The sequence below is a fragment of the Pleurodeles waltl genome, chromosome 5, assembly GCF_031143425.1.
Source record: "Pleurodeles waltl isolate 20211129_DDA chromosome 5, aPleWal1.hap1.20221129, whole genome shotgun sequence".
NCBI lineage: Eukaryota > Metazoa > Chordata > Amphibia > Caudata > Salamandridae > Pleurodeles > Pleurodeles waltl.
In genome coordinates, this window is record NC_090444.1 from 12,710,247 (window position 1) to 12,854,425 (window position 144,179).

Below are 144,179 nucleotides of genomic sequence, written 5' to 3' on the forward strand. Positions count from 1 at the left end.
GAAGGCATCGGGAGCATTGCATAACCCATAAGGCATCACTTGATATTCAAATAATCCGTATCGAGTCCGAAAAGCGGTTTTCCATTCATCCCCTGAAGCCACTCGAATCAAATGATATGCTCCTCGCAGGTCCAATTTGGTGTAGATTCTAGCATTCTTTACTTGATCTAATAAAACTGACACTAAAGGCAGTGGGTATCGATTCTTGATGGTAACCTGATTGAGGGCTCGATAATCAATGCAAGTTCGAAGACTCCCATCCTTCTTTGATATGAAAAATAGTGGGGATGACACTGGAGATTCAGAAGGACGAATAAAACCATTAGCAAGATATTGATTCAAATACTCCTTTAAATGTTGATTCTCTGCTTCGGTCAATGCGTATATTCTGCTACATGGCAATATCGCACCTGGCTCCAGTTCAATTTTGCAGTCGTAGGGTCGATGTGGTGGCAATTTCTCAGCCTCCTTTTCATCAAAAACGGCGACTAAATCCTCATATTCTTTTGGGATTTCTGCTGTCTTTAGTGCACAGATCATTGAAGAGTGTTATGATAAACAGGCCGCTTGGGACTTGGTGGACACTTCCACTCCATCATGAGAGCAATTCTCTTTGCAGTAAGAGGAATTCATCTTGATCGTTCTTTTGCTCCAATCAATTTGTGGATTATGTTCTGTAAGCCAGGGCAGACCCAAAATGAGTTGAAATTGTGGAGCATCTATCAAATTAAAGATTATCTGCTCCTGATGTCCACCAAAACCTTGCATCTGAATTGGTTCAGTCTCATGGGAAATAGGTCCTGAAGAAAGATTGGTTCCATCCACAGCTCTTACTACTTCCAAAGTAGATTTCTTGATAAATCGAATACCCATTTTAAGAGCGTATTTGATATCACAGAAGTTGCCCGTAGCTCCAGAGTCTATCATAACTGAGATCCCTTGAATTTCCTTCTCAAGGGTCTTAACTGATACTGTTTGTACCAAATGTGGCGCGGCGGTTTGTAAGGTATTCGCCACTCGTTGATCTAAAGGAGTTGTCTTGGGTTCTGCTTTCATCAGGGCAACTCCCTCTACTGATGAAGCTGGCCTTTTCCCGACTGAAGAGCTTTGGGTTTCTTGGGACAGTTTTTAACAAAATGCCCAGATGCACCGCAATATAAACATAGTTGATTCACTCTTCTTTTCTCTTTTTCTTCCTTAGATAAAGGACCTCGGATGGAACCAATTTGCATTGGTTCTTCTATCGTTATCCCTTCTCCGGCTCTCGTATGATCATTTCTTACACGATCAATTCTCAGGGGAAATGGTCGATACTCTCTTCTCTTTTCTGCTCTTCGTTCAGTTAACCGGTGGTCAATTTGTAACACAAGATCAATTAACTCCGAAATTTCGGTGGGTCTATTTGGAACTTGTGCTAAGGCATCTTTCAATTCATCTCTCAGTCCACGGTAAAATATGGCGGCTCTTTTTGACTCCGGCCAGGCAGTCTCTACAATGAGTTTATTGAAATGAGCCAGATAGGCTACTAGATCTTTATTACCTTGCCTGATTTCCAGTAGTTCATTGTCAGTGGCTTGAGCTGCAGTTCGCCGATCAAATATTCTTAAGAACTCTTCCTTGAAATTTTGGAAATTATATAAAACAGGATCATTTCTGGAAATTATTGGCATGGACCATGCGGCCGCATCTCCTGTCAGATAAGACAATATAAATGGCACTTTGGACTGGTCTTCGGAAAAAATTACTGGTCTACATAAAAAATGCAATGAGCATTGGGTCAGAAAAATCTGCGCCTTATTTGGATCCCCACCGAAGCGCTCCGGTTGAGCCAAAGGAATAATAGGGGAAACCGCATGAATTACTAGAGTGGATATACCTGCAGACTGTGAAGGGCTAGGGATTTGTGAAAACACAGATTCATTTGATTTAGCGGTGTTCCCTAACTCATTTATTCGCTGTTTTATTTGGACTGTTTCTTCTATGGTGTTATTTAATTGTTTCTGTAACCCTTCCAAAACGGTGGCTAATGCTTTTATATCAATTCCTTCTGCCATTCTGCTCAGGAGGAAATCTGTTTTTTCCCTAAAATTAGGGTGACGGCACTTCAATCTGTCAGGATACTTCTATTCGATTTCCTCAGAAGCAGAAGACAACTCCTCAGTCCCGACCCGAGCTACTCACAACGAATATTAATCCTTTGTGCTGAGTACCCCGGAGGGGGAAAGGGGAATGGGATGGTAGAGAGACTGCCACAGAGATGATGAACGCCAGTACTCAGTCTGCCTCTTCACATCTAAGATTGGATACAGCACCTGCAAGAGTCACAGTCGCAATTACTAGGGACATACAACATCAGTTTTTTCACTTTCTACTCTCAACACTTAATTCTCTTTAATTCTATTATTTCTTCACTCACCCTGAGTTCTCTGTAGCCTTGCTTCTCTCTATAAATGAAAGCTCTTCTTAAAAAAATGCTTATTACTGATTCTGGAAGAACTTCTCAACCTTTGTTAGAGATTGGTTTTAAGTTGCTATATATATATATATATATATAGTTGGTGATAATGCGTTCTTCAAATCAGCTGATGTTATTTAATTTCTCCTGTCTTATTGTGACTTCTGTCAATACTTGTATTTGTAAATGCTTGTTTATTAAAGTTTGTTTCTCCTTTCTTACTTCGACATTTGTTGATAACTTGTATTTGTAAATGCTTGTTTATTACAGTTAGTTTCTCCTTCCTTACTTCGACATCTGTCGATAACTTGTAGTTGTAAATGCTTGTTTATTTAAGTTCGTTTCTCTTTTAAACTCTGTTTTGGTTTATTACCATTGAATTTGTAAATACTTATTTGTTAACAGTTCGTTTCTCCTTTAAACTTGGCCTTTGTTTATAACCTTGACATTTGTAGATACTTGCTCTTTTAAAGTTCGTTTTTTCTTTGACTTTAATATCTTAAACAAGAACCTTGTAAACATAAAGTTAATTCATACATTAACTCTGTAGCCTTGCCGACTTCCACGGGAACGGTCTACTATCAAACTCTTTGAAATAACCTTCACAATATTTATATTTTTTCTGTAATATAATCTTCAAATGTAATTTTACCTCACAGGAGTTTCTGTTCTGAAGCGCGCTCTCTCTCCACACAGCTGATTCCTGTCAGACCTCAGTTGAAGTGCAAGGCTTCCAGCTGGAGAGCTCGTAACCTAGCAACCAACCGATTGCAAGACTAGAACTGTAACTAACCTTCAGGACTCACAGCGGCCATCTTGGATCTTCTCTTCTTGATTCTTCTTTTGAAATAAGCGCAAGATTACTCTGCAAACCTTCTTCCAGTTTGGGCTTTGCTGTCTCCACTGAGGATATCTCTTTGCTTTTCTCATTCACTTCTTTGTTTTGACTTGGCATGTTTGTGTGGTCATGACAACCATATGAAAAGTACATACACTGCCACACTAAAAGTTCACACAGTCACTGCTATACGAAAAACACATACACTGCCAAGCAACAAGTACACACATACACTGCCATAGGAAAAGGACACACATACCCTGCCATACGAAAAGGACACACACACACTGCCAAAAGAAAAGTACACACATCCACTGCCATACAAAAAGTATACACATAGACTGCCAAAAGAAAAGTACACACATACACTGCCATATGAAAAGTACACACATACACTGCAATACAAAAGTACATATGTACAATGCAATACGAAAAGTACACACATACACTACCCTAAAAAAAGTATACATATATTACAAAACGTGGAGTATACACATAGACTGCATTACGAAAAGTACACAGATACAGTGCCAAACAGAAAGTACACACATACACTGCCATATGAAAAGTACACACATACACTGCCAAACAGAAGGTACACACACAAACTGGCATATGAAAAGTACACACATACACTGCCATACAAAATGGACACCTACACTGCCATTCAAAAAGTGCACACATACACTGCTAATTGAAAAGTAAACATATATACTGCCATACGACAAGTACACTGTTAGACTTGGTATCCTTGGTGTGGTCTCCCATAACTTTTTGCCTCTGTTCCACAGGTTATTGTTGTGTGCTGGACTCTGTTTTTACTGTTTTTGATACTCTGGGTACTTTACCACTGCTATCCAGTGTTAAAGTGCAAGTGGTCCTATGTAAAATGGATGTGTAATTGGCTTTCCATGATTGCCATATTTGATTTACTAGTACGTCCGTAGTCCGGGGCACACTACAGGTGTCCAGGGCCTGTGAATCAAATGCTACTAGTGGGCCTGCAGCACTGGTTTTGCCACCCACATTGGTAGCCCTGTAAACATGGCTCAGACCTGCCACTGCAGTGTCTGTGTGTGCAGTTTTAAACTGCCAATTCGACTTGGCAAGTGTACCTACTTGCCAGACCTAAACCTTCCCTTTTAATACATGTAAGGCACACCTAAGATAGGCCCTAGGTAGCCCAATGGGCAGGGTGCAGTGTGTTTAAGGTACGACATATACTAATGTGTTTTCTATGTCCTAACGGTGAAATACTGTCAAATTCGTTTTTCACTGTGGAAGGCCTATCTCTCTCATAGGTTAACATGAGGGCTGCCTTTAAATATTATTAAAGTTCAGATTCCCTTTTGGAGCAGATGGAAATGTGGATTTTGGGGTCTCTGAACTCACAATTTAAAAATACATCTTTTGGTGAAGGTTGTTTTTAGACTGTGTGTTTGAAAATGCCATTTTTAGAAAGTAGGCATTTTCTTGCTTAAACCATTCTGTGACTCTGCCTGTCTGTGGATGCCCTGTCTGGGTCAGTTTGACAGCTGGGCTGTTTGCACCTCTCCTCTAGACAGTGACACAAAGGGAGCTGGGGTGTAGCCTTCATATCCTGATGAGCCATTTGTGCTGGGAGGGAGGGGGAGAGGTCACCCACACCTGACTGAAAGGGCTGTACCTGCCCTCACACAATGCAGTCTCCAACCCCCTTGTCTGTGTCTGGGGCCTGGCCTGGACAAGACAGAATTTGACAAACAAGAGAGACTTTCATTTGAAGTTTGCCTACTTCAAAGGCAGAAAGGGGTGTAAGTAGTGGACCCCAAAACCCCTGAACATTAGATCACTTCTGGAAACAAGAGGAACCTCTGCCAAGGGGAAGAGCTGAGGAGAAGTGCTGCCCCTGCCTCTGACTGTGCATTGTTGGGCTATCCTGCAGTTGCTGCTTCTGCCTTTGAAATGGGACAAAGACTGGACTTTGTTGTACATTCCCGCTTGAGAGGAATCTACAAGGGCTTGAATTGAGCTTGCCTCCTTTTGTTGAAGTCTCTGGGCCATCAAGGACTTCCCCTGCTAGCACCTGGACTCTCTGCTAAGACTCCTGCCCTGCTGAGTGGTGCCTTTTCCAGTCCCTGGGTCCTTGAGAGGTGAAGCTGGCAGACAAGAACTGAAAATCCATGCACAAAATGCTGTGCAGGGAAATTTACGATGCACCTTCCACGACGCGGCTGATAAATGATGCACCTCCGGCTTTGCGGCTGAAATCAACACTCCACCTGCATTGCAGCTGGGAGATCGACACATCGCGGATGGAGAAACAGCGTACAACACCTGCTTACAGAGGCTGATGACACAAACCCCATGCAGAGTGATTTTCTAACACTGTGCAACCGGATTATCCAAACATCGTCCCTGGACGTCCAAGTCAACCCGACTCTGCGCGGATCCGAGGTGCCTGTTCAGAATTTGACTCATTGCTCTGTTGCGAGGGAGAAAAACGAGACATCGCCAACCCGACCCGAGAAGAAAATGACGCATTGCTGACTTTTCAGATGCACGCTCGCCTGCACAGATTTATTTGTGACGCTAACCAGGTACTTTATGTAACAAAAGCATTCTCACTGTTTTCTAAGGATTAATACTCTTATTCTTTTTACAATACATATCTTGACTTGTGTATGTTGGATTTTTGTTGTTTTGGTCTTGTCTTGATTAGATAAATATTACCTATGTTTCTAAACCTGTGTTGTGCCATTTTGTAGTGGTTCACTGTATTACTGTGTGCTGGTACAAATACTTTACACATTTCTTTTGAAGTTTAGCCAACCTGCTCGTACCGAGCTACCAATGGGGTGAGCGGGGGTTAGCAGAGGGTGATTCTCCTTCGCCCTGACTAGAGTGAGGGTTCTTGCTTAGATGGGGGGGTAACCTGACTACCAACCAAAGACCCAATTTCTAACATACACACATACACTGCCATAGAAAAGTACATACATTCACTGCCAAACACAAAGTACACATCTACACTGCCATACAAAACGTACACACATACTCTGCCAAACGAAAAGTACACACACACTGCCATACAAAAAGTATACACATACACTGCCCTACGAAAAGTACACATATAAACTGCCATAAGAGAAGTACACACATAAACTGCCAAACAGAAAACACACACATACAGTGGCGTACGAAATGTACACACATAACTGCCATACGAAAAGTACACACATACACTGCCATGCGAAACGTACCCATATACACTGACATATGAAACATATGCACATACACTGCCCTACAGAAAGTACACATATATACTGCCATATGAAAAGTACATATATAAACTGACTTACAAGTACACACTTGCACTGCCATACGAAAGTACACACATACACTGCATATGGAAAATACACACATACATTGCCATACGAAAAGTACACACATACACTGCCATATGAAAAATACATGCATACACTGCCAAGCGAAAAGTACACACATATACTGCTATACAAAAATTAAACATATCCTCTGCCATAGGAAAAGTACACACATATACTACAATCCAAAAAAGTACAGACCTACACTACCATATAAAAAATGCACGCATAAACTGCCAAGCGAAAAGTACACACATACACTGCAATATGAAAAGTACACACATATACTGCCATATGAAAAGTACATACATACACTGCCAAACGAAAAGTACACACAGTCACTGCCATACGGAAAATACATCCACTGCCAAGTGAAAAGTATACACATACACTGCCATATGAAAATGACACACATACACTGCCATATGTAAAGGACACACATTCACTGCCAAGCGAAAAGTACATTCATACACTGCAATATGAAAAGTACACACATACACAGCCAAAAGAATAGTACACACATACACTGCAATATGAAAAGTACAGACATATACTGCCATATGAAAAGTGTAAACAGACTGCCATACGAAAAGCACACACATGCACTGCCATAAGAAAAGTACACACATACACTGCAATACAAAAGTACACACCTAAACTCCCAAAAGAAAAGTACACACATACACTGCCATATATAAGGTACATATGTACACTGCGATACGGAAGGTACACACATACACTGGCATACGAAAAGTTCACATGTACACTACCCTGAAAAGAGTACACAACTGCGAAATGTAAAGTACACACATAAACTGCTGTGCGTAAAGTACACAGATACAGTGCTAAACAGAAAGTACAAACATACCCTGCCATATGAAAAGTACACACATACACTGCTATGTGAAAAGTACACACATACACTGCCAAACAGAAAGTACACACATACACTGTCATACGAAAAGTACACATACACTGCCAAACAGAAAGTACACACATGCACTGCCATACAAAAAGAACACACATGCACTGCAATTTGAAAGCTACACAAATACACTGCCATACCTAGAGCACACATACACCCTGACCTTCGAAAAGTACACACATTCACTGTCATACGAAAAGTACACTTATACACTGCCAAACGGAAAGTACACACATACACTGCCATACGAAAAGTACACACATTCACTGCCATACGAAAAGTACACACATACACTGCCATACGAAAAGTACACATATACACTGCCATAGGAAAAGTACACACATATACTGCAAAACAAGAGGTACAGACATACACTGCCATATGAAAAATGCACGCATATACTTCCAAGCGAAAAGTACACACATACACTGCCAAGTAAAAAGTACACGTATACACTGCCATATGAAAAATGCAAATATACACTGCCATATGAAAAGTACACACATACACTGCCATATGAAAAGTACACACATATACTGCCATACAAAATTTACACACATACACTAACATATGAAAAACACATGCATACACTGCCTTACAGAAAGTACACACATACACTGCCATACAAAAAGTACACATATACCTTGACATACAAGTACGCGCTTGCACTGCCATACGTAAAGTACACACATACACTGCATGGGAAAAGTACACACATAGACTGCCATTCAAAAAGTACACACATACACTGCCATACAGCAGGTACACACATACATTGCCAAGTGAAAAGCACACACATACACTGCCATACAAAACATACACACACACGCTGCCATTCAAATAGTTCACACATACACTGTCATATGAAAAGTACACACATACAGTGCCATACGAAAAGTACACATATACGCTGCCATATGAAAAATACATGCATACACTGCCAAGCGAAAAGTAAACACATACACTGCCAGACAGAAGGTATACACATACACTGCTATACGAAACGTCCACACAGTCACTGCCATATGAAAAATACATCCACTGCTAAGCAAAAAGTACACTCATACACTGCCATATGAAAAGGACACAAATACACTGCCATACAAAAAGAACACAAACACACACTGCCATATGAAAAGTAAACACATACACTGCCAAACAGAAAGTACACACATTCACTGGCATACGAAAGGTACACACATACACAGCCATATGAAAAGTACACACATACACTTCCAAAAGAAAAGTACACACATCCAATGCCATACGAAATGTACACACATACTGTGGTAAACGAAAAGTACACACATACACTGCCATATGAAAAGTACACACATACACTGCCAAACATAAAGTAATAATATACACTGCCTTACGAAAAGTACACACATACGCTGCCATACAAAAGTACACATACACTGCTAAACATAAAGTATACACAGACACTGCCATATAAGTACACACATGCAATGCCATACGAAAAGTAGACACATACACCGCCATACTAAAAGTACACAGATACACTGCCTTACGAAAAGTACACACATACACTGCCATACCAAAAGTCCACCTGTACACTGCCAAATAGAAAGTACACACATACACTGCCTTACAAAAGTGCACACATTCACAGCCATATGAAAAGAACACACATACACTGCCATACCAAAAGTACACATATACACTGCCATTGGAAAAATACACACATATACTGCCATACAAAAAGTACACACATACACCGTCTTATGAAAAATGCACGCATATACTGCCAAGCGAAAAGTACACACATACCCTGCCATATTAAAACTACACACATACACTGCTAAACAGAAAGTACACACATACCTTGCCATACAAAATGTACACACATACCCTGACATACAAAAAGTACACACATACCCTTCCATGTGAAAAGTACACATATACACTGCCATACGTAAAGTACGCACATACAATGACATGTAAAAAGTACACATATACACTGCCATATGAAAAGTACACACACACTGCCAAACAGAAAGTGCGCATGTACACTGCCATACAAAAAGTACATACACACACTGCCATGCGAAAAGTACACACAGTTACTGCCATACAAAAAGCACATACATCCACTGCTAAGCGAAATCTACACACATACACTTGCATACGAAAAGGACACACATACACTAACATACCAAAAGGACACATGCACACTGCCAAACAGAAAGTACACACATATACTGACAAACAGAAATTACACACATACACTGCCATACGAAAAGTACACATGCCCACTGCCATACAAAAAGTACACACATACACTGCCAAACAGAAAGTACACACACATACAGAGCCATACGAAAAGTACACACTATATGAGGCTGGCCCTCTATGTAGTAGGCACAGCTAGGCACACTGTGAAGGGGGTCCAGGCAACCACATGTTGGTTTACAGGGAGAAAATCTAGCTCACTTAATGCTCTAAATTTAAGGTAGCTTGGTCGAGCAATTAGGTCAGTCTTGGAGAAGTGCAAAGCATTTGTTGTACTCATAGCATCAATCTTGCAACTCACACACTCAAAGGAATAATTCAAGACCAATTTATAAAAACACTTCATATTTTTATGTAATTTTTAAGATGAAGATTATCAAAATTGGTTAAGTACTTTTTTGAGATATTAATTTTTGAATTTTAATAAAAATAGTCGTCTTGTGCATAATTACGCACCATAGGAGTCAATGAAAGATCACTTTTAAAAATACATATATAATAGAACAGTTGATTTACCAAGTTCTTCTTTGGCATGTTGGTCGAGGTCATTGATGGGCACCCTCTGCCAGTTGGAGAAGTTCGGGTGGCTCCCCGTTCCGGCAGGAGCAGCGATGAAAGGTCTTTGGAGCTGGTGCAGGGCCACTGTGGGGTACCACTTGCAAAACCACTGCACAGGTAAGTTTAAAGATCCCTTTGGAGTGTCGAGGTCGGCAGGGTTGGGGGACCCTTAGGGCACAGCAGGTTCTTTGTTACAGGGCGGCCGGGCGCACAGCGAGTCGTTGGGCCAGTAACCCTGTGCAAGGATGCCCTCTGGAGCAGAAGGTAAGTTGGTTCAAGAGTCGTTAGCAGGACAACGGAGGCACTCTGGATGGAGAGCTCTACCGGTAGCCCCATTGGGGCCCACCGCTTTCCCCAACCTAGTTACCATAATTGCCCCTTGTACCTCTTCTACTGTTATTTCTTGGTCCAGTACCTCCCTATCGTCCGCTCAGAGCACCACCAGCGGCAGGTCCTCAAGGAGTTCCATGCAGTTCTCGTATGTCTGGTCCATCTTCGCTGAATAGACATGCTCATAATATGTGGCAAAAGCCTCAGCTATATCATCTCCTGCAATACATCGCTCGCCCATTTAGTTTCTAATCTCCGTCACCCAACTCCTATCCCGGTCTCGTTTTTCAAGCCAAGCCAGTAGCTTATTTGCCTTGTCCCCTATGTAGTAAAGAAGATGCTACATGGCCAGAGTGTGGGTGCATGCTTTATTTCCCTCTAAGTCTCTCACCTCCTGCTGTTTAAGTAAGAAATTGTGATATTGGTGCAGCTGTATCGGGCCCCCAGCTAGCATTTCGGCCTCCAACTTACTGACCTCACCTTCTATTGTCTCACATTTGAGACAACACTCCTTCTTAAACCCCCCTATTAATGCCTGTGTTTGTCCTCTAATGACTGTCTTGAAGGCCTCCGAGAGTATTCCTTCTGAGGTCACACTTCCCAAGTTGTCATCAAAATATCTCTTAGCCCCCTCGCGTAGCCTGTCAGGGAAGTCTCCCTTCTTGAGATACCAGGGGTCTATTCTGGGCGGCAATCCTGTGTCTCTAACAGTAGCAACGAGAATGGCCATCACCGGGGAATAATCTGACACACCACATGCGAGCTGTGCCACATCCCTAGAGCATCCCTCTCTCATATGTTGTGTAAATAGGTAGTTGATACGTGAGAAACTTTTGTGTGCTGCAGATAAAAATGTATATTGCCTCTAATGCGGGTTGTGAGCTCTCCATAGATCTGTCAGGCCTAACGAGTTGGCAAAGGTAGTCAGGTTCCCAGTTTCACCCCTCCCTTGCCCCCAGACAACCTATCTAGAATCGGGTCCATAGTGTCGTTCATGTTTCCCCTCAGGATAAGGGAACCGGGGGGCAGTTCCAGCAGTACGGCTCCCAGTGCTGATAAGGTGTCAGCATGTCATTTCGGTGGTATGTACACTGAACAGAAATTCACCATCTGCCCGTTCCAGATCCCAGTCATCACCACGAATCTCCCTAGTTTGCCCGTCTTCACCAGCCCTGGTTCTAAGGGTGTTGACCTTTTAAGTAAAATACCCACTTCTCTGGCGCTAGAAGTGAATCCCGCATGCGCCCCCAAGCAGTAACCCATGCTGTCTAACACCTTGCAGTGGTTCCCTTGCAGATGCGTTTCTTGTATGAGGGCCACGTCTGGTGCATGTCTACGGAGAAATTGCAGGGCCAATGTCCATTTATTTCTATTGCCAGAATGGGCCAGATCACTCTCTGGGGGTTTGTCCGATTTCAGCGCCTTTAGTCATCCTCTTGGCTCTCCTCTCCTGTCTTGTAGTTCCACTGGGCACCATCCCTCCATCCAGCCCCATGTCTCTTCTGGGGATGTGAAGAATCATGACCTGCCCTCTGCTAGAACATGCAGCTTTGTTAGGAAGAGCATCATATATTTCAGTTCTTTTGTTCGGAGGGCTTTTTTCACTTCATCAAAACTGCGTCTTTGCACCTGGAGGTTAAAGTCTGGGAAAACTGCACTGTGGCGTACATCTCCATGCGTACGGGCAGCGTGTAGTATAGCATCATGGTCTCTATGATTGAAAATTCTCGCTAAGATTGTTCTCGGGGGCGGTTTCGGCAGAGGAATCGGTACCCTATGTGCCCTTTCTACAGAAAAGAATTTGGATAGGTGCTTTGGACGGAGTGTGTTAACAATGAGGTCCTCCAGAAATAGATCCACACTAGGTCCTTCTGTCCTCTCCGGGACTCCATAGACCCTGATGTTGTTTCTTCGTGCTCGCCCTTCTAGATCTTCCTGTCTGGCGGCCAGCACTCCAGTCTGCTTTGTGAGGTATTTCACTTGTTCTTCAAGCTTCTTGGACGCGGTTTGCAATACCTTAATGTCTGATTCTGCAGTTGATATTTTATCGGAAATTTTTTGGAAGTCCGCTCGCAAGAAGGAGACGTCCTCTGTCACAGTATCTAGTTTAGGCTCCAGTGCGCTTTTTAAGTCCGATATCGCCGCCATGATGGCCTTCAGTGAAGGTTCTCCTTCCTCCGGTGTGGTCGCCTCTGATCCATTAGATGTGGGAGATTGCTTTTGCACTGCATATTCGTCCATTTTGTTGTAGTGTGTGGGGGCCTGGACCTTTGGCTTCATCTTGATGTTAACAGCGGCGAGGGGACCCTCTCTCTTCTGTGGAGGCTCTCAGTGGCAGATCTTCCTCCCCTGCGTTCCTGTTGTCGTGGGCCATCTCCACTAACACCACCCTGCGGCCAGGGGGCCAGGGCTCTCACCCTCCTCACTCCACTGGTCCGAACTACAGTCCCCGCTGACCCTTTCTTCCCATCAGGGCCCTACTGTCCAGCCCACTCACCTACAGATCCTGGCCGCAGCCGATGTCTCGCCTCCTCTCCTCCCTGTTGTTGGCCCGTTGGCCTCCCTTCTGTGAGTCCATGCAAGTCCAAGGGGTCTCACTACGGGCCCGGACCTCCACTGCACTCTCAGCCTCAGCCCCAGGGAGCCCATTCCTGGCCGTACTCACTCCTTGCCTTGTGCTCTGTTGCAGCCTCTATTGCTAGGGCCTTTGCTGCGCGCCCGTCTGCAGGCACCTCTCGCCTCCGCTCTGCTGCCTGCATCAGGCCGGGTCCCGCCATGCACCTTCTGTCTGTCTGGGCTCCTCCACTCTCTGATCGTTAGGTGGCTGGCCGCAATCAAATCTGAGGCCACCCCTCACCACGCCTCCAGCCGGTACTGCACCGGTTGTGCACGAGAGCTGCTGACTCACTTACTGGTAGTCCCTGCAGGGTTGCAGCCCAGGCTGCTCTTTCCATTGGTTCCCGACTCGGGGCATAGGCCACGGTCCCCCGTCTTGACTGCAGGCCCAGATCCCGGGGTACCTCAGTCTCTGAATGGGTGAGCCCTGTCTCCGGCTCCCAGCCCGATCGGATTTTACACGCACCTGCGGCTGGAGATGGCGGACCACCCTTCCAGGGTCCTGGCACGATCCTCTCAGGTTTCCGTGGCCCCGGCAGCTCTGCTCTCTTTTCTACCCTTGTTGGCTATGCGGGAAGCTGCTGGATTTTGCCAGATGACGGATTTAGGCAGTTTGGAGCCGCGGAGCTCCTTTAGATGGCGGCCATCTCCGAGTGAACCTAGCCACGCCCCTTCAAAATCTGATTTCTTGGTCCAGGGGAGCCCACTAAATACTGTATTTAGTGGGCATTTTAGGGGGAACCTGGTAGTGACCAATGGGTCACCTACCTTTGGGTGCCTATACCCACGAAAGTGACCACTTCCTGTGGGAAAGATCACTTCCCTACCCCTAATTGGCTATTTTCCTTCCATCCAAGATGGAGGAAAATGAAATGCAGTGCCCACCTTGCAGGCAACACCTTAATGGTGGTGCATGCCAGCTCGTACCACTCCTCCTACTCTTTGTTTGAGTTTCCTGCCGTTGCATTCTCCAAAAGTGGGGGTTTGCATAGAGGTTACCATCTGCTGCTAGCAACAGGCCTCGGTTGGAGTTTCAAAGGAGGTTAGCCCATTGAAGACCGCCGCCAGGGCAGTGCACATTCCTAAAGGAGGAGGTGTTGGCACCTCCAGCCAGGAAGGGCTTCGTTCCACAAGCCAGAGAGATGGATCTCTCCCCCAAGCTTTGTAGGTTGGATAGAACCAGTCAGCAACCATGCCAGGGTAGTTAGCTTTTGCAGGGGAACCTCTAACGTGCCCCCTGGGTACATATAGGGATACATCCAGTACTTGTACCAGTTTGGATCTGTCATTCTGAGTTGTTTGATACCAAACAACCCAAGGTTCAGAGTGGCCATCATGTAGCTGGGAAACTCATATTGACCAGTGTCCAGCACATGTATTAAAATGGCTACTCTGTTCCCTCACTGTGTCCCAGGTTTGATAAGGACACAGTGGGGGTATATTGCTCATACAGCTATGCCTTCACAGGCAGTGTGCCATGTCGAGTTTGTGTCCCAGGTTTGCACCAGGACAACCAGCCTGTAATGGCAGTGCTGGGAGCATCTGGATGCAGGGCCCTAAAGGATGGCACAATCAGTGCTGCTTCCCTTAGGGGCCAACCCCTAGTACTCGATGACGGGGGTATCTAAGTACCTTTTACTAGGGACCTATAGTGGTAGCTAAAGGTGTATCCAAGTGTGGTAATGCATCACAACAGTTTTAGGGAAAGAGCAATGGCCCCGGGAAAAAGTGGGGGCTAACCATGTCAAAAAGAGGCCTTTTCTCACACACACATACATACACTGACATATGAAATGTACACATATACACTGTCATATGAGAACTACAGATATACACTGCCACATGAAAAGTACATATACACATTGCCATATGAAAAAGGACACACAGTCACTCCCATACAAAAAGTATACACATTCACTGCCATACAAATAGTACACACATACACTGCAATACGAAAAAGTACACACATACACTGCCATATGAAAAGTACACATTCACTGCCATATGAGAAGTACACACATACATTGCCATACGAAACGTACACACATTCACTTCCATACGAAAAGTACACACATACACTGCCATATGAAAAGTACACACACCCCCTGCCATAAGAAAAATACACACAGGGGGCGTGATCTGGCCACGAACGGAGATGGCCGCCTAGGAGCTGAGCATTGCCAGGCGGCGGGCCGCGGGCCGGGGACGGCGGTGCCGTGGGGGCGCCGAGAGCCCTCCAAACCACTAATAAATACAGAGAGCAGAGGACCAGCGCCGTGAGACGAGCGGATGGTGTGTCGGTCGCAAGGGGAGCGCGATCGCCCCCCTTGCACGACCATGGAAAATGGCGCCGAGGCCTACAGCAGAGGACTGAGCTGCCGCCTCAGTTACCTGGCAACCCCGGGCCCGGGACCGTGCCTCTCCCCCTCTGCTCGCCGGGAGAAGCGGGTGACGGACGACCTCAGCCGCCTCCCTTGCTCCTCTCGCCCCTCCCCTCCCCTAGGGACGGGAGCCCCCCACGCAGGCGCACTGGAGATCGAGGCGGCCTGCGGGGAGAGGGAGGGCCTCATCAGTGCTGCGCGGCCTCTCCCCTTCCTCCTGCGACCGCGAGGCTCTGGCCACGGGGGCCTTCCTCGCCCCTCCCGCCACCGGCACACACAACCCCAGGACTGCTGCCGTTTCTGGGGGGTGGGGAACCTCGCGAGCGGCACTCCCCCTCCCAACTGAAGGTTGTACACTGTGCCAGGCGCAAGACGACGGGCAAAGTAACGGGTAAATCAACCCGCCAACTACTATTCTCTGAAGCCCTCCAACAGCAGAAACACCCCTCGGCTGAGGACTCTCCGCCCCTTCCTTGCTCTAACATGACGGAAGACACACAAGGCGTGACAATGGACCGCATTCTGCAGGAGATATCGGCGGTGAGCCGTAAGCTGTAGGTATCGACAATGCCATGGTGGCGCTGACAGCAGAGACGAGATCTATGCGGCTGGACACAGCCGGTTTTCAGTCACAGATGTCCGTGCTTGACCAACGTGTGGCCACGGTGGAAACTCAGATAGCCTCTTGGACCGACAGAGACCTGGAACTCTCACACCTTCGTAGCAAACTAACAGACTTAGAGGACAAGAGCCGCCGGAACAATGTTCGCCTCCTTGGATTTCCGGAAGGCGTGGAGGGCGCAGACATATTCTTCTACTTACGGGACATACTTCCCAAGCTAACAGATGTCAAATTCGACCCCCCCTTAGAGTTCCAGAGGGCACACAGGCTGGGCCCCAGGAGACAAGACGGAAATAGCTGCCCCGCCCAATCCTAGCCTGCATGCTGAGACACACGCAGGCCCGCCAATTGCTGCAGACGGCTCGCACACAAGGGTTGCTTCGATTGGGTAACCTGGAGATCCGGATGACGGCTAACTTCTCCAAGGAGACCGCTGATCGGAGGAAGGCCTTCCTGTCCTTCCGCACCCAACTCCGTCGCCTAGAAGTGAAATTTGGTCTATTTGAGTCGCCAGGATGTGGATCACCAAAAATGGGGAATCACAGAACTTCTACGAACCGGAGGAGTTGAGGACATTCTTGGAAGGACTACAAGATCAAAACCAGTCCATGGAAGTGACTGCCCACCCCCTTCAGCCCTTGCGGAGCCCACTCCAGAATACTAGGCATCTAGTACCCGCCCCTGAACCTGAAATGCGCTCCATCACAGATCCCCATAGTAGAGGAAGAGACTTTCAGAGACTCGCGAAAAGCTATGATGATAGGGGCCAAGTACTCCAAGCAGTGGTGATGCACACACAACTTTCAGAAATGGACAAATCTCGCTCTCCTCTGAAGCCCACGATGGACCCCTCCTGAGGACCAAAAGAGCAACAATCCCCTTAGGACCCTCCCTACAACCAATCAAGTACCAGCATGACCGCACCGACGGACCCTGGCGCTGGAGAGGACAAGGGGGAGAGATGAGTACCTGTTTCTTTTCGTGAACTCATAGACAGAATGTCACAAGAGGCTATAACCTCTGCTCGTCCTAGATAGTGTTAGAATATTTTTGTTTGCTACTATATGTTTCAGCGTGCTCTCTTTTGCCCCCTCCCCCTTTTTACAGACTAGGTGAAACAACCTCTCAATAGTATAACTCCTGTTCATTGTTTATATAGATTTCGAGCATACCGTCAGAACTGTCCCACTGTTCTCACTCACTAATAATTTTTCTTAACTTAGATTACTTTCAATAATGGTTGCTAAGTGTCTATTAAGATGTACAAAGTATCATCATATTTGTGTTGAGTGATTCGCAACAGCAGTGTGACACCCCTCTCTCCCACAACAACAGCAGCCTGACCACACCTCTACCCCCCGCCTCCCCTTCCCCGGTTCCGACAAAACCCGAATGAACCGATAAAATTGGCCTACACCTCCTAGCGGCCCCCTTCTCCCGAACGCCAGCATGATATAGACACTATCCCCCAAAACAGCCACAGACCCACGCGGTGCTGACTTCCCCCTTTGCCCCCCGCCCCCTTGCCCTTACACGCCATCCGGATCCACAGGTAGAGGGGAGAACCATGCCACCGGGGCCGAGGCATCACGCGTGCGCTGCCTCCCTCGGTCCGGGGCCCGCTGGTCAGGCAATGGAGCTCGATATGTCTGGGTACTAGACCCGCAGGTTACAGCCCTAGATCGCCGGGACTGGTGTCCTGTTCTCTCTTCTCTTCCTTTTCCTTTTTTTTGTTAACTCGCCCTCTTCATATCAGCCCTGCTTGCCTGTTTTATCCTTTAGAAGTTAATTTCTTTCTCTTCCCCTCACTAACTTGCCACTTGCTTTCTGTTCACCCCCCCACTCCTCCCTTTCACACATGACCCCCCAGCTTCAGATCCTCTGTCGAACCCCTCCCCCCTTCCCCTCCTCAACCCAACCTTCCTACAACACCCTTTTCCTTCCCTGCCCCATACCCGGGCAGACCCCCCCAAAAAAAGTGCACGGATGTCCGACACAGCCGGAAGACCAGCACCACCTTTGCGAATCACATCCTGGACGTAAACAGCCTTATCCACTTCATAAAGCAAAAAAAGGTCCTATCCTATCTCAACTCCAAACAGACTGACATTGCCCTTTTACAAGAGACGCACCTGGATGGCCCGGAGTCTGACAAACTGAGACGCGATTGGGTGGGCACTGCCTTGTTTAGTTGTACCCCCTCTTCCCCTAGCACAGAGGCCACCCCTAGAAAACGCGGTGTGGCGCTACTAATACGTAAAACCCTCCCGCATACCATTCTTAAGTCATGGACCGACCCCGATGGCCGTTACGTGTTTGCCAAACTGAAGCTGGGTGCCTCTTCGCTGTACGTGGGTTCGATCTACGCACCAACGGGCCCGAAATGCCTCTTTTTCCTACAAATCAATCGACTCCTGACTGAGATAGGGGCATCCTGCTACGTGATAGGGGGGGACTGGAACATAGCAAGAGACCCAATACTCGATAGAACAGGCCCCATATATGTTAGCAACAATGCAGATAGAGCCCTACAGACCAACATACTTTCGGACAATGGCCTAGTAGACCACTGGAGGCTGACCCGCCCAGCAGAGCGAGAATTCACTTTCATCTCACCGGTACATGGCACCCAATCCCGCCTTGACTATTTCCTTCTGTCCCACAACCTCGTGGCTCACACCCACGAGACCTGCATACTGGAGGGCAGCCTCTTGGACCACTCCCCGATTTGCATAGCCATCCACCTGGGCCTTGTGTCCCTGGGTCGTAAACCCTGGAGATTTGCGACCCACCGCTATCGCTCACCACAAGGCAAGCTGCAACTACAGGATCATATTGCCTCCTTCGCCCAAAATAACTTAGGCTCCGTGGATTCCAGCCGAATAATGTGGGCGCAGCCAAGGCCTCAGTGCGGGGGAAACTTATGCGAGACGCAGCACTGGCGAATAGAGATAGAAAAGAGAAACAGGCAGCTCTAGAACTTGATATACGCCGGTTCACCAGGCAATATACTACGCACCCCTCCCTTACGGGGCGCCGAAACTTAGAGCGTGCCCAAATGGCCCTCAATGAGCTGTATACCTCTCAGGCCGAGTATGCCCTACAGAGATTACAGGGAAGACATTACGAACAGGGAGAGAAGGCAGGACACTTGCTGGCAGCCCAGCTTCGGCAGAGGGCAGCTGCCCTCGCTATCCCTGCATTCGTGCCCCCTCTGGAGAAATACTAGCGCACCCGCAAGCCATTGCTAATGAATTTGCGTCCTTCTATAAACATCTCTACACATCGGAGAACACGCCCAGCTCAGCACAGTGTACAACCTTCTTGGCGGGCATTGATCTACCCTCCCTATCCGAGGAGGGAGGTAGCCTTCTAGAAGGGAAAATAAGCAGGCAGGAAGTAGAAAAAGCCATCTCTGACCTCCCTTACCACAAATCACCGGGGGAGGATGGATTCCCGGCGGAGTTTTATAAATGGATAAGGGGAGACGCAATTGACATACTACACGAGGCCCTGAACGAAGCATGTTCAACACAAACCCTGGGGATCATATCCAACAATTCCATGATAGCTGTCATACCAAAACCCGGGGGAGACCCCCTGCTGTGCGGCAGCTATCGACCCATATCCCTCTTAAACAGTGACATCAAAATCCTAGCGAGTATCCTGACCAATAGATTGCGCAAAGTCATACCGTCTCTGATCCACCACACACAAGTGGGGTTTGTACCAGGGCGCACCTCAAGGAACCACCTGCGCACCCTATGCCATACCCTTTGGGCCTCTAGAGACCTACAAGAGGAGGCACTGGCTCTGTCTCTGGACGCGGAAAAGGCATTCGACCGTATAGCGTGGTCTTACCTGTTCACAACGCTGGAGAGATTCGGTCTGGGAGACAGTTTTATTTCAATGATATGGCTACTCTACGAGCAACCTGCGGCAAGAGTCAATTGCGGAGGCTTTCTCTCTGACCCCTTCCCTATCCGAAGAGGTACTCGACAGGGCTGCCCCCTTTCACCCTCCTGTTCCTGTTAGCAATGGAACCACTTGCTGCGGCTATTCGTTCCTCCCCCTCCATCACGGGTTTAACACTCCCGGTCGGCAACTCTAAAATCTATCTATACACCGACGACATCCTACTAACACTTACGGACCTAGAAAGATCCATACCTGCCTTGCTAGAGATAATCGATGGATTCGCAATCCTCTCTGGCTATAGCATTAACTGGGACCAAAGCAAAGCGCTCCCCCTCTGGCGGATGACCACAAGAGCAGCCATCTTGGGCTTCCCGTTCCGTTGGACACCAAAACGCCTCAAATACCTGGGTGTGTTGGTCAATCCGGGCCTAACGCACATGGTGGCGGACAACATTGACCCCCTTATTGCGCGGATGAAGCTTGATTTCGCAAAATGGAGCCAACTGGGCCTTTCCATGTGGGGCGGAGTACAAGCAGTAAGGATGGTAATGGTGCCCCGTTTCACCTATATTCTAGGGCTCCTCCCCCTGCAGGTGCCTCTCCAAACACTGAGAAACATAGATGCGCTTATCAGATCATTTGTATGGGGTTCTATGCGACCACGCCTATCACCTGCCAAACTCCTAGCCCGACGCTCCCACGGGGGCATGGGACTACCATCAGTAGAGCATTATTCACTTGCACTACACCTATCCCAGCTGTCACACACTCTGTCCGAAGTACCAGACCCACCCCAATGGATAGCTGTGGAGACATTACTGCTGTCTGCGGAGGGGGGACTCGGAGGGCCTTACCGTGACGACCTCCCACCCACGGGACCGGTGAACCCCATTCTGAAGGCGACACGGGCAGCCTGGCGCAGGGTCCACCGCCTGCTCGGGGTCCATCCTCTTCTCCACGCCCAAGCACCCCTATGGCGCAATAGCGGACTCCGGATAGGCGGTGAAGTGCTGGACTGGCCACGATGGAGGGGAGTTGGTATCCATGCCATCTCCCAGATTCTGGAAAATGACAAGCTTAAATATTTTCCCAGATTAAGGGAGGAATTCAACCTTCAGCCGAGCCAAGAGTGGCGATATCTGCAACTTAAGCACTGCATCTATCAGGGGGCCGGGGTCACCCAATGGCGATCCCGGTCCTCACCCATAGTGACCTACCTACAACCATGGGTGCAACACAAGGGAGTCTTGGTGGGCCTCTATGACCTAATTATGCGACAGCTCTATTCTCAACCCCTTGCAGACACACTACGTCTAAAATGGCAAACCCGACTGCACCAGACACTAGACCCGGAGGATTGGGAGGACATCCTAGAGGCCCTGGACAGAGGCACCCGAGAGGCACGATTAAAGTTCCGCCTCTTCAAAGTCTTACATGATTGGTACTGGTCCCCGGTAAAACTGCACAGGACAGGACTCCTCCCGCACGTGAAATGTTGGCGATGCCCAGAACCATACTGTGACCTTAACATATCCTAATAGATTGCCCAACGGTCCGACCAGTGTGGGATACGGTGGGCTCTACCCTAGCTGAATCTATGGTACTTCCGGCACCACTTCCCCTCTCCCTCACACTTCTACACAATATGACCTCTCTCCCAGACCTAGCCAGACCGCACAAGAGGTTTCTCCACACAGCACTAGCCACTGCAAAAATCTGCATACTACGCCACTGGCGATCGGGCGCTCCTCCGACCCCGGAGGAATGGATTACAGCTATGATTCGCACTGCCACGCATGAGAGAATCATCTATAACCTACAAGACCAAGCCCAGGTGTTCGGCCACTCCATCCTCCCCCTCCAGTCTCACATTCTCACTCCCATACCCCCCTTCCCTTTCCTATCTCCCACCCCAGCTTCTTGTCCTCCCTGTGACAGATTGCCCCCTCTCTCCTTCTCTCTTTCCATTAGTTTTTTCTTCCCTTCTCCTTAACTTCTTTCTTCTTTTTCTGCCTCCCCCCTCCCTTCTCCCTTCCTCAGCTCCATCATGGGCGTACCCCAGGCTTCCCACACTCTTTTCAGTAACCTGCGATCACAGACTCTCACATCAGAGTCGACATAAGAACGTTAAGTTGCAAGCATGAGCGTCGCCGAGAGAAACTAAGGAACCCAGGTCATCACACCCAGATTGATCTGTTACCCTGGCAACTCACTAGCCAGGCGCACGCTACTACTACCCCGACAGGCCACCCCCCACTGTAAAGATGCCTGACCGTAATCTGATAACACACCATATGCAGATGCTGCAACTAGCCTACAAGCTGAATACCAGCACTGCGAGGAGCGAACCCCCCATATCCGAAGGGATAGAAGACACTATAACCCAGCCCCCACCATCCCATATAAGGGTCTATTTCCTTCCCCCGCCCCTCCCCCTGCACAAAGATGTCTTATAGTACAAAGTACTGCGTCTTCCCCAGCCCCGACTTATATTCCTATTTCCCCCATCCTTTGCTCTCTCTTCCGCTTTCTCTAATGATTGTCACTATTACTTTACCAGCATAATTACTGTGATCACCATGGCAACAGTTTTGAAGAGCAACTGTCAATGTATAATTGCACCACCCATTGTCTATATATCTTGACCTATTATGTATGACTGTTTACAAATGTTGGGACTTTGATCCCTCTTGGATTATTTTATTATGTCACTTTATATTGTTTACAATAAAAATCTTTTTTTTTTAAAAAGAAAGAAAAGTACACACATACACTGCCATATGAAAACTACACACAGTCACTGCCATATGAAAAGTACACACATACACTGCCATATGAAAAGTACACAGTTACTGGCGTATGAAAAGTACACACATGCACTGCCATACAAAACGTACTCACTTACACTGCCATACGAAAAGTACACACATACACTGCCATCCGAAACATAAACGCATCTACTGCCATATGAAACATACACACATATACTGCCACATAAAAAGTACACACATACACTGCCATATGAAACGTATACATTACCTCCTCGTCCCCTTCCCTGTTACGATAATTACGAGATGAGGCATTCATGCCTCCACAGACACTTTCCGAAGCCCAAATTCCTGTACAAAATGTACTTAACACAACCCCACCTCTCCCTGCTGGTACATATAGCTTTGGCTTACCTGGAAACAGCCTGTTCATTTTTGTCTTCAGAGGCCAGCTGCAGTCAGAGGTCACTGCCGAGTCTGCAGGCGGGGGAGTCACTGTGAGTAAAACTGGCTCATGAAGTTTGTGTTTTACCTTTGTTTGCAGGATGAGTTTCCTTACTGTTGCACGCTTACTTTCTTTTTTGAGCTGCCTTTGGTGCCTTTCCGAAGAGAGTCTTCAGAGGCAGGCCTGGCTCTCGGGTCACTTGGTTCACTCGGCGAGTCTATTCTCTGGTGCAGGCGGTCCCTCTCTCATCCTCTTTTGCATGATGGAAAAAGGGGGAGATGAGATGAGTCTGTTTTCAGGTTAAGCCACAGCAGCATTTTGTGCCCTTTCTTGTTGCTGCTGGGTGTGAGCATCTTGAAGGGCAGCCATAAAAACAAGCAGTTGCAATGCAACGGGTCTCGCATTACGTCGAGTTAGAGCTATTAGCGTTGTAAACTCGTAACCAGACTTTTCTTGCCACATTAAATAAAATTTAAAAAACGAGCGCAATCGCGCTGTGTCTGCGAAATAAAGAGAAAAAGCAGTCCAGAAACCATACAGAAAACATGGAACCTCGTATGTTTCCAGTAGTTTACCGGTGCTCTCGAGGAGGGCTAAACACCGGAAAAGGCATGGCGTGTGCATGCCTTTCACGAATGAAAACAAGCGTATTTTAAAAGGCAAGCCCACGAACCAATGAAAGTGACTGACGTAACATGGCCGTGGTTAAAATCCCCTAAAGAGAGATTAGAAGAGGGACGGAGCGCTTTGCGCTTGCCCCTAAAACAGCAACGTTTGTTAAATTAAGCTTAATGACTCTTACTCATCAAGGCAAACAAATGTGAAAAACAACGGAATGGGTGAGATGGAGAAGATGTTACCTCAATTCTAGAGAATTGTCCATTCAAAGGTCTACAAAATTGAAGGTACAAAAAAAACTTTTAAATGCTCAGCACGTTTATGAAGAAGGTTTTGAAAAAAGGATACATAGAATGAGAGAACGAAAGGAAGACAGGAAAAAAAGTTTTTTAAAAAAACAGTGGAGAAAATAGGTAAAAAGTTTGAACAAGAGATATCCCAATACATTTTCCCCAGCCAAACATACAGAAGTTAAGTTCAAATCAGAAATGATTTTGTCTTACAACTCCATCAGCAGGAGGTGCAGCAGGTGTGCTATATTGCAACTAAAGCCCATCTTGCTGCCAAAGATTAGGTTCCACATGCATTGTTTGCCTATAATGTCAATAATCCTTGCATTATTCCTGAACATATGACCGCGTACTACTGCCAAATGTTTCAAGCACCTGCGCAATGTCTACATCGACATGCCAGCATTGCACTAAATAGGATCTTTATAATTCTGAAACACTCAGAAGAGCCGGTGGCTACATCACAAAACGTTTCCTCCAAAACAGAGCTAAGCACCACCTTGTCCAAGCAGTGTGCAAGACGGCCTACAGTCTCTGGAGTATGTTTGTCATGTCCACTTCATTTGCCCCAATTGATAGATTCTAAGACTCTGACAGCACTAGGAAAGATCTTTGCTGTTTGGCTTTCGGATGACAGACAGGGTTCTGCCCTCCTGCTGGCACACAGAAAGGCCTAGCATTCTAGCTGGCAACCCATGTACATCCCTCTGCCTACAAGTACATTATTGTCAAATGTGTGGGGCTTGAATGGAGACAGTCAATAGAGGTAAAACATTTCCCTTAGGCTAATTTGATTTACTTTTCATGAGAGTCAATTTAATGCCTGATCATTATGTTTATAAAATATATACTGACTTGTTTTGATTTGTACCCAAAATAAAGTATGAAATATCTGTGATTATCCAATGGATGCACACTTAACTGTTTAACATGTTTAACCTTTTGCAGCAAAAAAACACTACTTTTGGTGCAGTTTAGCAGTATCAATAATGTGGGGGAGTGCGTCACACATCCTTTTCCAAATCCCATATTGGTAAAATAAGCATAGGGAGTTACTAAGGATATATGTTTATGTATAAATATGTACATTTAAATGTATGCCGACCTGAATAAATCAGTTGTTAGATAGACATTTCTTTCATTCCGAAAAGTCACATACAGACATGTTTGAATGTTTTCGGAATATGGTAACAAAGTGCTGTTAATTTCACATTGGCGAACCTAATTGATTTTTCTGCTTTCCGTGTTGTTTGTAATATTGGCATAAGAATAAAAAATGTACAGAAAAATTTATGGCTTCTGTTGAGTGAAATAGGATTGCGAGAACATATCAGTTTAAAAAATGTGTATCGCTTAAGTTGACGTGCAGTAAAACTTCTTAAAATATATATTACTTTCCACCTTTTTCACATCCCTCTTGACTTCCTAAATAATTGTACATTTGAATGTTCACTCTAACTCCATTTCCACACTCTTGCCCCAAATCACAAGACAGTGCATTAATGCCAACCTTACATTCTTTACTTCCGGGTCCTTGTAGCTAAGTGAAAAAAACAAACTGATGCCCTCAACATCACATTTCATTTCCTGGTTTTATGTACACACAAAAGTGCCAGAGTTCACAAATTAAACCCTGGGCATCCTGTGATCTGCACGCATTGTTTTCAGACTACAAACCGCCTGCTGTTTGTAAAGTGTAGGAGGCTGGCCTGGCTTATAGTGGGTACCCTGTGGTGCTTACACCCTGTGCCAGGTCCAGTTATCCCTTATTAGTAGAATAAAGGTGTTTCTAGCAGCTTAGGCTGATAGAAGGTAGCTATGGCAAAGCAGCTTAGGCTGAACTAGGAGACATGCAAAGCTCCTACTATACCACTTATATAATAAAGCACTATATCATAAGAAACACAATACTCAGAGTTACTACAAATAAAGGTACTTTATTTTTATGACAATATGCCAAAAGTATCTCAGTGAGTACCCTCAGTAAGAAGGTAAGTACTATACACAAGTTATATGTACACAAACCCAAAACAGATAAGTAAGAGTAAGAAAAGTAATGCAAACAGTGTAGAATTACAATAGGATGCACTAGGTGAACATAGGTCTAGGGGCAACACAAACCATATACACCAAAAGTGGAAAGCGAATCACGAATGGACCCCAGACCTATGGGAGCTTGTAGAGGGTCGCTGGGACTGTGAGAAAACAGTCAGGGTGTCCATGATATCCCACCCCAAGACGCTGAAAAGTAGGAGTAAAGTACACCTACTACCCCAATAGGACACAATAGTCGTGATAGGGGGATTCTGCAAGAACCACAAACACCAGCAAAGCACTGAAGATGGATTCCTGGACCTGAGGACCTGCAGGGGAAGGGGACAAAGTCCAAGAGTTGTGATAGTGTCCGGGGGGATAGGAGCCCAGAAATTCCCGGATGAAGGTGCAAGGAAGCTGCCTCCGGATGGAAGAAGGTTAGGATTCTGCAAGAACAAAGAGGACTAGGAACTTCTTCTTTGGATGGAAGATGTCCCACGTCGTGCTGAAGGTTGCAGAAGTGTTCCCACGCAGAAATACTGCAAACAAGCCTTGCTAGCTGCAAGGGTTGCGGTAGAGGTTTTTGGGTGCTGCTGGGGACCAGGAAGGACCAGGATGTCGCCCCTTGGAGGAGGAGACAGAGGGGGCGCTCAGCAACTCAGAGAGCCCCTACAGAAGCAGGCAGCACCTGCAGAAGTACCAGAGCAGGCACTTAGAAGATTTGTGAACCGGAGCTGGCTCAGAGTCACAAAGGAGGGTCCCACTACGTCGGAGGGCAACTCAGAGGGTTGAGGACTGCAGGACGGAGTGCTGGGGACCCAGGCTAGGCTGTGCATGAAGGAATCCGTGGCGAAGTGCACAGGAGCTGGAGCAGCTGCAAATCAAGCAGTACACAGGTTTGCAGTCTACCGTGGGGAGGCAAGGACTTACAGCCAGCAAACTTAGACTGAAGGATCACTGGACTGTGTGAGTCACTTGGATAGAGTTCCTGTGTTCCAGGGACCACACTCGTCAGGATGAGAGGGTACCCAGAGGACCGGTGATGCAGTCTTTTGGTGCCTGCGTTAGCAGGGGGAAGATTCCATCGACCCACGGGAGATTTCTTCTTGGCTTCCAGTGCAGGGTGAAGGCAGATGACCCCCAGAGCATGCACCACCAGGAAACAGTCAAGAAAGCCGGCAGGATGAGGCGCTACAGTAGTTGTTGCGGTTTTGCAGGCGTCCTGGAGCAGTCAGAGGTCAATCCTTGGCTGAAGTCGAAGAGGGAGATGCAGAGGAACTCTGGTGAGCTCTTGCATTCGTTATCTGAAGAATTCCCCAGAGGAGAGACCCTAAATAGCCAGAAAAGGAGGTTTGGCTACCAAGAAAGGAGGATTGGCTACAAAGAGAGGTAAGAGCCTATCAGAGGGGGTCTCTGACGTCACCTGCTGGCACTGGCCACTCAGAGGAGTCCAGTGTGCCCCCAACACCTCTGTTTCCAAGATGGCAGAGGTCTGGGACACACTGGAGGAGCTCTGGGCACCTCCCCTGGGAGGTACTGGTCAGGGGAGTGGTCACTCCCCTTTCCTTTGTCCAGTTTCGCACCAGAGCAGGGCTGGGGGATCCCTAAACCGGTGTAGACTGGCTTATGCAGAGATGGCCACCATCTGTGCCCATCAAAGCATTTCCAGGGGCTTTGGGAGGCTACTCCTCCCCAGCCCATCACACCTATTTCCAAAGGGAGAGGGTGTAACACCCTCTCTCAGAGGAAATCCTTTGTTCTGCCTTCCTGGGCCAGGGCTGCCTGGACCCCAGGAGAGCAGAAACCTGTCTGAGGGGTTGGCAGCAGCAGCAGCTGCATTGGAAACCCCGGAAAGGCAGTTTAGCAGTACCCGGGTTCTGTGCTAGAGACCCGGGGGATCATGGAATTGTCCCCCAATACCAGAATGGTATTGGGGTGACAATTCCATGATCTTAGACATGTTACATGGCCATGTTCGGAGTTACCATTGTGACGCTGTACATAGGTAGTGAGCTATGTACAGTGCACGCGTGTAATGGTGTCCCCGCACTCACAAAGTTCGGGGAATTTGCCCTGAATGATGTGGGGGCACCTTGGCTAGTGCCAGGGTGCCCACACACTAAGTAACTTGGCACCCAACCTTCACTTAGTGAGGGTCAGACATATAGGTGACTTATAAGTTACTTATGTGCAGTGAAAAATGGCTGTGAAATAACGTGGAGGTTATTTCACTCAGGCTGCAGTGGCAGGCGTGTGTAAGAATTGTCAGAGCTCCCTATGGGTGGAAAAAAAAATACTGCAGCCCTTAGGGATCTCCTGGAACCCCAATACCCTGGGTACCTAAGTACCATGTACAAGGGGATTATATGGGTGTACCAATGAGAATTGGTAAAATTAGTCACTAGTCTGCAGTGACAAATTTAGAAAGCAGAGAGAGCATAAACACTGAGGTTCTGGTTAGCAGAGCCTCAGTGAGACAGTTAGGCACCACACAGGGAACACATACAGGGCACACATTATGAGCACTGGGGTCCTGGCTAGAAGGATCCCAGTGACACATAACAAACATACTGACAACAGAGGGTTTTCACTATGAGCACTGGGCCCTGGCTAGCAGGATCCCAGTGAGACAGTGAAAACACCCTGACATACACTCACAAACAGGCCAAAAGTGGGGGTAACAGGGCTAGAAAGGGGGTACCTTCCTACATAGAGGCAGCATGTCAGACATTTCACTGAATGGTTAGAAACAAGAAAAACGATCGCGCTGCTACAGTTCACTCGTAATGAAACCTATCGGCAAACGTGCAATTAACTGTGTAACAGGGTCGATATTATGCAAAGCGCTCGACTTCTGCCAAGCGAGATCGCTGACATATCTAAAGTGCACACACACACTGACATATGAAAAGTACACACATACACTGACATATGAAAAGTACATACAGTCACTGACATATGAAAAGTACACATATACACTGACATATGAAAAGTACACACATACCCTGCCATATGAACAGTGCACACATACCCTGCCATATGAACAGTGCACACATATACTGACATATGAAAAGTACACACATACACTGACATATGAACAGTGCACACATACCCTGCCATATGAACAGTGCACACATACACTGACATATGAAAAGTACACACATACCCTGCCATATGAAAAGTGCACACATACACTGACATATGAAAAGTGCACACATACACTGACATATGAAAAGTGCACACATACACTGACATATGAAAAGTACACATATACACTGACATATGAAAAGTACACACATACCCTGCCATATGAACAGTGCACACATACACTGACATATGAAAAGTGCACACATACACTGACATATGAAAAGTGCACACATACACTGCCATATGAAAAGTGCACACAGTCACTGACATATGTAAAGTACACACATACCCTGCCATATGAAAAGTACACATATACACTGACATATGAAAAGTACACACATACCCTGCCATATGAACAGTGCACACATACACTGACATATGAAAAGTGCACACATACACTGACATATGAAAAGTGCACACATACACTGACATATGAAAAGTACACACACACACTGACATATGAAAAGTACACACATACACTGACATATGAAAAGTGCACACAGTCACTGACATATGAAAAGTACACACATACACTGACATATGAAAAGTACACACGTACACTGCCATATGAAAAGTGCACACATACACTGACATATGAAATGTGCACACATACACTGCCATATGAAAAGTGCACACATACACTGCCATATGAAAAGTACATACAGTCGCTGACATATGTAAAGTACACAGATACACTGATATGAAAAGTGCACACATACACTGACATATGAAAAGTGCACACATACACTGCCATATGAAAAGTACACACAGTCACTGCCATATGAAAAGTACACACATACACTGATACATGAAAAGTGCACACATACACTGCCATATGAAAAGTGCACACAGTCACTGACATATGAAAAGTACACACATACACTGCCATATGAAAAGTGCACACATACACTGCCATATGAAAAGTACACACATACACTGCCATATGAAAAGTACACACACGTACACACACACTGCTATACAAGAAGTACACACACAAGGGGATACGAAACGTACACACATTTACACTGGAGTATTCCTCATGACTGTGTAAATAAGCGCCGTGTATGCCAGAGAGCTGTAGCTTAAATTGAAAAATCTTTCACTGTAAGACTTTCTGTGCGTTTTTTGAGCAGTTATTCCAGATTCACTCATGTTTGTGTCTCTTGTCATGAAGCCAATAAGAAACTGCCCATCACATGAACACTCACAGGACACGTGATTACAAACCCAGCGCAGGGCAAGCCAGGAGTTTTGGCTCCACTTGTATTTACCTGCGGCTGAGTTAGTTTGCTCACAATATCCACATAGATCTGGTATTAAATAAATGCAGTGCATTGTGCAGTGTGCTCTGGGGTTGGGGGCCACATACTCCCCTCTGCCTACCCCCCGTCTCTTACGTCCAAGGGAGCCCCCAACCACCATTCATCAGCCCACATCTTCAGTCAGCCTTCGCTGTCCGTAGGTCTTCAGAAATACACGCACAACACTGTATGATTTGTAATGCACCCTTCACATTTAAAGTTGCATTCTGGGACTTGTAGTTTCATCTACCATTCGTCTATGTGCTTACAAATAGCAGCAACAGAGCCGGAGGTGGTTCCAAGAGACCCCCATGCAGACACGGGTAGCCAGGCCTCGGTGGGGGCTCCTGCCCCCTCCCAGGCCCTCTAGATGGCCCCTCCCACAGCAGAGCGCTGCGAAGCACTACATATGAAGAGAGGAGCCCCTGGGGAACGATAAGTATAACAGCCCCCATCTGAAGCATTCGTGGAGGGGGCAGGAGGGTGAGTCCGCAGGGGGCACGAATGGGGGCGGTCGGGAAGAGTTACAGGGAGTTTTTTAATCTATACATGTTTGCACAATCATATAGCGCTGACATTATCCAAAGGTGTTGAAGCGCTTTACAAGATGAATAGTTCATCAGAGGAGAAGGGTTTACATGGCCGTGGGGCGAGGCTGTGTCAGGTTTGGGGGTGACGAGGTCCAGATTCTGGACTGTGCTAAGAGGGAGGGAGGGAGGGGGAGAAAAGAATAACAGCCCCTCCCGCAGGAATTTGTGGGAGGGGGAGGAGTCTGCAGGAGAAGGGAAGGGCCCAGGGTTGGTGGGAAGAGTTGTACTGTAGTCTAAGGGGTGCAGCCAGGACAGGGGTGCAAGCACCAGCTGTGAGGGGGTGCAAACAGGACCGGGGCGCAAGCACCAGCTGTGGGAGGTAGTTCACTCATCTCTACAGGAGGCTGCACCACAGATCTCACGGGGGTCACATTTATCGTGTGAGGAGAGAGAGAGAGAGGATAGCGCCCCATATCCCTCCCTCCTTTCACCATCCCTCGGGTGGGGGTAATTGTGGGGTGCTGACCACCCCCACTGGACGAAGCACTTCCGGAGTCCCTCCTAATGGCAGAAGTGAGGGGCGATTACACAAGCCCTGGATGGACACAGACAGTGAATTATTATCACCCAGAAGTGCCGTGTGAAGGGAGCGCGCCGTGTGATCTGCTGTAGGTGAGTGAGTTGTCGCCGTGTGATTCGCTGCAGGTGAGTAGTCGCCGTATGATGTGCTGCAGGTGAGTGAGTTGTCGCCGTGTGATGTGCTGCAGGTGAGTGAGTTGTCGCGGTGTGATCTGCTGCAGGTGAGTGAGTTGTCGCGGTGTGATCTGCTGCAGGTGAGTTGTCGCCGTGTGATCTGCTGCAGGTGAGTGAGTTGTCGCCGTGTGATGTGCTGCAGGTGAGTGAGTTGTCGCGGTGTGATCTGCTGCAGGTGAGTGAGTTGTCGCGGTGTGATCTGCTGCAGGTGAGTTGTCGCGGTGTGATCTGCTGCAGGTGAGTTGTCGCCGTGTGATCTGCTGCAGGTGAGTGAGTTGTCGCCGTGTGATGTGCTGCAAGTGAGTAAGTTGTCGCCGTGTGATATGCTGCAGGTGAGTGAGTTGTCGCTGTGTGATGTGCTGCAGGTCAGTGAGTTGTCGCCCTGTGATGTGCTGCAGGTGAGTTGTGGCCGTGTGATCTGCTGCAGGTGAGTGAGTTGTGTCCGTGTGATCTGTTGCAGGTGAGTGAGTTGTGGCCGTGTGATCTGCTGCAGGTGAGTGAGTTGTCGGCGTGTGATCTGCGTGTGAGTGAGTTGGTGAGTGAGGTGTTGCGTGTGATCTGTTGCGGGTGAGTGAGTTGTGGCCGTGTGATCTGCTGCAGGTGAGTGAGTTGTGGCCGTGTGATCTGCTGCAGGTGAGTTGTCGCCGTGTGATCTGCTGCAGGTGAGTGAGTTGTGGCCGTGTGATCTGCTGCAGGTGAGTGAGTTGTGGCCGTGTGATCTGCTGCAGGTGAGTGAGTTGTCGCCGTGTGATCTGTTGCAGGTGAGTGAGTTGTGGCCGTGTGATCTCCTGCAGGTGAGTGAGTTGTCGGCGTGTGATCTGCTGCGTGTGAGTGAGTTGGTGAGTGAGGTGTCGCGTGGGATCTGCTGCGTGTGAGTGAGTTGGTGAGTGAGGTGTCGCGTGTGATCTGTTGCGGGTGAGTGAGTTGTGGCCGTGTGATCTGCTGCAGGTGAGTGAGTTGTCGCCGTGTGATCTGCTGCAGCTGAGTTGTGGCCGTGTGATCTGCTGCAGGTGAGTGAGTTGTGGCCGTGTGATCTGTTGCAGGTGAGTGAGTTGTGGCCGTGTGATCTGCTGCAGGTGAGTGAGTTGTCGGCGTGTAATCTGCTGCGTGTGAGTGAGTTGGTGAGTGAGGTGTCGCGTGTGATCTGTTGCGAGTGAGTTGTGGCCGTGTGATCTGCTTCAGGTCAGTGAGTTGTGGCTGTGTGATCTGCTGCAGGTGAGTGAGTTGTCCCTGTGTGATCTGCTGCAGGTGAGTGAGTTGTCGCTGTGTGATCTGTGGCAGGTGAGTGAGTTTTCGCCGTGTGATCTGTGGCAGGTGAGTGAGTTGTCCCCGTGTGATGTGCTGCAGGTGAGTGAGTTGTCGCCGTGTGATCTGCTGCAGGTGAGTGAGTTGCCGCCGTGTGATCTGCTGCAGGTGAGTGAGTTGTGGCCGTGTGATCTGCTGCAGGTGAGTGAGTTGTCGCCGTGTGATCTGCTGCGGGTGAGTTATCGGGGTGGGAGGGTTGGAGCCGGGAAGTCACTGAGTGAGGGAGTTCGCTCCCTCCTCCTGTTTACAGGGTAATTAGTGGAATAAAAACGGTGAATGGTTTCCTTCTCCCCTCCCGCTCCCGGGGGTCTCAGGCCGGTGACCCCTGACACTGGTCTATATTGGTATAAAAGTGACCTCTGTCCTGGGAAGGGGCCAGGTTGGTCCTGGTCACGCACAGTTGGGCCACATTTTTCCCGGTGTTGTGGATTGGTAAATATTGGTCTGTTTTATAAATGACTTTCTGCTACTTTTAGCATATTGGGCTGGAATTTAGAAATGTGTGTGGGTTACAGGATCAGTCTTTTGTGGGTTGTACCCCTGAGCTCGGAGCCCCTGCAAGGTGAGAAGTGAAGAAACTTTAGAAGTGCAGCGGGGTCACCTGCATTTCAGCAGCCCCTCCCCTCCTCCCCCCACATCTGCACTTCCAGAAGCTTCCCTGAACAATGGGAGTTTAACAACATAAACCTTTATTATACAGCGCGGCAGATAGCGCCTCGACGCCATTTAAATCCACTTTGTGGGCGCAGGACCCTGTGATTTGCCAGCATGAAAGCCCTGCTTGTTTAATTCACAGTTTGTTGGACAGTTTCCCAGGTGGGAGGAAGGTAACCGAGTCCATGGAAAGAAATCTCAGCTCCTCACATTAACAATCTCATTTGACAACTTTGCTTAAAATTCGCCAGAGCTGGTGACTTAGAACTGGGGAGTCAGGATCCAGTCTCGGCGCTGGCTCAACATCCTGTGATCCTGGGCAGATCACTTAATTGCCCTGTGCATAAAATAAATGAATAATGTGTCCTTGTGTAATGTAACTAGTGTCAAGTAAAGCCCCCCAGTACCCCCAGGTAGAGCTTCAGCTCCCTGAAAATGCCCCTCATGAGGACTCAGAGAGAAAGTAAGCAGTTAGCAGGAGCAGACATTCTGCGCCCACCCCCTCTGTGGAAGGGCCCGGGCACAAATCTCCATTTACTGCCTGCTTGACTCTGCCCATGCCCCTCCTTCCTAGGAGTAGCAGCATTGGGCTACATAGGAGCTACTGTGTGGTTGGCTTTGGGCTGGAGAGAGCTTTAAAAATCTGCCCATCCCTTTCCTGTGCCTCCCACTGCTCCCTCTCTCCCTCTGTTACCCCTGCTGCCACCTCTCCCCCACACTCCCTCTCCACTCTTTCTCCCCCTCGCTCCCCTCTCCACTCTTTCTCCCCATCTCTCTCCTCTGCCCCCTCTCTCTCTCCTCTACCCCCTCTCTCTCTCCTCTGCCCCCTCTCTCTCCCTTCTGCCCCCCACCCTCCCTTCTCCTCTGCCTCCCTCTCTCCCTGCCTCTCTCTCTCTTCTCTCTCCATATCTGCCTCCTTTCTCTCCAAGACGCACAACACTGTATTTCAGTGTTTACTCTGCATGCTTTTATTGCATGTGCAGCACCAAACACCCAAGAATGGGAGAAACAAAAGCAGATGGAGCTGAGAGTAAGTTGTGGGGGATCAGACAAGTGTCAGGGTGGACTGTAGTGGAAAAGGTAGAATCATTCTTCAAACCCCTCCCAGTACTGAGGTCTGTGAGTTGTACACAAAGAGGCTGAGAAGCTGTCAATGAACAGGTGAGTGGAGCCCTTGCCATGAACTGTCACCTGCAGGTTCCACAGTCCAGTGCCCCTGAGAGGTCAGGACGTCCAGTGCCTGCTGGGGTGGTCTGTAGATAACAAGCAGGCCACTTGTGCTAAAGCCAGTAGGATAGCCTGGTTGGTTTATGCACCTGCTGAACATGTGTATGAGGGAGTCTGGTTGAAATCACACTATGAAAATTACTTTACCTTACAAAAATGTAAAATTTTGCGTACCTGGAACTGCACCATCTCGCCCACAATCACATAATGAAATGAGGCCACCTCCACTATTTTCAGCACAGGGAGTGCCAGAAACAAACTTTAAAAATGTGGAAGGTTCTGGGCATCAGTGGGTTACAGACCCAACATGTCTCAATCACTGCTGGGGCATCAGTTCTTGCAGTGGGGGTGGTGCCTGATGGTGCCTACGCACTGCACCCCTAGGTGTTCTGAGCGACCCCTAAATCACTGTGACAGAACAGCTGTAGTGAACAAGTCAACATTCACAGTTGTAATGTAATGTTCTTTCTCACCAAGGGCTCAGGCTGATAAGAATGTACTAGGGCAGCAGGGAACAGTTTTGTTTTGATAGAGGCCACATTGGGATTTTGACCAGTTCCCGACGTGTTCTTTTCAAAGCTGACCTAAAGTAACCAGCATTTTTTTAAATAATAAACCTATGCAGTAAGAGGGAGATGAAGCAGATTTGCCTGTGCCTCATGGTGATGCATTTTTTAATTCATTATTTTCTTTGCATTGTAATATAGATACATATATTTGCTGTGTATATTGCAGCGGAGAATCATTTGTGTATGTTTTCATTTCATTGCTGTGACCATTTTTAAACGTGTGCTTTCAGCATGCTAATCTCCTTTACGAACCTTGCAAAGTGATTTAATAAATGTCTCCTTTACTAACAAACACATTCGAGAGATGTTTGTCAGCACACAAGTGTTTCAGCTCCTCGGTCATAAGTGAAGCAAAACACCAGGCAATCACTCTGTTTCAACTGTGTTTCACTTGCATTCCAGCCTATTCCTATCCACTATCATTTTTTTCAATGTTTGGATATATTGCTTTTCATTAAGGTAGTCAAACATACAAGAAAAAGTAAATAGCAGTACAGCATTAATGCAGTCAAACAGACAAGAAAAAGTAAATAACAAAACAGTGTTAGTCAAACAGACATAGAGTAAATAACAATACAGCACTAATGTAGTCCAACAGACATGAAAAAGTAAATAACACAGCGTTAATGTAGTCAGAGAAGAAAAAGTAAATAAAAATACAGCGTTAATGTAGTCACGGACAAGAAAAAGTAAATAACAATGCAGCGTTAATGTAGTCACAGACAAGAAAAAGTAAATAACAATGCAGCGTTAATGTAGTCACAGACAAGAAAAAGTAAATAACAATGCAGAGTTAATGTAGTCACGGACAAGAAAAAGTAAATAACAATGCAACGTTAATGTAGTCAAACGGACAAGAAAAAGTTTTTAAAAAATACAGCGTTAATGTAGTCAGACAAGAAAAAGTAAATAAAAATACAGCATTAATGTAGTCACAGACAAGAAAAAGTAAATAACAATACAGCATTAATGTAGTCAAACAGACAAGAAAAAGTAAATAATGCAGCATTAATGTAGTCAAACAGACAAGAAAAAGTAAATTACTGCAGTCAAGGTAGTAATAGTCAAGAAAAAGTAAATAACAATACAGCATTAACCCCTTAGCTGCCAGGCCTTTTCCCCACTCCACAGTGATGAGCCTTTTTTAGGGTCGAGCCTGCGTCGCATGCGCTTGCGCATGTGTTTCGCTAAGCGAGACGCTTTAGTAATTAAAAAGGGCTCAGAGCCCTGTCCACGTCACGGAAGTGTCTGTCATTGGCTTGTGGGCTTGCCTGTTAGAATCTGCTTGATTTTATTAGTGGAAGGCATGCACATGTCATGCCTTTTCAGGTGGATAGCCCTCCTCGAGCGCATCGACCAAGTACAGAAAACATGCGAGGCTCGCTGTTTTCTGTCCAGCTGGTGGACTACTTTTTCTCCATTTTTCCTAGCACGATTTTGCTTGGCAGAATTCAAGCGCTTTACACAGTTAATTACACTTTTTCGGGTTACGTACATAAATGCACTTTTGCCGATAGGTGAAAAGTCGGGTTAGGAGCTTACAACACTATCAGATCTAACACGAGCCAAACGCAAGACCCGTTGCATTGCAAATGCTTGTTTTGGCTGTTTGGGTCAGTTTGCGCTTAGGCCCTCATAACTTTTTGTCCACATAAGCTACCCACGCCAAATTTGCATCCTTTTTTCCAACATCCTAGGGATACCAGAGGTACCCAGATGTTGTGGGTCCCCCTGGAGGACACCAAGAAATTAGCCAAAATACAGCTAAAATTTAGTTTTTTAAAGAAATAAATGGGGAAAAAGGGGCTACAGAAGAATGCTTGTGTTTTTTCCCTGAAAATGGCATCAACAAAGGGTTTGCAGTGCTAAGATCACTATCTTCCAGCTTCCAGGAACTGGAAGACTTGAATCAGAAAGCCACATTTTTCAACACAATTTTTGTGTTTAACTTTGTGTTTTCAGCCTTCTACCATTTAGTGACAGAAATGGGTGTGAAACAAATGGTGGATCCCGGAAAGCTAAATATTTCTGAAGAGTAGACAAAATTCTAAATTCAGCAAGTGGTGATTTGTGTTGATTCTACAAGGGTTTCCTACAGAAAATAAAAGCTGAAATAAAAGAAATATTGAAATTGAGGTGAAAAAAAGTGGAATTTCTGTCCACGTTTTCTTCTAGAACTTTTTCCAGCTAAGGCAGATTTTTGAAAGCAATATACCGTTACGTCAGCTAGACTCTTCTGTTTGTGGAGACATATAGGGCTTGTGGGTTCATTCAGAATCCTAGGTACCCAGAGCCAATAAAGGAGCTGCACCTTGCAATGGGTTTTCGTTGTATACTGGCTATACAGCAATTTATTTGGTTAAAAATATAAAGAGTCAAAATAGGTATCAGGCAACTTTTGTATTTCCAAAATGGGCACAAGATAAGGTGTTGAGAAGCAGTGGTTATTTGCACATCTCTGAATTCGGGGGTCTCCATACTAGCATGTGAATTACACGGCATTTCTCAAATACACTTCTTTATTACACACTGTCTTACATTTGGAAGGAGAAATGTAGAGAAAGGCAATGGGGAGTAACATTTGTTCTTCTATTCTGTGTTCCCCATGTCTCCCGATACAAATGGTACCTCACTTGTGTGGGTAGGCCTAGTGCCTGCGAGAGGAAATGCCCCAAAACACAACATGGACACATCACATTTTCCCTAAGAAAACGGACCTGTGCCTAGCTGTGGATTTAACCTCTAGCTCAGCTGGCACCTCAGGAAACCTAGCAAACCCATACATTTTTTTAAACTAGACACCTCAGGAAATTCAGAATGGGGTGACATGTGGGGCTCTCACTAGGTTCTGTTACCCAGAATCCTTTGCAAACCTCAAAATTTTGCAAAAAACCCCCACTTTTTCCTCATATTTTGGTGAAACAAAGTTCAGGAATCTGAAAGGAGCCATAAATTTCCTTCCACCCAGCGTTCTCCCAAGTCTCCCGATAAAAATGGTATCTCACTTGTGTGGGTAGGCCTAGTGCCCACAACATGTCTCCTTGATAAGCCTTGGCTGCTCAGCTACCCGTAGAGAGCCTGGCTTCTAGATACTGCCTACATTTGGCTAATAAGGGATAACTGGACCTGGTATAAGGTGTAAGTACCTTAGGTACCCACTACAAACCAGGCCAGCCTCAAACATTGGTGGTGGAGTGGTGGGATAAGTACTTGCAGTTGCCTTATCACTCTGTCACCAGTGCTTTCCACAGAAAACAATACTCTATACCTAGAGCTGGTTTCCCCTACACTATACTAACACACACCCATCATGTCTACTGCTGGGCCTAGCTCTGAGGTCATGGGTACTCCCATTGAGTGAATGATCTTCAAGGAATTGAAGGGGCTTTGCACAGACAGAAAACTAGATGTGGGGAAGAACCCCAACAAGAATTTCCAGGATGACTAGGAGCATGCTGGTAGCCAGGACTAGGAGGTGGTAGAGTGACAGTCTTACCCCTTAGAATCAGATCAGAAAATCTTTGTTTAGGTTCAGGGGAGGGCTCTTCCAAAGATCCTACACCCAGCAGACCTACTAGTGTAACTGGTAGTGGGAGGGGTAGACACTCAGGTAGGGTCCCTGTTAGAAATGGGGTCTCTAGACTGCAGTCGGTTTGCACCCTGTCCAAGTAGGGACCCTCACTCTAGTCAGGATAAGGGAGATACCCGCTCAGATAACCCCTGCTCACCCCCTTGGTAGCTTGGCATGAGCAGTCAGGCTTATCTCAGAAGCAATGTGTAAAGCATTTGCACATAACACACAGTAGTAAGTGGAAACACTACAAAAGGACACCACACCAGTTTTAGAAAAATAGCCAATATTTATCTATATAAAACAAGACCAGATATGATAAAAATCCAACATACAGTAATAAAAATATGAATGCTGCAAAATGTACTTAACAATACAGTTCCTTGAAGTCGATAACTCCACCTGGGGCTATCACGGCGTCGTGAACAACAAAACCAAAAGTTCAGGCTGGCCTCGGTGTCGCGAGCCAGCTGCGGTGTCGGGAAGACCCACAAACAGTACCTTGGATTCGCAGGGCGTCGTGATCCTCGCGGTGAGCTCAGGAGAGTGGCGTCGCTAGCGTTGGTTCTGGAGTCGGTGCAGGAGTCGTCGGGCCCTTGAAGTCACGATCCTCGGGGATCGAACTCCGGGCTGATGAAATCAGGTGCGTTGGTGGAGATGGCGTCAGGGCTGTGGTGCGAAGCGGGACGATGCGACACGCGGTGCCCACAGGTCACGGTGCAGGCAACGGCTCGGTACGGGATCCAGGGGCGTCGGTGAAACCAGGGCTGCGGTGAGAAGCAGGGCGGTGCAATGTGCGGTGTCCACAGGTCACGGTGCAGGCACCGGCATCGTCGTGGCGGAAACGCTGTCGTCCGTAGGCCCAAGCCAGAGGTGCGGGACGGGACGGTGCTTCGTGACCCTCACGAGCGGTGGCCACGGTGCAGGCAAGGATGCCTGGTGATGACACTGGAGCCGATGGTGCTGGCGTCGGTGGACCGGGACTGCGGCGCGGGACAGGATGGTGCTTTGTGCTCCTCATGAGCTGTGTCCACAGGCCATGGTGCAGGCAGCGGCGCCGGTGTCAGCAGGAGCGACGTCGTCGGGGATGCCCAGGCTGCGGTGTGAGCAGGTGACGCAGCAGTGCGGGGCCCACAGGTCGCGGTGCAAACAGCGGCTCAGTGAAGTCGTCTGATGATGGAGTCAGTGAGACCAGGGTCGCGGTGCGGAGCGGGCAATGCGACTAGGTGCGGCGTCTGCAGGTCACAGTGCAGGCAAGTGGCATCGTTGGCGGTGTCGCAGTGGTTTCTCCTCTTGGACAGCACAAAACACACAGTTCCCAGTGCTGCAGGTCGCGGAATCTAAAATCTTTGGTGTCCCTGAGACTTCCAACAGGAGGCAAGCTCTACTGTAAGCCCTTTGAGAATTTTCTCAAGCAGGACACACAGCAAAGTTCACCCTTTGCACTCTTTTCAGGCAGAAGCAGCAACTGCATGCAAGTACAGCAAAGCAACACAGCAAAGGGACGGTACTCCTCCTTCAGCTCTTCAGCTCTCCTCCTGGGCAGAGGTTCCTCTTGATTCCCAAAAGATTCTACAAGTCTGGGGTTTTGGGTCTGCTTCTTATACCCAGGTCTGCCTTTGAATTTTGCAAACTTCAAAGCAAAGTTTCAAGTGTTTGCAAGATCCTTCCTTGTCCAGGCCACGCCCCAGACATTCATGAGGGGGTCGGAGACCGCATTGTGTGAGGACAGGCACAGCCCTTTCAGGTGTGAGTGACCACTCCTCCCCTCCCCTCCAGCACAGATGGCTAATCAAGATATACATGCTACACCCCAGCACCCTTTGTGTCACTGTCTAGAAGAGAGGTGTGAACAGCCCAACTGTCAAACTGACCCAGACGGGGAATCCACAAACAGGCAGAGTCACAGAATGGATTAAGCAAGAAAATGCCTACTTTCTAAAAGTGGCATTTTCAAATGCACAATATTAAAATCAACTTTACTAAAAGATGTATTTTTAAATTGTGAGCTCAGAGACCCCAAACTCCACATTTCCATCCGCTCCCAAAGGGAATCTACACCTCAATCAGATTTAAAGGTAGCCCCATGTTAACCTATGAGAGGGACAGGCCTTGCAACAGTGAAAAACAAATTTAGCAATATTTCACTGTCAGGACATATAAAACACATTACTATATGTCCTACCTTAACCATACAGTGCACCCTGCCCTGTAGGGCCTACCTTAGGGGTGCCTTACATGTAAGGGAAGGTTTAGACCTGGCAAGTGGGTACACTTGCCAAGTCAAAGTTACAGTCAAAACTGCACAAACAGACACTGCAGTAGCAGGTCTGAGACATGATTACAGAGCTACTTATGTGGGTGGCACAACCAGTGCTGCAGGCCCACTAGTAGCATTTGATTTACAGGCCCTGGGCACCTATAGTGCACTTTACTAGGGACTTACCAGTAAATCAAGTATGCCAATTATGGATAAACCAATCCACACTACAATTTATATGGGGAGCGCTTGCACTTTAGCACTGATTAGAGTCCAAAACCAGGAGGTCAGAAGGCAAAAAGACAGGGGACACATGCCAAAAAGCTGCCAGGTCTAACAGCCCCCTTCACACCCAGAGGTTAAGTTACTAGGGTCACAAAAGTTAGGGAAAGGTCTACCTCGGCACGTTCCTATATCACCTCAGTGTCTGAGGGATCCCATGGTACAACTCCAGGTGATGACTTCATAGATAGGGAGCTCAGGAATCTGAGACTGGGGGAGGCCAGGCTGAGGCTTCAACAGCTAGCACTAGATAGGGAGGCCTTGGCTGTGGAAAGGGAAAGGCAGGGGTTGGGGTTACTAACCCGTGGTGGCAGCAGCAGCAGTTTCAGGAATTATGGGGTCCTCTCGCTGTCCGAGAAGAAGACTCGGACAACTACAGTATTCTTAAGACAGCACTCTTAGATGGGTTTGGTCTGATCACTGAAAAATACAGGATAAAGTTCAGGGAGACTGTCAGGAATAAAGCTGTGCGCGGTCCAGGTCCCGCCCGAAACTCCGCTGCGCGTATTTGCGGCGCTTCATACTCACCACTTGTCATCCCTTCCTGTTCTAAAAGTGGTTGTCAGCATCGCCTGCCCTGTGGTAAAGCTCATGTAGCTGCAGGGTCAGGACATAGGTGGACAAGATGCACTTATCAGTGCTATTCTGTGAAGGGACTACAATTCCCAGGTTTTTAGAGGCAGCGGCCATCTTGGGGTGTGGCAGGCCTATAAAGCCCAGCCACACCCAAGCACCTTGCTCACTATTTTGAAGACTTCGATGCAGTCAGACCTCGTGGGGGTTCCTCTGAAGAAGAGCATATTTCCTGCATGGCAGATTGATAGCAAGTCGGAGTATCCTTGTTTCCATGGTGAATTCAGATTTGAGTAGGTCGTACTCGTAGCAGTAAGGTCTTGATGAGCCCAATCTTCAAGGAAGTAGTTACTTCCAAAAGTACAGTGCCTCTTAGCACAACAAGCAAAGCGTTTCCAGTTCTAAGAGTAAAGCGGCCTTGGCTCGATGATCAAAGCGCTTCGGATCACAGAAGTAAAGCGCCCCTTAGCACAACGAGCAAAGCGCTTCAGGCCACACGTGTAAAGTGCACTTGGCACGATAATCAAAGCGTTTCAGTCCACATGAGTAAAGCTCCCTTGGCACGACAATCAAAGCGTTTCAGTCCACATGAGTAAAGCGTCCTTGGCACTACAATCAAAGCGTTTCAGTCCACATGAGTATTGCACCCTTGGCACGACAATCAAAGCTTTTCAGTCCACATGAGCAAAATGCCTTCGGCACAACAATCAAAGCGTTTGAGGCAACATGAGTAAAGAGGTCTTGGCACCAGGATCAAAACGCTTTAGTCCACATAAGTAAAAGCACCCCCTTAGCACAACGAGCAAAGCGCTTCAAGGTACAAGAGTAAAACGCCCTTGGTACGACAATCAAAGCGTTTCAGGCTACATGAGTAAGGCGATCTGACCACGAGTATCAAAACGCTTCAGGCCACATGAGTAAAGCGCCCCTTGGCATAACGAGCATATCGTTTCAGACAAAGCAAGTAAAAGCGCTCTCTGGCATAATGAAAAAGGCGCTTCATGTATGATGTTCAAAGTGCTTCATGAATAACAAACAAGGCGCCTATGACCAATTAACAAAAAAAACGCTTCAAATTCAATGAGTAAACTTTGAGGCCTAGGTAGTAAATGTGAAAACGTTTCAGAGATAAGCAAATTATAGTTTCATTGTTTTTTGGGAAACATAATATGCAAGATGCATATTTTAAGTATTTGAGAATTGCTAGGCTTAGATCAAAAGTTTATCTTATGAATGCATAATTGTTGCATGATTGATATTTAGAGTATGTAAGGAAATGCCTCCTTGGCATGGTTGCCCCCTGACTTTTTGCCTTTGCTGATGCTATGTTTACAATTGAAAGTGTGCTGAGGCCTGCTAACCAGGCCCCAGCACCAGTGTTCTTTCCCTAACCTGTACTTTTGTATCCACAATTGGCAGACCCTGGCATCCAGATAAGTCCCTTGTAACTGGTACTTCTATTACCAAGGGCCCTGATGCCAAGGAAGGTCTCTAAGGGCTGCAGCATGTCTTATGCCACCCTGGAGACCTCTCACTCAGCACAGACACACTGCTTACCAGCTTGTGTGTGCTAGTGAGGACAAAACGAGTAAGTCGACATGGCACTCCCCTCAGGGTGCCATGCCAGCCTCTCACTGCCTATGCAGTATAGGTAAGACACCCCTCTAGCAGGCCTTACAGCCCTAAGGCAGGGTGCACTATACCATAGGGGAGGGTACCAGTGCATGAGCATGGTACCCCTACAGTGTCTAAACAAAACCTTAGACATTGTAAGTGCAGGGTAGCCATAAGAGTATATGGTCTGGGAGTCTGTCAAACACGAACTCCACAGCACCATAATGGCTACACTGAAAACTGGGAAGTTTGGTATCAAACTTCTCAGCACAATAAATGCACACTGATGCCAGTGTACATTTTATTGTAAAATACACCACAGAGGGCACCTTAGAGGTGCCCCCTGAAGCTTAACCGACTATCTGTGTAGGCTGACTAGTTTTAGCAGCCTGCCACAAACCGAGACATGTTGCTGGCCCCATGGGGAGAGTGCCTTTGTCACTCTGAGGCCAGTAACAAAGCCTGCACTGGGTGGAGATGCTAACACCTCTCCCAGGCAGGAATTGTCACACCTGGCGGTGAGCCTCAAAGGCTCACCTCCTTTGTGCCAACCCAGCAGGACACTCCAGCTAGTGGAGTTGCCCGCCCCCTCCGGCCCGGCCCCCACTTTTGGCGGCAAGGCCGGAGAAAATAATGAGAATAACAAGGAGGAGTCACTGGCCAGTCAGGACAGCCCCTAAGGTGTCCTGAGCTGAGGTGACTCTAACTTTTAGAAATCCTCCATCTTGCAGATGGAGGATTCCCCCAATAGGGTTAGGATTGTGACCCCCTCCCCTTGGGAGGAGGCACAAAGAGGGTGTACCCACCCTCAGGGCTAGTAGCCATTGGCTACTAACCCCCCAGACCTAAACACGCCCTTAAATTTAGTATTTAAGGGCTACCCTGAACCCTAGAAGATTAGATTCCTGCAACTACAAGAAGAAGGACTGCCTAGCTGAAAACCCCTGCAGCGGAAGACCAGAAGACGACAACTGCCTTGGCTCCAGAAACTCACCGGCCTGTCTCCTGCCTTCCAAAGATCCTGCTCCAGCGACGCCTTCCAAAGGGACCAGCGACCTCGACATCCTCTGAGGACTGCCCCTGCTTCGAAAAGACAAGAAACTCCCGAGGACAGCGGACCTGCTCCAAGAAAAGCTGCAACTTTGGTTCCAGCAGCTCCAAAGAACCCTGCAAGCTCCCCGCAAGAAGCGTGAGACTTGCAACACTGCACCCGGCGACCCCGACTCGGCTGGTGGCGATCCAACACCTCAGGAGGGACCCCAGGACTACTCTAAGACTGTGAGTACAAAAACCTGTCCCCCCTGAGCCCCCACAGCGCCGCCTGCAGAGGGAATCCCGAGGCTTCCCCTGACCGCGACTCTTTGAACCTAAAGTCCCGACGCCTGGGAGAGACCCTGCACCCGCAGCCCCCAGGACCTGAAGGACCGGACTTTCACTGGAGAAGTGACCCCCAGGAGTCCCTCTCCCTTGCCCAAGTGGAGGTTTCCCCGAGGAATCCCCCCCTTGCCTGCCTGCAGCGCTGAAGAGATCCCGAGATCTCTCATAGACTAACATTGAAAACCCGACGCCTGTTTCCACACTGCACCCGGCCGCCCCCGCGCTGCTGAGGGTGAAATTTCTGTGTGGGCTTGTGTCCCCCCCGGTGCCCTACAAAACCCCCCTGGTCTGCCCTCCGAAGACGCGGGTACTTACCTGCAAGCAGACCGGAACCGGGGCACCCCCTTCTCTCCATTCTAGCCTATGTGTTTTGAGCACCACTTTGAACTCTGCACCTGACCGGCCCTGAGCTGCTGGTGTGGTGACTTTGGGGTTGCTCTGAACCCCCAACGGTGGGCTACCTTGGACCAAGAACTGAACCCTGTAAGTGTCTTACTTACCTGGTAAAACTAACAAATACTTACCTCCCCTAGGAACTGTGAAAATTGCACTAAGTGTCCACTTTTAAAACAGCTATTTGTGAATAACTTGAAAAGTATACATGCAATTTTGATGATTTGAAGTTCCTAAAGTACTTACCTGCAACACCTTTCGAATGAGCTATTACATGTAGAATTTGAACCTGTGGTTCTTAAAATAAACTAAGAAAAGATATTTTTCTATATAAAAACCTATTGGCTGGATTTGTCTCTGAGTGTGTGTACCTCATTTATTGTCTATGTGTATGTACAACAAATGCTTAACACTACTCCTTGGATAAGCCTACTGCTCGACCACACTACCACAAAATAGAGCATTAGTATTATCTATTTTTACCACTATTTTACCTCTAAGGGGAACCCTTGGACTCTGTGCATGCTATTCCTTACTTTGAAATAGCACATACAGAGCCAACTTCCTACTTTGGTGGATCAGCGGTGGGATACAAGACTTTGCATTTGCTGGACTACTCAGCCAATACCTGATCACACGACAAATTCCAAAATTGTCATTAGAAATTGATTTTTGCAATTTGAAAAGTTTTCTAAATTCTTAAAAGACCTGCTAGGGCCTTGTGTTAGATCCTGTTTAGCATTTCTTTTAGAGTTTAAAAGTTTGTAAAAGTTTGAATTAGATTCTAGAACCAGTTGTAGATTCTTAAAAAGTATTCCAACTTTTAGAAGCAAAATGTCTAGCACAGATGTGAATGTGGTGGAACTCGACACCACACCTTACCTCCATCTACAGATGAGAGAGCTAAGGTCACTCTGTAAACTAAAGAAAATAGCAATGGGCCCCAAACCTACCAAAGTACAGCTCCAGGAGCTGTTGGCAGAGTTTGAAAAGGCCAACCCCTCTGAGGATGGCAACTCAGAGGATGAAGATAGTGACTTGGAGGGAAATTCCCCCCCTCCAGTCCTACTTAGGGAGAGCAGGGCTTCTCAAGCCCTGACTCCACAAATAATAGTCAGAGATGCTGGTTCCCTCACAGGAGGGACCAACAACTCTGAAATCACTGAGGATAACTCCAGTGAAGAGGACATCCAGTTAGCCAGGATGGCCAAAAGATTGGCTTTGGAAAGACAGATCCTAGCCATAGAGAGGGAAAGACAAGAGATGGGCCTAGGACCCATCAATGGTGGCAGCAACATAAATAGGGTCAGAGATTCTCCTGACATGTTGAAAATCCCCAAAGGGATTGTAACTAAATATGAAGATGGTGATGACATCACCAAATGGTTCACAGCTTTTGAGAGGGCTTGTGTAACCAGAAAAGTGAACAGATCTCACTGGGGTGCTCTCCTTTGGGAAATGTTCACAGGAAAGTGTAGGGATAGACTCCTCACACTCTCTGGACAAGATGCAGAATCTTATGACCTCATGAAGGGTACCCTGATTGAGGGCTTTGGATTCTCCACTGAGGAGTACAGGATTAGGTTCAGGGGGGCTCAAAAATCCTCGAGCCAGACCTGGGTTGACTTTGTTGACTACTCAGTGAAAACACTAGATGGTTGGATTCAAGGCAGTGGTGTAAGTAATTATGATGGGCTGTACAATTTATTTGTGAAAGAACACCTGTTAAGTAATTGTTTCAATGATAAACTGCATCAGCATCTGGTAGACCTAGGACCAATTTCTCCCCAAGAATTGGGAAAGAAGGCGGACCATTGGGTCAAGACAAGGGTGTCCAAGACTTCAACAGGGGGTGACCAAAAGAAAGGGGTCACAAAGACTCCCCAGCAGAAGGGTGATGAGACAACCAAAACTAAAAATAGTAAAGAGTCTTCTACAGGCCCCCAAAAACCTGCACAGGAGGGTGGGCCCAGAGCCTCTTCACAAAACAATGGGTACAAGGGTAAAAACTTTGATCCCAAAAAGGCCTGGTGTCATAGCTGTAAACAGCATGGACACCAAACTGGAGACAAGGCCTGTCCCAAGAAAGGTTCCACTCCAAACTCCCATCCAGGTAACACTGGTATGGCTAGTCTCCAAGTGGGATCAACAGTGTGCCCAGAGCAAATCAGGGTCCACACTGAAGCTACTCTAGTTTCTGAGGGTGGGGTGGATTTAGCCACACTAGCTGTCTGGCCGCCTAACATGCAAAAATACAGACAGCAACTCTTAATTAATGGGACTAGAATAGAGGGCCTGAGGGATACAGGTGCCAGTGTCACCATGGTGACAGAGAAACTGGTTTCCCCTGGCCAATACCTGACTGGAAAAACTTACACAGTCACCAACGCTGACAATCAGAGAAAAGTACATCCCATGGCAATGGTTACTTTAGAATGGGGAGGGGTCAATGGCCTGAAACAGGTGGTGGTCTCCTCAAATATCCCAGTGGACTGTCTGCTTGGAAATGACCTGGAGTCCTCAGCATGGGCTGAGGTAGAGCTAAAAACCCATGCAGCAATGCTGGGTATCCCTGAACTGGTGTGTGTGAAAACAAGAGCACAATGCAAGGCACAGGGTGAAAAAGTAGAGCTGGAGTCTGGAAAAATGGCCCAGCCTACCAAGAGAACAGGAAAGTCAGTTGGGAAACCAACTGCAACACAGCAAAAGAAAGGGAACCTCTCTTCTCAGGAAGAAGTTCTGCCCTCTGAGGGAACTGAGCCTTTGGAACTTGAACCTTATCAGGTTGAGCTCTTAGGCCCAGGGGGACCCTCAAGGGAAGAGCTGTGTAAGGGACAAGAAACCTGTCCCTCTCTTGAAGGCCTTAGGCAGCAAGCTGCTGAAGAGTCCAAAGGCAAGAAAAATGGAACACATAGGGTCTATTGGGAAGATGGGCTCCTGTACACTGAGGCCAGAGACCCCAAACCTGGTGCCACTAGGAGAGTGGTAGTGCCTCAGCTGTTCAGAGAGTTCATCCTAACATTGGCCCATGACATTCCCCTTGCTGGACATTTGGGACAAACCAAGACGTGGGAGAGGTTAGTCAACCACTTCTACTGGCCCAATATGTCCAGCATGGTTAAGGAGTTTTGCCTCTCCTGCCCCACCTGTCAAGCCAGTGGTAAGACAGGTGGGCATCCAAAGGCCCCCCTCATTCCACTTCCAGTGGTGGGGGTGCCCTTTGAAAGAGTGGGTGTGGACATAGTTGGTCCACTGGAACCTCCCACAGCCTCAGGAAATATGTATATCCTGGTAGTAGTGGATCATGCTACCAGGTATCCTGAAGCTATTCCCCTTAGGTCAACTACTGCCCCTGCAGTAGCCAAGGCCCTCATTGGTATCTTTACCAGAGTGGGTTTCCCTAAGGAGGTGGTGTCTGACCGAGGTACCAACTTCATGTCAGCATACCTAAAGCACATGTGGAATGAGTGTGGAGTGACTTATAAATTCACTACACCATACCATCCACAAACTAATGGCTTGGTTGAGAGATTCAACAAGACATTAAAGGGCATGATCATGGGGCTCCCAGAAAAACTCAAAAGGAGATGGGATGTCCTCCTGCCATGTCTGCTTTTCGCTTACAGGGAGGTACCACAGAAGGGAGTAGGGTTCTCACCCTTTGAACTTCTGTTTGGTCATCCTGTAAGGGGACCACTTGCCCTTGTTAAAGAAGGCTGGGAGAGACCTCTCCATGAGCCTAAACAGGACATAGTGGACTATGTACTTGGCCTTCGCTCTAGAATGGCAGAGTACATGGAAAAGGCAACCAAAAACCTTGAGGCCAGCCAACAGCTCCAGAAGTTTTGGTATGACCAAAAGGCTGCACTGGTTGAGTTCCAACCAGGGCAGAAGGTCTGGGTTCTGGAGCCTGTGGCTCCCAGGGCACTCCAGGACAAATGGAGTGGCCCTTACCCAGTACTAGAGAGGAAGAGTCAGGTCACCTACTTGGTGGACCTGGGCACAAGCAGGAGCCCCAAAAGGGTGATCCATGTAAACCGCCTTAAGCTCTTCCACGACAGGGCTGATGTCAATCTGTTGATGGTAACAGATGAGGATCAGGAGGCAGAGAGTGAACCTCTCCCTGATCTTCTGTCATCAGACCCAAAAGATGGTACAGTAGATGGAGTGATCTACTCAGACACCCTCTCTGGCCAACAGCAAGCTGATTGTAGGAGAGTCCTACAACAGTTTCCTGAACTCTTCTCCTTAACCCCTGGTCAGACACACCTGTGTACCCATGATGTGGACACAGGAGACAGCATGCCTGTCAAGAACAAAATCTTTAGACAGTCTGACCATGTTAAGGAAAGCATCAAGGTGGAAGTCCACAAGATGCTGGAATTGGGAGTCATTGAGCGCTCTGACAGCCCCTGGGCTAGCCCAGTGGTCTTAGTCCCCAAACCTCACACCACAGATGGAAAGAAAGAGATGAGGTTTTGTGTGGACTACAGAGGGCTCAATTCTGTCACCAAGACAGATGCTCATCCAATTCCAAGAGCTGATGAGCTCATTGATAAATTAGGTGCTGCTAAATTTCTAAGTACCTTTGACTTGACAGCAGGGTACTGGCAAATAAAAATGGCACCTGGAGCAAAAGAAAAGACAGCATTCTCCACACCTGATGGGCATTATCAGTTTACTGTTATGCCCTTTGGTTTAAAGAATGCCCCTGCCACCTTCCAAAGGTTGGTGAATCAAGTCCTTGCTGGCTTGGAGGCCTTTAGCACAGCTTATCTTGATGATATTGCTGTCTTTAGCTCCACCTGGCAGGATCACCTGGTCCACCTGAGGAAGGTTTTGAAGGCTCTGCAATCTGCAGGCCTCTCTATCAAGGCATCCAAATGCCAGATAGGGCAGGGAACTGTGGTTTACTTGGGACACCTTGTAGGTGGAGGCCAAGTTCAGCCACTCCAACCCAAGATCCAGACTATTCTGGACTGGGTAGCTCCAAAAACCCAGACTCAAGTCAGGGCATTCCTTGGCTTGACTGGGTATTACAGGAGGTTTGTGAAGGGATATGGATCCATTGTGACAGCCCTCACTGAACTCACCTCCAAGAAAATGCCCAAGAAAGTAAACTGGACTGTGGACTGCCAACAGGCCTTTGACACCCTGAAACAGGCAATGTGCTCAGCACCAGTTCTCAAAGCTCCAGATTATTCTAAGCAGTTCATTGTGCAGACTGATGCCTCTGAACATGGGATAGGGGCAGTTTTGTCCCAAACAAATGATGATGGCCTTGACCAGCCTGTTGCTTTCATTAGCAGGAGGTTACTCCCCAGGGAGCAGCGTTGGAGTGCCATTGAGAGGGAGGCCTTTGCTGTGGTTTGGTCCCTGAAGAAGCTGAGACCATACCTCTTTGGGACTCACTTCCTAGTTCAAACTGACCACAGACCTCTCAAATGGCTGATGCAAATGAAAGGTGAAAATCCTAAACTGTTGAGGTGGTCCATCTCCCTACAGGGAATGGACTTTATAGTGGAACACAGACCTGGGACTGCCCATGCCAATGCAGATGGCCTTTCCAGGTTCTTCCACTTAGAAAATGAAGACTCTCTTGGGAAAGGTTAGTCTCATCCTCTTTCGTTTGGGGGGGGGTTGTGTAAGGAAATGCCTCCTTGGCATGGTTGCCCCCTGACTTTTTGCCTTTGCTGATGCTATGTTTACAATTGAAAGTGTGCTGAGGCCTGCTAACCAGGCCCCAGCACCAGTGTTCTTTCCCTAACCTGTACTTTTGTATCCACAATTGGCAGACCCTGGCATCCAGATAAGTCCCTTGTAACTGGTACTTCTATTACCAAGGGCCCTGATGCCAAGGAAGGTCTCTAAGGGCTGCAGCATGTCTTATGCCACCCTGGAGACCTCTCACTCAGCACAGACACACTGCTTACCAGCTTGTGTGTGCTAGTGAGGACAAAACGAGTAAGTCGACATGGCACTCCCCTCAGGGTGCCATGCCAGCCTCTCACTGCCTATGCAGTATAGGTAAGACACCCCTCTAGCAGGCCTTACAGCCCTAAGGCAGGGTGCACTATACCATAGGGGAGGGTACCAGTGCATGAGCATGGTACCCCTACAGTGTCTAAACAAAACCTTAGACATTGTAAGTGCAGGGTAGCCATAAGAGTATATGGTCTGGGAGTCTGTCAAACACGAACTCCACAGCACCATAATGGCTACACTGAAAACTGGGAAGTTTGGTATCAAACTTCTCAGCACAATAAATGCACACTGATGCCAGTGTACATTTTATTGTAAAATACACCACAGAGGGCACCTTAGAGGTGCCCCCTGAAGCTTAACCGACTATCTGTGTAGGCTGACTAGTTTTAGCAGCCTGCCACAAACCGAGACATGTTGCTGGCCCCATGGGGAGAGTGCCTTTGTCACTCTGAGGCCAGTAACAAAGCCTGCACTGGGTGGAGATGCTAACACCTCTCCCAGGCAGGAATTGTCACACCTGGCGGTGAGCCTCAAAGGCTCACCTCCTTTGTGCCAACCCAGCAGGACACTCCAGCTAGTGGAGTTGCCCGCCCCCTCCGGCCCGGCCCCCACTTTTGGCGGCAAGGCCGGAGAAAATAATGAGAATAACAAGGAGGAGTCACTGGCCAGTCAGGACAGCCCCTAAGGTGTCCTGAGCTGAGGTGACTCTAACTTTTAGAAATCCTCCATCTTGCAGATGGAGGATTCCCCCAATAGGGTTAGGATTGTGACCCCCTCCCCTTGGGAGGAGGCACAAAGAGGGTGTACCCACCCTCAGGGCTAGTAGCCATTGGCTACTAACCCCCCAGACCTAAACACGCCCTTAAATTTAGTATTTAAGGGCTACCCTGAACCCTAGAAGATTAGATTCCTGCAACTACAAGAAGAAGGACTGCCTAGCTGAAAACCCCTGCAGCGGAAGACCAGAAGACGACAACTGCCTTGGCTCCAGAAACTCACCGGCCTGTCTCCTGCCTTCCAAAGATCCTGCTCCAGCGACGCCTTCCAAAGGGACCAGCGACCTCGACATCCTCTGAGGACTGCCCCTGCTTCGAAAAGACAAGAAACTCCCGAGGACAGCGGACCTGCTCCAAGAAAAGCTGCAACTTTGGTTCCAGCAGCTCCAAAGAACCCTGCAAGCTCCCCGCAAGAAGCGTGAGACTTGCAACACTGCACCCGGCGACCCCGACTCGGCTGGTGGCGATCCAACACCTCAGGAGGGACCCCAGGACTACTCTAAGACTGTGAGTACAAAAACCTGTCCCCCCTGAGCCCCCACAGCGCCGCCTGCAGAGGGAATCCCGAGGCTTCCCCTGACCGCGACTCTTTGAACCTAAAGTCCCGACGCCTGGGAGAGACCCTGCACCCGCAGCCCCCAGGACCTGAAGGACCGGACTTTCACTGGAGAAGTGACCCCCAGGAGTCCCTCTCCCTTGCCCAAGTGGAGGTTTCCCCGAGGAATCCCCCCCTTGCCTGCCTGCAGCGCTGAAGAGATCCCGAGATCTCTCATAGACTAACATTGAAAACCCGACGCCTGTTTCCACACTGCACCCGGCCGCCCCCGCGCTGCTGAGGGTGAAATTTCTGTGTGGGCTTGTGTCCCCCCCGGTGCCCTACAAAACCCCCCTGGTCTGCCCTCCGAAGACGCGGGTACTTACCTGCAAGCAGACCGGAACCGGGGCACCCCCTTCTCTCCATTCTAGCCTATGTGTTTTGAGCACCACTTTGAACTCTGCACCTGACCGGCCCTGAGCTGCTGGTGTGGTGACTTTGGGGTTGCTCTGAACCCCCAACGGTGGGCTACCTTGGACCAAGAACTGAACCCTGTAAGTGTCTTACTTACCTGGTAAAACTAACAAATACTTACCTCCCCTAGGAACTGTGAAAATTGCACTAAGTGTCCACTTTTAAAACAGCTATTTGTGAATAACTTGAAAAGTATACATGCAATTTTGATGATTTGAAGTTCCTAAAGTACTTACCTGCAACACCTTTCGAATGAGCTATTACATGTAGAATTTGAACCTGTGGTTCTTAAAATAAACTAAGAAAAGATATTTTTCTATATAAAAACCTATTGGCTGGATTTGTCTCTGAGTGTGTGTACCTCATTTATTGTCTATGTGTATGTACAACAAATGCTTAACACTACTCCTTGGATAAGCCTACTGCTCGACCACACTACCACAAAATAGAGCATTAGTATTATCTATTTTTACCACTATTTTACCTCTAAGGGGAACCCTTGGACTCTGTGCATGCTATTCCTTACTTTGAAATAGCACATACAGAGCCAACTTCCTACTGAGTATGACCATCGTCCAAAGCTATTGCCATCTCTAGGTTTAGAGGTTGCAGTTTGTTCTTGTTCCATGATTCAAAGAAGGGGCTACGCCCAATTCACAAAGGGTCTCAATCTGATATCACAGAGACGCCTTTTAGTCTATCGGTGAGTTATACTGTTATGAATGAATGTATGCATGTTTGTTCTAACCGTTTCTTTTCAGATCTCTCTCTCTGCAGTTCCCTACCCTAATTCCCTTCCCCCCGCCTGACTTCATCATAACTCTGTGCTATAATAGCCTTCAGAGTTGATGACGCCGGGAGGTGGGCCTTTTGTTCAGCAGCGTGCAGATCCCGAGGAAAGGGCACTGTGACAGAATAGTGAGCCCACAAGTTTATACTTTCCTCTTGGTCTGTACGTGAGCTGCGCAAAATGGCTACCTTAGACACCCTTATGCAAGTAGTCACTCAAATGCAAAGGGATTTGATAGACTCAAAAAAAGTTACAGCCGATTTAGTTAACAAAGTAACCCAGTTACAGAGTAAGGTGGATGGTTCTGAATCTGAGTCTCGTCCTACACTTTCCACACCTACTAACATAGCTGTGAACATGCCAACAGAGGTTCCTCTAGCTGCACCAGAAAGATTTTCTGGGGACCCAAATAAGGTTCAGGTTTTTCTCACACAGGTGGAATTACATTTTACATGTCGTCCCAGTGCCTTTCCGGACGCACAATCTAGAATTGCATTCCTTATATCATATCTGAATGGCGATGCAGCTACTTGGGCAGTGCCATTAGTCTGATTAGACGGTCCCCTTTTGTATAATTGGCGTTGTTTTGTAAAAGAATTTGTAAAGGTATTTGACAGGCGCACAATAACTATGTCTGCAGACAAAGAGTTACTAGAGCTACGTCAAGGAAACAAAGGCTTGATAACGTATTTGTCACACTTTAACTGGTTAGTAGTGGAAACCGCTTGGCCAGAGGAAAAAAGGTCAGCAGTATTTTATCCAGGACTAATAGACGAACTGAAAGACATATTGGCCCAAGTTGAACCGCTACCAGAAACTTGTACTGATTTAATTAATCTAACCCTGCAGATAGATCATAGACTCTCAGAGAGGAAAGGAGTAAGGAAAAAATGGGAAAAACCCAACTGGTGAATGGAAAGGTCCAGGCACCTTCAGTTGTCCCAGATCCTATTATAGAAGCGATGGATATCAGAACTGTTCGCCCATTAATGACCAAAGAGGAGAAAGACATGAGACGAAGAAATGGACAGTGTCTGTATTGTGGAAAGAAGGGTCATTTCGGTAAGGAATGTCAAAAGAAACCCAAAGGTAAAATTGATCCAACATTTGTGACAAAGAAAAAGATAGGGATTGCTTTGGAAAATTCACAAGAAAACTAAAGTGCCCAAGAAAAAACGAAGGGTACCTCTTGGGCAAATTGACAATCCCTTCAGTGTGTTCTTGCACAAATCGCTATGTCAAACATTTTTTTATTTTAGTACAACTGACTGTACAGGGAACAAGACATAATGTACAAGTTCTAATTGATTCAGGGGCAACCGGAAATTTTCTGGACCAACAAACTGCACTAGATTTACATATACCCAATGTCAAGAAAAAGGTTCCTGAAGTTGTTTATGTAGTTGATGGTAGTGAATTGGCAGGTGGCCCCGTTAATAAAACAACCTCACGAATACAAATGATTTGCAAAGATGATGAGAATCTGAACCAATGTGAGATAATTTGCTTCAATATAATCCAAGGACCCCAATATGGTTTTATCTTAGGAATGCTGTGGTTAATGTTACACAATCCATGTATAAACTTGCGCAACCAGGTTTTGCGTTTTCCTTCTTCTTGTTCAATATGTCTTCAACCAAGACGAGACAAAGAAGGAAATCTTCAACAATCTATTGCTACTGCAGTCGAGAAGGAAATTGAGCTGCAACCACAGTATTCAGAATATACTGATGTTTTCTGTGAAAAGAAAGCGAGCTCCTTACCACCTCACAGGCCGTACAACAGCCAGATCCACCATGTACCATGCGCAAATATACCAAATTGTAGAATCTATGCATTATCAGAGAAAGAAAATCGAGTCCTACGAGAATACCTTGATCAATGCCTAGCCAACGAGCTAATTCGTCCATCACGATCTCCAGCAGCTTCTCTGCTGTTTTTCGTTCCCAAAGCTAATGGTGAATTGAGACCTTGTATTGACTTTACAGTGATAAACAAGATCACTGTAAAAAATAAATATCCACTGCCTCTCATACCAGTCTTGTTAGACCAGGTGAAATCCGCCGTTATTTACACCAAACCTGACTTACTAGGTTCTTATCACCTAGTTCGAATTCGAGAGGGAGATGACTGGAAAACGGCTTTTAAGACTTGTTATGGTCTCTTTGAGTATCTAGGGATGCTGTTTGGTCTATTTAATGGTCCAGCAGCTTTCCAATATTTCCGAAACAATGTTCTGAGAGAATACCTCGACATCTTTGTCATAGTTTATATTGACGATATATTGATCTATTCAAACGCTGAAGAAATAAATGAAGAACATGTAAAAAAGGTATTACAAACTCTACGAAACCATAATTTGTTTTGCAAATTAAGTAAATACGGATCCCATACCAAAGAAGTTGAATTTTTGGGAGTCATTTTAACACCTGACTGCATGCAAATGACTGAAAGAAAAATTCAAGCAGTATCAGAATGGCAAAACACCAAAATCAGTACATGACATCCAATGTTTTTTGGGTTTTGCGAATTTTTATCAACTCTTCATCCATCACTTCTCCCAAAAGGTGGCGCCAATTACCAAATTGCTAAGGAAAAAAGCCATCTTCAACTGGTCCCAAGAGACAGAGGAAGCATTTCAAGACTTAAAAAAGGCTTTTACTTCAGCTCCCATTCTAGCTCATCCCAATGTGGAGGAACCATTCATTGTGGAAGCCGATGCATCTGAGGCAGCTGTTGAGGCCATCCTATCCCAACGTCACAGAGAAACTGGACAGTTGCACCCCATAGCACATGTGTCAAGAAAACTGAATGAAGCAGAACAAAATTACACCATAGCATAAAAAGAATTATTAGCAATTCACCATGCTTTTAAGGAATGGAGACATTATTTTTTGGGAGCAAAACACACCATAACTGTATACTCTGATCATAGAAACTTACAATTTATGAACTCCGCCAAACTACTAACTCCCAGGCAACTGAGATGGATGCTATTCTTTGCAGAATTTGATTTCATAGTGACTTTTAGACCAGGAGTAGATAATCGTAAGGCCGATGCATTGTCTAGGCAAGATTCTTCGATCACACATACTGAACAAAAACCCATGCCTATTATAACGCCTTCAAAAGTGTTGTGTTTAATAGCAGCTGAGACGTTCTTTGATCTTATTCGTAATCATTTTCCCATCACCAAGTGGCAAGAGTGGTTACAGCAAGACACTAAAAAGTCCATTCATCAAGGTCTACCTCTACATGAATCTCGAGTATTCCTGCCCACTGAGGAGTTAAGAGAGACAGCTTTTTATTGGGTGCATAGTCATCCTCTGGCAGGTCATCCAGGACCTCAAAAACACTAGAACTCATGAAAAGGTATTTTTGGTGGCCTACATTCGTTCATGACTTAAAACAAATGCTACACTCATGTGAAGTATGTGCAAGGTGCAAAAGCGAACATAACAAGCCCAAAGGTCTATTGATACCTCTACCTGTTCCCAATCATCCATGGGAACATATCTCTATGGATTTTATTACTGGTCTTCCTCAAGTAAATCAATTTACAACCATTTTAGTGGTGGTGGATAGTCTTACCAAATATGCTTATTTCATTGCCTGTAAAAGTCTCCCAACCTCTGACACCTTAGCAACTGTCATCTTAGAAAACATTGGTTGCCTTTATGGACTTCCAAGAGTCATCCTCTCTGATAGAGGAACACACAATTTTCTGCACGTTTTTGGCAGCAATGGTGCAAGGCTTTACGAATTGATTCGACTTTTACCACCAGTTATCATCCACAAACGGATGGTCAAACAGAGAGATTAAACCAAACTCTAAAACAATACTTATGATGTTATGCAACAAAGTCTCCTAAAACATGGCTGGATGTTTTGTGGCTTGCAGAACTGGCTTATAACAACTCTCACCACTCTTCAATAAACTCAACTCCTTTCTATGGTTTATATGGGCGTCATCCGCACATTTTGCCAGCTACGCTACCTGTTTCTACTCAAACCACTCCAACAGTATGGACATGTTAACACACATGAAAAAAGTACATTCACAATTGCAAACAAATCTACATCAAGCAAAGACAAAATATAAAATGTATTATGACAAACACCAGCCTCGTCCTCAGTATGCAGACAAAGATAGAGTTTGGTTATCCACGAAAAACTTTGTATTCAAAAATAAAAATATGTTTCATTCAAAATTCATATGGCCCTATGAAGTTCTGCGACAAGTGAACCCAGTAACATATAAACTAAAATTGCCATCGTCTTTGAAAATTCTTCTGGTGTTTCACACTTCACTTCTTAAACCTGCTTCGCCCTCAAGTGTCACACAACCTGCTCCTCTGTTAGTCCAAGGGCATTGGGAGTATGAGGTGCGATCTTTCTTAGACTCCAGACATAGTGGGTCTTCCCTTTGGTACTTAGTGTCCTGCAAAGGATACGGACCGGAAAATGACTCCTGGGAACCTGCAAGACATGTCCGTGCACCACCTTTGGTGCAACACTTTCATCTCCTCCATCGTGATAAGCCGGGCCCTGGACTGCACTTGGGAGAGGGGTGTAATGTCAGGACTAAGGCTGTGAGCGGTCCAGGTCCCTCCTGAAACTCCGCTGCGTGTATTTGCAGCGCTTCATGCGCACCACTTGTCATACCTTCCTGTTCTAAAAGTGGTCATCAGCATTGCCTGCCCTGTGGTAAAGCTCATGTAGCTGCAGGGTCGGGACATTGGTGGACAAGATGCACTTATCAGTGCTATTCTATGAAGGGACTAAAATTCCCAGGTTTTTAGAGGCAGCGGCCATCTTGGGGTGTGGCAGGCCTATAAAGCCCAGCCACACCCAAGCACCTTGCTCACTATTTTGAAGACTTTGATGCAGTCAGACCACGTGCGGGTTCCTCTGAAGAAGAGCAGATTTCCTGCATGGCAGATTGACAGCAAGTCAGAGTATCCTTGTTTCCATGGTGAATTCATATACGTGTAGGTTGTACTCGTAGCGGTAAGGTCTTTATGAGCCAAATCTTGAAGGTAGTGGTGACTTCCAAAAGTACAGCGCCCCTTAGCTCAACGAGCAAAGCGTTTCCAGTTCTAAGAGTAAAGCGGCCTTGGCGCAACGATCAAAGCGATTCGGATCACAGGAGTAAAGCACCCCTTAGCACAACGAGCAAAGCGCTTCAGGCCATTCGTGTAAAGTGCCCTTGGCACGACAATCAAAGCGTTTCAGGCCACATGAGTAAAGCGGTCTTGGCACGCGGATCAAAACGCTTTAGTCCACATAAGTAAAAGCGCCCCCTTAGCACAACGAGCAAAGCACTTCAAAGTACAAGAGTATAGCGCCCTTGGTATAACAATCAAAGCGTTTCAGGCTACATGAGTAAAGCAATCTAGGCACGAGTATCAAAACGCTTCAGGCCACATGAGTAAAGCGCCCCTTGGCATAACAAGCGTAGCGCTTCAGACAAAGCAAGTAAAAGCGCTCTCTGGCATAATGAAAAAGGTGCTTCATGTATGATGATCAAAGCGCTTCATAAATAACAAGCAAGGCGCTTATGACTAATGAACAAAAAAAATGCTTCAAGTTCAATGAGTAAACTTTCAGGCCTAGGTAGTAAATGAGAAAACGTTTCAGAGATAAGCAAATTACAGTTTCATCGTTTTTTGGCGAAACATAATATGTGAGATACTTATTTAAGTATTTGAGAATTGCTAGGCTTAGATCAAAAGTTTCTTATGAATGCATAATTGTTACATGATTGATATTTAGAGTATGACCATCGTCCAAAGCTCTTGCCATCTCTAGGTTTAGAGGTTGCAGTTTGTTCTTGTTCCATGATTCAAAGAAGGGGCTACGCCCAATTCACAAAGGGTCTCAATCTGATATCACAGAGACGCCTTTACTCAAGAGTCTATTGGTGAGTTATACTGTTATGAATGAATGTATGCATAATTGTTCTAACCGTTTCTTTTCAGATCTCTCTCTCCCTGCAGTTCCGTACCTTAATTCCCTTCCCCCCGCCTGGCTTCATCATAACTCTGTGCTATAATAGCCTTCAGAGTTGGTGATGCCTGGAGGTGGGCACTGTGACAGAGACCATAAAAGAATCCTCACAAGATTGGGTTGACTTTGTGGACTGTTCTGTTAAGGCTTTAGAAGGCTGGTTACAGGGCAGCAAAGTGTCTGATTATGAGGGCTTATACAATCTTCTTTTGAGAGAGCATATTTTGAATAACTGTGTGTCTGACTTGTTGCACCAGTACTTGCTAGACTCAAATCTGCCCCCAGAATTAGGAAACACAGCAGACAAATGGGTCAGAACAAGAGTGAGCAGAAAAGCTCATTCAGGGGGTGACAAGGACAAGAAGAAAGAAGGTGATAAGTATCAGGACAAGGGTGGGGACAAAAACAAAAGTAAAAACTCCTCCTCAGGTCCACAAAACTCCTCTGGGGTGGGAATAAAACCCTTTCCTCTTCTTCATCTTCTGCACAATCTATGTGTGCAGAGGTACAGGCCATAGGCCAGGGGACAAATCCTGTCCAGGTAAAACCCCTGAGCCTACCACCACTACTACATCCACTTCCAATGCCAGGACAGGGCTGCTGCCACCTCTCAGACAGGTTTCTGCCCTCCTGTTGCTTGAGCAGCTCAGGCCCAGGAATGCAGAACAAATGATTTTCCTTGGAGAGGGGTGTTACACCCTCTCCCTTTAGAAATAGGTATTACAGGCTTGGGAGGGGTAGACTCCCCAAGCCACTGGAAATGCATTGTAAATGTGCCCTTCTTGCATAATCCAGTCTACACCGGTTCAGGGACCCCAAGTCCCTACTGTGGCGTGAGACTGGACAAAGGAAAGGGGAGTGACCATTCCCCTGTCCATCACCACCCCAGGGGTGGTGCTCAGAGCTCCTTCAGAGGGTCCCTGGGTTTGCCCATCTTGGATTCCAAGTTGGCAGGGAACTCTGGGAGCATCTGCATGGCCAGTGGCTCTGCCTTCTTGGGCTTGAGCTTCTCAAGCTGCAGGAGGGCAGAAACCTGTCTGAGGGGTGGCAGCAGCTGGGCTGCCCAAAAACCCCTGTAAGACTGGCAGTAGCAATGCTGGGGGTCATCTAAGGAGCCCCCAGAGTGCATGGAATCATACTTCCAAAACAGTATTGGGGTATGATTCCGACATGTTTGACACCAAACATGCGAAGGTTCGGAGTTACTATTATGTAGCTGTCCAGTACACATATAAATTGGCATCCCTGCACTCACGAAATCCAGTAAAATGGGACTGGAGTTCGTGGGGGCACCTCTGCTAGTACAGGGGTGCCCTTACACACAGGTTCCTGCAGCTTGCCCTCTCGGGCTGAGAGTGCCTACTATAGGGTTGACTTACAGTGACCTGGTGTAGTGACTTGTAGTGAAAATTAGTGCATGCACCAGGTTCATGCAGACTGCAATGGCAGGCCTGCAGAACCCTTTGCATGGGCTCCCTATGGGTGGCAGAATAACTGCTGTAGCCCATAAGGATCCCTTGGAACCCAAATGCCCTGGGTACCTAGGTACCATATACTAGGGGCATATGAAGGGGCACCAGTGTGCCATTCGTGGGTGAACTACTGTGGTAACAGTTACCAACAACTACATTTAGGGGAGAGAGCAGGATACCAGTAGACACAGTCAAACACAATGACAAACCCTGTCAAACATACTGACAACAGGCAGGAAATGGGGGTAACCATGCCAAGAAAGAGGACGCTTTCCTACGCAGAGTCTGCTCCATTGTCATATCCCTCAGATGGTGTCTCAATATCTGCTGTCTCACTCCCTGATCCTCCGCCAGAACTGTCCTCTATAACCCGAGTTAGGGCATGAGCAGCAGCCATTCAATGAGACGCCATCTCTGCTACTGGCTAAATTGTCGCTCTAAACACTGACAGTCACAAAATTGCTGTTGGGTGTGTGTGTGATGCGTACAACAGTAAAGGTCACTTTACCTTAGCTTCTTCCCTCAATCAGCACGTTCTTTCAAGACACTCCAAAAAAACAAAAAATACACACTGGAGGTCATTATGACCACAGTGGTCGGAGTTAATGTGGCGGTAGTACCACCAAAGGCTAGTGGTACCAAATGCCCCATTATGACATTGACGGGTTGGCTGAAGCCAACCTGCCAATGTACCACTCCGACCGCCACAGTGGTAGCAGCCGCCGGGCTGGAGATAACCATCTCCAGCCCGGCTGCGCTATTGTGCCGCCGCCGGTATTACGGCCCTGTCTACTGCCATGGTTTTCGTGGTGTTCGTAATGCCATGAAAACCATGGCTGTAGGCCCTCATCCATGCTTCCCCTCCCTTCCAACCTCCCCCAAATCACACATGCGCACGCATACACACAGGCATACATGCATACATACACGCATGCATTCATTCATCCACGGACACATCCAAACTGACATGCATTCACATTTCCAGTCATAAACGCACTCACAAACATCCATACACGCATGCAAACAACACCAACCTCACACTCGCATTCATGCACACCCTCACACATACATGCACGCACCCCTGACCCCCTTCCTCTGTCGGAAACCCAATGTACCTGTATCCAGGGGATCTTGCGGCAGGGGACGGGATAATGGCTTGCTTTACTAATCCACTCAACTATCACTTAAAATACAGATTTGATATTTGCAGTAGGCATATAAACCATCTGCGCTACTTTATGGCATCCAAATTGCCACTAGACGAGTTAGATCTTTTACTAGCAGAAACATAATCACAAGAGTTACTTGACTTTTTTATTGCTGCCTAAAAGCTACAGTTGAAACGCGTCACTTGAAGTATGTACATTGCTTTGAAGACGCAAGCTGCAAATGCAAAGGAACTATTGGCAAATATATATATATATCTCACTTTTATATGTGTGTGTGGTTTCCCTGGGGGCATTACCTGCTTCCTGCTCCGGTGGGGAAAACGAAGTGTGACGTCAGTGCGCTGACGTCACAAAGGGGCAGGTAGGGTGCGCCGGGAGACACGGAAGCTCTTCCATGTCTCCCAAGGGGTATTTAAATAAAAAAAAAATACTACGATGTGACACACCGTAGGATTTTTCTAACCCCTCCCTGGTGTCAGCCACTGGTTGTGACCCGCACCAGGGAGAGTGTGCGCGCCCACACCAATGGGGTTAATGAGGTCAAGCAGTCAAGAAAGAGTAAATAACAATACAGCATTAAGGTAGTCAGACAATAAATAGAAAATAACAACACAGCATTAAGGTAGTCAAACATTCAAGAAAAAGGAAATAAATGCAGCATTAACCCCTTAGCTGCTTTTCTTTCCTCCCCTCAGTGCTGAGCCCTTTTTTGGGTAGTTCACGCTTAGGCCTTCATAAGCTACCCACACCAAATTTATGTCCTTTTTTTTTCCCCTAACATCCTAGGGATTCTAAAGGTACCCAGAGTTTGTGGATTCCCCTGGAGGAGACCAAGAAATTAGCCAAAATACAACAAACAAACCGTTTTTTTTTAGAAAAAATTGAAAAAAAGGCTGCAGAAGAAAGCATGTGTTATTTTCCCCTGAAAATGGCACCAACAAAGGGCTTGCGGTGCTAAAATTACCATCTTCCCAGCTTTCTGGAACAGGCAGACTTATATCAGAAAACCACATTTTTCGGACCATTTTTTGGCAATTTCCTGGGACATACCCCATTTTTACAATTTTTTTCTGCTTTTAGCCTCCTTACAATTAGTAACAGCTAAGCATTTCTGAAAATTAGACTAAATGTTTAGATCCTTCATGGTTTCCCTACAGAAAGTAACAGCTAACATAAAAAAATATTGAAATTGAGCTAAAGAAAAAGAGCCATTTCTGTCCACGTTCTCTTTTATAACTTTTTCCAGCGATGGCAAATTTTTTAAGCAATATACCGCTACGCCTGCTCGACCGTTCTGGTTACGGGGATACATAGGGCTTATAGGTTCATCAAGAACCATAGGTACCCAGAGCCAATAAATGAGGTGCACCTTACAATGAGTTTTCATTCTATACCGGGTATACAGCAATTCATTTGCTGAAATATAAAAAGTGAAAAATAGGTATCCAGGAAACCTTTGTATTTCCAAAATTGGCACAAGATAAGGTGTTGAGAAGCCGTGGTTATTTGCACATCTCTGAATTCTGGGGACCCCATACTAGCATGTAAATTACAGGGCATTTTTCAAATACACTTCTTTATTACACACTGTCTTACATTTGGAAGGAGAAAATGTAGAGAAAGACACTGGGTAGTAACATTTGTTCTTCTATTCTGTGTTTCCCCCATGTCTCCCGATAAAAATGATACCTCACTTGTGTGGGTAGGCTAGTGCCCATGACAGGAATGGATCACAACAGGGTCAATGGTAGTTCTTGCATGAGGGCTACTGTTAACCCTAAAGCAATCCATTCCTGACGCAGGCACTAGGCACAGGCACACAAGTGGGGTTGTGTTTTTATCAGGACAAGTGGAGAAACACTGGGTGATGGCAATTTTGGGGATCCCTGCACATTCCTGTAGTTTCTGTGATGAAAAAGCAAGGAAAAATAGTGTTTTTAATCAAGGTTTCACTTTTGCAGGGTATTCTGGGTAAGAAAACTTTGTGAAATACAAACATGCTACACTTCCGTGGACTGCCCCGGGTGGCTATTTTCAGAAAGGTCTGGGTTTGGTAGGTTTCCCTATATGGCCGCCGAGCCCAGGACCAAATACTTAGGTGACTGTCTTACAAAACCAGGTTGTTTTGTGGAAGGTAATTTTGATGTCTCCACAATCCGTTTTGGGCACTTCTGTTGCGGTCACTTGCCCACCCACTAAAGTGAGGCAACGTGTTTCTCTGGAGACGTAGTGGAACGCTGAGTGGTAGAAAATTTGTAACTGCTTGCAGATTCCAAGACGTCCCCTCACTTAAATGCAAGGCAAAAGTGTTTTTAAGGAAAGTTTGTGATTTCAAGGGGATTCTGGGTGAAGTAAACCTGGTGAGAGCCACACAAGTCCTGCACCCTTGGACTCCCCTGGCACTAGTATGTTAAAGTTAATCCACCACTTACACTGGTTGGTTTTAGCACCTCCAGAAATGATGGTTTCAAAACATGAATACTTATCAAAGTATCTGAATATTGAAACCAAGCCTTCTGAAAGTGGGCCATAAAGCTGAGTCCAAGCACCGACTGCTTTATAGTCCATTCACACGCCATTTACGCTCAACAACCACCCCTTTCATACCGCCGGCCACAGACCTAATCCAACCAATCACTGGACTTGCATTAACTTACCTCTGCCAGACAAAGGCCCATCACATTCATACGCCACAGGACGGAATACATTTGACTACATTTACCACCTGTCAAGTAACCGCCTCCTTCTTCCTGAACACTACCGAAGGCATGCGTAACAAACCTTTACTAATGACTCCCATGACAGCCACCCGAGGCTTAGGAAGACATGTTTTTCATGCGCCTTTAGTGCACTCAGTGTGCTAAATCCAACTCCTTCCAGTTTGTGGATGCAAGTTGGGGGTGTCCGAGTATGCCGTACAAAGCAATTCCTCGAACTGAGCGAGCATATCTACCTTTGAAACTAAGGCAGACACGCTGGGGAATTCTTGTGATGTTCCCTAAAGAGAAGGTCATAGGCTATGGAAAAGGGTAGTGTTTGGCACACAGGGTAGTCTGTGAAGACGTAGCTCATGTCCCAGCCAACGTTATGTGCGGTGCTGAGACTGTAATGCACTTATCATACAGCAAATTGAACATCTACAAAGTTCTGACAGAGGATGAACATGAAAAGCAGGTCAAACGCTGACCCATATGTGTCATTGTCCTTCAGTGCCAGGGTGACACCAATGGGTTTGAATCCATAGGTGTAGATGATGTACATCTATACTAACTTTACTATCTGCCTTCTACCTGTGCAATATCCCATGTGAAGGCACACTTACCATAAGCTTTCCTTACCCATTCATGTCTCTGTTCTCATGAGAGTCCAGACTAATCCTGTATAATTCCCAAGTGAACCTATGCTAGTTTGTGGATGCAAGTTGGGGGTGTCCGAGTATGCCTTGGCAGGCCTATTCCTCGAAATGAGCAAGCATATCTACCATTGAAACTAAGGCAGACATGCTGGTGAAGAAATCCTAAGGTCTACAAAGTAAAAAGTCAAACAAATATCCCGTGGGACTCATTCACCAACACTTCTACTTTTTTCTTTGAAAGTGAAGCTACAAATTGAGTTTACACACTTTCAAACAAGTAGAAATGTTGGTGATTATGTCCGATAGGACATTTGTTTGACTTATTACACTTACTCTGGTTCTCTTTGGCAATCATGGTGGTCCTTGTGTAGCATACATAAGTTCCCTAACAAGCACTTCAAAATTCAGTCATGCTTTTAACATTCTGCCACTGTGACAATGTGGCATATGTTCTGTCCCCTAGTATATGCAGTATGGGGAATATAATGCACACTAATTGAACAGAACACCTATCACGTTCTGACGGTGGATATAGGTGTCAAGCAGGCCATAGGGAAGTCCATGATTTACTGAAGTAGATGAAGTAAAAGTCTGTGGCTGCTTGCCTAATGAAGCACTGGCCCATGGACATTCGGTATCCATGCATTGACACTGAAAGGGTTACCCAACAGCAGCTCCACCTCAGTCGAATTTCCAGAACTTTTCTTTAGTATGATACAACATAAAGCAAGTAGGGACACAGAGGCCCGGTTGTGATGGGCACTGGGGACAGTAACACTGTCTCTCCTGCCGCTTGCCATGCTTAGAGCACACATCGACGACATGGACAATCCTTTTTGGGTGTTTTCGGAATGCGATCCCCAAAGTGTCACTCCTGCAGGCTTGCCACATCCTCCAGAACATTTGAGGTGGAGGCTGCTGCTGCTTCTGTAACATTGGTGAGGCTTTTAATTGCAGACAACTGGAAGTCAAGGAAAGACACGTCTTCCTGTGGTTGTCTGACAATAAACAATATTCGCATTGTATATATATATATATTATGTATGCGCTGAGCAAAGCTAGATCATTAAGAATTAAAATGCTTCTCCATGGGGGTTGACTTCTTCATCTGAAGCCTTCTCTTACCATGTACCTTCCACATCCCCCATGTTTTGTTTCCACACAGTGTAACCTTGTTCTAGGAAGAAGAACATAAAAATGTTCTGTGTAGAAATCAGCTGTGTGTGGAAAAATACCTAGAATCAGTGGTTAAATACAGATAGTATTATACTCAACCCTTTGACCAGTGACTCTCATAACATACTGGTCTAAAAGTAACCCTTTTTGGTCTAAACATTGTAAGTAAGTTAGGTATGCATTGTACACAGCAACATAGCATTATTATAATACACATCACTTGGTGAATTCCACCTAAAATAGTGTGCAGTTGCCCAAAATCAGGCAACCAGTTAAATAACCAATCCCACCATCCTTTGTCAACATCTTGTCTTACTCATTTCATCAATTCATGTAAAGTGTCAATATGAGACTCAATAGATTTAGAGTGGTATGACAGGTTAAAGCAGCACATGTCTTCAAACTCTGAACAGTCATGATCATGCTTTAACAGTAAATAGTCAATGTCGCCCTGTTTGGTAGTGCACTTTTTCTAGTCCCTCGAGCAGTAGTTCGACTAAGGCAATGGAGGTATGATTGATGTTCTTAACCATCAAACATGCTAACTTGGTAATAACTTGAGTATTATAAACAGCTAATCCTGGAACTCCTACTCTACTATAGAAATATAATAAGACATGCTATTATTTATATTTTTACATATTTTATCATTTCTATGCTGACACAGTACTCGTTGTTCCCACGGAACCTCATGTGGAAACCCCGCTGTTGTTGTTTCAAGGCACATTGGAGCAAAGTTTCTGATTTTGTAAGTATCACAAGTTAAGTTGTAGCAGACATCACCAGTAGTAATATTGTAAGTAATCATGTGGGTCAGATTGTCCCATTTTTCATCCGTTACCTCTTTGCAAAACCTGCAGTACTGATAAGCTGTAAAGTGTGACAACACGTCACTTTCTTGAACCGCTCCATCTTTGTTGGTGTCATTAAAGATTCACTGCAAAACGCTGTCAGGAGTCACAATGGTGACCAAGCAAGTTGAAATAACATCAACAGTACTTTTCATATTCGTCATGTAGAAATCCGATCTGTTGAGCATGGCTCATGCCAGATGTATCCAGATGTTTTCATTTAAATGCAGTAAAGGTGTCAATTAATCACTTCAGAGTTGGGGGCTTTCAGTCCCTCCCGACGCTTTACGCACACGCCTGAATACCGACCAGGAGGTACAAGAAGAACAGAGACACCTTGCAGTATGATCTGTAAAAGAAACACGTATGATCATTCTCACAAATAACATTTATCAGCTGGTACATGTTCCCACTTGTCCTGTTCAGGTTTCATGACTAACAATATATTGTCCCTGCCCTTTACTATAACTTCTGCTGGTTCAGGAGGACGATTTGGGGATTCTACCCACACGTTAGCACCAGGATTTTTGTCAGTTGAGCCAAAACCTTCCTCCCCACACACTCTGAGAGGCTATGGCAGTCCCTTTTTAACTATTCCTCATTACACTGGAATAATGACGATCTGCGCAATTCTGTCTCAAGGTTGTATTATCAAGTCAGTGTCTCCACTATTCAAAAGGATAACCTTACGTTCTCCTTGGTAGTCTGCATCGATCACTCCCCCCAAGACCTGAGTACCTTTTGAGTGCCAACCCAGATGTAGGAGCAATCAATCTGAAGTGCTCCGGGGGTATCTGTATTCCAGCACCTGTTTCAAGAAGTGCCATCTCTCTTAGTTTCACATTATACATAATCAAAGCATGTAAATCAAGGCCTACAGATTCTGGTGTAGTTCGGTAAGGAGCTAAGGCTCCTGGTTTTATTTCCCAATACATGATGGTGTTTGTCACTACATGTGGTTGTATCTGTAATGCTGGGGTCAACATTCGCATTAGAGGAGTCTCTGCATTTGTCAAGGGTCTATTATTCAAAATTTGGAAGGATTAATTGAAATGCTTTCTCCAGTTTCTCAAAGTTCCATCTGATGATTTACGTAATTGGGCTTTCAGTAAGCCGTTCTTTCTCTCGATCAGTCCTGCAGCTTGTGGGTAATATGGAATGTGATAAATCCACTCAATATTGTGTTCCGAACAATAACCTTGCACCAATTTACCTTTGAAAGGTGGACCGTTGTCACTTTGAACTTGGAGCAGGACTCTGTGATACAACATTAACAAGTCGAGTATTTTGAGAGTGTTAAACTGAGTGCCATGTTTGCAATGGATGTCAATCAGGTAGCCAAACTAGGGCTCTCATTATGACACTGATGGTAAATCCCACTTACCGCCACGCTGACTGCCGCCAACTTACCGCTGCCGTGGGGGATATCTGTTCACCATATTATCACACACACACGCACACACACCACCCCCCCCAACCCCCCCCAAAATCCGTCAGTATTCTGCCACACACACAAATCATCCACACCAAAGGTCAGTGATAAACTGGCGGCATCCAAACCTACACCGTTAGGCCAACAGAACTACGCCCACCACATTATGACCCACGAATCACCACAGCGGTAAACCATTATTGGCGGTCAAAATCGACACACACAAACAAAACACCACCACATTGGACAATTGAAACAACACACACCACACCCACACCACTATAAAACACACACCCACATTGCCCACAACCCTTTACCATTACAAACAATTGCCAGCGGAAAGACACCAAGACCACAGACACAACCAGAGCCACACACTATACACACCTATACACCACTCAGGCACCCCACATCACACACGCTAACACTTTACCCAACACACAGTCACCTACACACCTCACACAACATCCATGGCACCACAAAGACACCCCCACTTCACGGAGGAGGAGATAAGGGTCATGGTGGAGGAAATCATCAGGGTAGAGCCACAGCTATTTGGAACACAGGTGCAGCAGATATCGATAGCTAGGAAGATGGAGCTATGGCGGAGAATCGTGGACAGGGTCAACGCCGTGGGACAGCACCCCAGAACTAGGGATGACATCAGGAAGCGGTGGAACAACCTATGAGAGAAGGTGCGTTCCATTGCATCAAGACACCAGGACTAGCGGTGGACCCCCACCTCCTCTCCCACAACTAACAGCATGGGAGGAGCAAGTCTTGGCAATCCTGCATCCTGAGGGCCTGGCCGGAGTAGGAGGACTGGACTCTGATAAGTCAACTCTCTACTACTACCACCCCCTACCTGCATGCTATCACATACCCCCACCCTCACCCTCACCCTTACTCCCATCACTCCACCACCTCCCACACACCCCACCATCACATATCAATTATCCCAATGCTAAGGCCTGCATGCTCTACCAATGCATGGACACCCCTCACAGCCTTGCCTGGACACTCATCACTAAAGCATTCACCCCATAGACAACTAACAATCCCACCATCCAGCAACCTACACAAGTGAAAGCTGGCAGGGCAAATACAGCCAAAGGGGGCAAGCCATGGATGCACAAAATGTCAGACACAGAAACCATACCACATCCTTTACATCCCCACAAGTATCCCAGCCAATGTCTGTGTAGAGGAGGTGCCAACAATATCCAGTCGCCCAACTGAAGACGCCCACAGTGATGACAGCAACTCTGGTCTTCAGGATCTGGATGATCAACCTGGCCTATCAGGGACCTCTGGACAGGCAGTTACCCAGGCCCAGTCACACACCACCACAGAGCCTCCCCCATCAGGAAATACCACCACAGCACCCTCCCAGCGTACCCACACCTCTGTCCTCAGGACACATCAATCAGCAGTGTGTCCACCTCTACAGGGACCTCGGGCACACCTCACACACAAGACAATCAGGGACCTGGGGTCAGTGGCAGTGAGCACACGGTTCAGAGGACAGAGCAACAGGCCAACAGGGAAATTGGGATGACTGCTGTGTGCCAGGGGGAGGACAGGCCACTGGAACATACTCTCCAGGATGCACTTGCAGAGATCCTGGGAGCCTACCAACATTCCCAGGACACAATGGGCCAGATCCTGGACAATGTGCAGGAGAACAGGCGGCTGCAGGAGGGACAATACCAGGGAATCAGGGAGGACTTGCAGGCTAACAACAACACCCTGATCTCCATAGCAGGGTTTCTGGCAGACATGGCCAACATTATGAGGGAGGCAGTCACACAACAGCGGGCCCCTGCCACTAGCCAGACATCTGAACAGCCTTCCACCTCTGCTGCCGCCAGTGACCAGGAGGCCCCGCCACAGGACTCACAGGACTCACCGGCCACCAGCACCCCTCCCCCTGCAGAAGGAGAACCACCCCGCAAATGTTCCCTGCGATCCAGACAGAAGCCAGAGACACTTGCCAAGACCCCCGTCAAATGAGACTCTCCTGACTGTCACCCTTGTGTCCCACTCAGCCACCCTGTCCACCTTGAACTGCCATTGCTCCCCTTCCTATGTCCCTTTGGACAATGCACCTGTGCTACAAACAGACTGGAACAAACCCTGGACTTTCCTCCATCATCATCCCATCCCATTGCACTTGCCTCTCTATTTTAGCACTTCAATAAGCACCCTTGGAAATATAAGAAGGATGGGGTATGTCATATTTTTCAAATATGTATTCATTGAAACAGGTCCAAACATTGCAACTCAACTGTACTGAAAATGAGCATAGATTAATGACCTGTAGCTGGCTGCAGTGATCACACCAGGAGTATATAGTCACCAACATCTGCAAAATGAATTGCCAGAGGAAACAGTAAGTGGGCGTAGAAGTGGGAAATATCAGCATGCCAGTGCCACAGAAATTCAAACAAATTTCATTGAAATGTGAAGTAACACTGTCCTACCTGTGTGTCATTGGAAGTATTGTCTGATCACTGATGTTCTGTTGTCCTCATCCTCATCCTCTGCCTCCTCATCCTCACTGTCCACATGGTCTACTGCTGGCACACAGCGTCTCCAGCCACCTCCTGCAGAACAGACACATGTCGTCTGAGGGCCAGGTTGTGCAACATGCAGCATGCCACTACTATCTGGCAGACCTTCTTGGGTGAGTAGCACAGGGATCCACCTGTTAGATGGAGGCTCCGGAACCTGGCCTTCAGGAGGCCAAAGGTTCTTTCAATTATCCTTCGCCCATGTGCCTCATTATAATGTTCTTCTGACCTTGTCCTGGCATTCCTCACAGGGGTCAGCAGCCATGATAGGTATGGGTAACCAGAGTCACCTGCAAATATTGAGGGACAACATTTAGCCACACACTATCCCATATGGCCCACACGATACCCATACGCCAACATCTACTGGGTGGGGACCAGGGCTTACCTATTAGCCACACCCTGTGCCTCTGTAGTTGGGCCATCACATTTGGGATGCTGCTATTCCTCAGGACAGAGCCATCATGCACCGACCCAGGATACTTAGCATTGGCGTGGGAGATGTACTGGTCCGCCAAGCACACCATCTGTACATTCATAGAGTGGTAACTCTTCCGATTTCTGAATACTTGTTCATTCTGACGGGGGGGGGACAAATGCAATATTTCCATCAATCGCTCCAACTATGTTGGGGATATGTCCCATTGCATAGAACTTGGCCTTCACTGTGGCCAAATCTTCAACCTGGGGAAATACAATGTAGCTGCACATGTGTTTGATCAGGGCAGACAACACTCTTGTCAGCACTATTGAGAACATTGGCTGTGACATTCCTGCTGCCCTAGCCCATTGTTACTTGGAAAGAACCATTTGTCAGGAAATGGAGCACTGATAGAAGTTGCACAAGAGGGGGGATCCTAGTGGGATGACGGATAGCAGATATCAGGCCAGGCTCCAATTGAATGAATGTTTATTTTATTAGTTAATTACAACCATCAAAATATTCCTTCAACATAAAATTTAACAGAAAAATATTGGTGCGCTAAGACATTTATATTACAATAAAAGTTATAAAATAAAAATAGATTAATACATTCTACAGATTTGATATGCGCCTACTTAATTCTGGTTGCTGGTACAAGACTTTATTACCGGGCTGGCTGTATACCCAGCGATGTTACCGAAGAACCTTCCTTTCTATGATGTATTCATTCATGGTGGATGGATTTTGTTTCCATTGGCACCCTCCCTATCACTGGCTTGTTTCAGCAGAGGTAATTTTTGAGGAAAACATTTCCAAAAATTGCACCAGCCTAATATTCAATATGGTGTTTTGTGGATTGAATGCTTCAGTTAGTGCTTGTCTACAGGATCTGATCCCTAAGCTATTTAGTTTTTTTTTCAGTAAACATCATCTTTTAACAGCCAAAGCAGGGCAAATGCAGACCACATGCACCAAGTTTTTTTCTGCAAGATGACATAGGCGGCACTCATGGGTGCCTGGTCGCGGCCCCTTCTTCTATTTTGGCATGAGGTCTAGCGTTGGACCTTCACCCAGCCTGAGCCTTAGAAAGTGTTGCTTGATTTTCCGTGAGTAGGGGGTAGCCATAAGTGGTGATTCTTTGAAAGTTTTATATGAGTTAAGAATCAACTAGCCATGCAACCTTTTAGCCAGAACCTCCCTGTCTTCTAGCCAGCTGTGTAATTTACTTGATTTATTCACTGCTTTGTTAAAAGCCTTGGTGGGAAGCCACTGGTCCCATACATCACCTAAGTTCAAAAGACTTATACTCTTTTCCAGATACCTTTTGTAATTGCTATTCCCTCTTTCTAAAATAATTTCCTGCCAGACTAGATTAGCTAATGACCCTTTTGGAGCGCAGCTCAGTTTGTAACAACATTTGATATATGCCGCAGGACGGGCCAGCGACTGCTTAACCAACATAAATTTCAGTCTAACCTGGGCTGGGGAGGCATGCCGTGGTAACCGAAAGACACGCTTATATGTCTTTATCAGAAGCTTACCCAGGAGAGCTACCCCCCTCCCCTCATTATTTCGGCCCCATAAGTGAGGGTTGGAGGTAATTTTGCTTTCATAATGGCTGTCAATGGGTTCAGAGCATGGCCACAGATTGAATTTGAGAGCTTGCCAAAGGGGTGAGCAAGTGTGAGTGACTTATTTTTTATTGCTTCTTTTTGTAGCGCATAGTTACATCTGGCGTCAACCATGACTCCTAGGTATCTATAGGAGCTTACTTCCTCCAGAGTCTTTCCATTCAGGTACCATTTACGCTGGCTAGTGGGTCTGCGATTTAGAGTAATCATGTTAGATTTGTTATGGTTGATTTCTAATTTGTTTGTTCTTGCATACTCTTCTAATTTGTTTAGCAGTTTGTGCATGCCTATTCTGGTGTTGCTAATTAGTAATAGGTCATCTGCATATAACATATTAGATAGTTGTCGGCCACCCAGAGAGGGGGAATGGGATGATTGATCGTTTAACTTGGCAGAAAGATCTGCTATGTACAAGTTAAAGAGTGTTGGGGCCAATACACAGCCTTGTTTAACACCAACTGTTGTTTTAACTGCCCTAGATAGGTGTGAGCCTCCCCCAGTTTAACCTTCACCCATGTATCAGAGTAAATCATTTCAATGGCATTTAAAATAGTAGCTGGTAACCCCCAAAGCTGTACTTTGGCCCGCAGTATGCCACGTGGGACACAATCAAAGGCAGCTTTAAAGTCAACAAAGCACAAATAAGTGGGAGTCCCGGTTGCTTTTTCTCTGTTGGTGATCTTTCCCAGTGCCATGAGGTTCGTTAGCATTCCTTAATGCTTGGTAAAGCCGATTTGATTTAAAGGCAGTATGTTTTTACCTGCAATCCAAGTCTCTAATTGATTTAGCACACAAGATAAGAAATACTTGAGGTCAACGTCTAAAAAAGCGATTAATCAGTAATTGCTTGGGGAAGCCTTGTTCCTTCCCTTGTATATAGGGTGGATTACTGAGCCTCTCCAGGTTGCCGGAACAATTTCTGTTGTGAGCACACAATTGAACATTGGAGCCAGGAAAGTGGCCCATCTTTCTGTTTCCTGTTTAAACAGTGCCTGCGGTAAACCGTTTGGGCCAGGTTCACAGTCAGTTCGCGACTTCCCGATGATTTTATTAATTCTGATGCCGTGATCTTCAAACTTTCCAAAACATAGGGTTCCCGATTTTTAGTGAACACCTGGGTTCACGGACCTTCTTCGGTGGGCAACTCTTTTAGATGAGACTTTACGCAGCACACCCATGCTTCCTCTGTTATGTTTGCATTATTAGCTGCCTTTGGACACTTATCCATTGTATTAATGATTTTCCAGAATCTTTTGGAGTCAGATGTTTGGACGCAAAGTGTAGTTTGGTCCAAATCGTCTCCTGCTGATGTTTTTTTAAAGGTCCATAGTTCCCTTTTAAGCAGTTTCCTTTGTTCTCGCATGGCGGCGAATAATGATCCATTGTCTGGGAATTTACACAGTTGCCTTAGTAGTTTACCTATAACTGCTGTGCTTCTACAGACTGGCTGCAGTAAATGTAAACGTTTGTGATAATTCAATTGTACTCCCTTTCTTGTATTTCCTGAGGAGTCTTTGTTTATAAGATGGGTGGCACAGTTCTCCCAGATTCTTGTCAATTTTGCCCCGCTCGTGGCCATTGATTCTAGCCTTAGTAGAGCCTATTCTGCTTGTCTTTCAGTAGTATTGGATGACCATTTAGGTCGCTTTAGATTTTCAGTGCCAATCACCCCTTCCAGGGCTACCGCTTCCTCTGGCGGTCCAGAATGCTGAAGTTACTCACTAATGTGTACAAAGCAGGAGTTATCAGTGTGTAATCTAGGTGAGAAACCATTTTCCCGGGGAATCTTGTCCATGCTGGAGGGATGTCGGGCGACTTCCGACCATTTAGCACAAAGAGGCCGGCCAATTCACAGGTGCATATAAAACTCTCCCCTAACTTGTCTTTCCTGCTTTTTATTGGGAAGGTTTGGCCGGGCACCATTGCCACTGTTTGGATATGATCTTCACCAGGATTGTGGAATAGGTAGAGATTGAAGTCACCCGAAATTAGCCAGTATGCCGATTGTACTGCGCTTTTTATCCTTATCAGTTGGTTTAGTAAATTATTTGCTTCAACTGTTTTATTTTTTGGATTAATATATATATTGACTAAGATCAGTGGTTCCTATATATTCTTTCCTCATCCATCAAGCCTGACTAGTTGAAAGGGTATATCTTCCTCCCTGTGCTCTGAGATCTTTGCTAGGATGCTCGTGCTAGCATAGATAGCTAGGCCTTCCTTCGACCTGCCAGACCTATTGGTTTTTGTGGCTGGACTGAGATATTTCATAAATCCTATTAACGGTATTGATTCCATCACCCAGGATTCCTGTAGGAGTATAATATCAAAAGAACTAAAACATTTTGTTACTGCTGGATCCTCCATCTTTGCCCGCAGGCCACCTATGTTCCATAAATAGATGTTCAATACGCCTTGTGAGGATTGTTCTTTAGCTATTCAGCTATTGCTCATCGCTCCTGGGGGTAATGCCGTCGCTGCCCATTCCCTTTCAGGCTGAGATCTCTGACCTAAATCCAATCTTTTCCTCCCTTCTTCTTTCCATATTTGAACTCTCGACTGAGTCTCGGCTGGTCTTTTCTCACTAATCATTTCTTCAGTGACTCTGCTGTGATGGATGGCAGCGTGTGCTCAATGCAAGACAGACCACGTGCCTTTAGTAATTTCCGGGTGTTGAGAGTCTAGTAGCGGGGATGGATATCGCTCGCCTTTATAGATGACCACCTGAATACCCCAGGCTTTCAATAGGTCCTTCCTCTCCATAATCTGTGTGGGGTGGTCCGGCGCTGAAAAGATGGTAAGTGTTGGGTCCGTATGCTGGTTGCCTCTTGCTTGAATACATTTTATTGCAGCAATGTCATCCATGGCCAAGTGCTGTAGGTCTGGAAGTGCCTTTATAAGTTTTAAGATAGTAGAGCGATTGAGAACATCTGTGGGGGACCTTGAGGTGAATTCCGGAATCCAAAGCAGCTGTTAATTTGGTTCGTAATTATTCGTACCTGTTTAAGAGGACTGGTAGCCAGCTTCACACTGTCTGGCACCATGTTCATTTCTCTTACTGCTTAAATTGGCCTGTGATAGTTGGCTGAAATGTCCAGGCATAATAGTTTTTGGCTTCATACTACTCTGGCCCCTTGGGGGGCTTGTTCTTTGGTCTGGATATTTTCCAACTGCTGCGGGCAACCTCAAAGAGGACCATCTTGACTGAGCGGCACCTGCTAAATCAAGGGGAGTCTTTACGTCTGCTTTTGTGTCGGTACTTGTACTTGCATGGACAGAGATGTCTCTATTGTACCTTCCACTTGATGCCGTGTGCTCCTTGCTTGGCTCATTTTAGATGATTTTGGTAGCTTTTTAGATAGTTAGTTGGTGAGATCGTGCAGACTTCCTTCCTTTTCTTGCCCGTTTTTGTTCTCTTTTTGATAAAACCAGAGTTAAGGGTTTCTCAGAGTTCCCAGTCTTGTTGGCAGCTTGTGACAGAAAATGATTCTCCATAGTTTCCATACTGAGGCTTGCTGAAGTATTACTTTCTGCAAAAATTATTTTCTCTCTTATGGTTGACGATGAGGGCATTTGAGTGGAGTGGAGCATCTCCTCTTGTTTCTGCGCAAACGGTACAGATGTTAGCATAGTAGCGAGGGGGTTAATATATGTGTGTTCATCATTTCAGGCGGAACAAATTTCTTTTAATATTCCTTCTAAGATTAGTGGCAGATGAGATCATTTATATACCACCTCCTCGCAGGAGCAGATAGTAAAGTTATTAGTTTGTTTAGCTTGCGCCCTTGTTATCAAGGCATTTAATTCTTCCAGCTTGCTGTCAATTCCGGAAACAAATACCGCCATTGTATTTAACAAGTCTACTTGGATGTCCATTTTGTTTGAATGGAACTGCAGATAACTATAACCGTTGCTTGCATTGAATTCAGGATTGCGGCCCACATTTCGTCTGCTGTGATTGCAGCCAGGCGTTGTGATTGTGAGTTGGGTTTGTGGTCCCCGCTTGAAGCTCCTTCAATTGTGTTTGCTTTATGGAGATCATTCTGTGAGGCTATCACTATTTCTTCCTTTGATGTTCTATTTGGAAAAACCCATTCTGTATCCCAGAGCTCCTGTTCCTCGCTTTCACATCCATACATTGGAAAGGATTGGGCGTTTGGGGCTTTGACACAAAGGGCCGCCTTGCTGGGAATCTTGTTCTAGGTTTTCCGCAGTTGCTCTGAATCCAGAATAGATAGATTAGCTGGACTGGATGTCCAGTGGTACTTGGCGGGATCTGAGCAGGTGTTCCTTATGATTTTCTCTTCTCCGAGAACATGTGGAGCTCCTATTGTGGGAGTAGGGGCTACTTGGGCTATGCTCGGTGCATCTACTTTCAAAGGCTGCTTTCTCATAATCACTACTGTTGGTGATAGAGGAAGGGGGCAGGTAGATTCACTCTGGTTTTCTTTCCGGAGCTTCCTTGAGTTTGCAGATCGTGGATGGGTGATGTGCCACCCCCTGAGTTTAGTAGGATTGGTGCCGGCGATTCAGTCCTTCTTTCAGCTGCATGGGTTCTTACAGCAGTGAAATAGTTATCTTACGATGATTGAGTGGGGCAGTGGAGCCAGGTGTCCCAATGTTCCAAAATTCCGGTTTTCCCCAGTTTGTTTCTTCCACGCTGGAGTTTTGCTCAGCCGAGGCCCTACCTATTTAGTTGGTTAGGGTCTGCCTCCTGCACGGAGTGGGGTGATCCAAGTCACTACTCGCTCTCCTTTTTGCTACTGCTTCATCCAAAGCCAGATCTCTTTTCCTTTTCCTCTTTGTTTGATTTGTGGGTTGGTTGGTGACATTGCTTCGTGTTTTACCTGACCTCATACTCCTTTTCCTGATTGGTCAATCTGTTTACAGGGTAGTGGAATAGTCTGCTCGAGGGGGCCTTCAGTTTGGACAGGCTGCGGATAGGCAGTGGAAGTGTTCACTAGGTCTTTTCTAGTACTGATGACTTGCCCCAAGGTGCTCTCTAACTGCTAGCTTGCACAATCTGCTCCAATTGGGCACACAGCTCTGTGATTGTGGCCTTGTCCAGTCTATAGGTGAGGATGATATGCCTGTCCTCCATTGTTGCCAAGTCCACCAGGGGGTCTGTACACGGGGGTATGTCTCCATCTCCTATTAATCCGCAGCGGTAGGAATCTATGGGGCAAAAAAGTGAGGAGCCGGTGACAAACTGAACAATGGAGTTACAACAGAACTTTGCATGCTGTTAACTTTTAATGGGTAAGTGTGATTTGTCCAGTATGTCCTAATTTCACCAGTGACGCAGCAATTTTCCAGGGCCTGAGCCCACCGCCCCCCTGAAATGGGGTCCGCCTGTCCTGTGTGGAGGGACTGGTGGAAGTGAGGTAATACCACTGACGTTGTGCGCCGTTGCGGAAGGCGGTCGGGAACTGCTGTGCAATTCCTCATTGGTTATCATTGGCGCTATGGGGTACAGTGGCCAATGGTGATCTACGCCAGCGGTGATGGTATGCACCGCCGTGGACATGACCGCCATTTTCTGTCTGATCCCTCACTTGCTACCTGATCTTCAACAGGAGAGGACCTACACTGCATATGCTGTTGTGACCTGTGTCCGGAACCTACCATGGCCTGTGTGACTGGGGAAAGGGCCCCAGCCTTCACTTCGGAGGAGTTAGAGAGACTGGTGGATGGGATCCTACCCCAGTACGGACTGTTGTATGGTCCTCCAGACCAACAGGTGAGTACAATGTGGGCACGATGCATGTGGCAGGAATGCATGGAGTGGTGTGTGTGAAGGCCTCGTGGAAGGGTGGTGGGTGGATGTCCTCTGGGCGGCATATAGGTTGTGTGCTGAGCCATGTATGTGTAAATGGTGATGTGAAGGGGTATGGTGGGCCATAAGTGTAACAGGCAGAACTGTTTGACTAATTCTATTTTCCTGTGTGTATTGCCTCTGCAGGTGAGCAACCATCAAAAGAAGGGTATATGGTGTGCCGTCGCCAAGGAGGTGTGGACCCTGGGGGACTATGGCAGGCGGAGCACCCACTGTCGCAAATGGTGGGAGGACCTGAGACACTGGGCACGGCAGAGGCCCAGCTGGGGATGGCCTCCCAACAAGGAAGGGGTGCCCGTCAAACCCTGACCCCCCCCTCCCCCCATATGGCCTGCATACTGGCGGAGGCCTATCCTGAGCTGGATGGGTGCTTGAGGGCATCACAGCAGCCACAAGGGGGTGAGTAGAGTGCCCATCATTACAACTTACGCATGGTAGGGAGTTATCCGGGTGGGGGATGTTTCAGTGGGTGCCCCTAGGCCAGGCCTGACATTGCAGCGTAGGTCCCCTGGCGGCTAGGGTTCAAAAGGGAAAATCTTGCAACCTAGCTCGTAGGCATCCACTACTAGTCAGGGCTGCATGGGTCCCAGGTATGCTGCAATTAGCGTTGTCTGCCCCTCCCCATTCCTTGGCTGCTAACAATTTCTCTGGTAGCGCTATAGGGCTGTTCCCTGTGTGGTGTGTGAGGGTGCTGTGTACGCCAACGGTGGTGTTGGTGCAGCCATTGACCAAGTGAATCCTTTGTCTCCCCCCACCTTTTGTTTTGTCATCCTGTCCTGTGCATTAGCATCATCTGGTGGAGTAGCAGAGGCACCGGCGACGGAGGGAGCTGCATCCCACAGGACCCAGGAGGCAGAGTCCACTGACACTGACGGCACCAGTGGAATGGTGGGCGAGGGGAGCACCACGGCGGAGACTGGAGGGGACAGTTCTTACACAGATACCTCCTCCGATGGAAGCTCCCTGGTGGTGGCGGACACTTCTGTGACCACCCCAGCTACAGATACCACCGTCACCCCCTCCCAGCAGCCCCTCATCGAGTTGCCCGTGCCCGCTCACCCAGGAAGATGGGCATCTCCTTCGCCCCAGGCTATTCGGGTCCTGCCCCAGTGAGCCCTGCTGCCCTGAGCGAGGAGGCTATTGACCTCCTGAGATCCATCTCTATAGGGCAGTCAACCATTGTGAATGCCATCCAGGGGCTGGCAGCCAAGATGCAACAGACTAATGCATTCCTGGAGGGAAGTCACACTGGCTTGGCGGCCCAACAGAGATCGATCCAGACTCTGGCCTCCTCTTTGATGGCAGCCATTGTCCATGTTTCTACCCTCCCCCCTCCAGCTTACACTGCCCAGTCCCATTCTCCTCAACCCCAACCCATCCCAAGCATACAGCCAGATGAGCATGCACACAAGACAACACACAAGAGTCGTACAGGCAAACACAAGCACCACACTTCATCCCACAGGCACTCACACAAAGACCATCCAGATGCAGACACACCAACATCCACTATTTCCACTGTCTCCTCCTCCACCTCCCTTCCAGTTCTGTCTACACTCACACCTGCATGCACTACATCATCATCCACTACCCACATCATCACCACATCAAGCAGAACACACACCTCACTAGCAGACACCTTCACAACAGCCATGCAAACGTCCCCTGTGTCCTCTCCCACTGTGTCTGTCCCCCCCCTCCTAAGGTACACAAACACAAGCACTCAGACACCCAACAGCCATCCACCTCACGCACCTTCAGGCACCTAAAAGCCAAAAGCAGCAGACAGACATCTCCAACAACCACTCCCTCTTCCTCCACTCCCATTCCTTCTCCCTCTTCCCGCCCCAATGTCCCTATAAAAACTGTTCCTATCCACCATTGACCTCTTCCCTGCCCCCGTCCTGCACGTATGGGCAGGGTATCACAAACCAAACCAAACCAAGCACCTCAGCCACCCAGTCTTCACTACACTCGCGCGTGGTGGAAAGGGATCCAGGCCACATGTCCTGAAGGTGATGGAGCCTGCACCAGGCAGCCTCAAAGGAAAGGAGCATGCCTCAGCTGGCAAGAAGGCCAAGGGGCCTGGGGCAGGAACTGTGACGGAGCCCCCACTACCAACCATTGTTGTGCAGCCGTCCAAGGATGCAGGGGAGGGGCAGGAGCCTCCCCCCCCCCCCCAGCAGCATCACCACCTCCACTGAGCAGCTGTCCGAGGTTGCAGGGGATGGGCAGGAGCCTGCCTCCATGGGTTGCTGTGCGGCCTTCCCCCTGCAAATCCAGTAGGTATGGCACCCACCTGAGAGACTGTGACCTTGCATCCCCAAGATCAAGAGCACAGGGCATAAGGCCCCCTCCAGAACCAGTGGGTAAGACACCCACATGCCCAACACTCCCTAGGATCAAGAGAACAGGGCACAAGGCCCCCTCCACAACCATTGGGTAAGACACCCACATGGCCAACACTCCCCAGGATCAAGAGCACAGGGCATGAGGTCCCCTCCCTCCAGAACCAGTGGGTAAGACACCCACATGCCCAACACTCCCTAGGATCAAGAGCACAGGGCACAAGGCCTCTTCCACAACCATTGGGTAAGACACAAACATGACCAACACTCCCCAGGATCAAGAGCACAGGGCATGAGGCCCCCTCCCTCCAGAACCAGTGAGTAAGACACCCACATGGCCAACACTCCCCAAGATCAAGAGCACTGGGCACGAGGCCCCCTCCAGAACCAGTGGGTAAGACACCCACATGCCCAACACTCCCCAGGACCAAGCACACGGCATGTTTCCCCCTCCAGAGCAAGTGGGCAAGTCACCCACTCGACAGACTGTGTCCTTGAACTCCCCAGGACCAAGTACAGGGCATGTAGCCCCCTCAGGAACCAGTGGTCTTGTTCCATCTCCCGGCTGAGGTGCCCCCCTGTCCCCCCCAAGGGGCCTGCCTATTTACCAACTGATGCCCCTGCAGTGTTCCCTCCGTGTTGATGCAGGTGACATGTGTTTCCTTGGATTTTGGCCTGTGGCCATGTGGCCTACGAACATTGTGGACTGGGCTGTGTCCCTTTTTGTGTACATATGTTTATATCTTTTATCTTGACTAACTTATTTCTCATGCTGTGTTGATGTCATTACATTCACTTTTCCGAAATCGTTTTGTCCTTGCATTATTCATCCGAGTTACAGAGTAAAATTATTTTTATGATGCATCTGGTTGTGCGTATGGGGTGTGTGTGGTGCGTGTGTGTGTCACTCTCGTTTTCCTCCCCCCCCCTTGTGTGCTAGATGGCTGTACTCACCGTCGTCGTCTTCACTGGCGTTGGTGTTTGTGGTGGAGCAGAACATAGAAAATCATGGGGAAGACGTGCAGTTTTGGTTCCATGGTGGCGTGGTTGTTCCCTGTGTCTCCAATGGTGAGTTCTTTTACTTCTAAGGTCTGTTTCTGCCAGTCTTTTGATGTCATTGGTACCACCCCGGAAGAGGTGGCGGTTTGCAGTGTCTTAATATGGTGGGCAGAACATTGACTTCCGCCTGGCTGTAGGCGGCTACTTCCGTGGTGACTGTTGTTTCCGCCCTGGCGGTCAGTGTGGTACATTGGCTGTCTATCGGAGACAACACTGCCATGGTCATAATTTGGCGGTAGTTACCGCCAGCCTGTGGCAGTATTACCGCCACTTTAACACCAACCGCCAGGGTTGTAATGAGGGCCTAAGTGTCCACTACTGTGCAGGCGTATTGACACCCATGACTATTCAGTAGTGGCCCAATGTAATCAACCTGCCATATCTGCCCCGGCAACTTCCCTCTCCTCAACTGACCTTTGACAGTTTGCGGGACAGATCTCTTTTGTGTGTGTTGGCAAATAGGACACTGCATGATCACAGTTTTTATCAAGTCTAGGGGAATGTGCATCCCTCTAATCTCTGACCACCTGTTAGTGGCTTTCTCTCCCAGATGTCTACATTTTCGGTGCGCCCACTTAGACAACCCCACCAAGTCAGAATCCTGTGCCACCACTTGTGCCTCTGAGATTTTGGCTTTGTCGTATGCAAGGGAACTAAACCATTGTTCTAGTGAGTCGGTGGGACATTGGGCATCTACATGAAACAAAGTAATGGTACTTTCCTTTAGCATTTCCCAAATTTCATGCCCCAATTCTTTGCCCCACACCTTCTTGGAATGTATTTGCCAGTTATGTGCATGTCATGTGGGAAGCCAGATCGCTAGCCCATTGGCGGTAGACCAAGAATTAGTATAAATGTGACAAGTCCCAGGCAATTCTTCTTTCAGTGCCTGATATACAACATACAATTCTGTATATTGGCTACTCTTCCCTTCTGTAGTGGACAGCAACTTCCTGGTGACTGGGTTATATGACACTGCCTTCCAATGTCTTTTGGCCCCCCCAAACTTGGCTGAACCATCGGTAAACCATACATGCTTCCTATCCTCAGGGGACAAGGATTCAAATGGCTCACCCCACCTAACTGGTGACTCTTATCTTGGATACCTCCTGGATCCTCCTGATCGTCCTGTACAGGGCTTGTTCCACCTGTTAATGCAGGGCTGCTGTTTCCTTCCCACTTGGGCCCTGTCCTGTATGTACCACTTCCATCTTATACCACTAGATTTCTGTGCATGTCCTTGAGTTTTAGGTGAACTCATCACCCGCTACATTATTAGGATCTCTGGTCTCAGAATTACATTATGACCTGGGGTCAATTGCTTAGTATCCACTAGAGCCCAGTAAGACACTAGTAGCAGTTTCTCAAAGGGAGTATATTGCTCTCCAGCATCTGGTAATGTTTTGGTCCAAAAGCCCAGCAGCACCATCTTTCTTTCATGTTTTTGCTACATCCTCCAATTTGCATATTGCCCCTGAACGGTTACATGTAACTCGATGTCTTCTTCTTGTACTGGCCATAAGTCTAACGCCTGTTGAATCACCTCCTTTCCCATTTCAAATGTACACTGCTGCTGCTCTCCCCGTTCAAATTCATGCTTCATTCTTGTCACTATGTACAAAAGGGCCAAAATCTGACTCAAGTGAGGGATATGCTGTCTCTAAAAGCCAAACAGTCCAATAAATCGCTGAGTCTCCTGCTTGTTATGGGGTGTGGCAAATTCTAATATATTTTGTTTTGCCTGTGGCAGCACCTCTCTAAGGCCCTTATTTCAGTGAATTCCTAGAAACTTCACATTTTGAGAGGGTCCTTGTATCTTATCTGGACTGATAATCTACCCTTTGCTCTGCAAGAGTTCCACAACCCTGTCCAGTTCATTCTGCACCTGTTCTTGTGTCTCTCCCTGAATCATCATATCATCAATATAATGAGATAATTGTACTCCTGGAATGATGGATACTTCATCCAGGCGTTTTGCCACCTGCCGGTGACAGATGGTGGGGCTATGTACATACCCTTGGGGGAGCCTTAACATCTTGAATTGTCTGCCATGGGAGAAGCTAAATTGCTCCTGACTCTCAGGGGCCAATGATATAGAAAATAAAGCATTGGCAATATCAATGGTGGCATACCAGGTCCCTTTATGCTTTTGCATTCTCTCAATCAAAGTGATGGTGTCAGGGACCACATGCCTATTTGTTTAATTTGTGGTAATCAATAGTTATTCTATAGCTCCCATCAGATTTAACAACCGGCCGCAAAGGATTGTTCCACTGACACCTGTCTCCATCAAAACCTTTACAGTCTTCCTTATTTCCTCATGCCCTCCCGGTACTGTGTCAAGTGAACCATGTTGGTTGCTGGGGGCACTTTCACTGGGAGTATCTTTAGATGACCCATCCTCACGGCTGCCACTGAAATGTATCTGTTTGATCCAAACTGATAGCCATCATCCAGAAGTCATCCCCTTCAGAATGCCACTTCCCAGTATATACTTTAGGAGGGGCAAAATCAAAACACTAAATTCTCTTTTTGCGTGCTCCCTATTTTCATTTGAACCGTAGTCTGCACTGCAGGGGTTTGGTTTCCACCCAGCCCTGTGATTGTGTAGTGCTGACCTGTAAACCTTTTTGGATTTCCAGAAACCAAAGACGCCTCTGCTCTTGTGTTAACTAAAGCACTGGCCCTTTGAACATTTTTATGCTTCCAGTGAATTTCTAAATCAACATGGGGTCTGTTATCTTTACAAGCCCATCCCTGTACCGGAGCTGATCCTAATCTGATTTAAACCTGGCAACTTTTGCCCAAGTCAGGTCTGGAAATATGCTCTCATATCTGCGAGGAGCTTCCTCTCCTTCCCTGTTTTCAGCAGTTAACCAATCTGTGTCCAAATCTTCCTCTTCCTTCCCCAGTGAAGAAACATTTTTCTCCCTCTCTGTTCCTCCCTCCTGCATCTGTGACTTGCCCTGAGACACTTGTATAGTTATTCTGCTTATTTACTTTTCTGCTGCCCTCCTTTCTGTCCAGCCCTCGCTTATAGTACATCTCCCACAGACTCTTAGTATCCATCCCATCTATCTGCTCTTTGTTGACACCATCCTTCAGCAACACCATAAACATATCTCTCCTAGATACTCTGTAGGGTCTGTGCGACCCTCAGACCTAGATGCTCTCTGAGGTTTTGTCAAGGCTCCAAGCTCTGCTAACTCACAAACTGCCTCCAGTAAATTTTTTAATGCCTTCCCTGTCTGATTAATTAGAAGAGTCATTATTACCTGCTTGTAAGCTGGGGGAGTCAAACAAATGATTGTTGTTTTGTACTGAAACTGTCAGTGGAGCATCTAACAAATTGTGAGCCTCATCCAAGAGAATAGCAGTTTTCATACTTTTTTCTAATTCTCTGCATAAAATCTCTCAACATGTACCAAGGCTTAACATTTGGCTGCCAGTCTGATTCAGCATGATATTTCTGGTTACATCCCACAACTGCCAATTGCAACAAGTTAGTCGCTCCTTGATAACCATAACCTCTAAACTGCTCTTGTATTATGAGGTTAGTACTAGGAGTGCAAAACATCCTCGCATCTCCATCATCCGTGCTACCCCAGAAGCTCTTGTGTCAAAAAAACGCACCATCCATGTAAGCAGTACTTCCCCAGGTTTTTGACGAAACCTATCCATAATGTCGTTAATCTCCTGCGTAGAATAATCTTCTAATGAGTGCATCTCAACCCCCTCCTGGGTTTTGTGGAGTGTCCTGGATTTTCCATCTAAATATAGGCTTTGCACAAGCCACTTTGTCTGGCTCAAGCTGGCCCCCACCTTTTTTAACTGACTCATCACTGGAATCTGAAATATTGGTGGAATCCCAAAAATCAGGGTCCCAATTTATCCCTGCTTTAGCAATGGCTAAATTAACTTTATTTTGATTGACTCTACCCCTACATTTACGGCATCTATATTGGGCAACGCGAACAGCTGCCTTTGCTGCGACAGGTTGAAAAGTTTCCATTTTATCCTGCAATAACTTATTCGGAAAAGCCAGAATGGTTACATTATTTTTAGCTTCAACTAGCTGCTTTGCAAATTGCTGATTTTCTTGTTCTAACTGAGTACACTTTTCATGCATTTTTCTATAAGCAGATAACAGGATCCAGACTCTTCTGCCTCAATAGATAAATCACATCCCTGTTTTACTGGCAGTTTCTGTAAACAGAGTGAAACTATTTTTGGTTCAGCATCAAATAGACATCCACCCCAATTCTCACATAACCCTGCTTCACAAGACCATTCATTCGCAAGAACATCATGAGGTACTGTTTTTCACCCTGGTATGTCATTTGGCACCTGGGACACTGCCTTTTGACTTTTTGCCAAATATTTTCACTTTTAAATCTTTCACTTTGTATCCTGCAAAACTACCACGCCAAATTGTTTTTGCTTAGCTTCAAACTAAGAGGGAACGAAGCCAAAGAATGCCGCACTCTTAGTCTGAGTAATGAATTTATTAAGGCACTTCCCAGGTCTCAAAGGAAAGCACACAAAAATATGAATATGAAAGTTTAATCAACAAACACAGAACGCGTTTTGGCAGTAGCCTTGTTCACTTTGGATTTCTCTTCCGATCGGATGGGTGGGGCCAGGCAGAGGACATGAAAGAAAAGGCCAACGCAAGCAAAAGGACATTTGATTATTTTGGGTTTTGGTTTTACATTTGGGCCATGAGAGCTAGTCTAACTCTCAAAATCCTCCCACTTGGAACGGTGAGGGCTGCACTTTTTGGATTTTGGGACACTGCCATGTAGAAAAATCTACAAGACTTAGACACACCTGAAAAATAAACATCTGGGTGAGTCCAGGGTGGTGTGCTTCACAAGCATCCCGCGCCATTTTCCAACCCCAATGCCTTGCAGACCTCCAACTTTGCTTGAAATCACCCATTTTCCAAGCATTTTTGTGATGGAACCTTCTGGAATCTGCAGGAATCCACAAAATTCCTACTACCCAGCATTGTTGCATCTATACTTTTGGAACCGCTTTGGTTCCGCCTCAATTTTAACATGTTTTTGGCTCTTTCCTGTCACAGGCACTTGGCCCACCTACACAAGTGAGGTATCATTTTTATTGGGAGACTGCGGGGAATGTTGGGTGGTAGGAAATTTGTGCTGATGCGGTGATCCCACACAGAAATGTGGGAATTTGTTTTTGCTAAATTTGAGGTTTGCTGAGGATTCTGGGTAAGAAAACACTGGGTGATCCACGCAAATCACACCTCCCTGGATTCCCCCAAATGTCTAGTTTTCAGAAATGTCTGGGTTTAGTATGTTTCCCTAGATGGCTGCTGAGCCCAGGACCAAAAACGCAGGTCCTCCCCCAACTCCCCAGTAAAAACAGGTAGTTTTGTATTTGATAATTACGATTTGTCCATGTAGCATTTTGGGGCATTTCCTATATCGGGCACTAGGCCTACCCCCACAAGTGAGTTACCATTGTTATCGGGAGACCTGGGGGAATGCTGGGTGGAAGAGGGTTTGTGGCTCCCCTCAGATTCCAGAACTTTGCAGCACTGAAATATGAGGAAATTGGGGGTTTTTTGCCACATTTTGAGGTTTGCTAAGGATTCTGGGTAACAGAACCTGGTGAGAGGGCCACAAGTTACCCCATAGGTTTCCCTTGGTGCTGGCTGAGCTAGAGGCCAAAATCCACAGCTAGGCATTTTGCAAAAAACAGGTCAGTTGTCTTTAGGAAAATATGTTGTATGTGTTGTGTCCATGTTGTGTTTTGGGGCATTTCCTGTTGCGGGCACTAGGCCTACCCACACAAGTGAAGTACCATTTTCATTGGGAGACTTGGAAGAATGCTGGTTGGAAGGAAGTTTGCTGCTCCTCTCAGATTCCAGAAGTTTCTAACACCAAAATGTGAGGAAATAGTGTTCCACCCCCCAAAATGTCGAGGTTTGCAAAGGATTCTGGGTAACAGAACCTAGTGAGAGCCCCACAAGTCACCCCATCCTTGGTTTCCCTAGATTTCTAGTTTTCAAAAATGCACAGGTTTGGTAGGTTTCCTTAGGTGTTGGCTGAGCTAGAAGCCAAAATCCACAGCTAGGCGCTTTCCAAAAAACACGTCAGATTTCAATGTAAAAATGTGATATGTCCATGTTGTGTTTCCTCTCGGGGGCACTAGGCGTACCCACGCAAGTGAGGTACCATTTTTATTGGGAGACTTGGGGGAACACAGAATAGAAGAACAAGTGTTATTGCCCCTTGTCTTTCTCTACACCTTTTCCTTCCAAATGTAAGACAGTGTATAAAAAAGACGTCTATTTGAGAAATGCCCTGTAATTCACATGCTACTTTGGGCACCCCAGAATTGAGATGTGCAAATAACCACTGCTCCTAAACACCTTATCTTGTGCCCATTTTGGAAATACAAAGGTTTTCTTGATACCTATTTTTCATTTTTTATATTTTACCAAATGAATTGCTGTATACCCAATATAGAATGAAAACCCATTGCAAGGTGCAGCTCCTTTATTGGCTCTGGGTACCTAGGGTTCTTGATGAACCTACAAGCACTATATATCCCCGCAACCAGAAGAGTCCAGCAGACGTAACGGTGTATTGATTTCAAGAATCTGCCATAGCTGGAAAAAGTTATAGAAGAAAACGTGGACAGAAATTACTTTTTTTTTTTTTTTTTTTTTTTTTTTATCCTCAATTTCAATATTTTTTTATTTTAGCTGTTACTTTCTGTAGAAAAACATTGACGAATAACTATACAGCATTAAGGTAGTCAGACAAGAAGAAGTATATAACAATACAGCATTAAGATAGTCACAGTCAATAAAAAGTGAATAATAATGCAGCATTAATGTAGTCAAACAGACAAAAAGTAAATAACAATACAGCATTAAGGTAGTCAAACAGACAAAAAGTAAATAACTATACAACATTAAGGTAGTCAGACAAGAAAAAGTATATTACAATACAGCATTAAGGTAATCAGACAAGAAAAAGTATAAAACAATGCAGCATTAAGGTAGTCAAAGAGTCAAGAAAAAGTAAATAACAATACAGCATTAGGGTAGTCAAACAAGAAATAATAAAAAAACAATACAGCATTAAACTAGTCAAACAGACAATAAAAAGTAAATAACAATACAGCTTTAAAGTAGTCAAACAATAAAAAGTAAATAATAATACAGCATTAAGGTAGTCAAACAGACAATAAAACGTACATAACAATACAGCATTAGGGTAGTCACAGTCAATAAAAAGTAAATAACAATGCAGCGCTAATGTAGTCAAACAGACAATAAAAAGTAAATAACTATACAGCATTAAGGTACTCAGACAAGGAAAAGTAAATAACAATACAGCATTAAGGTAGTCACAGTCAATAAAAAGTAAATAACAATACAGCATTAAGGTAGTCAAACAGACAAAAAGTAAATAACAATACAGCATTAAGGTAGTCAAACAGACAAAAAGTAAATAACTATATAGCATTAAGGTAGTCAGACAAGAAAAAGTATCTAACAATACAGCATTAAGGTAATCAAACAAGAAAAAGTGTTAAAACAATGCAGCATTAAGGTAGTCAAACAGTCAATAAAAAGTAAATAACAATACAGCATTAGGGTAATCAAACAAGAAATAATAAAAAGCAATACAGCATTAAACTAGTCAAACAGTCAATAAAAAGTAAATAACAATACTGCATTAAGGTAGCCAAACAGACAATAAAAAGTAAATAACAATACAGCATTAAGGTAGTCAGACAATAAAAAGTAACAATACAGCATTAAGGTAATGGTGTAAGTGACAAATTATAACCTGCATGAGTCAGGTGCCCGCATTGGAGGATCGTGTCGCTGGGGGTTGGATCTTTGGAAAACGTGGATCAGCTTGTGGGCAAGTTGAGTTGTTAAGCAGTAAAGAATTGAGGTCCTGTTTGAAGCAAGAAAAGGGAGGGGGTTTCTTCGGAGGTCCTTAGGGAATGAGTTCCAAATCCTCTGAGCATTTCCTGAGAGAGAGCGCGCCTGGGAGGATTCCCTCTTCAGATTTCAAGGTATGAGAAGAAGTGAGTTGGAGCTTTTCAGCCCGGACTCTTCCTGCTCTCGATAGTTTGGTTTCTTGTATTTTGGGTTCTTTGTATGAAGCTTTTTGTGGGTGATACATGCCGTCTTGAAGATGCATCTTCCTTCAGTGGGGAGCCAATTGAAGCTCTTGAGTGCACGTGAGATGTTGTCAGACCATTTAATTCCTGTGAGGAATCTGGTATCCGCATTAAGAATTGTTCTTGGAGGCGCACAGTGTCTTCGGGGGTCCATGATGATGTCGTTATGGTAGTCAAGTTTCAGGAGGACTGGGGATTGTACTACGGTCTTACGATCGTCGGGGGGGAATAAATGGTTAGATTTTCTTGAGGTGTTTGTATCTTATTTAGTGTGGAATCAAATGCCAGATCTTTCTGGGTGATGTTCTGTAGTAGAGTTGTGTGTCATCAGCATTCAGGTGATATTTGCCTCCAGGTGGATCAGAATAACTGTGAGGGTCAGCTTAAATGGGATATTACATGGGGCTGGAGAGAGGATTAAACCTTGGGGTACTTCTTTTGGGAACTGGTGCAGGCTTCGAGAGACAGCTGTGGATTTATATTTGTTGAGAATGATCTCAGGACAGTGCCATTTATACCAGTACAGTTCTTGAGTGTCTCCAGTAATGCTGGATGCTTTACTGTATTGAATATAATAGTTAAATATCTATATAAGCACAACAAACAAGCAGAACATACAGATTTAGCTGAGTACAAGTACAGCCATAGTCCTCAATTAAAATACATGCAGGATTGCAAGTATAAATGCATTTCATTGCGTGCATTCTAAAAAGTGACTTACTTTATGAAGAATAGATGCAAATGGATACTTTCTGGTATACTAAGTATGTTATCCATGTGATTTTTACAAAATAAAAGGGATTGCCTAACACCAGACCAAAACGGAAAATGGTGCATGTGTCATTCTGTAGGTGTGCATATTTGTGGAGAAACATCTACATGCCTACAGAATGATGCAACAGTAGCCATATCACTGCACCTTTTGTTTTTCTTTTTTCTGATGTTATTGACTTTACCAAAGTGTAGTTAAAATGGTTGTAGACCTTCTGCTCCTTGAGTAGATCTAGCCAGAGCCTCAGATCTCTGGAGTTACAATTTGTGGAAGATGCTCAGATTACCTGCCTATCCCAGGCTCTCTGATAGTATAAAGGACTCCCTTGCAGCAATTGTTTGTTTCCTGCCATTATTGTGATGCTCTGTGTCGCATGGTCCATTCACTGAAAAGGCTCCATCTTGTATTATTTGTTAGGCCGTGTGATAATAGAAAGCATTCCCTTGATAAGAAGGGCGACATCTTGTTGCTATGGATTTAACATTGTAGCGTGTCGTGGGGAAAGGGTCTCTCTCACTGAACAAGGAACCTTCTCTGGTGTCTTGGTTACTCCTTAAGTCCACACTCCTTTCTAGAAGGAGATCACGGAAGGATCGTAATGCCCTTACTCTCTGCCTATTGCATCTTTACATTGAAAGTGTAATCTAGAATTTCTTCAGCGTACTTGTCTATTAGGACAATTAAATGTCTCATTAAATGCCAATAGATTTTTGTGGTGGATTCTGCATTTGAGCTTATTCAGTGTTTCTTTTTCTTATTGTAACAGGTGAAATAAATGCAGTAATAAATGAAAACGTTAAAGCCATTAAGCTTCACTTATGTAGGAAGTGATGTAAAAACAGAGTAGCTCGAAATCTCTTCCTTTGAAGGCTAATGCCTCGCCAAAGTCTTCTTCTACAGCAGAAAACCCAAACTACCCAATGAGGTCTGTACTTGAATATATATATGCATAGAAGACATAACACATTGACATACTGAAGCAAGTCTGGTGAGCTGCTCATCACGAAGGAAGAGCTAACCTGGCATCAGAAAGAACACACAGGAGAGAAACCGTATGAATATCTAGAATGTGGCAACACATTTATTAGGCAGAGAAAGAGCAAGAGAGACATCAGAAACTACATACTGGAGAAACACCATATCGATGGACTGACTGTGGAAAGGTGTTCTTTGTAATGAACGACCTAATGCAGCATCAGAGTGTCCACGTAGAGGAGAAACCACATACATGTACAGAATGTAATAAAGTGTTCGGATTGAAGCAAACTCTGAAGCATCATCAACGAATCCACACTGGTGAGGACCCGTATGAATGTACAGAATGTAATAAAGTGTTCGGAAGGAAGCAGACTCAAAAGCATCATGAACAAATCCACTCCGGAGAGAAACCGTATGAATGTTCAGAATGTGCCAAAGCATTTATAACAAATGGAGAGCTAAAGCGACATCAGAAAATCCACACTGGGGAAAAACCATATCAATGTACAGAATGTAATAAAGTGTTCGGATTGAAGAAGTCTCTAAAGCAGCATCAACAAATTCTCACTGGTGAGAATCCGTGTAAATGTACAGAATGTGACAAAGGATTTATTACCAATGGACACCGAACACAACATCAGAAAGTCCACACTGGGGAGAAACCGTATGAATGCACTGAATGTGACAAAGCATTTAAAACAAATAGACAGCTAAAACGACATCAGAAAATCCACACTGGTGAGAAACCGTATAAATGTACAGAATGTAATAAAGTGTTCGGATGGAAGAAGAATCTAAAGCAGCATCAAAAGATCCACACTGGGGAGAAACCATATAAATGTACAGAATGTAATAAAGTGTTCGGATTGAAGAAGACTCTAAAACAGCATCAACAAATTCACACTGGTGAGAAACCATATGAATGTACAGAATGTGACAAGGCGTTTATTATCAATCGACAACTATTGCGACACCAGAAAATCCACACTGGGGAGAAACCATATCAATGTACAGAATGTGACAAGGCATTTATAACAAATGGAGAGCTGAAGCAACATCAGACAATCCACACTGGGGAGAAACCATATCAATGTATAGAATGTGACAAGGGATTTATAACAAATGGAGAGCTAAAAAGGCATCAAAAAGTCCACACTGGAGAGGAACCATTCAGCTGCACTGAATGTGACAAATCATTTATTAGAAAGTCACATCTAACACAACATCAGAAAGTCCACACTGGGGAGAAACCCTATGAATGCATTGAATGTGACAAAGCATTTATAACAAATGGAGAGCTAAAATGTCATCAGAAAATCCACACAGGGGAAAAACCATATGAATGCACTGAATGTGACAAAGCATTTGTAACTAATGGAAAGCTAAAGCGACATCAAAAAGTCCACACTGCGGAGAAACCATATCAATGTACAGAATGTGACAAAGCATTTATAACGAATGGAGCACTAAAGCGACATCAGAAAATCCACACTGGGGAGAAACCATATTCATGTACAGAATGTGACAAAGCATTTATCACAAATGGAGCGCTAAAGCAACATCAGAAAATCCACACTGGGGAGAAACCATACCAATGTACAGAATGTGACAAGGGATTTATAACAAATAGACAGCTAAAGCGACATCAGAAAGTCCACACTGGAGAGAGACCATATCAATGTACAGAATGTAACAAAGCATTTCTAACAAATGGAGAGCTAAATCAACATCAGAAAATCCACACTGGGGAGAAACCATATCAATGTACAGAATGTGACAAAGCATTTGTAATTAATGGAAATCTAAAGCGACATCAAAAAGTTCACATTGGAGAGAGACCATTTAACTGCACTGAATATGGCAAGGCATTGAGAACTAATGGGGAGCTGAAGCGACATCAGAAAGTCCACACTGGGGAGAAACCATATCAATGTACAGAATGTGACAAAGCATTTATAACAAATGGAGAGCTGAAGTGACATCAGAGAATCGACTCCTGGGAGAGACTGTTTGAATGCATTGAATGTGACAAAGCCTTTTGAACAAATGGGGAGCTAAAACAACATCAGAAAGTCCACACAGGGGAATAACCATATCAATGTATTGAATCTCACAAAGCATTTATAACAAATGGAGGGCTGAAGCAACATCAGACAAACCACACGTAGAGAAATCCTAAGTATGCACAGAATGCTATAAAGTCTTCTGCAGGAAAAATAAGCTAATGCAGCATCAAAAAATCCACACAAGGGAGAAACCATTTTAATGTACAGAATGCGACTAGGTATTTTATACAAAACAACATTTATTTTGACATCAGAATGTTCACACAGGAGAGAAACTATATAAATGTACTGAATGTGACAATGCAATCATAAGAAATAGAGAGTTAATGCAACATCAAAAGTCCACCCTGTAGATTGCACTGACCGTGGCAAGGCATTTATTAGCAAGGAAGAGTTAAAACAACATCAGAAAGTCCACATTAGGGAAAATCTATATGAATGTACAGAATCAATCAATAGGTATTTATTAAGCATGGCAAGTCACCCACAAGGGTCTCAAGGCACTGGGGGAGGAGCTGGTGTCTGGAGAGACCAATCAATAGAACAGCCAAGTTTTGAGTCCTTTCCTGAACAGATGCAGAGGAAGTTTGTTACAGATCTTTGTGACCAGGTGGGAGAAGAAGCCACTGTGCCTGATGTGTCTGACTTTAGGAGTGTAAGTGAGGAAGAGGGAGGCAGAATGCAGGTGTCTGGTGGGTTGGTGAAAGAATAAGCATTCGTTGATGTAGGCCGGTTCTTCCTTGTGGAGTGCCTTGTAACTGTAGGTAGCATCTTGAACTTGCATCTCTTCTGGACTGGGAGACAGTGGAGTTTCCTGAGGTGGGGCGTGATGTAAGTCTGCTTCGGGAGGTGGTGGACTAGCTTTGTTGCTGATTTCTGTTTTGTCTGCAGTCGTCGCTGGAGGTGATCGGTGATCCCTACGTACAGAGTGTTACTATAGTCAAACCAGCTGATCACAAGGGCCTGGGTGATCATTTGTCTGGTGCTGGCGGGGAGCCATCTGAAGATCTTGCCAAGCATGTGCAGTATGAGGAAGCAGATTTTGTTGATTTGCTTCTTAATGGAGAGCTTGTTTTCCTGGACGATGCAGGTGTTACAGGCGTGGTTGGTAGGGGTGGGGGAGGGTACAATTTCTGCCAGGCACCTTGCGTTGCTTCAAGGAGAGATGTAGTTACCGAAGATGAAGACTTCTGTGTTCAGTTTGAGGCAGTTGCGCTTCAACCAGTCGGCGACATTGGCCCTGCACCTATGGAAGTTGCCTCTGGAGGTAGTGAGGCTTCTAACAAAGAATGAATGAGGCAGGTATCGTTGGCATAGGAGATGATCTTCAGCCTGGTTGAGCTAATGATGTTGGCTGGTGGGGGCGATTCATGCAAGTGTTGAAGAGGGTGGAGCTGAGGGAGGATCCTTGTGGGATGCCACAGATGATGTTCTTGGGCTTCAAAGAGTAGGGAGGGAATCTGATTTTTCTGAATTCTTCTGGTAAGGTAGGAGGTGATCCATTTGAGAGCATCTCCTTGGATTCTGATCTGGTGGAGTCTGTTCCGAAGGTGGCCGAGAGGTCAAAGAGGATAAGGGCTGAAGTCTCACTAAGGTCCTAAGAGGGCTCTGATGTCGTCATCAGCTTCGATCAGGGCGGTATTAGTGCTAGGATTGGTTTGAAGCTGGACTGGGAGGAGCTCAGGGGGCTGTTGTGCTCCAGGTGTCTAGTCAGCTGACTGTTGATCGTCCTCTTGAGGACTTTGGCTGGGAACAAGAGCTGGGATATTGGTCGGTAGTTCCTCAGTTGTTCTGGGTCTGCCAAAGGTTTTTTCAGGAGGGGTTTCACTTCTTCGTGTTTCCACTGTTCTGCGAAGGAGGCATGGTGATGGATGTGGTCTGGAAGTTTGTGATCTCCAAGCTGATCGTCTTGCTCCTGAGGTTGAAGATATGGTGGGGGCATGGATCGGTGGGTACCCCCGAGTGCATAGAGTTCATGATGGAGGTGATATCTTGCGTGGTGAGGAGGTTCCAGGTAGCGAGTCTGAGGTCAGGGTTAGTGTCATAGTGTGTGAGGATGTCAAGGCTGTCATTGGCAGATAGTTCATGTTTGAAGCCCCTGTAGATGACTGTGATCTTGTTGTAGAAGTAGTCAGCGAGTGTGTCGTACAGATCCTGGGAGGGAGTGATGATATTCTTGGTGGCCACTGGGTTGCTGAATTCCATAATGATGGCGAAGAGCTCCTTTCTGTGGTTTGAGCTGGTCTCTATGTGGCGTGTGAGTGCGCTTTTCTTTGCTTGTTTAAGGAGGAGGTGGTACTGGCTGCTCTGGATCCTTACAGCTGTGCCATCTTCTTTCTAGCCAATGACATTCTCATTTAGAGTTCTGAAGTTACGGGTAAACTAGTTGACCCTCTTTCAGGATCTTCTGATCTTGGTCGACTTGGTGGGGGTAACCGTCGAAGCAGTCTGTGATCCAGTCCGAGAAATTCCTGATGGCCTGTTTCAGGTCGGGAGCTATGTTCGGTCGATTGGTATGGAGAGTGAGGAACCAGGAAAGATAGAATCCCCTCCCGGGGTCTCCTTCCCAGCGGTGGAGGGACACCCTAGTCCTCAGGGTCCGTATAGCAGAGAGTACACAAATCAAGCGGATTCACCAACTGGAGGAATAAAGAGAAGTTTATTACATGGATTATAGCTCGAGCTAATACAGAGTCCCAGGACAGTCAAGTGACTATCCTACGGAGGCTGCCCCTTCACTCTGGGGCACCCAACCTTATATACACACAAAACTGCTTAGTCAGAGGACAACTCCACCCCTAGCGTATTCAAGGTCCTCTGCGGCCTTCAGAATATTTCAGGGATACATGTGTGGTGGGAGAAGGTACAGATGCAGCTGGCAGGAGGTGGCAACGACCTGACAAACCTGTTCTGGCAGTTACTGATTAAGCACAAACATTCTTGGAACTACGGTTAGAACAAGTAAATTACAGCGATAAGCAGATTGCAGCCCAAGGCTGTGAACACAAGGTCAATCATCAAAGTTCAGGAGGTTTGTCGAGCACATGGCAACATAATAAAGATAAACAGATGCCTAGCAGCTATGGTGTATGATTAGGTTTATGTAAATTTTCTCAAGAGTGTTGTTCCAGTGCTCCTCTGAGACAGTCTTCCAGTTGTGCTGAGGTGCCTTGCGTGGTTTGGCTTTGGTTTCCGTGGCGTTGTGCCCTGTGATGATGAAGTGGACGATGGAGTGGTCGGTCCAGGTGAGTTCTGTGACATGGTGTTTATTGATTCTTTCGCTGGAGGTGAAGTTTGGGTCAGGCGTGTGCCCTGTGATGTGTGTTGGGTCAGTAACGAGTTGGTGGAGGCTGATGTTGCTCATGTCTTCTATAAGGTTGTCAGTGCTGTTGTCTCTAAGGTCGTACATGTGGAAGTTGAGATCTGCTAAGAATACGTAGTGTTCAGAGACTGTGGCGAGCTGGGCGATGAAGTCTGAGGTGGCATGGCAGAACCTGGGGTGAGCTCCTGTAGAATGGCAAAGTGTACTTAATGAAGTAACCATATGAATGTACAGAAAGTGACAAGGCATTTATAAGAAGGGCACAACCAATGTACCATCAGAAACTCCACCCTGGGGAAGAACCATATAAATGTACTGAATGTGACAATTCATTCATTTGCAGGGCCCATCTGACACAATAACAATAAGTCAAGATAGAGGAGAAAGTCATGACGATGGAGAATGAATATCACTGCACTCAATGTGGCAAGGCATCCTTTACAAAGTCAAAGCTAATGCAACATCGGAAAGTCATTACTAGTGGGACATGTGTCCCCCACACAGGAGCGACCCCATAGGAATGTACTGAATGTGACAAATCAATCATTACAAAGGGACTATTAATGCAACATCTAAAATTCCACGCTGGGAAGTAACTGATGCAATAAATGTGACCAGGTGCTGATCAGATAGTCATATTGGCAGATACAACATTTTCTTGCAAAGCATTTTTTCACAGGAGAAACCTAACGTGTCAACATGCATTCCAGGGAGAAACTGTATCTGTCTTTATTGTGACAAGACATTCATTACAAAGGAATAATTAACGCTTGATCAGAAATTATACACAAAGGAGAAGCCATTTGAAAATTATAAATGTGAAAAGGCATTTCCTACCAGACACTCTGAGGCATGAAAAGACCACCAGTGTTTAAGATGTACTGATTGGAATATCTTTCATGTGAAACAGTCACCAGTTGCTATGTCAAAAAATCCACACCTGCACACAGATATAGGAGATGAAGTACCTGAACAAAATGTGAAACAAAGGAAAAGAAATAGACAGTCATCATAGGTGCCAAAGGATTAGTCAGGAAAAGGTCCCAGGACAACTTACCTCTTTCCCACAGAGGTGACGTGCAAATTTCAGAGAGTATTAAACTTCGACAGAATGCAGATGTTATAGAAAGCAACAGCCAGATTTCTTTCTCTGTTCCTAGTCTACTATGGAATAAGGACTATTTTGGCTTTGTAGTGATAAGATCTGGCTCTGCCTATTTCCTCAGTTATGTGTGATTTGTTCTGCAAGGTCCTCATAGCCACAGTTTTGGGGGCATTGTGTGTTATTTAGGATCTTATATTCTTGCATTCTTGCTGTTTATGGCTGATATTTTATTTCTTTCATTAACATTACTGCCTGGGGAGGACAAGTGGAGTTTTGGGGTTGGTTGGAAGTCAGAAGCCACTGGCCTTAGAGGTTTGCAGCCCCCGAAGTTTGTGTGCGTCTGGTTTATGGTTTCATGTGGGACAGGAGCTGCCACCCTTTGTACAGACTTTGCAGGACAGTTTGCTGGACAACCTGTGAATAAGAGGCCTCTACTTAGAGCAGTGATTGCAATCTCCCATATCACATATAGGCAACAACAGTACTCTTTCTGCTTCTGTACAGTGTATTTTCTTAACTTGCTGATCTGTAATAAATTGAACATCTGCTGAAAGTACCGGCAGCAATCTTAGATGTTTGAACACTGTAAACCTTCTTATACCGTACGGTGTAAGTAGTTAGTTACTTTAACGCACTCTAATGTTCATTCAGGCCATGCCCGCACAGTAGAAACAAAACAAATGAATAAATCTGTTTTCCTGAATAGGGAAAGAGCAATCAAAGGTTTTGAGCCTGATTATGATCTTGGCGGAGGCGATTACTCAGCCCCAAAGGTGACAGATATTCCGTCCGCCTTACTACAAGTTCCATTATATCCTATGGAACTTGTAACACAGCACACTGTATATACGCCACATTTGGGATCGAGGAATCCCCTCCGCCAAACCACTTCTCAACCATAAACACACTGGATCCGATTCACTTACATCTGTACTCAAGACAGAATCTCCACTCCGAGTGCAGAGATTCCATTCGGGGCCAGAGTGTACTCTCCTCACTCGGAGTGAATCTCTGCACTCGGGCGGATTTCAGCCCTGGGTGGCGAGATTCAGTCCTGAGTGTAGACGTAAAGATACTACTTGTAACTTACCTTTGTGAATACCTAAAAGTTGTAAACTTAAACTTTTGTTCTAAACTTGGACCAAAAGTGCAAGTTTACCTTTGTGAATCAGGCGCACTGCAAGAGAGGCATTGTAATCAATGTTATCAACTCTATACCCACGAACTTAGATTGAGGGGTCTACAATGTCACTGCTGAGTGTGGTGATGGGATAACGCATCCAGTGATTTCTCCTGTTTACAAAGCTGACTCATGGTCACTGTGCAGCTTGACAAAGCCCTTTTCCTGTTTCCTGTTCCCGAGCCAACTACAGTTAACTGTCATGACAAACAGCGCTGTTCCACACTCCTGTCCGAACTGGTATCTAACTAGGCACCCACCTAATAACAATGATAAAAAACAAAATATTACGGAACTGAATGGGCCGATTTGGTGACCGTAGAGCCACAGCCGGAAGAATACAAAGATTAATCCTCAGGCCATGAATGGACAGAAGGGGCAATTGAAAGGTCATTGTTTCACATTCCTGAAGACATTGATACTTGGATAGAAACTGTTAAAAACTGGAAGCTTCTCTTCACTTGTTTATGAAAGGTGAACTGTTGTTAATTTCACAGTGAACAAGGCTTTCTCTTGTGCTTTAAAGATTGTAAAAGAGGGAGGCACTCAGTGTGTGTTAGAAAAGGTCCCCCCCACCATTCACCAGCTGCTAATCCTCGAATAACCACCCACACTCTAAAGACAAGTTACATCTCTCATCGATATGAAAGAAGGACAGACGTCTAACACTACTGTTATATCTAACACTGTGGAGCGTCACATGAGTCTGGGCAACGATGTGATTGATGCCAGTTCATCCACCCTGAGGCTAGACTGTAATGCTCAGCTAAGGTTACTCATGTGGGTAGGGGTTTGTTTGAAGGGCTGTTCGGGCGACTATTACTAGAACACAGGTGGCCCAGTGTTTGATGTCAGAAATACTTCTGATCTGACAGGTCAGCTTAGCAGAAAGAGAGGGTCAAAACTGCAAATACAGCACATATGGCTGGGGCCGGCCCTGGACATACGATGAGGCTGCTTACCTGGAACTTGAGAGGGGTGAATGAATATCACAAGGCCCAACTGGTGATTGCATACCTCAATAGACTTGAGATGGATTTTACATTAATTCAGGAGATGCATGCTGCTTATGTGAGAGTTAATCATTTTTCAAAAATCTGGAGCTCGTACCTATGAGAGAGGCCTCTTTTTGCATGGTTAGCCCCCAACCTTTTGCCTGGAAAATGATGTGGTTTCAAAATTGTAAGTGCCCTAGGCCCCTGCTAAACAGGTTCCCTGGACCAGATCTCTTCCCTAAAACTGTAATATGTATTGGCACTTCAGTCCTCTCTGTAAGTCCCTAGTAAATTGTACCCCTGGTACCTAGGGAATGGGTACTGAAGAGGACCCCCAGAGCTGCTGCACCCATTGCGACACTCTGAGAGGCCCCACACCAGCCTCATGCAGACCTCCATTGCAGGTATATGACCAGGTCTATTTAAAAGTTAAATCCTCAACATGGCACTCACCAAGAGTGCCTCATCTACTAACACTGCATGCACTACAGGTAAGTCACCCTTCTAGCACGCCTTGGGGCACTATAATGCATGTGAGGGGATATATTTGCAAGACCAAATACGCCCCTTCTGTGTCTTTACCAAACCTAAAGGCATACTAAGTGTACAGGGGAGCCATAGCAAGCACATGTGCTGGACACTGGTTGTTAGGAGTTCCCCAGTTACGTGATGGCTACTCTTAACCCTATGTTTGTTTGGTACCAAACAGCTCAGAATAAGAAGTCCTCAGTGCTGGATTTATTATACCATGTACCCAGGGGCCACCTTAGAGGTGTGCCTTTAAAACCTACACCACCCTGGCAGGGTTGCTGGCTAGTCCAAACTGGCCTGCCACAACCAGACACAATTCTGGATCCCCGGGGTGAGTGCTTCTGCCCTCTGGGACAAAACACAAAGCCTTTCCTGGGTGGAGGTGTCACACCTCCTCCCCCAGGAGTGTGCCCTGCACTGTCAGGAAGCTTCAAAGTCCATGCTGCCTTTGAAGCACCATTCCAGCAATTTACTGCTAGCAGCAGATGGCCACCCCACTTTTTGCGAGAGGAATGGTGGTAAAACACACAAAGCTTAAGGGGAGTGACCACCTTCAGATGAAGTGGCCACTCCATTTCATTTTCCTCCATCTCGGATGGCAGGAAAATAGCCAACCAGGGTTAGGGATGTGACCCTTTCCCACAGGAAGCGGTCACATAGTGGGTGTAGCCAGTCAGAGGTAAGTGGCTCATTGGTCGTTACCAGGAACTCCCCGTAACACCCACTAAATACATTAATTTAGTAGGCATCCCTAGACATGGAAATCAGATTCCATGGACACAAGAAGGCCAGCAACAAAGAAGACCAAGACTTCCAAGAACAGAAGTCCTGAAAAGGCACCAAACCCTGCCTGCCACACCCAGGACTCAACAATTGCCACTAAGGGGTCGACTGGACATTGGACAGACTCTAAGAAGCCCCAGAGGATCTCCACCTTTCTAAAAATCACCAAGAACCTTCAAGTGAAGGCATCACTCCCTGCAACCTGCAGGAAAGAAACCAGTGAAGTCCAGTTCACTGACCGGCACCTGACCAATGAGCTGAACTTAGCAGCCTGACCATCTTCCACCCCACAGGCTCGGTGGACAAACCCTGCAAGTGTGCCAAGTTTGGTGGCACTGCGACCTCCAATGGCAGAGATGTGCCATACGCTGGGGAACTGGAACCTCAATGCCGGACACCCAGAAGAAAAGTCCACTCTGGACTCTCTGAGGACCAGAAGCAAGCACCAGTCAAAGGACTTCAGGACACCCAAGAACCACTACCAGAGTGGTCCTGCTGTCCTACAATACAACCTCAGTGACCTACACCTGGCTACAGAAACACCTTGACGCACGACCCTTAGCTGACCTCCTGCTTTGCACCCGGCCTCTCTGGTCCCTGCATCGGAGAACCAGTTGTGCTGGGGTTGCTAACCCCTTGTGAACTCGACCCTCCAAGGGGACCCACTGAACTTACCTCTATGCCCCCCTGTGCAGTCTGTTTCTAAATGGTTCCCTTCCCTGTGGCTCACAAACTCCAAGACATTCAGCCACTGCTCTTGCCAGAACCGGGATTTGGCTTAACTTCTCCAGCTGGGCTACAGGACATCTCAATGACCTTGACTGAGAAACAAAAGGTGACACTTGTGAGAGCATTGCCTGATTTTAAATGCAATTTTAAAGTTTTCTCTCATTGATTCCTATGGTGTGTGATTACGCACATAAAAAGAACATGTTCTAAACTTTGAAAAAACATAACTTAAAAAGTACTTACCTGATTTTGATGATCTTGGTCTTAAAATGTTATAAAAATCTGATGTAGTTTTCTAAATTGGTCTTGATTTACTCTTCTGAGTGTGTGTCCACATTAATTGATGCTGTGAGTATAACAATTGCTTAGCAAATCTCCTGGATTAGCCTAATTGCTCAACCAAGCTACCACACAAATAGAGCATTAGGTGATCTATTTTTGCCTCTGGATACAAGGGAGTGGTTGCTCTGAATCTCTGCCAGTGTACATTGTTTTTGTACACTATATAGAGAGCCAGCTTCCTACAGTACCTCTATTTCTATTCCTATTCCTCCTTCGCTAGGAAAGTGGCCATATTGGTTGAACGAGGTTTGTATTTTAGGCCTCTGGACACATTCTGTGATGTAGAGGGCCACTGTGTGGTTGTGCAGGGTTTGCTGGGCTCAATAAGTATGGCTCCAACTTTAATTCACTGTATATTAGGATTACTGAGAGATAGAACGTCATGCCATGAGCTAAAGATATCATTGCTAGAGTGAGAATATAGCCCTAAATAGGCTAGAATTCGGTGGTGCAGCGGACAGTAGAATTTCTAGATAGGTATGCTGGTGTACTTGTGTAATTTACCTTCTTCGGGGCCTCATTGTGGAAGACGCCAGTGGTCCAGTGAGACTGCTTTTTTTGGACGGCACTGTGCCTACTGGAAAGGGTAGCTCGGATCTCCCCCAACCCTGGTGGAAGAAGGACTTGAGCATCCAGCCCTTAACGTTTTGTCCATTCCAGCCGGTTCTACAGATACAGGTGTTGCGTAGAGTGATGCTCCTCACCGCAGAGTCATCTTTTTTCTGGAGAACCCACACCAGAGACACAGAGGTGTGAGGTTTCTCACCTGACTATAATCAGCCCATCAAAGGTGTAATCAGGAAAATACCAATAGGTAGGAATTGCCAAAGGGTTTTCTCCTCTTTCACAACACAGTCTGCTGTCCCACCCATCACTCCTACCATCCACCAAATGATAGTGCTGCGGAAGACCAATGAGCAGATCCTAACTAACTAAAATGCCTCATGGACTAACAGAAGGAGCCCTGTCTCAACTCCCCTCACTTCTGTGTCAAGATCTATGTTGTTGTCGGAGAGTAGGGTCTTCATATAAGAGTCATACAGGTACGAGATATCTTCTTTATTTCATGTTAGGTTCTTATGTTATAGGAACAGCAGGTGGGTCCTGTCAGGGTCCCATCCTCCTTCCAACTGTCCCTATCTGCTATACAACCACTCAAACCACACTAAGGTAACGCCTCTTTTTGTATGGCCACCACCAAGTTTTTCAACTGATGCTGGTGCTTTTTCGACTCAGGAGTGCACTGAGGCCTGCTAACTAAGACCTCCTTGCCAGTGCCCTGACCCCAAAACGTGTATGTTGAATTGGCTTGTACCGAATTGGCATAATCTAACTTAGCTGTAAGTGCCTAGTATATGGTACCCAGGGCTTGTAAATTAGAGGGTCACCCCAGAGATTGCAGCACTGGTTGTGCCACCCTGAGTGTGACACAAGTAAAACGAGTCTTCCCAGTCCACCATTGCAGACTGGAGGAGCAGTTTTAAACTGCTGGCCCACCTTTTGTCATTTGAAATAATGGCAAAGCCAAATCGCCCCCCATTCTATGTGTAAGTCACCCCTATGGCAGGCCTAGTGAGCCCCAAGCCAGGGTGTAGCATATTTCATGGGTAGAGCATGTATGTTTTGACAGTAAAAATGTGAATCTGACGTTTTTACTGTGGTAAGTTTCAGTCACCCAAATGGCGAGTGCAGAGTTACACGTAGGCCCCTCAGCTGTGCTAACTCTGGAACAATAGAGCATAAATAAACTTTGTCTTTTATTTCATTTTCTGTGCCAACTTCTTCCTATATGGTCTGAGGACTTTGTGCAGAGAAGGGTGAACCCCTTGCACTAGTAGGCCTTGCTGAGGCTTACTTCAACAAATTGGCACCCGAACAGGGACTCATCGGCGACTCGGACGCCCAACGGATTGGTCGCGACAAAGGATTGGGATCTCGCTGCGGACGATCAATGCCTGAGGAGACCCGAGTCTTGGCAACCACAGCGTTTTTCCCTTCCTTCTGACTTGACCATCCAGGTGGCGCCGGTCCTCGACTGAGATCCTTTTTGTTCATTCGTCATGCAGTGGCCATTTGGTCGATTTTAGAACTTGGCAGTTGGAACCTGGACACCCTGTGATTGGTAAAAGCCGTTTTACGGCACTTGCTGTGGGTTTTGATGCCTTTGTTTGGTAATGAAGTTTAGCACTACTTACTGTGGCTCTCGTGTTTTGGGTGACTAGTCAATTTGTGTCTTTTGAATTGATATATAAATTGCAATTTATATAGGCAGGTAATGAGGAGAATTTTCTCCAATTTAATTTTGATTTGAACGGCACCATAAGTGCTACTTTGATTATAATACTGCATATTCTGCACTATTTTTGGCATGCCTGTTTTCAGCGCACTTCGTAGGATGTGTTGCTTTTGTAATGGTACCACTTTGAGACTGGAAGAATCGCAACCGGCACCCACAGAGGGGACGCCCAATAGAGATATGTATGTTAAATATGGTCTTTCTTCTATAAATGTACAGCACATTATGGAATAAATACACTTGTGCGGATCCTGAGTTACGTCGGCCTATGCATGGGTCATTTGATTTGCAAAAGATTGAGTATGGGGAACAATGTATGTGTAAGCGAAGGTCTAGGCAAGATATGTTTGACTGTGTACGAATGTGGGAGAAAGAAGTGCGTGGACGACTGAAGCGTGAGCAAGCCTTGCTTGAGAAAGAGCAGCTGAAGGATGTATATGTGAAAGCATTGGAAATGAGAAAGAAAGAAATAAATTACTTAAAGGAGCTAGAAGAGAAAGAACGTAAATTACAGGTAACTGGCCAATACACCGTTAGGCAACCTCTCTATCCTAGCCTTAATAAACCACACAATTATTTTTTGTTACTAGATCGCCCTCCACCTCCGTATGTTGTTCCTTCTGCCCCTCATGAGTTAGCTAAGGCCTCCGGTTCGGAGCAACAGAAGATGCGAGACAGTCGCTCTATGTTGCCTGCTGACCGTGCGTCTGAGCTTAGATCTATTGCTCTGGATCAATTCGTAGCGTTGTCTCTGCTTCTGAACTTTTAGACAACATGAAAGGGTGGACGGAAAAGGAGCAGCTATATTTTACTGAGGCATTTGGCACAGAAGTTATTGAACTATATTGGAAATATTCTGATGAGTTAGAGCCCGATGATGTAGCAGCTGATCATAAGCAAATGCATGATGGTATTTTAGTTTTCTCCCAGGTGGCTGATGCAATCCGTCGTTTGGTGAAATTATGTGTTGTGGCAGTCCGTTTGCAAGAGGAGAAAAGGGCTGTGGACATAGTTGCACGGACATCTCAGACCGGCGGGGTGCAAGCTTCCATCTTTGGAACAGATAAGACTATGATAGTTCACGCGAAACCAATGCGGAAGGCCGCGCCTTTGTATGTTCCTCCTAAAGGATTGAGTACAAGTGATGATAAAACTTCTGTTGATGCTAAGGGTTATTTTCTTTATAATTGGGGTATACTCCTTGGAATAGGGCAGATGTAATGGCACTTAAAATAGCATTACCTGACCCGCGGAAAAATACAGCCGCCTTTTATGAGAAAGTTGAGGGAGCAATTCGTTCTTGTACTATGACTTTGGACAACTTGATTCTTTTGTTTTGCCTGAAGGTGTGGCTCTCATACAATATGTCGATGATAATTTGTTGGCAGCTGATACCCCTGAGCAATGTGAAAAGTGCACTTTGTCCTTACTTTCTTTTCTTGCTTCACACCATCATAAAGTGTCACAAAAGAAATTGCAATATTGTAGACCAAAGGTAACCTATTTAGGTCACCTTTTGTCTAAGGAGGGCCGTGCTCTTACATCAGATCATATTCAAGCAATTTTAGACACACCAGTACCCTCTACTCAGAAAGATGTTTGTGCATTCCTTGGTCTTACTTACTTTTAGGCAATGGATATTATGGTTTTCACACATTGTCAAACCTTTGCTAGCACTTTTGACGAAAGATACTCCAATGCCCCTCCCATGGACAGATGAATATGAGACTGCTTTCCGGCAGCTATGACAAGCCCTTTGTTCAGCACCAGTGTTAGGTACTCCAGATTACACGAAGCCTTTTGCACTTTACGTACATGAGAAAGATGGATGTGCATTGTCAGTTTTAGTACAGACACATGGCGATAAGCAGCGTCCCTGTGCATATTTTTCAGCAGTACTTGACCCTGTCGCTCGAGCGTTGCCTGGGTGTTTTCTTTCAGTTGCCACATCAGCTGTGTCAATACGTCAGAGTGAAGGGATAGTTTTGTCACATAAGCTGTTGGTGTTAGTACCCCATGCGGTTGATGGTCTTTTAAATTAAACAAAGACACAACATTTAACTAGCGCTCGCATGACAGGATATGAATTGACATTGCTGGCTCCTCACATTACACTGAAGAGATCTGCAACACTAAATCCAGCCACTTTGTTGCCATATCCGGTGACTCAGCCTCAGTCACAAGAAACATATGATTGTATATTCCTTACCGAAGAACAGACAAAGGGTCGTATTGATTTGCAAGATACGCCCCTTCCAGATGTAGACAGGGAATTGTGGGTTGATGGGTCTTGTTTGAAGTTGCCAGACTGTACGACTTCAGCTGCATATGCAATCACCACGATACACACGGTAGTGGAGACAGCTCATATACTACAGAAGTCAGCTCAAGCGGCTGAACTAATAGTTTTGACACAAGCATGTGAGCTTAGTACTGACTTATGTGTGAACATTTATACAGACAGCCGCTATGCTTTTGGAGTGGCTCATGATTTTGGTTTGCTTTGGAAGGAGAGAGGCTTTCTCACATCCCACGGGATGCAGATAATGCACGGAGAATTAGTGCATAACCTCTTGACTGCATTGACATATCCAAAGAAACTAGCTATTGTGAAATGTAGTGCACACAAGAAAGTGACCGATAAGATAGGGCAAGGTAATGCTCTTGCGGACCGCATAGCACGTGGGACTGCGATGCAGCGAAGTACTACTTCTATGTATGTAGTGAAGTCACAAGCTGAACGTTGGCATAATGCTAGACAAGACGTATTAGATATACAGAAATCTGCTTCTGTGAAAGAACGTGAGCAATGGTCTGAAGAAGGAGAATTGGATGATGAGGGCTGTTGGCGGAATAAGCAGATGGATAAATGGAAATTGCCTATAGCTTTTGTACAACCTATGGTTCAGATGGCACATGGGCTGGCACATGTTGGAGCTTCAACAATAACGAAGTTGCTTACGCAAGTTTGGGAGCATCCAGAAATTTCCAGTACATCTAAGAGAGTAGTACAGTCTTGTTTGATCTGTTTACAATACAATCCTGGAAAAGGGACACGTACTCCTGCGGGAGGGTTTGCTACACCGGCTGCACCTTTTGAAGTTCTACAAATGGATTATATTCAGCTTGAACGCTGCAACAATTTAAAGTATGTCTTGGTGGTGGTATGTGCCTTCAGTAAATGGATAGAGGCGTACCCCACAAAGGATAACACTGCCATTACCACAGCAAAGGTGCTTTTGAAAGAATTGTTCCCTAGGTTTGGTGTTTGCAGACTTTTATGGAATGATAACGGACCCCATTTTGCTGGGGAAGTTATTAAGTATGTCCTGAAAGGATTAGGGATCAAACAGAAGTTCCATGTGGTTTTCCATCCACAATCAGCAGGGTTGGTGGAAAGGTATAATGCTAATTTGAAGCTCAAGTTAGCGAAGATACAGGTTTCCACATCCTTAACTTGGCCGGATGCATTACCGTTGGCATTATTGTCTATTAGGTCTGTGCCACACTCTCGAATTGGCCTTACTCCCTAAGAAGTGGTGTTTGGAAGGCCAATGAACATTTGGGGAGTTCCTAAGCCAAATTCTGTATATGATGTACCTTGTGTCGTGATGAATGATTATTTGGCACAGTTAACCGACAATTTGGTTTCTATTCATCAACAGGTTCGAGAAGCACTTCCTGACAGATCTACAGGTGAAGGCCATGAACTCTGACCTGGTGACCAGGTGATGATTAAGTCCTTTGAAATATCAAGCAGCTTGGAACCAAGGTGGCGAGGCCCAGAACAGGCGCTCCTTGCGACAAGGACAGCAGTTCGAGTGACGAACCAAAAGAATTGGGTCCATAGTACTCACTGCAAGAGAGTGCTACCTACCTTGGTGGAACCTGCTGTGCTGACCGATCATCGAGAGATTTTGACTACGGAGAAAGGCCGTGCTATATCACCTGACGAATCTGCGGAGTTCTTCCCGGACCATACGACTTCTGGAGTGTTGCGATATAATTTGAGACCGAGGAAAGAATCAGAATTTTTTTTTTTTTAAACTGGTTGAGCTACCGCCCTGGGTTAGGGAAACGGAGAGCCAATGTGGCAAGGGGGTGGATCAGCCATGCATTAGAGTAGTGACACCCGTCTTGGCCCGTGGTGAAGAAATCAGCGGCTGCCCAGGGATAAGAGCTCCAACGATTGTTTTTAATTAATTTCTGAAAGGGTCGATTATCACTGTTGCTAAAATGAATAACAAACTGATCATTAGTATTATGGGGTTTGTTGTTGTTTTGGTGGTTATAGAAATAATCACCTGGTTTGTTGAAAAGAAGGCTCCTGCTCGTGAGTTTTTTTGTTGCCACTATTCCAGTACCAGAGGATCACTATTACTTTACGCTTCCCTATCAGGAGCAGAAGCACCGGCAATCATACTTCGATAATACTTTCATTCAGATGTTGCGTCATACTCATAATGCTACAAATACTACTAACTGTTGGGTATGTGGAATGATACCTGCGCATCAAAAGAAAGGAGGAACACCTTTCCTTCCTCTTCCTTTTTCACACAATGGTTCTTGTCAAGCTTGGTACACACTTTTGTTTGCATCTGGAAAACGTACAGAGGGCGGACTTTTTTTTTTTTTTCCCGCCTTAATAAAGTATGCTATTAAGACAAAGATGGGTATCCCCAAGCCAAAGGAACTAAATGGGAATGGGAAGAGTATCAACTGGACAATGTTTCAATACCATATGTCTTCACAAATATAAGAGACTCTGACAAGAAAGAACAATTTGTGATTTCTGTTACAAAAACTAAAGCAGATTTATGTATATGTAGCATTGGGAGAATTCCAGTGGGATAAGCGATTGTACCTTGAATTTAACTATTGAGGGTGTAAATAATAGTAGTTTTACAGCTTCACATAATACATATTTTGTTTGTGGTAACTATGGATATTACCAACTACCTGTTGGGTGGTCAGGTGTGTGTGTAATGATTGCAATATTTTTCACATGCTACATCTGTATTCAGTGTGGTCCAATGTTCTGCTCCATGTGTATTACTGCTTGTATGCCTACTAAAAGAAATATTACAGAAATGAAAGCACAGCACATGTTAGATAAGGAAATAGCTGAAATGATGAGCATAAATATACAAGATGAATATTTAGATTATCCCAGAAAGACGAATGTCTTCAGCTAATGCTGAAAGGGTCTTCTGTTGTAGTTTAGCAGCGATTAGATTGGCCAGTTTCTCAGTGTGTTTGACTGTGTCTACTGAGTTCCTACTAAACAGGACCCTAGTAGTTATGCTCTCTCCCTTAAATTATGGTTCTTGCATACTGGTAACCCAGTATTTCACCCACAATTAGCATACTGGTGCCCCCTTATAAGTCCGTAGAATATGGTACTTGGGTACCCAGGGTATTGGGTTCCCAAGGGATCCCTATGGGCTGCAGCATATCTTTGGCGACCCGTAAGGAGCCCATGCAAAGGCTTCTGCAGGACTGCCATTGCAGCCTGCGTGAAAAGGTGCATGCACCCTTTCACTGCCATTTACACTGCACCAGGTCACTTACAAGTCACCCCTATAGCAGGCTCTCCAGCCCTGAGGGCAGGACACAGAGTACCTGTGTGTGAGGGCACCCCTGCACTAGCAGAGGTGCCCCCACGACCTTCAGGACCATTTTCCTGGACTTCGTGAGTGTGGGGGGGCATTTTACGTGTGTACTGGACATAGGTCACTACCTATGTCCAGCTACATAATGGTAAATCCGAACATAGGCATGTTTGGTATCAAACATTTTAGAATCATATCCCAAACTTTTGCAAGCATTGGTTGTATGATCCCATGCACTCTGGGGGCTCCTTAGGGGACCCCCAGTACTGCCATTATAGCCTTCGGAGGTTTTCCAGGCAGCCCCAGCTGGTGCCACCTAACAGACCGGTTTCTGCCCTCCTGTTGCTTGGAAAGCTTGAGCCCAGGAAGGCACTACAAAGGATTTCCTTTGGAAATAGGTGTTACAGGCTTGGGAGGGGAAGCCTCCCCAAGCCACTGGAAATACTTTGAAGGGCACATTTGGTGCCCTCCTTGCATAATCCACTCTACACCTGTTGAAGTAATCCTCAGCAAGGCCTACTAGTGCAAGGGGTTCACCCTTCTCTGCACAAAGTCCTCAGACCATATAGGAAGAATTGGGCACAGAAAATGAAATAAAAGACAAAGGGGGTCATTCTGACCCTGGCGGTAATTACCGCCATGGCGGAGGTCGGCGGTAGCACCGCCAACAGGCTGGCGGTGCACTGCTGGGCATTCTGACCGCGGCGGTTCAGCCGCGGCCAGAAACGGAAAGTCGGCGGTGTCCCGCCGACTTTCCGCTGCCCTTGAGAATCCTCCATGGCGGCGGAGCGCGCTCCGCCGCCATGGGGATTCTGACACCCCCTACCGCCATCCAGTTCCTGGCGGTTCTCCCGCCGGGAACAGGATGGCGGTAGGGGTGCCGCGGGGCCCCTGGGGGCCCCTGCAGTGCCCATGCCAATGGCATGGGCACTGCAGGGCCCCCAGTAAGAGGGCCCCAAAAAGAATTTCAGTGTCTGCCTAGCAGACACTGAAATTCGCGACGGGTGCAACTGCACCCGTCGCACCTTCCCACACCGCCGGCTCAATTCTGAGCCGGCGTCCTCGTGGGAAGGGTGTTTCCCGCTGGGCTGGCGGGCGGACTTTCGGCGGTCGCCCGCCAGCCCAGTGGGAAAGCCAGAATGACCGCCGCGGTCTTTCGGCGGGAACCGCGTGGCGGGCGGCGACCGCCGTCCGCCACAGTCAGAATGACCCCCAAAGTTTATTAAACCTCATGAGGTGGTACTACAGTTCAAACAGCACCCTTCGGTAAGGTTTGAAGTAGCACACTGAACTGAGAGAGCATGGTCCTTTTATACCCACACAGGGGCTAAAAGGAGGTGGTACAATTATAGAAGCAAAACTTCTATACATATAAGGTCATGTGGAAATGCAAAGTCGACAGGTAGGAGGGGCTAACACTTTTCAAGGACTAACAGCTGCAGACTTTACTGGGCATGTGCGAAAGTGGGAGATACTAAATATAACTTGTCACTAGGCAGATTTTCAAGAGTAGTTAACAGAAAGGTAGGACAGAGCACATGGTGAGCACATGGCAGCATGTGGCAGAGAAAATGGCTGCCATGAATACAAAATGGATTCCGCGAAATGTTCACAATAGTTGCCAAATACAAGATGTCTTCTGCTAATGCTTAATCTAATTGCTGCTAAACTACAACCCACCGGTTCAGGAACCACCAGACCCTGCTCTGGTGCAAAACTGGACAAAGGAAAGGGGAGTGACCACTCCCCTGTCCATTACCACCCCAGGGTTGGGGCTCAGTGCTCCTCCAGAGGGTCCCTGGGCTTTGCCATCTTGGATTCCAAGTTGGCAGAGAACTCTGGGAGCATCTAAGTGGCCAGTGCCAGCAGTGATGTCAGAGCCCTCTCCTGATAGGTGCTTACCTAGTTAGCTGACCAATCCCCCTTTCCGGGCTATTTAGGGTCTCTCTCTTGAGTAGTTCTTCAGATCCAGATTGCAAGACTCCAGCAGGAATCCTCTGCACCCTCCACTTCACTTTCTCACAGAAGAAACAGCATCTAAATCCTCCAGGATCTCAACAAACTGCAACAAAGAAGCAAAGACGACTTTTGCAACATTGTATCTTCAGGACCTGCCAGCAACTGCAACTGTTTCCCGGTCGTGCATCCTCAGAGGACAGCCTGTCTTCAGCCTGCACCAGAAGAGTGAAGGAATCTTCCTTTGGGTGAAGGAGTCACTCCCCTGCTTCTGCGGGCAACTACTCCAACGACAACCGGCTGTGTGGATTCCCCCTCCTGCTGAGCTGTGTGGATCCTCCATAACAGGTGGTGGACTGAAGTGATCCCGACGGTCCTGAAGTCCTACTGTTCAACTTTGGTGGAGGTAAGAGCTTGCCCCCACACACAAGACAGTGCCCCCATTGCACCACATGTTTTGCAGTTGCCAAGGCTTTTTGGCATCCTTCCATGAATTTCTTCATGCACCGAGCAGCTCCCACCCCCAGCACTCTATCCTACGACGCACATCTTCCTGAGTGGTTCTCCGGCGGCATGGGAGCCTTTGTCGTAGTGCTGCATGGGCCTCTGTTTGTATCTTTCCTTTGTCTCCGTGCTGTGGGACTCCTCTGCATGCTGTCTGGTCTTCTGTGGGCTCTCTGAGTTGCTGCGAGACCCTCTGACTTCCCCTCCTGGGTAGAGTCCACCTGGTCGTTCTTGGTCGCCATTTTCCGCTAACCGTAAGCTTTGCGTGTGCCAAGGCTTGTTGATGGACTCCAGCGACACAAACCAGACTGCAATCCTCCATCCGGAGTGAGACATCACTTGCACCAACCACGAACTCGACTCCGTCTTCCTGGGTGCAATACTGACTGTTCTTCTTCACCTGTGGTTCTTGTTTTGCACCTTCATCTGGGTTAGCAGGGGCTCCTGTTCTCCCTGGACTCTTCTGTGCTTCTTGGACTTGTTCCCCTTCTTCCACAGGTCCTCAGGTCCAGGAATCCACTGTTGGTGTCTTGTAGTCTCTTCTGGTTCTTACATAATCTTCTTTCTCATGTTTGTGTGTACTGGGAAAGTTACTGTGTTTTACTCCTGCTCTCATGGCCACTGGGGTGGGTTCTAGTACTTACCTTTGGTGTTTTCTAGTACTCCCAGCGACCCTCTAAACACTACACTTGCCTAGGTGGAAAACCAATATTTCCATTCCACTTTATTAGTATATGGTTTATGTTCCCCCACGTCCATTTCTAGCTATTGTGATTTTTACTAATTGCACTGTTTTCTAACTGTTTTACACCTGTTTTTGCATACTAGTGTATATAATTTGTGTATTACTTACCTCCTAAGGGAGTATAGTCTCTATGGTATTTTGGCATTTGTGTCACCAAAATAAAGTACCTTTCTTTTTGTAACACGGAGTATTTTCTTTCATGTGTATGAGTACTGTGTGACTACAGAGGTATTGCTTGAGCTTTGCATGTCTCCTAGATTAGCCTTGGCTGCTCAGCTACAGCTACCTTTAGAGAGCCTGGCTTCTATACACTGCCTACATTTCACTAATGCAGGATAACTGGACCTGGTATAAGGTGTAAGTACCATAGGTACCCACTACAAACCAGGCCAGCCTCCTACACTGCGACACTGGATGACTGGCAGTACAATGGCAGTACAATGGCAACTGGACTTCTACCTGGCCCAAGAAGACCTTGAGGGATGTTGACCCCTAGGGCCAGGATCACCTCCCCACCCCAGTGGACTGCAGTCTGCGCAGCTGCAGGAAGACCCCTGTTGACCCTTTTGCCTTCGCAGCATCTTTGAGCATCTTCAACATCCTGTATCCCTAGCATCAGGACCACTTCCAAAGGAATCCATTGAATGAGGATCTAGTGCAAGGAACTGTCTGGACACTATTTCTTCTGTGGAAGTAACTGTTTTTGAGGGCCTTGCTGGCCCCCCCGTCTGGCGGCCTGCCGGAGTTGGTCACCCAAAGCAAATCTATTCGAGCGTGTTTCAACTAGCCCAACTTCTGGGTGAAAAAGTTTCTAAATTCATTATATTTGCCAATCCTTGTTTGCGGTTGAGGGAAATGTTCTGATTTATTATATCCTGGAAATTCCAGCTCTGCATTCCTCTGGCTCACTCACGCACAGCATTCATGTGCTACAATGGGTACTCATGCAAACACACAACACACTCAGGGGTGTACTTATGAGCCCCTTTGTCTTGCTCTTGCACCATGCAAATGTGGTGCAAGAGTGACGTAAATGAAAAATGAGGCTTCATCTCGAGTAATGAAATGCAGTGCAAATTCTAGCCCATGTCCCCATCCCCTAACCCTGTGCCCTTATCTTCTGTCCCTGTGCCCACATCTCATGTCCTTATTGCCTGTCCCTGTGTCCCCATCTCATGTTATTATTGCCTGTCCTGTGTCCCCATCTCCTGTCCCTGTGCTCCCATCTCCTATCCCTCCATCTCCTGTTCCTGTGTCCCTATCTCATGTCCTTATTGCCTGTTCCTGTGTCCCCATTTCCTGTCCCTGTGTCCCAATCGCATGTTCTTATTGCATGTCCCTGTGCTCCCATCTCCTGCCCCTGTGCTCCCATCTCCTCTCCATGTGTACCCATCTCATGTTATTATTGCCTGTCCCTGTGTCCCCACCTCCTGTCCCTCCATTTCCTGTCCTTGTGTCCCAATCCTCTGTCCCTCCATCTCCTGTCCCTGTGTCCCCATCTCATGTCCTTATTGCCTGCCCCTGTGTCCCCATCTCCTGTCCCTCCATCTCCTGTGCTTCATCTCATGTCCCTGTGTCCCCATCTCATGTCCCTGTGTCCCCACCTCATGTCCCTACATCTCCTGTCCCTGAGTCCCCATCTCATGTCCCTGTGTCCACATCTACTGTCCCTTCATCTCCTGTCCCTGTATCCCCACCTCCTGTTCCTCCATCTCCTGTCCCTGTGCTCCCATCTCCTGTCCTTCTATCTCCTGTTCTTTTTGCCTGTCCCCATTTCGTGTCCCTGTGTCCCCATCTCCTGTTATTATTGTCTGTCCCTATCTCCTGTCCCTCCATCTCCTCTCCCTGTGTCCCCATCTCATGTCCCTGTGCCCCCATCTAGTGTCCCTCCATCTCCTGTCCCTGTGTCCCCATCTCCTCCCCCTCCATCTCCTGTCCCTGTGTCCCCATCTCCTCCCACTCCATCTCCTGTCCCTGTGTCCCCATCCCATGTCCTCATTGACTGTCTCTGTGTCCCTGTCTCCTGTCCCTCCATCTCCTGTACCTGTGTCCCCATCTCCTGTGTTCCCCTCTCCTGTCCCAGTGTCCCCATCTCCTGGCCCTGTGTCCCCATCCCATGTCTTTATCTCCTGTCCCTGTGCTCCCATCTCCTGTCCCTGTGTCCCCATCTCATGTCCTTATTGCCTGTCCCTGTGTCCCCATCTCATTTCCTTGTCTCCTGTCCTTGTGTGCCTATCTCCTGTCCCAGTGTCCCCATCTCCTTTCCCTGTCTCCCCATTTCCGTTCCCTGTGTCCCCATCCCATGTCCTTATCTCCTGTCCCTGTGTCCATACCTCATGGTATTATTGCCTGTCTCTGTGTCCCCATCTCCTATCCCTCCATCTCCTATTTCTGTGCTCCCACCTCCTCTCCCTGTGTCCCCATCTCCTGCCCACATCCCTGTACTTCCTTCACCCATCCCTGTGTCCCCATTACATGTCCATGCGTCCTTATCACCTGTCCCTGTGCTCCCATCTCCTGTACCTGTGACCCCATCTCCTGTCACTCCATCTCCTGTCCCTGTGCTTCCATCTCCTGTTTCTGTGCTCCCATCTCCTGGCCCTCCATCTCCTGACCTGTGTCCCCATATTGTGTCCTTATTGCCTGTCCCTTTGTCCCCATCTCATGTCCCTGTGCTCCCATCTCCTGTCCCTGTGTCCCCATTTCATGTCCCTACCTCATGTCCTTCCACCTCCTGTCCCTGTGTCACCACCTCATGTCCCTGTGTCCCCATCTCCTGTCCCTCCATCGCCTGTCCCTGTGCTCCCTTCTCCTGTCCCTCCATCTCCTATCCCTGTGTCCCCATCTCATGTCCTTATTGCCTGCCCCTGTGTACCCATCTCCCGTCCCTCCATCTCCTGTGCTTCATCTCATGTCCCTGTGTCTCCATCTCATGTCCCTGTGTCCCCAACTCATGTCCCTCCATCTCCTGTGTCTGAATCCCCATCTCATGTCCCTGTGTCCCCATCTCCTGTCCCTGCATCTCCTGTCCCTGTATCCCCACCTCCTGTCCCTCCATCTCCTGTCCTTGTGCTCCCATCCCCTGTCCTTCTATCTCCTGTCCTTTTTGCCTGTCCCCATTTCCTCTCCCTGTGTCCCCATCTCCTGTTATTATTGCCTGTCCCTGTGTCCCCATCTCATGTTTTTATTGCCTGTCCCTGTGTCCCCATCTCCTGTCCCTCCATCTCCTCTCCCTGTGTCCCCATCTCATGTCCCTTTGTCCCCATCTAGTGTCCCTTCAACTCCTGTCCCTGTGTACCCATCTCCTCCCCCTCCACCTCCTGTCCCTGTGTCCCCATCTCATGTCGGTATCTCCTGTCCCTTTACCTCCATCTCCTGTGTCCCCATCCCATGTCCTCATTGCCTGTCTCTGTGTCCCTATCTCCTGTCCCTCCATCTCCTGTCCCTGTGTCCCCATCTCCTGTGTTCCCATCTCCTGTCCCAGTGTCCCCATCTCCTGGCCCTGTGTTCCCATCCCATGTCTTTATCTCCTGTCCCTGTGCTCGCATCTCCTGTCCCTTTGTCCCCATCTCATGTCCTTATTGCCTGTCCCTGTGTCCCCATCTCATGTTATTATTGCCTGTCCCTGTGTCCCCATCTCATTAACTTACCTCCTGTCCTTGTGTCGCCATCTCCTTTCCCTGTGTCCCCATCCCATGTCCTTATGTCCTGTCCCTGTGTCCATATTTCATGTTATTATTGCCTGTCTCTGTGTCCCCATCTCCTGTCCCTCCATCTCCTATTACAGTGCACCCACCTCCTCTCCCTGTGTCCCCGTCTCCTGCCCACATCCCTCCGCTTCCTTCACCCATCCCTGTGTCCCCATTACATGTCCATGCGTCCTTATCACCTGTGCTCCCATCTCCTGTACCTGTGACCCCATCTCCTGTCCCTGTGCTTCCATCTCCTGTTTCTGTGTTCCCATCTCCTGACCCTCCATCTCCTGACCTGTGTCCCCATATCATGTCCTTATTGCCTGTCCCTGTGCTCCCATCTCCTGTCCCTTTGTCCCCATCTCATGTCCTTATCTCCTGTCCATGTGCTCCCACCTCCTGTCCCTGTTTCCCCATCTCAAGTCCTTATTGCCTGTCCCTGTGTTCCCATCTCACTTTATTATTGCCTGTCCCTGTCCCTCCATCTCCTGTCCCTGTGTTCCCATCTCCTGTCCCTCCATCTCCTGGCCTTGTGTCCCCATCTCCTGCCCCTCCATCTCCTGTGCTAACTTCTTCTCTCCCTTGTGGCCCCATCTCATGTCCTTATTGCCTGTCCGTGTGTCCCAATCTCCTATCCTTGTGCGCCCATCTACTGTCCCTCCATCACCTATCTCTGTGTCCCCATCTCATGCCCTTATTCCCTGTCCCTCCATCTCCTATCCCTGTGCGCCCATCTCCTGTCCCTCGATCTCCTATCCCTGTGTCCCTATCTCATGCCCTTATTGCCTGTCGCTGTGCCCCATTTCCTGTCCCACCATCTCCTGTCCCTGTGTCCCCATATCATGTCCTTATTGCCTGTCCCTTTCTTCCCATCTCCTGTTCCTGTGTCCCCATCTGTTCCTGTGTCCCCATCTGTCCCTGTGCTCCCATCTCATGTCCCTGTGCTCCCATCTCATGTCCTTATCTCCTGTCCCTCCATCTCATGTCCCTCCATCTCCTGTCCCTGTGCTCACATCTCATGTCCCCCCACCTCCTGTCCCTGTGCTCACATCTCATGTCCCCCCACCTCCTGTCCCTGTGCTCACATCTCATGTCCCCCCATCTCCTGTCCCTCTGCTCTCATCTCTTTTCCCTCCATCTCCTGTCCCTGTGTACCCATCTCTGGTCCCTCCATCTACTGTCCCTATATCCCTATCACATGCCCCTGTATCCCTATCACATGTGTCTGTGTCTCCATCACATGTCCCTATCACATGCCCCTGTGTCCCTGTCTCCTGTCCATTTCCCCATATCTCCTGTCCCTGTGACCCCATCACATTCCCCTGTGTCCCTATCTCCTGTCCCTGTGTCCCCAACACATGCCCCTGTGTCCCATTCAAATGTCCATGTGTCCCTATCACATGCCCCCGTGTCCCCATCACATGCCCCTGTGCCCCTATCTCCTGTCCCTGCCTCCTTATCTCCTGTCACATGCCCCTGTGTCCCCATCACATGCCCCTGTGTCCCTATCTCCTGTCCCTGCCTCCTTATCTCCTGTCGCTGTATCCCCATCTCATGCCCCTGTGCTCCAATCTCCTGTCCTTGTCTCCCTATTTCCAGTCCATGTGCTCCCATCTCCTGTCCCTGTGTCCCCATATCATGTCCTTCTTGTGCCTGTGTCCACATCTCCTCTCCCTGTGCTCCCATCTCCTGTCCCTGTGCTCCCATCTCCCTGTGTCCCCATCTCATATCCTTATGTCCTGTTGTTGTGCGCCCATCTCCTGTCCCTGTGTCCCCATCACATGTCATTATCTTCTGTCCCTGTGTCCCCATCTCAAGTCCTTATTGCCTGTTCCTGTGCTCCCATCTCCTGTCCCTGTGCTCCCATCTCCTGTCTCTCTGTCTTCTGTTCCTGTATCCTCATATCATGTCGTTATTGCCTGTCCCTGTGTCCCCATCTCATATCCCTGTGACCCCATCTCAAATCCCTATGTCCTCATCTCATGTCCTTATTGCATATCCCTGTGTCCCGATTTCCTGTCCCTTCCAGCTCATGCTATTATTACCTGTCCCGTGTCTCCATCTCTTGTCCCTGTGTCCCCATCTCCTGTCCCTGTGTCCCCATCACATGTCCTTATCTCCTGTCCCTCTGCCCCTATTCCTGTCCCTGTGTCCCCATCCCATGACCTTATTGCCTTTCCCTGTGTCCCCATCTCCTGTCCCTCCATCTCCTGTCCCTGTATCCCACCTCCTGTCCTTCCATCTCCTATCCCTGTGCTCCCCTCTCCTGTCCCTGTATCTCCTGTCCTTTTTGCCTGTCCCCATTTCCTGTCCCTGTGTCCCCATCTCCTGTTATTATTGCCTGTCCCTGTGTCCCCATCTCATGTTATTATTGCCTGTCCCTGTGTCCCCATCTCCTGTCCCTCCATCTCCTCTCCCTGTGTCCCCATCTCATGTCCCTGTGTCCCCATCTAGTGTCCCTCCTTCTCCTGTCCCTGTGTCCCATCTCCCCCCTCCATCTCCTGTCCATGTGTCCCCATCTCCTCCCCTCCATCTCCTGCCCCTGTGTCCCCATCCCTTGTCCTCATTGCCTGTCTCTGTGTCCCTTTCTCATTTCCTTATCTCCTCTCCTTGTGTGCCTATCTCCTGTCCCTGTGTCCCCGTCTCCTTTCCCTGTGTCCCCATCTCCTTTCCCTGTGTCCCCATCCCATGTACTTATCTCCTGTCCTTGTGTCCATATCTCATGTTGTTATTGCCTGTCTCTATGTCCCCATCTCCTGTCCCTCCATCTCCTATTATTGTGCTACCACCTCCTATCCCTGTGTCCCCATCTCCTGCCCACATCCCTGTACTTCCTTCACCCATCCCTGTGTCCCCATTACATGTCCATGCGTCCTTATCACCTGTCCCTGTGCTCCCATCTCCTGTACCTGTGACCCCATCTCCTGTCCCTCCATCTCCTGTCCCTGTGCTTCCATCTCCTGTTTCTGTGTTCCCATCTCCTGACCCTCCATCTCCTGACCTGTGTCCCCATATTGTGTCCTTATTGCCTGTTCCTGTGTCCCCATCTCATGTCCCTGTGCTCCCATCTCCTGTCCCTGTGTCCCCATTTCATGTCCCTACCTCATGTCCCTCCAGCTCCTGTCCCTGTGTCACCACTTCTTGTCCTTGTGTCCCCATCTCCTGTCCCCCCATCTCCTGTCCCTGTACTCCCTTCTCCTGTCTCTCCATCTCCTGTCCCTGTGTCCCCATCTACTGTCCCTCCATCTCCTGTCCCTGTATCCCCACCGCCTGTCCCCCCATCTCCTGTCCCTGTGCTCCCATCTCCTGTCCTTCTATCTCCTGTCCTTTTTGCCTGTCCCCATTTCCTCTCCCTGTGTCCCCATCTCCTGTTATTATTGCCTGTCCCTGTGTCCCCATCTCATGTTATTGCCTGTCCCTTTGTCCCTATCTCCTGTCCCTCCATCTCCTCTCCCTGTGTCCCCATCTCATGTCCCTTTGTCCCCATCTAGTGTCCCTCCATCTCCTGTCCCTGTGTCCCCATCTCCTCCCCCTCCATCTCCTGTCCCTGTGTCCCCATCTCATGTCCGTATCTCCTGTCCCTTTACCTCCATCTCTTGTCCCTGTGTCCCCATCCCATGTCCTCATTGCCTGTCTCCGTGTCCCTATCTCCTGTCCCTCCATCTCCTGTGTTCCCATCTCCTGCCCCAGTGTCCGCATCTCCTGGCCCTGTGTTCCCATCCCATGTCTTTATCTCCTGTCCTTGTGCTCCCATCTCCTGTCCCTTTGTCCCCATCTCATGTCCTTATTGCCTGTCCCTGTGTCCCCATTTCCTGTCCCTGTGTCCCCATTTCATGTTATTATTGCCTGTCCCTGTGTCCCCATCTCATTTCCTTATCTCCTGTCCTTGTGTGCCTATCTCCTGTCCCAGTGTCCCCATCTCCTTTCCCTGTGTCCCCATCCCATATCCTTATGTCCTGTACCTGTGTCCATATCTCATGTTATTATTGCCTATCTGTGTCCCCATCTCCTGTCCCTCCATCTCCTATTACTGTGCTCCCACCTCCTCTCCCTGTGTCCCCATCTCCTGACCACATCCCTGTACTTCCTTCACCCATCCCTGTGTCCCCATTACATGTCCATGCGTCCTTATCACCTGTCCCTGTGCTCCCATCTCCTGTACCTGTGACCCCATCTCCTGTACCTGTGCTTCCATCTCCTGTTTCTGTGTTCCCATCTCCTGACCCTCCATCTCCTGACCTATGTCCCCATATCATGTCCTTATTGCCTGTCCCTGTGTCCCCATCTCATGTCCCTGTGCTTCCATCTCCTGTCCCTGTGGCCCCATCTCAAGTCCTTATTGCCTGTCCCTGTGACCCCATCTCATTTTATTATTGCCTGTCCCTGTCCCTCCATCTCCTGTCCCTCCATCTCCTGGCCCTGTGTATCCATCTCCTGTCCCTCCACCTCCTGTGCTCAGTTCTTCTCTCCCTTGTGGCCCCATCTCATGTCCTTATTGCCTGTCCGTGTGTCCCCATCTCCTATCCTTGTGCGCCCATCTCCTGTCCCTCCATCACCTATCTCTGTGTCCCCATCTCATGTCCTTATTCCCTGTCCCTCCATCTCCTATCCCTGTGCGCCCATCTCCTGTCCCTCCATCTCCTATCCCTGTGTCCCTATCTCATGCCCTTATTGCCTGTCGCTGTGCCCCATTTCCTGTCCCACCATCTCCTGTCCCTGTGTCCCCATATCATGTCCTTATTGTCTGTCCCTGTATCCACATCCCCTGTCCCTGTACTCCCATCTCCTGACCCTCCATCTCCTGTCCCTTTCTCCCCATCTCCTGTTCCTGTGTCCCCATCTGTCCCTGTGCTCCCATCTCATGTCCCTGTGCTCCCATCTCCTGTCCTTATCTCCTGTCCCTCCATCTCAAGTCCCTCCATCTCCTATGTCCCCACCTCCTGCCCCTGTGCTCACATCTCATTTCCCCCATCTCCTGTCCCTTTGCTCCCATCTCTTTTCCCTCCATCTCCTGTCCCTGTGTACCCATCTCCGGTCCCTCCATCTCCTGACCCTATATCCCTATCACATGCCCCTGTATTCCTATCACATGTCCCTGTGTCCCCATCACATGTCCCTGTGTCCCTATCACATGCCCCTGTGTCCCTGTCTCCTGTCCATTTCCCCATATCTCCTGTCCCTGTGACCCCATCACATGCCCCTGTGTCCCTATCTCCTGTCCCTGTGTCCCCAACACATGCCCCTGTGTCCCATTCAAATTTCCATGTGTCCCTATCACATGCCCCTGTGGCCCCATCACATGCCCCTGTGCCCCTATCTCCTGTCCCTGCCTCTTTATCTCCTGTCCCTGTGTACCCATCTCATGCCCCTGTGCTCCAATCTCCTGTCCTTGTCTCTCTATCTCCAGTCCATCTGCTCCCATCTCCTGTCCCTGTGTCCCCATATCATGTCCTTCTTGCTTGTGCCCGTGTCCGCATCTCATCTCCCTGTGCTCCATCTCCTGTCCCTGTGCTCCCATCTCCTGTCCCTGTGTCCCCATCTCATATCCGTATGTCCTGTTGTTGTGCGCCCATCTCCTGTCCCTGTATCCCCATCACATGTCCTTATCTTCTGTCCCTGTGTCCCCATCTCATGTCCTTATTGCCTGTCTCTGTGTCCCTATTTCCTGTCCCTGTGTCCCCATCTCCTGTCTGTGTCGCCATCTCATGCCCCATCTCTTGTCCCAGTGTCCCCGTCTCATGTCCTTATCTCCTGTCCTTGTTCGCCCATCTCCTGTCCCTGTGTGCCCATCACATATTCCTTCTCTCCTGTGCCTGTGCCCCGTCTCATGTCCTTATTGCCTGTCCCTGTGCTCCCATCTCCTCTCCCTGTGCTCCCATCTTCTGTCCCTCCATCTCCTGTCCCTGTGTCCCCATATCATGTCCTTATTGCCTGTCTCCATGTCCCCATCTCATGTCCCTGTGACCCCATCTCACGCCCCTGTGTCCTCATCTCATGTCCTTATTGGCTGTCCCTGTGTCCCTATTTCCTGTCCCTGTGTCTCCATCTCGTGCTATTATTCCCTTTCCCTGTGTCCCCATCTCCTGTCCCTACATCTCCGGTCCCTGTGTCCCCATCTCATGTCCCTCCATCGCCTGTCCCTGTGTCCTCATCGCCTGTCCCTGTGTCCTTATCTCCTCTCCATGTGTCCCCATCTCATGTCCTTATCTCCTGTCCCTGTGTCCCCATTTGCTGTCCCTGTGTCCCCATCTCATGTCCTTATTGCCTGTTCCTGTGTCCCCATCTCCTGCCCCTCCATCTCATGCCCTGTGTTTCCATTTCCTGTCCCTGTGCTCCCATCTCCTGACCCTGTGTCCCTACCTCATTTCTCTAGCTCCTGTCCCTGTGCTCCCATCTCGTGTCCCTGTGTCCCCATCTCATATCCTTATTGCCTGTTCCTGTGTCCCCATTTCCTGTCCCTGTGTCCCCATCTCATATCATTATTGCCTGTCCCTGTGTCCCCATCTTATGTTAGTATTGCCTGTCCCTGTGTCCCCAACTCCTGTCCCTCCATCTCCTGTCCCTTTGTCCCCCTTCCCCTGTCCCTCCATCTCATTTCCCTGTGTCCCCATCTCCTGTCCCTACACCTCCTGTCCCTGTGCTCCCATCTCCTGTCCCTCCATCTCCTGTCCCTCCATCTCCTATCCCTGTCCCTCCATCTCCTGTCCCTCCATCTCCTGCGCCACCATCTCCTGTCCCTTTGTCCCCACCTCCTGTCCCTTTGTCCCCACCTCATGTCCCTGTGTCCCCACCTCATGTCCCTGTGTCCCCACCTCATGTCCTTGTGTGCTTATCTCCAGTCCCTCTGTCCCCACCTCAAATCCTTATTTCCTGTCCCTGTGTTCCCATCTCCTGTCCCTCTGTCCCCATCTCCTATCCTTATTGTCTGTCCCTGTGTCCCAATTTCCTGTCCCTGTGTCCCCATCTCCTGTTCCTCTCCTGTCTCTGTGTCCCCACCTCCTGTCAATGTGTCCCCATCACATTTCCTTATCTCTTGTCTCTGTGCTCCCATCTCCTGTGCCTGTGTTCCCATCTCATGTCCTCATTGCCTGTCTGTGTGTCCCCATCTCCTATCCCCGTGCGCCCATCTCCTATCCCTCCATCATCTATCCCTGTGTCCCCATCTCATGTCCTTATTCCCTGTCCCTGTCCCTCCATCTCCTATCCCTGTGCGCCTATCTCCTGTCCCTCCATCTCCCATCCCTGTGTCCCTGTCTCATGCCCTTATTGCCTGTCGCTGTGCCCCAATTCCTGTCCCACCGTCTCCTGTCCCTGTGACCCCATCTCATGTCCTTATATTCTGTCCCTGTATCCTCATCTCCTGTCCCTCAATCCCCTGTCCCTTTCTCCCCATCTCCTGTCCCTGTGTCCCCATCTGTCCCTGTGCTCCCATCTCATGTCCCTCTGCTCCCATCTCCTGTCCTTATCTCCTGTCCCTCCATCTCCTGTCCCTCCATCTCTGTCCCTCCATCTCCTGTCCCTGTACTCCCATCTCCTGTCCCTCAATCCCCTGTCCCTTTCTCCCCATTTCCTGTCCCTGTGTCCCCATCTTTCCCTGTGCTCCCATCTCATGTCCCTCTGCTCCCATCTCCTGTCCTTCTATCTCCTGTCCTTTTTGCCTGTCCCCATTTCCTCTCCCTGTGTCCCCATCTCCTGTTATTATTGCCTGTCCCTGTGTCCCCATCTCATGTCCCTCCATCTCCTCTCCCTGTGTCCCCATCTCATGTCCCTTTGTCCCCATCTAGTGTCCCTCCATCTCCTGTCCCTGTGTCCCCATCTCATGTCGGTATCTCCTGTCCCTTTACCTCCATCTCCTGTCCCTGTGTCCCCATCCCATGTCCTCATTGCCTGTCTCTGTGTCCCTATCTCCTGTCCCTCCATCTCCTGTCCCTGTGTCCCCTTCTCCTGTGTTCCCATCTTCTATCCCAGTGTCCCCATCTCCTGGCCCTGTGTTCCCATCCCATGTCTTTATCTCCTGTCCCTGTGCTCGCATCTCCTGTCCCTTTGTCCCCATCTCATGTCCTTATTGCCTGTCCCTGTGTCCCCATTTCCTGTCCCTGCGTCCCCATCTCATGTTATTATTGCCTGTCCCTGTTTCCCCATCTCATTAACGTATCTCCTGTCCTTGTGTGCCTATCTCCTGTCCCAGTGTCCCCATCTCCTTTCCCTGTGTCCCCATCCCATATCCTTATGTCCTGTCCCTGTGTCCATATCTCATGTTATTATTGCCTGTCTCTGTGTCCCCATCTCCTGTCCCTCCATCCCCTATTACTGTGCACACACCTCCTCTCCCTGTGTCCCCATCTCCTGCCCACATCCCTGTACTTCCTTCACTCATCCCTGTGTCCCCATTACATGTCCATGCGTCCTTATCACCTGTCCCTGTGCTCCCATCTCCTGTACCTGTGACCCCATCTCCTGTCCCTGTGCTTCCATCTCCTGTTTCTGTGTTCCCATCTCCTGACCCTCCATCTCCTGACCTGTGTCCCCATATCATGTCCTTATTGCCTTTCCCTGTGTCCCCATCTCATGTCCCTGTGCTCCCATCTCCTGTCCCTGTGTCCCCATCTCATGTCCTTATCTCCTGTCCATGTGCTCCCATCTCCTGTCTCTGTGTCCCCATCTCAAGTCCTTATTGTCTGTCCCTGTGTTCCCATCTCACTTTATTATTGCCTGTCCCTGTCCCTCCATCTCCTGTCCCTGTGTTCCCATCTCCTATCCCTCCATCTCCTGGCCTTGTGTCCCCATCTCCTGTCCCTCCATCTCCTGTGCTCACTTCTTCTCTCCCTTGTGGCCCCATCTCATGTTCTTATTGCCTGTCCGTGTGTCCCCATCTCCTATCCTTCTGCGCCCATCTACTGTCCCTCCATCACCTATCCCTGTATCCCCATCTCATGTCCTTATTCCCTGTCCCTCCATCTCCTATCCCTGTGCGCCCATCTCCTGTCCCTCCATCTCCTATCCCTGTGTCCCTATCTCATGCCCTTATTGCCTGTCGCTGTGCCCCATTTCCTGTCCCACCATCTCCTGTCCTTGTGTCCCCATATCATGTCCTTATTGCCTGTCCCTGTATCCCCATTTCCTGTCCCTTTCTCCCCATCTCCTGTTCCTGTGTCCCCATCTGTCCCTGTGCTCCCATCTCATGTCCCTGTGCTCCCATCTCCTGTTCTTATCTCCTGTCCCTCCATCTCATGTCCCTGTGTCCCCACCTCCTGTGCTCACATCTCATGTCCCCCCACCTCCTGTCCCTGTGCTGACATCTCATGTCCCCCATCTCCTGTCCCTCTGCTCCCATCTCTTTTCCCTCCATCTCCTGTCCCTGTGTACCCATCTCCGGTCCCTCCATCTCCTGTCCCTATATCCCTATCACATGCCCATGTATCCCTATCACATGTGCCTGTGTCCCCATCACATGTCCCTGTGTCCCTATCATATGCCCCTATGTCCCTGTCTCCTGTCCATTTCCCCATATCTCCTGTCCCTGTGACCCTATCACATGCCCCTTTGTCCCTATCTCCTTTCCCTGTGTCCCCAACACATGCCCCTGTGTCCCATTCAAATGTCCATGTGTCCCTATCACATGCCCTGTGTCCCCATCACATGCCCCTGTGCCCTTATCTCCTGTCCCTGCCTCCTTTTCTCCTGTCACATTCCCCTGTGTCCCCATCACATGCCCCTGTGCTCCTATCTCCTGTCCCTGCCTCCTTATCTCCTGTCGCTGTGTCCCCATCTCATGCCCCTATGCCGCTATCTCCTGTCCCTGCCTCTTTATCTCCTGTCCCTGTGTCCCCATCTCATGCCCCTGTGCTCTAATCTCCTGTCCTTGTCTCCCTATTTCCACTCCATGTGCTCCCATCTCCTGTCCCTGTGTTCCCATATCATGTCCTTCTTGTGCCTGTGTCCACATCTCCTCTCCCTGTGCTCCCATCTCCTGTCCCTGTGCTCCCATCTCATGCCCCTGTGCTCCAATCTCCTGTCCTTGTCTCCCTATTTCCACTCCATGTGCTCCCATCTCCTGTCCCTGTGTTCCCATATCATGTCCTTCTTGTGCCTGTGTCCACATCTCCTCTCCCTGTGCTCCCATCTCCTGTCCCTGTGCTCCCATCTCCTGTCCCTGTGTCCCCATCTCATATCCTTATGTCATGTTGTTGTGCGCCCATCTCCTGTCCCTGTGTCCCCATCACATGTCCTTATCTTCTGTCCCTGTGTCCCCATCTCATGTCCTTATTGCCTGTTCCTGTGCTCCCATCTCCTGTCCCTGTGCTCCTATCTCCTATCTCTCTGTCTTCTGTTCCTGAAACCCATATCATGTTGTTATTGCCTGTCTCTGTGTCCCCATCTCATGTCCCTGTGAGCCCATCTCACATCCCTGTGTCCTCATCTCATGTCCTTATTGCATATCCCTGTGTCCCGATTTCCTGTCCCTTCCAGCTCATGCTATTATTACCTGTCCTGTGTCTCCATCTCTTGTCCCTGTGTCCCCATCTCCTGTGTCCCCATCACATGTCCTTATCTCCAGTCCCTCTGCCCCCTATTCCTGTCCCTGTGTCCCCATCTGATGACCTTATTGCCTGTCCCTGTGTCCCCATCTCCTGTCCCTCCATCTCCTGTCCCTGTATCCCACCTCATGTCCCTCCATCTCCTGTCCCTGTGCTCCCCTCTCTTGTCCTTCTATCTCCTGTATTTTTGCCTGTCCCCATTTCCTGTCCCTGTGTCCCCATCTCCTGTTATTATTGCCTGTCACTGTGTCCCCATCTCATGTTAATATTGCCTGTCCCTGTGTCCTCATCTCACGTTATTATTGCCTGTCCCTGTGTCCCCATCTCCTGTCCCTCCATCTCCTCTCCCTGTGTCCCCATCTCATGTCCCTGTGTCCCCATCTAGTGTCCCTCCATCTCCTGTCCCTGTGTCCCCATCTCCTCCCCCTCCATCTCCTGTCCCTGTGTCCCCATCTCCTCCCCCTCCATCTCCTGTCCCTGTGTCCCCATCCCATGTCCTCATTGCCTGTCTCTGTGTCCCTATCTCCTGTCCCTCCATCTCCTGTCCCTGTGTCCCCATCTCCTGTGTTCCCATCTCCTGTCCCAGTGTCCCCATCTCCTGGTCCTGTGTCCCATCCCATGTCTTTATCTCCTGTCCCGGTGCTCCCATCTCCTGTCCCTGTGTCCCCATCTCATGTCCTTATTGCCTGTCCCGGTGTCCACATTTCCTGTCCCTGTGTCCCCATCACATGTCCATATCTTCTGTCCCTGTGTCCCCATTTCATGACCTTATTGCCTGTTCCTGTGCTCCCATCTCCTGTCCCTGTGCTCCCATCTCCTGTCTCTCTGTCTTCTGTTCCTGTATCCCCAATCATGTCCCTATTGCCTGTCCCTGTGTCCCCATCTCACGTCCCTGTGACCCCATCTCACATCCCTGTGTCCTCATCTCATGTCCTTATTGCATATCCCTGTGTCCCGATTTCTGTCCCTTCTAGCTCATGCTATTATTACCTGTCTCCGTGTCTCCATCTCTTGTCCCTCCATCTCTTGTCCCTGTGTCCCCATCTCCTGTCCCTGTGTCCCCATAACATGTCCTTATCGCCTGTCTCTCTGCCCCATATTCCTGTCCCTGTGTCCCCATCTCATGACCTTATTGCCTGTCCCTGTGTCCCCATCTCCTGTCCCTTCATCTCCTGTCCTTGTGCTCCCATCTCCTGTCCCAGTGTCCCCATCTCCTTCCTTGTGTCCCCATCTCATGTCCTTATTACCTGTCCCTGTGTCCCTATTTCCTGTCCATGTGTCCCCATCTCCTGTCTCTGTGTTGCCATCTCATGCCGCATCTCTTGTCCCAGTGTCCCCGTCTCATGTCCTTATCTCCTGTCCTTGTTCGCCCATCTCCTGTCCCTGTGTGCCCATCACATGTCCTTCTCTCCTGTGCCTGTGCCCCCGTCTCATGTCCTTATTGCCTGTCCCTGTGCTCCCATCTCCTCTCCCTGTGCTCCCATCTTCTGTCCATCTGTCTCCTGTCCCTGTGTCCCCATATCATGTCCTTATTGCCTGTCTCCGTGTCCCCATCTCATGTCCCTGTGACCCCATCTCACACCCCTGTGTCCTCATCTCATGTCCTTATTGGCTGTCCCTGTGTCCCTATTTCCTGTCCCTGTGTCTCCATCTCGTGCTATTATTCCCTTTCCCTGTGTCCCCATCTCCTGTCCCTACATCTCCGGTCCCTGTGTCCCCATCTCATGTCCCTCCATCTCCGGTCCCTGTGTCCTCATCGCCTGTCCCTGTCCTTCCATCTCCTGTCCCTGTGTCCTCCTCTCCTCTCCTTGTGTCCCCATCTCATGTCCTTATCTCATGTCCCTGTGTCCCCATTTGCTGTCCCTGTGTCCCCATCTCATGTCCTTATTGCCTGTTCCTGTGTCCCCATCTCCTGCCCCTCCATCTCATGCCCAGTGTTTCCATTTCCTGTCCCTGTGCTCCCATCTATTGACCTTGTGTCCCTACCTCATTTCTCTTTCTCCTGTCCCTGTGCTCCCATCTCCTGTCCCTGTGTCCCCATCTCATACCCTTATTGCCTGTCCCTGTGTCCCCATTTCCTGTCCCTGTGTCCCCATTTCATATCATTATTGCCTGTCCCTGTGTCCCCATCTTATGTTAGTATTGCCTGTCCCTGTGTCCCCAACTCCTGTCCCTCCATCTCCTGTCCCTTTGTCCCCTTCTCCTGTCCCTCCATCTCATTTCCCTGTGTCCTCATCTCCTGTCCCTCCACCTCCTGTCCCTGTCCCTCCATCTCCTGTCCCTCCATCTCCTGTCCCTGTCCCTCCATCTCCTGTCTCTCCATCTCCTGCGCCACCATCTCCTGTCCATTTCCCCACACCTCCTGTCCCTTTGTCCCCACCTCATGTCCCTGTGTCCCCACCTCATGTCCCTGTGTCCCCACCTCATGTCCTTGTGTGCTTATCTCCAGTCCCTCTGTCCCCACCTCAAATCCTTATTTCCTGTCCCTGTGTTACCATCTCCTGTCCCTCTGTCCCCATCTCATGTCCTTATTGCCTGTCCCTGTGTCCCAATTTCCTGTCCCTGTGTCCCCATCTCCTGTTCCTCCATCTCCTGTCTCTGTGTCCCCACCTCCTGTCAATGTGTCCCCATCTCATGTCTTTATCTCCTGTCTCTGTTCTCCCATCTCCTGTGCCTGTGTTCCCATCTCATGTCCTTATTGCCTGTCTGTGTGTCCCCATCTCCTATCCCTGTGCGCCCATCTCCTATCCCTCCATCATCTATCCCTGTGTCCCCATCTCATGTCCTTATTCCCTGTCCCTGTCCCTCCATCTCCTATCCCTGTGCGCCTATCTCCTGTCCCTCCATCTCCCATCCCTGTGTCCCTATCTCATGCCCTAATTGCCGGTTGCTGTGCCCCATTTCCTGTCCCACTGTCTCCTGTCCCTGTGACCCCATCTCATGTCCTTATATTCTGTCCCTGTATCCTCATCTCCTGTCCCTGTACTCCCATCTCCTGTCCCTCAATCCCTTATCCCTTTCTCCCCATCTCCTGTCCCTGTGTCCCCATCTGTCCCTGTGCTCCCATCTCATGTCCCTCTGCTCCCATCTCCTGTCCTTATCTCCTGTCCTTTTTGCCTGTCCCCATTTCCTCTCCCTGTGTCCCCATCTCCTGTTATTATTGCCTGTCCCTGTGTCCCCATCTCATGTTATTATTGCCTGTCCCTGTGTCCCCATCTCCTATCCCTCCATCTCCTATTACTGTGCACCCACCTCATCTCCCTGTGTCCCCATCTCCTGCCCACATCCCTGTACTTCCTTCACCCATCCCTGTGTCCCCATTACATGTCCATGCGTCCTGTACCTGTGACCCCATCTCCTGTCCCTGTGCTTCCATCTCCTGTTTCTGTGTTCCCATCGCCTGACCCTCCATCTCCTGACCTGTGTCCCCATATCATGTCCTTATTGCCTGTCTCTGTGTCGCTATCTCCTGTCCCTCCATCTCCTGTGTTCCCATCTCCTGTCCCAGTGTCCCCATCTCCTGGCCCTGTGTTCCCATCCCATGTCTTTATCTCCTGTCCCTGTGCTAGCATCTCCTGTCCCTTTGTCCCCATCTCATGTCCTTATTGCCTGTACCTGTGTCCCCATTTCCTGTCCCTGTGTCCCCATCTCATGTTATTATTGCCTGTCTCTGTGTCCCCATCTCATTAACTTATCTCCTGTCCTTGTGTGCATATCTCCTATCCCAGTGTCCCCATCTCATGTCGGTATCTCCTGTCCCTTTACCTCCATCTCCTGTCCCTGTGTCCCCATCCCATGTCCTCATTGCCTGTCTCTGTGTCCCTACCTCCTGTCCCTCCATCTCCTGTGTCCCCATCTCCTGTGTTCCCCATTTCATGTCCTTCTTGCTTGTGCCCGTGTCCGCATCTCATCTCCCTGTGCTCCCATCTCCTGTCCCTGTGCCCCCATCTTCTGTCTCTCTGTCTTCTGTTCCTGTGTCCCCATATCATGTCCTTATTGCCTGTCTCTGTGTCGCTATCTCCTGTCCCTCCATCTCCTGTGTTCCCATCTCCTGTCCCAGTGTCCCCATCTCCTGTACCTGTGACCCCATCTCCTGTCCCTCTGCTTCCATCTCCTGTTTCTGTGTTCCCATCTCCTGACCCTCCATCTCCTGACCTGTGTCCCCATATCATGTCCTTATTGCCTGTCCCTGTGTCCCCATCTCATGTCCCTGTGCTCCCATCTCCTGTCCCTGTGTCCCCATCACATGCCCATGTGTCCCTATCTCCTGTCCCTGTGTCCCCAACACATGCCCTGTGTCCCATTCAAATGTCCATGTGTCCCTATCACATGCCCCTGTGTCCCCATCACATGCCCCTCTGCCCCTATCTCCTGTCCCTGCCTCTTTATATCCTGTCCCTGTGCTCCCATCTCCTGTCCCTGTGTCCCCATCTCATGTCCTTATCTCCTGTCCATGTGCTCCCATCTCCTGTCCCTGTGTCCCCATCTCAAGTCCTTATTGCCTGTCCCTTTGTCCCCATCTCATTTTATTATTGCCTGTCCCTGTCCCTCCATCTCCTGTCCCTGTGTTCCCATCTCCTGTCCCTGTGTTCCCATCTCCTGTCCCTCCATCTCCTGGTCCTGTGTCCCCATCTCCTGTCCCTCCACCTCCTGTGCTCAGTTCTTCTCTCCCTTGTGGCCCCATCTCATGTCCTTATTGCCTGTCTGTGTGTCCCTATCTCCTATCCTTGTGCGCCCATCTCCTGTCCCTCCATCACCTATCCCTGTGTCCCCATCTCATATCCTTATTCCCTGTCCCTCCATCTCCTATCCCTGTGCGCCCATCTCCTGTCCCTCCATCTCCTATCCCTGTGTCCCTATCTCATGCCCATATTGCCTGTCGCTGTGCCCCATTTCCTGTCCCACCATCTCCTGTCCCTGTGTCCCCATATCATGTCCTTATTGTCTGTCCCTGTATCCCCATCTCCTGTCCCTGTACTCCCATCTCCTGACCCTCCATCTCCTGTCCCTTTTTCCCCATCTCCTGTTCCTGTGTCCCCATCTGTCCCTGTGTTCCCATCTCATGTCCCTGTTCTCCCATCTCCTGTCCCTCCATCTCAAGTCCCTCCATCTCCTGTCCCTGTGTCCCCACCTCCTGTCCCTATGCTCACATCTCTTTTCCCCCCTCTCCTGTCCCTGTGTACCCATCTCCGATCCCTCCATCTCCTGTCCCTATATCCCTATCACATGCCCCTGTACTCCTATCACATATCCCTGTGTCCACATCACATGTCCCTGTGTCCCTATCACATGCCCCTGTGTCCCTGTCTCCTGTACATTTCCCCATATCTCCTGTCCCTGTGACCCCATCACATGCCCCTGTGTCCCTATCTCCTGTCCCTGTGTCCCCAACACATGCCCCTGTGTCCCATTCAAATGTCCATGTGTCCCTATCACATGCCCCTGTGTCCCCATCACATGCCCCTGTGCCCCTATCTCCTGTCCCTGCCTCTTTATCTCCTGTCCCTGTGTCCCCATCTCATGCCCCTTTGCTCCAATCTCCTGTCCTTGTCTCCCTATCTCCAGTCCATGTGCTCCCATCTCCTGTCCCTGTGTCCCCATTTCATGTCCTTCTTGCTTGTGCCCGTGTCCGCATCTCATCTCCCTGTGCTCCCATCTCCTGTCCCTGTGCTCCCATCTTCTGTCTCTCTGTCTTCTGTTCCTGTGTCCCCATATCATGTCCTTATTGCCTGTCTCTGTGTCGCTATCTCCTGTCCCTCCATCTCCTGTGTTCCCATCTCCTGTCCCAGTGTCCCCATCTCCTGGCCCTGTGTTCCCATCCCATGTCTTTATCTCCTGTCCCTGTGCTAGCATCTCCTTTCCCTTTGTCCCCATCTCATGTCCTTATTGCCTGTACCTGTGTCCCCATTTCCTGTCCCTGTGTCCCCATCTCATGTTATTATTGCCTGTCCCTGTGTCCCCATCTCATTAACTTATCTCCTGTCCTTGTGTGCCTATCTCCTATCCCAGGGTCCCCATCTCATGTCGGTATCTCCTGTCCCTTTACCTCCATCTCCTGTCCCTGTGTCCCCATCCCATGTCCTCATTGCCTGTCTCTGTGTCCCTACCTCCTGTCCCTCCATCTCCTGTGTCCCCATCTCCTGTGTTCCCCATTTCATGTCCTTCTTGCTTGTGACCGTGTCCGCATCTCATCTCCCTGTGCTCCCATCTCCTGTCCCTGTGCTCCCATCTTCTGTCTCTCTGTCTTCTGTTCCTGTGTCCCCATATCATGTCCTTATTGCCTGTCTCTGTGTCGCTATCTCCTGTCCCTCCATCTCCTGTGTTCCCATCTCCTGTCCCAGTGTCCCCATCTCCTGTACCTGTGACCCCATCTCCTGTCCCTGTGCTTCCATCTCCTGTTTCTGTGTTCCCATCTCCTGACCCTCCATCTCCTGACCTGTGTCCCCATATCATGTCCTTATTGCCTGTCCCTGTGTCCCCATCTCATGTCCCTGTGCTCCCATCTCCTGTCCCTGTGTCCCCATCACATGCCCATGTGTCCCTATCTCCTGTCCCTGTGTCCCCAACACATGCCCTGTGTCCCATTCAAATGTCCATGTGTCCCTATCACATGCCCCTGTGTCCCCATCACATGCCCCTGTGCCCCTATCTCCTGTCCCTGCCTCTTTATATCCTGTCCCTGTGCTCCCATCTCCTGTCCCTGTGTCCCCATCTCATGTTCTTATCTCCTGTCCATGTGCTCCCATCTCCTGTCCCTGTGTCCCCATCTCAAGTCCTTATTGCCTGTCCCTCTGTCCCCATCTCATTTTATTATTGCCTGTCCCTGTCCCTCCATCTCCTGTCCCTGTGTTCCCATCTCCTGTCCCTGTGTTCCCATCCCCTGTCCCTCCATCTCCTGGTCCTGTGTCCCCATCTCCTGTCCCTCCACCTCCTGTGCTCAGTTCTTCTCTCCCTTGTGGCCCCATCTCATGTCCTTATTGCCTGTCTGTGTGTCCCTATCTCCTACCCTTGTGCGCCCATCTCCTGTCCCTCCATCACCTATCCCTGTGTCCCCATCTCATATCCTTATTCCCTGTCCCTCCATCTCCTATCCCTGTGCGCCCATCTCCTGTCCCTCCATCTCCTATCCCTGTGTCCCTATCTCATGCCCATATTGCCTGTCGCTGTGCCCCATTTCCTGTCCCACCATCTCCTGTCCCTGTGTCCCCATATCATGTCCTTATTGTCTGTCCCTGTATCCCCATCTCCTGTCCCTGTACTCCCATCTCCTGACCCTCCATCTCCTGTCCCTTTTTCCCCATCTCCTGTTCCTGTGTCCCCATCTGTCCCTGTGCTCCCATCTCATGTCCCTGTTCTCCCATCTCCTGTCCCTCCATCTCAAGTCCCTCCATCTCCTGTCCCTGTGTCCCCACCTCCTGTCCCTATGCTCACATCTCTTTTCCCCCCTCTCCTGTCCCTGTGTACCCATCTCCGATCCCTCCATCTCCTGTCCCTATATCCCTATCACATGCCCCTGTACTCCTATCACATATCCCTGTGTCCACATCACATGTCCCTGTGTCCCTATCACATGCCCCTGTGTCCCTGTCTCCTGTACATTTCCCCATATCTCCTGTCCCTGTGACCCCATCACATGCCCCTGTGTCCCTATCTCCTGTCCCTGTGTCCCCAACACATGCCCCTGTGTCCCATTCAAATGTCCATGTGTCCCTATCACATGCCCCTGTGTCCCCATCACATGCCCCTGTGCCCCTATCTCCTGTCCCTGCCTCTTTATCTCCTGTCCCTGTGTCCCCATCTCATGCCCCTTTGCTCCAATCTCCTGTCCTTGTCTCCCTATCTCCAGTCCATGTGCTCCCATCTCCTGTCCCTGTGTCCCCATTTCATGTCCTTCTTGCTTGTGCCCGTGTCCGCATCTCATCTCCCTGTGCTCCCATCTCCTGTCCCTGTGCTCCCATCTTCTGTCTCTCTTTCTTCTGTTCCTGTGTCCCCATATCATGTCCTTATTGCCTGTCTCTGTGTCGCTATCTCCTGTCCCTCCATCTCCTGTGTTCCCATCTCCTGTCCCAGTGTCCCCATCTCCTGGCCCTGTGTTCCCATCCCATGTCTTTATCTCCTGTCCCTGTGCTAGCATCTCCTGTCCCTTTGTCCCCATCTCATGTCCTTATTGCCTGTACCTGTGTCCCCATTTCCTGTCCCTGTGTCCCCATCTCATGTTATTATTGCCTGTCCCTGTGTCCCCATCTCATTAACTTATCTCCTGTCCTTGTGTGCCTATCTCCTATCCCAGTGTCCCCATCTCATGTCGGTATCTCCTGTCCCTTTACCTCCATCTCCTGTCCCTGTGTCCCCATCCCATGTCCTCATTGCCTGTCTCTGTGTCCCTACCTCCTGTCCCTCCATCTCCTGTGTCCCCATCTCCTGTGTTCCCATCTCCTGTCCCAGTGTCCCCATCTCCTGGCCCTGTGTTCCCATCCCATGTCTTTATCTCCTGTCCCTGTGCTCGCATCTCCTGTCCCTTTGTCCCCATCTCATGTCCTTATTGCCTGTACCTGTGTCCCCATTTCCTGTCCCTGTGTCCCCATCTCATGTTATTATTGCCTGTCCCTGTGTCCCCATCTCATGTCCTTATCCCCTGTCCTTGTGTGCCTATCTCCTGTCCCAGTGTCCCCATCTCCTTTCCCTGTGTCCACATCGCATGTCCTTATGTCCTGTCCCTGTGTCCATATCTCATGTTATTATTGCCTGTCTGTTTCCCCATCTCCTGTCCCTCCATCTCCTATTACTGTGGTCCCACCTCCTCTCCCTGTGTCCCCATCTCCTGCCCACATCCCTGTACTTCCTTCACCCATCCCTGTGTCAACATTACATGTCCATGCATCCTTATCACCTGTCCTTGTGCTCCCATCTCCTGTACCTGTGACCCCATCTCCTGTCCCTGTGCTTCCATCTCCTGTTTCTGTGTTCCCATCTCCTGACCCTCCATCTCCTGACCTGTGTCCCCATATCATGTCCTTATTGCCTGTCTCTGTGTCCCCATCTCATGTCCCTGTGCTCCCATCTCCTGTCCCTGTGTCCCCATCACATGCCCATGTGTCCCTATCTCCTGTCCCTGTGTCCCCAACACATGCCCCTGTGTCCCATTCAAATGTCCATGTGTCCCTATCACATGCCCCTGTGTCCCCATCACATGCCCCTGTGCTCCTATCTCCTGTCCCTGCCTCTTTATCTCCTGTCCCTGTGCTCCCATCTCCTGTCCCTGTGTCCCCATCTCATGTCCTTATCTCCTGTCCATGTGCTCCCATCTCCTGTCCCTGTGTCCCCATCTCAAGTCCTTTTTGCCTGTCCCTGTGTCCCCATCTCATTTTATTATTGCCTGTCTTTGTCCCTCCATCTCCTGTCCCTGTGTTCCCATCTCCTGTCCCTGTGTTCCCATCTCCCGTCCCTCCATCTCCTGGTCCTGTGTCCCCATCTCCTGTCCCTCCACCTCCCGTGCTCAGTTCTTCTCTCCCTTGTGGCCCCATCTCATGTCCTTATTGCCTGTTCCTGTGTCCCCATCTTCTGCCCCTCCATCTCATGCCCCGTGTTTCCATTTCCTGTCCCTGTGCTCCCATCTCCTGACCCTGTGTCCCTACCTCATTTCTCTATCTCCTGTCCCTGTGCTCCCATATCCTGTCCCTGTGTCCCCATCTCATATCCTTATTGCCTGTCCCTGTGTCCACAACTCCTGTCACTCCATCTCCTGTCCCTTTGTCCCCTTCTCCTGTCCCTCCATCTCATTTACCTGTGTCCCCATCTCCTGTGCCTCCACCTCCTATCCCTGTGCTCCCATCTTCTGTCCCTCCATCTCCTGTCCCTCCATCTCCTGCGCCACCATCTCCTGTCCATTTCCCCACACCTCATGTCCCTGTGTCCCCACCTCATGTCCCTGTGTCCCCACCTTATGTCCTTGTGTGCTTATCTCCAGTCCCTCTGTCCCCACCTCAAATCATTATTTCCTGTCCCTGTGTTCCCATCTCCTGTCCGTCTGTCCCCATCTCATGTCCTTATTGTCTGTCCCTGTGTCCCAATTTCCTGTCCCTGTGTTCCCATCTCCTGTTCCTCCATCTCCTGTCTCTGTGTCCCCACCTCCTGTCAATGTGTCCCCAACTCATGTCCTTATCTCCTGTCTCTGTGCTCCCATCTCCTGTGCCTGTGTTCCCATCTCATGTCCTTATTGCCTGTCTGTGTGTCCCCATCTCCTATCCCTGTGTGCCCATCTCCTATCCCTCCATCATCTATCCCTGGGTCCCCATCTCATGTCCTTATTCCCTGTCCCTGTCCCGCCATCTCCTATCCCTGTGCGCCTATCTCCGGTCCCTCCATCTCCCATCCCTGTGTCCCTATCTCATGCCCTTATTTCCTGTCGCTGTGCCCCATTTCCTGTCCCACCGTCTCCTATCCCTGTGACCCCATCTCATGTCCTTTATATTCTGTCCCTGTATCCTCATCTCCTGTCCCTGTACTCCCAACTCCTGTCCCTCAATCCCCTGTCCCTTTCTCCCCATCTCCTGTCCCTGTGTCCCCATCTGTCCCTGTGTTCCCATCTCATGTCCCTCTGCTCCATCTCCTGTCCTTCTACCTCCTGTCCTTTTTGCCTGACCCCATTTCCTCTCCCTGTGTCCCCATCTCCTGTTATTATTGCCTGTCCATGTGTCCCCATCTCTTGTTATTATTGCCTGTCCCTGTGTCCCCATCTCCTGTCCCTCCATCTCCTCTCCCTGTGTCCCCATCTCATGTCCATTTGTCCCCATCTAGTGTCCCTCCATCTCCTGTCCCTGTGTACCCATCTCCTCCCCCTCCACCTCCTGTGTCCCCATCTCATGTCGGAATCTCCTGTCCCTTTACCTCCATCTCCTGTCCCTGTGTCCCCATCCCATGTCCTTATTGCCTGTCTCTGTGTCGCTATCTCCTGTCCCTCCATCTCCTGTCCCTGTGTTCCCATCTCCTGTCCCAGTGTCCACATCTCCTGGCCCTGTGTTCCCATCCCATGTCTTTATCTCCTGTCCCTGTGCTAGCATCTCCTGTCCCTTTGTCCACATCTGATGTCCTTATTGCCTGTACCTGTGTCCCCATTTCCTGTCCCTGTGTCCCCATCTCATGTTATTATTGCCTGTCCCTGTGTCCCCATCTCATTAACTTATCTCCTGTCCTTGTGTGCCTATCTCCTGTCCCAGTGTCCCCATCTCATGTCGGTATCTCCTGACCCTTTACCTCCATCTCCTGTCCCTGTGTCCCCATCCCATGTCCTCACTGCCTGTCTCTGTGTCCCTACCTCCTGTCCCTCCATCTCCTGTGTCCCCATCTCCTGTCCCAGTGTCCCCATCTCCTGGCCCTGTGTTCCCATCCCATGTCTTTATCTCCTGTCCCTGTGCTCGCATCTCCTGTCCCTTTGTCCCTATCTCATGTCCTTATTGCCTGTACCTGTGTCCCCATTTCCTGTCCCTGTGTCCCCATCTCATGTTATTATTGCCTGTCCCTGTGTCCCCATCTCATTTCCTTATCCCCTGTCCTTGTGTGCCTATCTCCTGTCCCAGTGTCCCCATCTCCTTTCCCTGTGTCCACATCGCATGTCCTTATGTCCTGTCCCTGTGTCCATATCTCATGTTATTATTGCCTGTCTGTTTCCCCATCTCCTGTCCCTCCATCTCCTATTACTGTTCTCCCACCTCCTCTCCCTGTGTCCCCATCTCCTGCCCACATCCCTGTACTTCCTTCACCCATCCCTGTGTCAACATTACATGTCCATGCGTCCTTATCACCTGTCCCTGTGCTCCCATCTCCTGTACCTGTGACCCCATCTCCTGTCCCTGTGCTTCCATCTCCTGTTTCTGTGTTCCCATCTCCTGACCCTCCATCTCCTGACCTGTGTCCCCATATCATGTCCTTATTGCCTGTCCCTGTGTCCCCATCTCATGTCCCTGTGCTCCCATCTCCTGTCCCTGTGTCCCCATCACATGCCCATGTGTCCCTATCTACTGTCCCTGTGTCCCCAACACATGTCCCTGTGTCCCATTCAAATGTCCATGTGTCCCTATCACATGCCCCTGTGTCCCCATCACATGCCCCTGTGCCCCTATCTCCTGTCCCTGCCTCTTTATCTCCTGTCCCTGTGCTCCCATCTCCTGTCCCTGTGTCCCCATCTCATGTCCTTATCTCCTGTCCATGTGCTCCCATCTCCTGTCCCTGTGTCCCCATCTCAAGTCCTTATTGCCTGTCCCTCTGTCCCCATCTCATTTTATTATTGCCTGTCCCTGTCCCTCCATCTCCTGTCCCTGTGTTCCCATCTCCTGTCCCTGTGTTCCCATCTCCTGTCCCTCCATCTCCTGGTCCTGTGTCCCCATCTCCTGTCCCTCCACCTCCTGTGCTCAGTTCTTCTCTCCCTTGTGGCCCCATCTCATGTCCTTATTGCCTGTCCGTGTGTCCCTATCTCCTATCCTTGTGCGCCCATCTCCTGTCCCTCCATCACCTATCCCTGTGTCCCCATCTAATATCCTTATTCCCTGTCCCTCCATCTCCTATCCCTGTGCGCCCATCTCCTGTCCCTCCATCTCCTATCCCTGTGTCCCTATCTCATGCCCATATTGCCTGTCGCTGTGCCCCATTTCCTGTCCCACCATCTCCTGTCCCTGTGTCCCCATATCATGTCCTTATTGTCTGTCCCTGTATCCCCATCTCCTGTCCCTGTACTCCCATCTCCTGACCCTCCATCTCCTGTCCCTTTTTCCCCATCTCCTGTTCCTGTGTCCCCATCTGTCCCTGTGCTCCCATCTCATGTCCCTGTTCGCCCATCTCCTGTCCCTCCATCTCAAGTCCCTCCATCTCCTGTCCCTGTGTCCCCACCTCCTGTCCCTATGCTCACATCTCTTTTCCCCCCTCTCCTGTCCCTGTGTACCCATCTCCGATCCCTCCATCTCCAATCCCTATATCCCTATCACATGCACCTGTACTCCGATCACATATCCCTGTGTCCCCATCACATGTCCCTGTGTCCCTATCACATGCCCCTGTGTCCCTGTCTCCTGTACATTTCCCCATATCTCCTGTCCCTGTGACCCCATCACATGCCCCTGTGTCCCTATCTCCTGTCCCTGTGTCCCCAACACATGCCCCTGTGTCCCATTCAAATGTCCATGTGTCCCTATCACATGCCCCTGTGTCCCCATCACATGCCCCTGTGCCCCTATCTCCTGTCCCTGCCTCTTTATCTCCTGTCCCTGTGTCCCCATCTCATGCCCCTTTGCTCCAATCTCCTGTCCTTGTCTCCCTATCTCCAGTCCATGTGCTCCCATCTCCTGTCCCTGTGTCCCCATTTCATGTCCTTCTTGCTTGTGCCCGTGTCCGCATCTCATCTCCCTGTGCTCCCATCTCCTGTCCCTGTGCTCCCATCTTCTGTCTCTCTGTCTTCTGTTCCTGTATCCCCAAATCATGTCCTTATTGCCTGTCCCTGTGTCCCAATCTCATGTCCCTGTGACCCCACCTCACATCACTGTGTCCTCATCTCATGTCCTTATTGCATATCCCTGTGTCCCGATTTCTGTCCCTTCCAGCTCATGCTATTATTACCTGTCTCCGTGTCTCCATCTCTTGTCCCTCCATCTCTTGTCCCTGTGTCCCCATCTCCTGTCCCTGTGTCCCCATCACATGTCCTTATCTCCTGTCTCTCTGCCCCCTATTCCTGTCCCTGTGTCCCCATCTCATGACCTTATTGCCTCTCCCTGTGTCCCCATCTCCTCTCCCTTCATCTCCTATCCTTGTGCTCCCATCTCCTGTACCAGTGTCCCCATCTCCGTCCTTGTGTCCCCATCTCATGTCCTTATTGCCTGTCCCTGTGTCCCTATTTCCCGTCCCTGTGTCCCCATCTCCTGTCTCTGTTTTGCCATCTCATGCCCCATCTCTTGTCCCAGTGTCCCCGTCTCATGTCCTTATCTCCTGTCCTTGTTCACCCA

General features: G+C 47.9%; 1 protein-coding gene across 2 annotated transcripts; it reads left to right on the top strand.

The window, feature by feature from the left end:
• The first annotated feature begins 31,655 nt into the window (after window positions 1-31,655).
• Window positions 31,656-113,727, top strand: LOC138295267 (zinc finger protein 420-like). 2 transcript variants are annotated; one of them, XR_011203558.1, is made up of 2 exons: window positions 31,656-32,066; window positions 110,810-113,727. XR_011203558.1 is itself a non-coding variant. In XM_069233457.1 (2 exons), exon 2 carries the CDS (start codon window positions 93,993-93,995, stop codon window positions 95,772-95,774), a length of 1,782 nt encoding a protein of 593 aa, XP_069089558.1. In that variant the 5' UTR covers window positions 31,656-32,066; window positions 93,584-93,992; the 3' UTR covers window positions 95,775-96,956. The 2 variants fall into 2 exon arrangements, 1 of the variants encoding a protein (XP_069089558.1); XM_069233457.1 differs by lacking the exon at window positions 110,810-113,727 and adding an exon at window positions 93,584-96,956.
• The last annotated feature ends 30,452 nt before the right edge of the window (window positions 113,728-144,179 follow it).

Bases quoted from the DNA above. Each gene is read 5' to 3' on its own strand.
- LOC138295267 (XM_069233457.1), top strand. From the start codon at position 93,993: ATGAACGACCTAATGCAGCATCAGAGTGTCCACGTAGAGGAGAAACCA.